This window comes from Equus asinus, chromosome 2 (genome assembly GCF_041296235.1).
Source record: "Equus asinus isolate D_3611 breed Donkey chromosome 2, EquAss-T2T_v2, whole genome shotgun sequence".
In the NCBI taxonomy this organism is placed as follows: domain Eukaryota; kingdom Metazoa; phylum Chordata; class Mammalia; order Perissodactyla; family Equidae; genus Equus; species Equus asinus.
The window spans coordinates 182970158-183101832 of record NC_091791.1 but is presented as its reverse complement, the minus strand read 5'-3'; the positions used below and the strand labels follow the sequence as shown (position 1 = coordinate 183101832).

The 131675-nt window shown below is 39.2% G+C and overlaps 4 protein-coding genes across 9 annotated transcripts; 2 read left to right on the top strand and 2 right to left on the bottom strand.

The window, feature by feature from the left end:
* Nucleotides 1–156: 156 nt before the first annotated feature.
* PNN (pinin, desmosome associated protein) lies at nt 157–7479 on the bottom strand. Its single transcript, XM_070504285.1, has 9 exons — nt 7300–7479; nt 6594–6665; nt 6125–6193; nt 5546–5618; nt 5335–5429; nt 5097–5172; nt 3584–3739; nt 3369–3507; nt 157–2629 (listed from the first exon to the last, which is right to left on the bottom strand). The coding sequence occupies exons 1-9, from the start codon at nt 7410–7412 to the stop codon at nt 1263–1265; spliced, it is 2160 nt and encodes a 719-aa protein (XP_070360386.1). The 5' UTR covers nt 7413–7479; the 3' UTR covers nt 157–1262.
* A 2704-nt stretch (nt 7480–10183) lies between these two features.
* On the top strand, nt 10184–23559 carry TRAPPC6B (trafficking protein particle complex subunit 6B). 2 transcript variants are annotated; one of them, XM_044765540.2, is made up of 7 exons: nt 10286–10741; nt 16902–16969; nt 17728–17845; nt 19613–19696; nt 21321–21414; nt 22410–22470; nt 23283–23559. In XM_044765540.2, exons 1-6 carry the CDS (start codon nt 10661–10663, stop codon nt 22439–22441), a joined length of 477 nt encoding a protein of 158 aa, XP_044621475.1. In that variant the 5' UTR covers nt 10286–10660; the 3' UTR covers nt 22442–22470; nt 23283–23559. The 2 variants fall into 2 exon arrangements, with proteins under 2 accessions (XP_014699592.1, XP_044621475.1); XM_014844106.3 differs by having other exon boundaries at nt 10184–10741; nt 22410–23559.
* A 7008-nt stretch (nt 23560–30567) lies between these two features.
* GEMIN2 (gem nuclear organelle associated protein 2) lies at nt 30568–48370 on the bottom strand. The gene is made up of 10 exons (XM_014844110.3): nt 48178–48370; nt 47691–47775; nt 45702–45791; nt 45390–45449; nt 44846–44959; nt 43088–43132; nt 41841–41909; nt 37796–37906; nt 35961–36019; nt 30568–32406 (listed from the first exon to the last, which is right to left on the bottom strand). Exons 1-10 carry the CDS (start codon nt 48345–48347, stop codon nt 32367–32369), a joined length of 843 nt encoding a protein of 280 aa, XP_014699596.1. The 5' UTR covers nt 48348–48370; the 3' UTR covers nt 30568–32366.
* Nucleotides 48371–62513: 14143 nt separating this feature from the next.
* On the top strand, nt 62514–115618 carry SEC23A (SEC23 homolog A, COPII coat complex component). Of its 5 annotated transcripts, none has more exons than XM_044765536.2 (20): nt 62514–62649; nt 65723–65964; nt 67414–67471; nt 67690–67776; nt 68589–68825; nt 71577–71656; nt 72416–72560; nt 78865–79023; nt 80340–80455; nt 83611–83734; nt 85256–85336; nt 86656–86745; nt 87919–88025; nt 92607–92760; nt 98032–98109; nt 100345–100506; nt 102673–102759; nt 104610–104765; nt 106471–106536; nt 114194–115618. In XM_044765536.2, the coding sequence occupies exons 2-20, from the start codon at nt 65744–65746 to the stop codon at nt 114281–114283; spliced, it is 2298 nt and encodes a 765-aa protein (XP_044621471.1). In that variant the 5' UTR covers nt 62514–62649; nt 65723–65743; the 3' UTR covers nt 114284–115618. The 5 variants fall into 5 exon arrangements, with proteins under 5 accessions (XP_044621471.1, XP_044621470.1, XP_070360385.1 ...); XM_044765535.2 differs by having other exon boundaries at nt 62516–62674; XM_014844112.3 differs by lacking the exon at nt 62514–62649 and adding an exon at nt 62881–63333.
* The last annotated feature ends 16057 nt before the right edge of the window (nt 115619–131675 follow it).

Genomic DNA, 131675 nt, shown 5'->3' with positions numbered 1-131675 from the left:
GACATTTTCACTGTTACCATTTCCTTGTCAAGGGAAGGCATTATGAGTATTTAGTCAAAACTAAAGCTACAGTCAATGTTAAATTATGAATTCAAAAAAGGAAATTTAAGTGCTGTCTTGTATAAAGCCATCAAAAAGTTAATACAAGTACTAGTCTTAAGCAGTCACACAAGTCTAAGCCACATTTATTTGCACATGTATAGTAATGGGCAACAGATACTCCAAATTCATACAAATTTATAAAACAAAGTTAATAATCACTTGGTACACTTGCGTGTTATCTTGCTCACAGATTCAAGTGTAGATTAACTTCCTTCATTTTGTAAACTTTCATACAATACTTAAACAAAAATTCTTGAAAACACATTATTGGCATGTTTCAGAGTTAGAGCCAACACAAAAGTTAAGACAAGACCACAAACTCAAAAACCAAATTTAGAATATACTTTTCTACCTCCCTCCCCTAGAAAGAAGTGATTATTTTCTTTAACAGATATATATGCTGTATCACACAAGTAACCACGGAGACAAAACAATGATGCTCCCATAATCACGAAGAAAATGCCAACCAAATTATACTATTTTAAGTTATCTACCAAATATGTGGTTTAAAGATGAGGAGGGGAAAATGCTTAGATTAAAATAACAAGGGAGATTAGAAAAAACAGTAAATGATTTCACGGAGAACTATTATGTTCCCCCTCAAAGCTGCAAAGATCTGATTTTGACAACTCAAAATAACTGCCTAAGGCAAATAAAAGTGAGGAAACTTTCAAAGACATTCTAATCACGTTCAGTATCTAGTGATAAAAGCTGAAAATGGTATCAAGAGGATATTTATTATACAAGCGTCAACGAGGACATCTCAAAACTAATGAAAGAAATGCACATTTATTTCTACAAAAGCAATGTATGATACAGAATTAGAAGGGAACAGACTTAAAGATTTACCTATTAAAATATACAGATTCTTACTGAAGAGTATAGGATATTTAAAAAAGATGACAAGGGATGTTAATCTTTTTTTATTATTATTATTTTACATATTTTGGAACCTCACATAATTTTGATAAATAACTCTTACAAAATTATGCAAAAAGTACAAGAATGTCTGGTAAACAAACAGTCTGTATTTTCCAAAAAGATTTTTTACAACATGCAATTCTTAAGGCAGCATCCTCCTTACAAGGAAAGGTAATCCTTTTACTCATCAAGAAATCTTCTGCTGCAAAGAATAGGCTAAGAAAGCCTGGCTTCTTCCATTAACGCCTTTTGTCTTTCCTGTCTGATTTTCGGTCTCTTTCACTTCTCGACGATCTTTTGCCTGATCGACTACTCTCGGATATAGACCTTTTCCTGTCGGACCGGGAATTCTTATCCTTTGATCCTTTCGTATCTCTACTACTACCACCTTTTGAAGATTTGTGACTTCTTTCTAGTCCTGAAGTATCCCTTCGCTTCCGATCCACGCTCCTTCTGTGCTTTCTATCTCTGTTATGTCCCCGGCCCCTACTCCGACTTCTACTCTCACTACTGCTAGTAGTGCTGCTGCTACTGTCTCTGCTGCTGCTGCCACTTGTACTGGAGCTGCTGCTGGAACTACTTCGACTACTACTGCTACCGCTGCTGGAACTGCTGCCGCTGCTGCTACTGGTTGAACTGCTACTGGAACTGCTACTGCTACTGCTCCGACTCCTGCTCTTGCTCGTTTTATTCCTAGCTCTACCTCTACTTCTGCTCCTAGTTTTGGTTTTGGTTTTGCTCTCTGGATGCACCGTCAAGACTGGCTCTACTGTCACCTCAGTGAGTTTTACAGATTCTAAAGGAAACTCCTTCCTCTCAGGCAGTAAATGCCCTTGCTCCTGAATGACCTGAGGAGGTGGCTGAAAAACAGCTAAGGGCAAAGTCTCAGGCTGAGAGAGCGGATGGGGCTGGAGCACTGGCTGGGGCTGGGACTGAGATGGGGGCGGGGGTGGGGGCTGAGGCAGGGGCTGAGGCTGAGCCACAGGCTCAGGTTGGGGCTCAGATTCTTTCTCTTCTTTTTCCTCAGGCTCATTTTCCATTTCGAGAGCACTAGCATTCTCTTTCACAGGAGAAAGAGATTTACATTCTTTATCTGGCTCAACTTCAAATTCCATCTCTGGCTCCAATTCTTTGCTAGTTTCATTTTCTGAAGGTTCTACACTTTCCACTTGATTGGTTTCCATGACTTCCTGCTCAGCAATGACATTTTTGACACTCTCGACCATCTCTAGCACATCCATAACTTCTTCAGGCTGACTATCCTGCTGCTTCTCACTTTCCCTTACCTCAGTTTCCTCCTCCATCTTAACCTCCATTTCCTGCTTTTGCTCCTCCTCCTCCTGTTCTTTCTCCACATCGCTATGAACTATACCTATTTCCTTTTCCTCTTCCTCTCCTGGTTCCTCTATTTCTACATCATTGTGCTGATTACCTGTCTCCTCCAACTCTTCCTCTCGCTGAGCCACCTTACCCTCTTCTTGCTCCGCCTTCTGTTCTTCATTACGCACCACCTGATGCTCTTTTTCCTTCATTGATTGTCTTCTAGGCCTAGCCTCCATTTTATTTATTTGTTCTGCAAATTCGATGCGTCTACCTTCAAATAAAGCTAAGGGATAAAAATTTACATGTGTAAAATTTACCATCATTAAGAAAATTCAAAGTCGTAATTTGACACCTGGTCAGAAAATGTTATTGAGCTTTATCTCAATGTCTTTGTAAAGAGATGATGACCAGACTGATAATGGCAAGTAAGTAATTACACATTGACATAAAATGATAAAAGCAAAGATCCACTGGAAACCTATATACTAAGAAATTAGTAGCAGGCAAAACTATACCCCATTATCTAACTGATGGAAAGAGAACAACCTTTTGCTATCTTACTTCACGCTAGATAAAAAATAAAATTTATTTTAAACAGAATCAGTTTCATGGTATCATATGATGCATTAATTTTTCTGATCCCAAGGAGAGATAAATCATCCAACTGCCATCTTAGCAATGCCCATCCTTCCATGTATGCTTTCTCTATGGACTACATCAGTGTTCACTTTTCCCCCTTACTTTATTAGCATTTATATCTGGTTACTAAGAGTACCAAGCAAAAAGAAGCCAGCTCACTCAAACATTTAAGAAATTCACATGTATTAAGCACTGCCTACAATGTAAGTTTCAGATTAAAATTCATCAGGAAACAAACGCCCCTGCACTCCAAACATATTAGCACCTTAGAATAACTTTTTTAAAAAATCAACTATTGAATCACAATTATTACAGGAAACAAATGTGTGTTGTGTTACCTTACCCATTAAGAAAATTTCAACAGACTGCTTCAGTACACTTACCATTCATTTTTCTCTGTGATTCTTCTATTAATTTTTGGGTAGCTGGACACATTCTTCCAGGAATATAGAACAAATGGGGCTTTGTCTTAGTTCTTATATATTTAATTATCTTGGCGTTATGCTCATTCCATTCTTCTTGCTAAAGAAAAGGTAAAAGTCAGTGCTTTTGTAAACATGAATGATCACCCATTTTAGAATTCCAAAATACTACTCACCAGCTGCGCAAGCTCAACCTTCTGTTCCAAAAGCCGCAGTTCTGTTTGTTTAGCACGCCTCTCTTCGAATAGTTCTCTCCTCTCATTTTCAACCTGCTTTCTTTCTTCTTCTGCCTGCACTTCAAGTTTTTGTTCAATTTCCTGGCGCCTCTTTTGCTAAAGATAAATAATAATCTTTAAGAGCTTATTACACATCCTGATTATGTGAAACATTACAATTTTCCCAAGCTATCTGTATACATCTCACATTTGCAATTCAGGATATCAGCTAATTCAAACTTAGCACTTAGCATTTGAGGCTGATTGCAATTTCTCTTTTCAGGAAATGGGGACCAAAGCTTGTTCACATAAAAATCTAAATTTCAAGGCTATTAGCCATAATATCAGTAACTGTTCCATTTCAACACAACTTTTAGTTAAGCTTCATTCATAAATTGACCAAAAAAAAAAGCAGTGCCTTTATAGATTAAATTTTCAGTTATTTCTCTGACCAAATCAAAGAATTTAACAGAAGCGATGTCCTAATGAAGTAATTAACAAACTAGTCAACTCTCCCTCCCTTTTAAAACATCTACTGCCTTATTCTTCAAACATTAAAATGCGTTTAAGCCTTCTAAATTCCCTAGTAAACAAATGCTAAAGTAAAATTTATAAACCTTCTATAACTGAATTATCACCTCTCTTTCTACTATAGTTCACCCCTGAGAAGCAAAAAGTTGGTGTTCAACTCTGAGGACACAATTTTGCAGCTTGAATAAAATAAAAACTTCTGGGGCTGGCCTGGTGGCCGAGTGGTTGAGTTCGTGCGTCCTGCTTTGGCAGCCCAGGGTTTCACAGGTTTGGATCCTGGGTGCGGACATGGCACGGCTCGTCAGGCCACGCTGAGGTGGTGTCCCACCTGCCACAACTAGAAGGACCCACAACTAAAAATACACAATGATGTACCGGGAAGCTTTGGGGAGAAAAAGGAAAACATTTTTTAAATCTTTCAGAAAAATATAAATAAATAAAAAACAAAAACTTCTGGAAAGATGACACAGTCACATAAACTGTAGAGGGCAGGTAATGTTTATGCTTTTGCTTCCAGAGTGCTAAGTATTGCCTCTGAGTGTGTAAATAAGTCTTGAAAAAGAGAATTACAGAACTAGTTACAAAGACTGAGTTCAACTCTCCTATTTGAGAGAAAGCACTCTCAAGCCTAAAGAAGTAAAGGGACTCGTCCAGGACCAGGAAATGAGACTGCGGTAGAACCGAGAGCAGATCTCAGGTTCTCCTGACTCACAGACCAGGGCTCTTTGCACTACAAAACCAGGTTCACTCATTTACTTCACAGCACATCAAAAAAAGACCAGTTAATAGAACGACTCCAGAAAGTTTTATAAGTTTTTCCTTGGCTTCATTTTAGGCTTGCAATGAAGTCTTGCGAGAGCTTTTCAGCTCTTTTTTAAAAAATATAATCAACTACTTTGGTAATTTAAACAAAGGAAGAAAAGGAAATTTACTGCATAAATACCCTTTCAGTAGCAACAGTGGATTCTTGTTTGAATTTCTGAAGGGTGCCCATCAACAAGCCAAATATTCGTCGGTTCCTAAAGAACGGAAAAAGAAAATTCAATTCCAATGTTCCACTTCATGTAGGCCCACCATTTCCTAAAAGAAACATACTATAGACACTTGAACAATTCCTTAAGTTTTCTTAAAATGGCCGTACTTGACAGGAGTTCTTTCCCCCAGAAGGAGACTAAAGATACCTTTGCTTTCCCTTTTCATCCATATTTTGATCCTGGATAAGGTCTCTCCGTGTGCGCTCTTTGGAGGTAGCTACAACTGAAGACTGCAAAGCCGGCTGCGAGAGACAAGAAATCTCAGTAATTTTACTAGCACATGGGTGGCACTCTTTCAAACGTAGCAAAGTGAAAATACTATATTCATCCTCAAAGAAGTTCTTTCAATCTCAATTACCTTTTTAACATCATCGTCCTCTGGGTCGCTTTCTTGGCGTGATTCTCTCCGAGTCCGACGCTCCCCGCCCAGCCTGACACAGGGAAAAGAATTTAAACCACCGCTGTAGAATGTGCCTTAAGTGCATGCCAAGGGCAAATGACTACTTTTCTAGGACTCATTTCCAGAAGCCTCATTCTACCAATCTCCAATCCCATTTTCTTCTTTCCTCTGGTAGTAAAAGCATAAAACGTTATCACCAATGCCACATCCAAACTGTGATCTCCTATGATATATTTCTCAAGCTGGTTAAATTTTTGTAGTACCAGACAGAAGAGTGGCACAGACTGATTATTTTCCCAATCTTGATTCTTCTTGTGACCTTTTCTTTTGGTAAAATATCTGTTACTGTTAGTGAAGAAGTGAGTTCTGGGAGATACTGGCTTTCTCAGTTCAGTCAAATACCAAGGGAACAGACTCAGAGGAAACGGTATACTATTCCATTCTAACCCAACCCAATCTGACAGTATTTATCTTTGAATGCTACCTCAGAACACAGAGCACACAGGCACACCTGTACAATCTTTGCCTCCAACATACCTACTGACTGCCCCTTCGAGGTCTCTCTGTTTGGCTGGGGGTCCTCCTCCACTATCTGAGAATCCACGCCTGCAATTAAAGAAGCCCCACATAAAGCACTTGAAGTTTAAGATAAATGATATCTCCATTCAGCAAGAGAATTTAAATTTTTAATTAACACTTTCATTGAAAGTAACCTTAAATGCACACTCGCTCGAGATACTTGCAAGCATGCTTTTAAAAACTACAAAAATGAATTAAGTTTACAGAAAACGGGTACACTTAATATTTTCTCCCGTGTCTAGTTTGGCATGTAAATGAAGTTCCAGGATCAGTCCACAGAAAACTACACCTGGTCGCAGCTTTAAACAAAACAAACGAGACACTCCGAACATTGGCTCTACCACGATTTTTGTTTCACCCGATACATGACCTTAACATAGGAAGCCCCAAGACTTAGCAGAGGGATTCAGTCCTAAGGAAACCTTACCTCAGCAATAAACTACCACGTCCTCTACCTCCACCAGGACCAGAAAGGGCCAGCAATCTGGCTTGGATGGGCCTACAAGAGAGCGACAAATCAGTACAAAAATCGCATGTGCACACGTCTAACGACACCAGACTCTTCCACGGGCGCCGTGCAGCCCAAAGAGAAAATGACCAGAAAAGTTCCAAAAAGACGGTTTCGAACCCACGTGTTGGAAACAGGGCAGGAGGTCCCATTTTATTCAACTTCCTTGTTTCTCCAAGACCAGCATCACAGGAATGATGTTGACCTCGCTGCCACTACACATCAACGAGTTCGGATTGGGTCCTGAAGTCGCCCACCCCAAGAAGGCGCACGTGGGCAGGGGGCTGCGGCGAGGCGGCGGCCGCATCCCGGGAGGGCTGCGGGCACAGGGCCGGGCGGGGGAAGCGGCTTTGTGCGGCGCTGCCGGGCCTGCAGGCCGAGGGCGGGAAGCGGCCGCCCGGCCTCCCCACGGGCGGGAAGCCCGCCGGGCGCGGCCCGCGCTCCTCCCCACACGGCCGAGCCCGGGGCCGCTCGACGGAGCCTCAGGACTCCCCGCTCGCCGAGGCCGGGGTTCCAGCGCCGCCCGGCACAGGCCTCAATGTTCCAGCCTTCTCAGGCTGGCCGCCCGCCCGGTCCCCCCGGCTGCTGGCTGCCCCTCGGCGCCGGCATTTCCCACCGCCCCTACCTCACGTCATTCGGATCCCGCCCGGTGAGCTTGCGAATATTCTCGTCCACGTTCTTTAGGCTCTCTTTGGCCTTTTCTAGCTGCTCCTGCAAAGTTCTCACTGCGACCGCCATCTTCTCCCCGCAGCAGGCTTCGAGACTGCTCCACAGGCCGCGCCTGGCCGGGTCGCGCCGCGAGACGCGGGCGGATTGACAGCTGGGCTCAGCCAATGACGACAGGCGTTGCTTTTCGGCCTCAACCACTCAGCGGCCGGAAGGGGGAGAGCCTGCCGGCCTTTGTGACTCCGGGCCAATGAAAAGTCGGCCGGGCGGTCCCCTCCCTCCCCAGCTAGCTGCTGGTGGCTGCGCTCCGCTTTTAGCGCAGGCCGGGGCGGGCCTGAGTCCCCGGGTCGTCCGAGACGTTGGCTCGCGGGCCTACTCTTCTGGCGGGTAGCGCGGAGCGTTCCGGCCCTTTCAGCCTGTGCTATGACGGGCCTTAAACTCTTTTAACTGCCTAACCACATCAGGGTGGGATGGAGGCGAGCTATTTCCCCCTTTTCCCCGGTAAATGATTTGATTAGGAAAGGGTGCGGCCATTCTGTTGGTGCGCATGCTCAGAGAGGGGCTGCGGGGCACAGGCTTCCCTCGATTAGGTGAGCCGAAAGTGAGCAGAGGGAAGCAAAGAATGAAGGAACAGGAAAAGTCATTAACCGTAATAGCTAACAGTTATTTTGTTCTGTACTCTGTGTCAGTCGCTTTACGTGCCTTATCCCTCAAAAACCAAAAGCTTGAATAAAATGCCTGCTGTTACTGATAAGGACGTTGAGTCTGGAGATATTGTAACCGTCCCTAGGTCACACCAGCCGGGAATCGCCGTCCGATCAGACCCTGTGCAAGGATGTACTAGAAGAAAGAAGCGACGGTGAGACAGACGAGACAGGCCTAGCCTCTACACCTGGCCTAGAGCTGGTTGGTTTAAGATGGGGTCTGGCGAGGGGCACTATTATTAGTTGTGTATGTGAGGGAGTGTCATCCAGCTTCTCATTCCGCTCTACCTGTACTGCCAACGTGAGAACCGGTTTTGTTCCAGAAATATATTTGCAAATTATAGCTCAGAGAGCATTTCCACACGGAAATGATGTTATGTATAATCTTTGGGTTCTCATCCTCCATCGGTCAGCTAAGCATCCTCCTTGAACTAAGCATTAGTGAGCCAACTATATTTAACTGGAGTTACCCTTGTTAATTCATCCAACTGCCTTTAAAAGCTCCTAGTGTATAGAGGCAGTAAGCTAGGTTCTGAGGATAAAGCCTAGAACAAGATAGCTGTGGTCCTGCTTCAGTGGGGTTCGTAGACTCATTAGGGAGCAAAGATCACTCATGTACTCATTCATTCATTCAACAAATATTTATTGAGCGCCTGCTATGTGCCAGGCACTATTCTAGGCACTTGGATACATCAGTGTACAGTAAAGATCTCTGCCCTCAATGAGCTTGGTGGCAGGAAGAGTGTGGAGACAGACGATAAACTTAAGCAAATTACATTGCATGTAAGAAATCGAGAAGTGCTATAGAAAAAAAGAAAAAGTAAAGCTGGGTAAGAGGGACGAGAGTTGACAATTATTTAATTCTGATTGTGAGCATACTTAGTCTTATTGACCCTTATCACAACCCTGTGTAGTAAGCAGTACGGAAAGCAAGAGAGTGTGGTGATAGTACATCCTAACCACCAAGTGTATCAGTGTTTCCATGGGAAAATGCTTTTAGAGTTAACCAAAAATATACAGGATCTATTCCTACTTCCATAGGATCTATCATTAGGATCCTGGGCAATTTAACATGGTCTGCTTTATTGAGGACAATCAGTGGGATGCTGTATCCAGCATTTAGTTAGTGCTCAATAAATATTAGTTTCCCCTCTATTCTCCAAAATATTCTGAGAACCCCTTGTTATTGTAGTTTGAGAAATTAACCTTAGTAACTTGGTCAGTTCCTTACTCTTTGACCTCACTGGGCTTGGACTTCTGTTCCTTGACCGTGGTGATGAAGGGAGAATGCAATCCGGACATAAAAACTTGATTTTGCATACAGGAAGTTTTAGTGCTGGAAAAATTAAGATTGTGGTTGCAAAATACTTTTCAAACTTACACTACTTAGTGTTTTCAAAGGCTTACGTGGAACTTTTATGCTCGATTTATGTGATGATCGAAGAAACTGATTCAAACATCAAAAAATTACATCCAAACATGTCAAAAAAAAGCTGCCATAATTCCAATTATGGAACATGATCTTAAATTCCTCTGAAAGGATATGAAGAGTTGAGAGGTTATTGTTAACAATTTGAGGAAACTCAATGTTAATTTAGGGAAAGCAATGAATTAATTGGGAAAAAATCTGCTTTGCGAATTACTAAGAAAAGAACGAATCACGGGCTAAGCAACACGTTCAAGCCAGAGTTTGCCAAATTTAAGAGGTGCGTATGAGCTAACATATGTATTTGCACCTCTGTAGGAGTTGTGTCTCATATCCGGGATAGATTATGAACTCCATCCCACAGTAACGTCGCTTTCTGAAGTCTTTAGCATTTTTCTGTTCACCTAATCCTCTGATTAATTTCTAATTTCTGGTTCAAATACATCTTGTTCTTTGCTTAGTCCGTTTTCTTTGTTCCTCACACCCCACTTCCAGTAAACCTCCTGGTGGCCAAAATGGCTCTAAATCTTTTTGCATTCACAGGCTTAATCCAAAATGGATTGGGGTAGTTTCTCAATATATCTAAAATTTATAGCCTGAAATATGATGGTTTATTCACTCTTTTTACAACTTTTCTTATTGAACATACGGCAGAAGTGGAAGCTTTTGGTGAAGCTAATAAAAATTCATGTCAGCTCTAATTCATAGCTAATGAAACAGAGATGGCAGTGGGAGCTCCTTTTGTCTTATTTTACCCTCCACCCGCCACTTCCGACATCATAGGCGAGAGGAACTGTCCTCCTGTCTGGGCGCCAGCAGTCCACCCAGAGGAGGAACTCTGTGATCATAGAGCTGGCGGAATGCCGGGGTAGAGGGGACCGGAAGTTGTTCTCTCGACCCCCGCCCCGGGGCCGGATCGGGTCTCCGGGGGCTCTATTAGGTTCCCGCTGCTGTCAGACTGTCTCGTTGGGCCCGAGGGCTGGGTGGCCCTGGGGTGGGCTCGTCCCGGTACCGGGCTCCCTCCAGGACCAGCCTTCCGGAAGCCGAGCGAATTCCTGTCTCCCAGCAACGAGGGACGGGCTGCGGCCTGCGGGCTTGGCGGCGCGGTCCAGCTCGCCTAGGCGCTGGCCGGAACCCGGAGCCGGGCCCCGGCGGGAGCCGACACCGGAGCCTAGAAGAATAAGCAGGAAATGGCGGACGAGGCGTTGTTTTTGCTGCTGCATAACGAGATGGTGTCTGGAGTGTACAAGTCCGCGGAGCAGGGGGAGGTGGTGAGTGCTGCCACACGCCTTTGAGGAGGTCCTTTTGCGGTGACACTCCTCGTATCCCCTCAGTTCTTTCCTTCAACCCTTGTCCCAACGCCTCCCGCGGTGTAGACAGCCTGGTCCGCCTCCAGAGATCCAAAGCTCTGGAACCTGTCAGCTGCCTTCGGTCTCTGGCATCCTCCTCTCTTTCGCACCTTCTACTAGCTGATACTTTTTTGCCCATTCCCATATCCGGGTCCTGCAGGCCACAGATTTTCCTACTTTTAGTGTTGTCCCTACCGTGATTTATGGCCTGGTTAACTGCACAGCTGATTTTGGCACCACTACTTAATTCTGCTGTCACTTCCAGCACCTCCGAGCCGTCCGCTGGCTGTCCAGCCTGAGAATCCCCCTCCTCCTCATCCCTAACCCGGATACCACTCCACGCAACTCGAGGACAGAAGGTTGATGAGATTTGAGGTCAAAGCAGAGGAAACTTTGCAGGCGTTACTATAGTTAGGAAACACAGATTTAATAAATTCAAAAAATATTTAGTGCCCATTAAACGTCAGAGCTAGCTCTAGGTGCTGGAGATATGGTAATGAACGAAAGAATGGCCCCATCCTCTGGAGGTTACTTCTAAAACGTGGGAGTCCTCATTCACTCATTGACTTATTCAGAGAATATTTAAGTGTGTATTGTGGGCCTGACGCTGTGCTAAATGAATAAGATGAAACCCCTGCCTCACAGTTGTTGGGGAATAGGGCTTCCATGAATAGTGAACATATTGAGTAGTAATTAGGTATAGCATCATGGAGTTGAAACAGATTTTATAAATGAGATATTCCAAAGTCATCCTCAAGTCAGAAGCCCTTTCTATAATGCTGTTGAAAAAGAGCTAGAAAGTGGGAGTAGGAGAAGCATCCTAGGCAAACATAAAGGCCTAGAAGGATGAAAGAGTGTGGTGTGTTTAAATACAGTCGTCCCCCATTTTCCTCAGGGGATCTGTTCCAAGACACCCAGGGGATGCCTGAAACCACGGATAGGGCCGAGCCCTGTCTATACTATGTTTCTTCCTATACATGCATACTTATGATAAAGTTCAATTTAGGGCTGGCCTGGTGGCGCAGTGGTTAAGCTCGCACGTTCCGCTTCCACTCCTCGGGGTTCACTGGTTCGGATTCCTGGGTGCAGACATGGCACCGCTGGGCAAGCCATGCTGTGGTAGGTGTCCCACATATAAAGCAGAGGAAGATGGGCACAGATGTTGGCTCAGGGCCAGTCTTCCTCAGCAAAAAGAGGAGGATTGCTGGCAGATGTTAGCTCAGGGCTAATCTTCCTCAAAAAAAAAAGTTTAATTTATAAGTTAGAGATTAACAACTACTAATAAAATAGAAAAATTATGACAATATACTGTAATAAAAGTTACCATAGATTTAGCAACCTCAGCATATGATATTTTTTCTTTCCTTATTAAGTCCAGAACCTGCACCTTTTCTCTTAAAGGAAGCACTTTTTGGCTTCTCTTTGGCATATCCGAATTGCCTGCATCGGTACTCTTGCACTTTGGGGCCATTATTAAGTAAAATAAGGGTGACTTGAACACAAGCGCCGTGTTAGGCAACAGTCGGTCTGAAACCAGACAGCTGCCAAGTGACTAATGGGCAGGTAGCGTATACAGCGTGGATCCGCTGAACAAAGGGGTGATTCAGGCCCGGGCTGGACGGAGCTGAACAGCGTGAGATTTCCTTACACTACACAGACCAGCACACAATTTAAAACTTGTGAATTGTTTATTTCTGGAATTTTCCATTTAATATTTTTGGACCACAGTTTAACACAGCTAACTGAAACCGTGGAAAGTGAAACCACAGATAAGGGGGTCTACTGTATGCTAAAGCATACATAGCACCGTGACTATATTGAATGGGCAGAGAGTGAGAAGTATTGAGAGCTGAAGCTAGAAAGAGCCTTGTGTGAGTAAAGGATTTCACCATTCTCAGTGGAAGATTTTTAAGGAGGGAAACAACATGGCCCATTTGCATTTTAGAAAGATATCCCAGTGTTTGGGCTGCAGGGGGAAGATCCTTGTAGTGAGAAGATCCATTATTGCAGGAGTCCAGGCGGGAGATGATGAAGATCTGAATTAAGACAAGGATAGAGAGAAGAGGAGAGAATGGTTTGAGAGAGAGGAGGTAGAATCTCTAGGACTTGGCTAGGTATAGGAGTGAGAGTTGAAAATTGTTCCAGGTGTTTAGTTTGAGCAGCTGGGTTGGAAGGAAAGGGTATAAGAGAGAAGAAAGAGATGAAGATAAAGAATTATTTTGGACAGGTTGAATCTTTGAGATGCCTGTAGGATATCCAGGAAAAGGTACTGCCAGTTGTAAACTATTAGAAGGATAGTGTCATAGTCCATTTGGCCTGCTATAACAAAATACCAGACTAGGTGGCTGATAAATAACAGAAATTTATTTCTCACAGTTCTGAAGGCTGAGAAGTCCAAGATCAAGGCGCCCACAGATTTGGTGTCTGAGAAAGGCCTGCCCTTGGTTCATACACGGATGTCTTTTGGCTGGTCCTCACATGGTGGAAGGGGGCTAGCTAGCTCTCTGGGGTCTCTTTTATAAGGGCACTAGTCCTGTTCTTGAAGCTCCATCCTCATGAAAGAATCACCTCCCAAGGGCCCTGCCTTCTAATAACCATCACATTGGGGGTTAGGATTTCAACGTATGAATTTTGGGGGGTCACGGATGTTCAGTCTATGGCAGATAGGCATGATGTATTTGGAGATATTGTTATGAAGATATCACAAGAGTTGGAAATGAAGCAAATCTATTCTTACTCAGACGCATCTGTAATAGAGATTTTTTTCCAAGCTGCAATCTTTTGACTTTATCATCATCAACAACCAGTAGTTATTAATGCTTAGCATCCGTGCTAAGTGCTAAGTAGCAAACATTTGCTGTTTATGCAGACTTTGCCCTCTTTTTCCCCTTTTCCCCAAAGAATCACTAGCAACACACCTTTTTTACTCTTTTATCATAAAACCCCAGCCCCCTACACACATGCACAATCAGTTCTCTTCATTCTCCTTTCTCTACTTTCTTTCCCTCTTCCATCTTTTGCCCAGGGAAGTCTTTTTTAAAAATCTTTTTTTCCAATGGAGTAACCTCAGTTAAACAAAACAGAGCTGTTAAAAGTTTTTAATCATTTAACCTAAAAATAACTTTCTTTTCCTATTGCAGTTGTTTACGGTGGGGAAAAAATTTGAAAGTGCCTATAAGCAAAAAGGATTTTTAAAAAGTCATGTGGAAGTCTTGGGGCTGGCCCCGTGGCCGAGTGGTTAAGTTCGCGCGCTCCGCTGCAAGCGTCCCAGTGTTTCGTTGGTTCGAATCCTGGGCGCGGACATGGCACTGCTTGTCAGACCACGCTGAGGCAGTGTCCCACATACCACAACTAGAAGAACCCACAACGAGAAATATACAACTATGTACTGGGGGGCTTTGGGGAGAAAAAGGAAAAAAAAATAAAATTAAAAAAAAAAAAAAAGTCATGTGGAAGTCTTGATCATTAGAATCCATATTGGAATCTAGTGCCTGAGGGTTCATTGTATTAGTGTCTCTACTTTGAGTGTGCTTCAAATTTTTCATAATAAATAAAGTAAAAGAAAGACACATAATCCCCATAATCCTGTCATCTGGAAACAGTTTTTATGTATCTTTTCAGACATAAAGTCATAAGTTTTGAAATGAAATAAAGGAAAGAACCAATGTTTTCACCCTGCAAATCACTGATTTTCAAACTATGCTTGAAGAAGAACCAAATCTCTAAAAACTGAATAATTGGGAATTTACCAGTTTATAGAGAACAGTGTTTAAAAAGTTAATGGATAAGATATTCCCAAGTTCAATTTTTCTTAAAAATTTGGTATCTACTAGAGAGCACTCACAGATGCCAAAGTGAATGAACAAGTAGCAACCTCAGAAGGTACTTACTAGAGCTTAATTCAGAAGCTCATGTGATCATAGTTAGGATTTGAGAATGTCTACATTATAAGCATATTTCCTGCTAATTAGTATATTCTTAGTGTCTACAAAGAGCAGATTGTTCCGCAAAGAGCATCATAACTTAAGGATACTCATTCCACCTGGGCATGTTTGGGAATGAGTGTGGAGAATAACAGAAAAAGCAAGGATAGTGATAAGTACAATGTTAGATGTATGTGGAGAGTATTATGAGAGCATAGGGCCCAAAGGAATATCAGGGAAGGCTTCTGGGAGGATGTGATACTTGAATGAATTTAAAGGATGTGCAGTCTAGGGAACAGCATGTGCAAAGGCATGGAGGCAGAAGAAAGCATGTCACTCTGGAGTTGCTGCAGAAGTTTCACAGTGGGAGAGGGAAGGATGTTTGTGGATATGTGGCTGTTAGTGAATCTGGTTAACTAGCCAGGGAATGGCAGATAATGCCATGCTAAGGAGTTTGGACTTAATTTTGAGGAAAGGGGAGGGGGTGCTGAAAGGTCTAGTAGAGAAATAATATGATTTGTTTTTTAGAACGTCTGTATCAGAAATACAGAGGATAAATCAAAGGAAGAGAAAACAAGGAGATCGGTTGGCAAGCTCTAAGTGAAAACCAGGAGAGAAATGATAGGGCTAACTCACGCAGGAAGGATGGAGAGAGCAGATGGGTTTTGAAAAGCGTGTAGCCCATAGACTCCACAGGATGGCAGTGTGTGTGCAGAGTGGGGAGCAAAGAGGTGAAGAAAATGGAAGTTTGCTGATTGGGGTAACTAGGTACATGGTGGGTGCCATTAATGAAGTCAAAGATTTTTGGAGGCAGAGCAGGCTGAGGACATTAAGATAGTGAATATCATTTTAAATATGCCTAGTTTGAGGGACCTAAGGGACCTGTAGGTGCCTATGTCCAATGAAGTCTGTGCTAGAAATACAGATTTAGTAGTCACAGCCCCATTAGTGTTCCTTAGAACAAAGTTCAGCAAATAATGAGGCCTATGGTGTACTTCTTAGTGGGAGACAAAGAGGCTTCAGAACAGATAAAAATCCTTGCCCTCTTGGAGCAGTATCCTAGCAGAGGGTGGGGGTGGAGGGACATGGGCAATATAAAATTGGTGAAAGGTATAGGACATTAAATGGTGAAGTTCTTTGGAGACAAATTAAGCAGGGAAATGGATTAGGGCACCAGAATCACTTTTAGAGGGCTTCTTAAAACACAGATTACTGACCCCACACCTACAGTTTCTGATTCAGAATTTGGGGTTGGGATTACAGAATTTGCAGTTTTTACAGGCTCCCATGTGATGCTGATGTTGCTGGTCTTGGGACACACTTTGAGAATCACTAGGATAGAGAGTTTCCGAAGGGAATGATGTTGCAGTTTTGACGAAAATGGTTAAAATGGGCCTTATTGAGATGGCGACATGTGAGCAAAGATTTGAAGGGAGGAAGCCGCCTATGCCAGAGCCCTGAGACTGGAGTGTGGCTGGCATGTTTAAGGACAGCAAGGAGACCAGGCAGCTGGAGCCGAGTGAGTGGAGAAGAATAGGAGGTTGAGGCCAGAGAGATACAGGAGTCTGGATGGTATCGGGCTTTGTAGGGCATCCAACGGATTTGGGGAGTCTTCAGCATAGGGGTGGTATTTAAAGCCTTAAGAGTGGGTGAGATTGTCAAAGGAAGAGTAAAGCAATTGCATGATTGCAGGCATAGGATGGTGGGGCCATCAACTAAGACACACTGGGAACTGGAAAGCTTGGATGCCTGTAAGGGACATTTTGAAGCAAGGAACAATAGAATTTAGTGACAGCACAAGGGGAATAGCTGACGGAAAAATGTCAAAGGTGATAGCTTTGACCTCAGTTTTATAACTAAAGAGAGAGGAAGAATACTTGAAAATGGGAAAAAAAGGTGGAGAGAAGAGTAATTAGGAAGAGGCTTTGGCATTTCTGGAAAGTAATAATAAGTAACATTTCCCTGTATATCTTATTGTCTTATGAAAATGATTAGTACTAAGAAAATTCAAGTATGACTTGTAATTCACTTTTTCTTATAATGTTTTAGTGAAAAAATTATAAATATTTACATTAATAATTTTAGCCAACGTAAAACAATTTTTGAGTACTAATATTCTGGCATTCTAACAGTATTCAAAACTATTTTTTTTAAAATAGGAAAATGGACGCTGTATTACTAAGCTGGAAAACATGGGGTTTCGAGTGGGACAAGGATTGATAGAAAGGTGAGCAGTATGGATTTGAAAATTTTCTTCCAGGTAGGTGATGAACAAAGATGATCCATTTCAAAAGATTGCATAAAACTTGAGATACCTTAATTTTAATTCCCAATTTTTTTTATTGTCCTTTAATTCACAGATTGAAATTTCTTTTGAGGTCTGATGCTATTTTAACTCATTTATCCAACTTTTATGTTTTAATATTTGAATAAAATATATATATTACATGTTTTAGACTTATTTTTTCCTGAAAACTTTGGTGTTCTGAAACAACTATCTAAAATAGTGTTGCATTTCGTAGTTAAAGTCTAATGGGTTCTTTGACCTAAATGGAATTTTGTTTAAACACATAGGGATGGAAGTGCCTTAGAGTCTATGTTTATGCATATAATAATCTTCAAATTTATAGGTCAATTCTTTTTAGTATTCCTTTCTATCTGAATAGTTCAACTCTGATTATATTCTATGTAACAGTATTGTGATCATGCTCAGTTTTTTTGTTTTTTTTTTTAATGTGCTAGAATGAATTGTACCTAAAATTGTGGCTTACTGTTAGAATATACCATTAGACTAATTTTAGCCTCGTAATCATCTAACAGAATGTGAATCCATTGAGATGGGATCTACTTTGCTTGGTGCTTGTCATTTTATGACTGTCAGTAAATGTTCCATGTTGTTCTGGCATTTGGAAACTAGTGAATAATTTGCTCCTCTTGCTTTCTTTGGAGGAAAAATACTGTATTACTTCTAGTTGATCTTTTTAGGTTTACAAAAGATACTGCAAGGTTCAAAGATGAGTTAGATATCATGAAGTTCATTTGTAAAGATTTTTGGACTACAGTGTTCAAGAAACAAATCGACAATCTAAGGACAAATCATCAGGTATTTGGATAAATTAAGGCCTATTTTTTAAGTCCTTTAACAATATAAATGTCCTATTTTAGTGATTTACTTATTATATAAAACTTATGTAATTTCTAGTCAACTATGGAATGTTTCTGTTTGTTAAGAATATGTCATTACTTTTTTCTCTGATCAGGAATTAAGAATAAAGACAAGGACAATTATCAGTAATGATAGCTGTTCTATTCCCCTAGTTAAATAAGTTATTTTAAGTTTTTAAAAGTAGCAAATGTCAGAATGATAAAGGCTTTAGGATTTGGTTCCTTAGTTGTTATTACTTAGTGCTGATAATACATAGAACCACAATTATATCACATTTATGTCTTTAGAATAATTTCTGATGTCTAATTTCTGGAGTATATTTGATTCTTAAATAACTTTTCCATTCTTTAGTTGCTGTCATATTTTCTGTTCTTAAAATATTTTAATATAGGGGCCGGCTCCGTGGCTGAGTGGTTAAGTTCGCATGCTCTGCTGCAGCAGCCCAGGTTTTGGATCCTGGGTGTGGACATGGCGCTGCTCATCAGGCCATGTTGAGGCAGCGTCCCACATCCCACAACTAGAAGGACGTGCAACTAAGATATACAACTGTGTACGGGGGGGTTTGAGGACATAAAGCAGGAAAAAAAAAAAAAAAGAAGAATGGCAACAGTTCTTAGCTCGGCTGCCAATCTTTAAAAAGAAAATTAAAAAGGGGCTGGCCCCGTGGCCGAGTGGTTAAGTTTGCGCGCTCCGCTGCAGGCGGCCCAGTGTTTCGTTGGTTCGAATCCTGGGCGCGGACATGGCACTGCTCATCAAACCACGCTGAGGCAGCGTCCCACATGCCACAACTATAAGGACCCACAACGAAGAATATACAACTATGTACCAGGGGGCTTTGGGGAGAAAGAGGAAAAAAATAAAATCTTTAAAAAAAAAAAAAAAAAAAGAAAATTAAAAAAATTTTAATATAAGAAATATAAAAATTGCATGGAAAATTATGCATTTAAATAGATTTACTTTATAAAACTCAAGAAAATATTTAGAGTGGATTTGGCATTTTGATTAAGTAAAAAAATGAAAATAATGTATCTAATACCAATAGAATTCGTTTTTTATATAACAGTGTCAGCCTTAGCTTGGAAAGTCTTGAAATGCTAATAGGAAGGAGTGACTCTGATTATTGGCTTTCTAGATATGAGTTAATAATACATAACTGCTAATTTCACCTGGACATATATTTCTCATTCCTTTGCACTTGACTATGAGTTCTTTAAGGATAGGAACTATGTCTTATGCATCTTTGTATCTTTAGTATCTAAAAGCTTCAATAAGTATTAGTGTTACAAAATACTGAACAACCCTTCAGCTTTTTTTTTTAAGATTGGCACCTGAGCTAACAACTGTTGCCAACCTTCTTTTTTTTTTCTGCTTTCTCTCCCCAAGGCCCCCCAGTACACAGTTGTATATTTTAGTTGTGAGTGTTTCTAGTTGTGGCATGTGGGACACCGCCTCAGCATGGCCTGACGAGGATCTGAACCGACAAAACCCTGGGCCACTGAAGTGGAGTGCGCGAACCCAACCACTCAGCCACAGGGTTGGCCCCCGCTTCAGCTTTAACATTGCAAAATTCTTTCATTTAAAGAAAATTTGACCAATGGAAAGGAGAGTTTTAATAACTTTAAAAAACTCTTAAATCGTTTTGAAGGGAAGAGATCATTTTTAAGGATTACAGACTACACTGACTTTGGATGTTTTTTGGAACAGGGCATCTATGTACTTCAGGACAACAAATTTCGTCTGCTCACTCAGATGTCTGCAGGAAAACAGTATTTAGAACATGCTTCTAAGGTATTTAATGGAATAGAAGATTGAGGTTTTCTGTTATGAAAAAGGTAGAACCATATGGAAAAGTACGCCAATCACAACAGACTTTTATTTTAAAATAGGTTTTAAAGTATTTTTTTATTTGTTTAAACACTTTTGTATTAAATAGGAAAAAGATGTTCACCATAGTAAAATAACTTATATTAACCTGTAGCTAAATTGGCTTATGATAGTCAAGTAAAGAAACACTGTCACTAAATGGCATGGAAGTGTAGATTAATGGTAGATTCTTGGACATAGCATAGGTGCATCAGAAAAGCTACTCAAGCTTATAAAACTAGTATTAGCTGTGCAGATTTTCACCTCAGAGTTTATGTTTACAATCTCCTTTAGCAAATTAAAAAAGTTTTTTAATATAGTTAACATTTATTTCTAAGAATACATGTTTTATGTTAAGTATATCTTTGTTTCTGGGTTTTATATAGTTTTTGTTTTTTGGTCTCAGGTAGGAATCAGTAGGTAAATCAGATGTATTAAAGAAAGCTGACAAGTTTTAATATAAGGGTTCCTTTGAAGTGATTAATATCTGGGGCAGTATATCTGGGCTATTTGTCTGTAAAAATTTGTCCATACCTAAATTATGTAATACAAAGGCAGTATAGGTATAGTGGAAAGAGCATGGACTTGGGACCAAATAAATGTAGATTTTAAGCTAACTCCACAACTTAGAGGTTGGTAACACAGGGTAAGTTATATAACCTCTCTGGACCTTAGTTTCCTCTTTAATAAAATTGGTTATAATAATACCTATATTAAAACAATCTCTTCTAGCTCAGACTTTCATGACTCCAGATATAATTACATGTCACTACCCGTTTATGTATATTAATTATAAAATAATATTCTATATTACTCATAAATGTGTAGTGTTGTTGAATATCATGCAGTACAAAAAAATGTAGATAATCAAGCATTCCTTGGATTATTCATTTTTAGTTCCATTCTTATCCTGGCTTACTCTGCTATAACTCAGTCCCATTCCCTTTCCTTGTTTCGGTATGACAGGGTTTTTCAGTATTGGCGCTACTGGTATTTTGAATTGGATAATTCTTTGTTGTGGCAGGCTATAAGTCTTGAACAAATCAAGACTCTTGGTTGTAGAAAGCAGAAACCAATGCTGATTGAATGGAATAATATTAGTTGGCTTACAGCATTGATGGGAAGGCTCAGAAAATAGGCAGGAACCATGGGAGGTTAGGGCAGCCAGAAAGACAGCCCAGATCACTCCACAGGGACGGTCTGGTTAGAATCCTTCGGGCAGCACTGATGTTAGACGCAGGCCGCCTTTGCTGCTTCTAGAGCCAGTTCTAACCTGCTTCCAGCTTGTTTTGTCACTCACTCTAGATTCAGGAGTCCTGAACTGGAGCACCCAATTGGCCAAGCTTAAATCATGTGGCCATATTTTATTTGTCAAGGAGGTGGGAAATCTAGCAATCTGAATTTTCAGTAATTTGAAAAATTCTTCTACAACCCTTTTTTTAAACAGCAATGACTTATTCATAGCCAGGCTTAACAAATGTCATGTTTATCAATAGCTTTACTATCTTAGTAAATCCTTAATATTTTTTACATTTTTTGTTCCTTTTAGTATTTAGCATTTACATGTGGCTTAATCAGAGGTGGCTTATCAAATTTGGGGATAAAGAGTATTGTGACAGCTGAAGTGTCTTCAATGCCTGCCTGTAAGTTGAATTCACATTTCTTGCAAATGTTTTTAGTGATTTTTTTTTCAGGTCTAGTGTTTTTTTGTTTGTTTTTGTTTTTGTTAACTTAGAGGAAATTGAAAATGCTAAACCCATTTTACTTTTATCAATTTTAACATTTGGTGTAGTAATATGTAGCATACTTATATTCATATTCAATTATTTTTTAACTCATAATGGACAATGATTTAAGAAATGTGCTAAAGAAATTCGAATTTATGAGAATTTGAAGGATGATTCTTAACTTTTAAAGGAAATTTTTCTGCACTATTCTTTTTTTTCTGGGGAAGATTTGCCCTGAGCTAACATCTGTTGCCACTCTTCCTCTCTCTCTGTTTTTTTTTTTCTCCTTGAAGTCCCAGTACATGGTTGTGTATTCTAGTTGTAGGTCCTTGTGGTTCTTCTGTGTGAGCCACTGCCATAGCATTGCTACTGATAGACAAGCGGTGTGGTTCTGCGTCTGGAAACCAAACCCAGGCCACTGAAGCAGAGAGCGCTCAACTTAACCACTAGGGGCTGGCTCTGCAGTATTCTTTTAAGATAGCAGATTTTTCTATTGCATTGAAAATGTTTTAACAGTTTTCTAGGATATATATGTATTATATAAAGCTAGATAAAACCAAGTAGACTTTTACTGCTATACCCTTTTCAAAGATCTTTTCACCAGAGCTACCAACCAAGAATAAATTTGACTTGAACATCATTGTATTTCCTTTCTTTTCACAATGATGTCTAGCAATGAAATACCCCAAAGGCAGGAATCAGAAAAAGAAACAAAGGCACCTATTCACAAATCAGATAATCATCTCATAAAAATGGAATTGACTTGATTGAATATTGTGAAGTGTGTGAAAAATTGACATCGCAAGTTTCTTGATTGAAGCAACTTCCTAAATAGAGCAGAAAATTGATGTTTAGGCTTGTTATCCTTGTACCTAAAATCAAAGAATGAGTTTTCATGTTTCCTTTTTTAGGTAAATTTCAGGTGATGATACAGAAGCTGTAGAACATACTGAAGTGCAAGGCTTCAACAGTGTAAAGGATACATTATTCATGGATAAAGTATTCCACGTAGCAATGATTTAACTACATGGTTGGACGTTTGTATTGATATAATCTATGTGCTATCTCATATAATGAAAGATGCACTCTTAAGTGGGAATAAGGTTGTATTTTATCATTTTAATACAGACCAAGTTAAAGCAGATAGTGACATTCTATAACATAGACTTTACTAAAACTCTTCAGAATGAAACCTGATTTCAAATAACTACACACCAAGATGGAGGACCCTTATTTTCAACATTCTGATTTGCTTAGAGTGATGTGTATTTAACCACACATGGAGAAGCAAAACTCAGGGGTTGATAAATTAGCATAAAGAAAAGTATGCACCATTCAGAATCATTTGTGTAATAATGAACAAATTTTGGTTTTGTTTTAGTTATTTAAGAAAGCAAACAGTACACTAAATTAAACTTAATTTTTATTTTATTGCTTATAATTTATTTCTATTAAAAATTTTTATGCCTGTATATAGATTTGTGTGTGTTGTGTATGTTGTGATATATATATCATATCTGACTGCCTAAATTGCTTAAAAACTTAATTTTACTTTAATAGAATTCAGTCCTTGAGAGCTTGATTAATGTAATAAAAGTGAAATATAGATTAGTTTAAATGTGAATTCATTGACTCCAGGGCCAAAGAATATTAGGTATTTTAGGAAGGAATTTTTATACTTAGTCCTGTTACAGTCTTGACTTTCAACTTCTCTCCCCATGTGTGGAAGTGCTGGTGAAGCGTCTAACATCTTTATCTTTATTCCCTTATTTACTCTTCCCCAGGGGCAGAAGGGTTGATAATTGGATTAGTCACACCAACGTTCATTGAACCTATCTCCTCAGTGGGTTGGGGTCAGTGCTCATCTAGTAGATCTCTCACCTCCTCTTCCATCTGTTGACATGAAAGGACAAGCATGAAGATGAAAGCCATCACACTGAGAGCAGGATGCACAGATAGAAAGCACGTGAATTGTGCTCCTGAATTAACCAATCCTGGAACTGCTTTACCTTTGGACTTTTTGTTATGTAAGATAATAAATTCCTTATATTGTTCAATCTACTTTTGGTTGTGTATTTTATTACTTGCACCCAAAAAGAGGTCTCTCTTAGCAGAGACAAGGGGAGAATTAGGTTATATAAGAAATAGTATGAGAGAACTGAATTTCCTTTTATCTGGGGCAGGGGAGGAGGAGACACTTAAAGGTTTACATGTAAAACAGTAGAACCATCAAGTACTAAAGAATATATGAAATTAGTTTTATGATCTTGTAGTAGAGAAGGCCTTTTCAAAATGTGGAAAATCATAAAGGAAAACTAAAAAAATAATATATCTTCAACAAATGCTATTGGGAAAACTGGATATCCACATGCAAAAGAATGAAATTGGACCCTTACACCATACACAAAAATCAAAGTGGATTACAGACTTAGACTTAAGACCTGAAACTATAAAACTCCTAGAAGAAAACAGGAAAAGCTTCGTAAGGGTCTTGGCAATGATTTCTTGGATTTGACACCAAAAGTGCAGTCAACAAAAGCAAAAATAGACAAGTGGGACTATATCAAACTAAAAAGTTTCTGCACAGCAAAGGAAACAATCAACAGAGAGAAAAGATAGCTATGGAATGGGGAAAATACTTGCAAATCCTATATCTGATTAAGGGATTAATACCCAAAATATATAAGAACTCCTGCAACTAAATGGCAAAAAAAGAACCCAATTTAAACATGGACAAAGGACCTACATATTTCTCCAAAGAAGATGTACAATATGGCCAATAGGTATATGAAAAGATGCTCAATATCACAAATCAGGGAAATGCAAATCAAAACCGCAATATCACCTTACACGTATTAGAATGGCCATTATATAAAAACAAACAAAAAACCAGAAAGCAACAAATGTTTGCAGGAATGTGGAGAAACTGGAACCCTTGTGCACTGTTCGTGGGAATGTTAAATGATATAGCTGCTATGGAAAATAGTATACAGGTTCCATAAAAAATTGGAACTGGGACTGGCCCTGTGGCTGAGTGCTTAAGTTCACACACTGCTTCAGTGGCCCAGGGTTTCGCTGGTTCAGATCCTGGGCATGGACATGGCATCGCTCATCAGGCCATGCTGAGGTGGCATCCCACACAGCACAACCAGAAGGACCTACGACTAAAATCTACAACTATGTAATGTGGGGGCTTTGGGGAGAAGAAAAAAAAAATGGAACTACCGTATGATCTAGCAACCCCACTTGTGAGTATTTATTCAAAAGAATTGAAATCAGGATCTTAAAGAGATATTTGCGCTCCCATGTCCATTGTAGCGTTATTCACAATAGTCAAGAGGTGGAAACCACCTAAATGTTCATTGACAGATGAATAGATAAAATATGTCTATACATTGGCTGGAATATAATTCAGCCTTAAAAAAGAAGGAAGTCCTGTCATACACGACAGCATGGATGAAACTTGGGGACATTACACCAAGTGAAATAAGCCAGTCGCAGAAGGACAAACAGCAGGACCTCACTTGTATGAGGCATCTAAAGGAGTCATTCACAGAAGCAGAAAGTTGTCACCAGCGGCAGGGGGAGAGGGAAATGCAGAGTTGTTGGGTCAGTAGAGAGTTTCACTTACGCAAGATGAAAAGTTCTAGAGATCTGCTGTGCAACAATGTGCATATGGTTAACGATACTGTACTGTACACAAACATTTAAGAGGGCAGATAGCATATTAAGTGTTTTTTACCACACAAAAAAAACTAACGACAAAAATTTTTAAAACTGCATGGCAGAAAACACTATAAAAATGTTAAATAGGGAAAAATATTTGTATTGCACGCCAGAGAGAGAAGTCAATACCTGAGCTTTAAAAGAGCACTATCAATTTAAAAAAACAGATCTCCTTTAACTCTGCAATTCCACTGACAAATTTAACCTAAGAAAATAAATGAGGGGGAAGGTGGTCAAAAGGCACAAACTACAGGGGCTGGCCCCGTGGCCGAGTGGTTAAGTTCGCGCGCTCCGCTGCAGGCGGCCCAGTGTTTCGTCGGTTCGAATCCTGGGCGCGGACATGGCACTGCTCGTCAGACCACGCTGAGGCAGCGTCCCACATGCCACAACTAGAGGAACCCACAACGAAGAATACACAACTATGTACCGGGGGGCTTTGGGGAGAAAAAGGAAAAAATAAAATCTTAAAAAAAAAAAAAAGGCACAAACTACTAGTTATAAAATGAGTCAGTCTAGGGATGCGATGTACAGCATGGTGACTAGAGGTAACAATAGTGTATTGCGTATTTTAAAGTTGCTAAGAGAGTTGGATCTTAAAATTTCTTACCACACGCACAACACTGTAACTATGTGGGGTGGTGGATGTATTCACCAATCTTATTGTGGTAATTATTTCACAATATATATGTACATCAAATCATCACGTTGTACACAAACTTACACAACATTGCATGTCAATTATATCTCAGACTGGGAAAAAATGAGTAGACGAACTTGTATATATAAGGATTTTCACTATTTGGTTAACTGTTCATTGATGGCACTTGATTTAATTATGGTGCTGGCATTAAAGGAAATACTGTGCAGCTGGTAAAAGATGAAATAGATCTATACGTATTTACTTACATGGAATGATATTAGTTGGTATTAAGAGGAAAAAGTTTGTTACAGGATACTGCAGATGGAATATAGAAATATACATTATGAATGTAATTATACATGATTTTATCAAGGAGATTGGAAAGTTACAAGTAAATTGTACAGGCAATCTGAGATTTTTTACTTTTAGCTTTATATTATTTGGGTTTTAAAATAATCATCCCCACAATAAAGATATTTCCTTTTAGGGTGAGAGCATATGATAAACCAGTGATTTTTTTTTATTATTATTTTTGGTGAGGAAGATTGGCCCAGAGCTAACATCTGTTGCCAATCTTCCTCTTTGTGCTTGAGGAAGATTGTCACTGAGCTAACATCTGTGCCAATCTTCCTCTATTTGGGGGAAGGATGCCTCCACAATGTGGTGGGGGCCAATCTTCCTCACACACACACACACACACGAGACACGTATGCTTTAATACATTAAAAAGGCAATATATTAAAATATAGGTAAGTTAAAGTTAAAATTTGTTCCTTATAAAGACGTCAGAATGACAGCTGTTGTTACTTAGCTTGGCTAAGAACGCTGAACTGTGGGCGGTCTGGTGACTCAGCTCCCTCCACGTATAGATCCAGCACGCGGAGGGAAGGCTGGAAAGGAATGCAGATGGACGCCGGGTCCCCACTGTGAGAACACACAACTGTGACGTTTGAAGTTGGCTTCCGGCCCTGTTACTTGGCCTTCCACATGCCACCAGAAGCTATAGACGGGAAGTCTGCATCTCACATGACCTACAGGTGAGTTTAATTTAATAACTACCATATTTTGAAGTACAGTGTGAATCTTTTGAAATATCTGCAACTATAATGTGATATGAAAACATTTGTGACTTCTGATGCTAACAAAGCCACAGGTATTGATGAATACTATGGTTTGTTGCCTATATTCATAATTGAAGGAAATGCTAAGTCACAAGAAGATAGTAAAAAGAGAGAGGTAATTTTTTTCCCCAAATTCATGGACTCCAGGTTAAAAACCCCTGTGAAAAGGGATAATCAGGGGCTGGCCTGGTGGCGCAGCGCTTAAGTGCACACGTTCCACTTTGGTGCCCTGGGGTTTGCAGGTTGGGATCCGGGTGCGGACACGGCACTGCTTGGCAAGCCATGCTGTGGTAGGCATCCCAGGTATAAAGTAGAGGAAGATGGGCATGGATGTTAGCTCAGGGCCAGTCTTCCTCAGCAAAAAGAGGAGGATTGGCAGATGTTAGCTCAAGGCTAATCTTCCTCAAAAAAAAAAAAAGGATAATCACAGGATCGGTGTAAATATCGAGATAATCTATGTAAACAGTACAGTGTATGTTGCGTGTATACATGAAAATAAAGAACAAAAATATCACACGGAATGTTTTGGTTTATACTTCTTTTGCAGTTAGAAAGCAGCCTAGATTTCAGTATCCTTTTGCGTGACTTTATCTTAATCATAGTCATCAAGGGCCCTAAATGAATAGACTGGTTTTAAAGAGCAGATGTATGTTTCAAAAGTAGAAAACTACACTGTCTGATTGACAGGCTGTGAGGGCAGCATACTTGCACTGTTTAGTCAGCAGTTTACGCCAACCATAATGACACGGCTCAGCCCCTCTGTCTAGCAGTCAAACCTCATTAAGGGGATTTAGGACTGGAGATGTCATCGGAACCGTCTTAGTCCATTTGGGCTGCCGTCACAGAATACATTAGACTAGGAGGCTTATACAAAATACGGTATTTATTTCTCACAGTTCTGGAGGCTGGAAGTCTAAGATCAGGGCACCAGCAGATTTGGTATCTGGTGAGGGCCTGCTTTCTGGTTCACAGATGGACAGATGCTTTTTGACTGTGTCCTCATTTGGTGGAAGGGGACGAGCTAACTCTGGGAGGTGTCTTTTATAAGGCACTAATTCCATTCATGAGGGCTCTGCCCTTATGACCTAATAATCACTTCCAAAGGTCCTGCCTCCTAACACTATCACCTTGAGAATTAGGATTTGAACATATGCATTTTGGGGGAACAGAAAGATTCAGTCCGTAGCAGAACCCAACATACAGTGACTAAAGGGAAGCAGAATCCCAGAGCCAAGGCCACCTAGGGAACTGTTTCCAGGTCCCACCAGAATGCAGCTGTAGGATGGGAGCTCGACTCAGGCCTGGGAAGGCAACAAACTGACTGCAGGAACGGACTGGCACAAATTTTGGAGTCATCACAGTTAAGAAACTGGATAGAACCTATAAGTTTTCTAAAGTGCTCTTTGAAACATGAGTACTGTGATCAAATACAGTTTAGAAATCCAGCCTCTTTTGTAGATTTTTTTTTTTTTTTAAAGATTTTATTTTTTCCTTTTTCTCCCCAAAGCCCCCCGGTACATAGTTGTGTATTCTTCGTTGTGGGTTCCTCTAGTTGTGGCATGTGGGACGCTGCCTCAGCGTGGTCTGACGAGCAGTGCCATGTCCGCGCCCAGGATTTGAACCGACGAAACACCGGGCCGTCTGCAGCGGAGCGCGTGAACTTAACCACTCGGCCACGGGGCCAGCCCCCTTTTGTAGATTTTTAAGGCACATTAATGGTATGCTACAGGTTCTGAAAAATCAAACAATAATCAACTTTTTTGTTTAACCTAGTATTTGATCACAATACCATTTTTTCAAGGAACACTAGAGCCAGCCCAGTGGGATAAGTGGTTAAGTTCCTGGACTCCACTTCAGCGGCCCAGGGTTCACAGATTCGGATCCTGGGTGCAGACCTACACACTGCTCATCAAGTCATGCTGTGGCTGTGTCCCACATACAAAATAGAGGAGGACTGGCACAGAGGTTAGCTCAGGGCCAATCTTCCTCAAGCAAAAACAAAACAAAACAATGACACTAACAACTCACATAAATCAATACTCTAGGTCACAGTATTTGGGAAACATTCTTTTTTGGAGATTTGGTGGGAATTTGGTAAAATGAATAGCAAAATATAATCTTGGTATGGACACAGGTCAACTCGATCTTTCTCAATAATTTCTAAAACATTTTTCTTTGTCCCAGATGGTAGAACAGATAACCTGAACCACTTTTAATCTAATTCAGCCTCTAATTGTCTTACTTTAAGAGAGACAGATGAAATAATCTTATTTTTAAAAATTAGCAGAAATGAATACAATTTTAGTAACAGCATTATTACAATTTAATAAATGTATAATGTTCTCCTGGCCAAAAGTAGTAATGAAACTTTTATGTGGGAAAAAAAAAGTAGTCTAATTTACTTTGTCACCATTCCCACAGACCTGAATAAACTACCATTTGGTAACTATTAATTTTCAAAATAACTACCCCTAAATTCTATATTTAAAATGTATAATTTCTCAATGAATTTAAGGCTTTTTACTTGTGTTAAGAGTTGGGGAAATTTTTCTCTTCAATTTCTCATTACAAATAGAAGCTATTTTTAATTGTGAAAGGCTTGAAAAGCCCTAAGGCTGCACTGGTAGTCTGCATACTTTCTTACATTAGCGGTTTAAAATGTCTGTTACTTCTATTTGTCTCTACATTCCTGAAATGTATCCTTATGCCAAGTTGTCACTATAAATATGAGTTCTCAGTTAACTATTAGAGATCTTACAGCTTGCTGGAAAGCAGAGGTGCAACTGCATTAAAATGATTTCTTATACCGCTTGTCTTCTGCACATGCAAAATGGCCTTCCTTTTTGTTATCTAGTCCTTAGGAATTTTATTCTTCCGTGTGAGTAGAGTGCATAACTACATGTTCAGCCACTAGTCACGGAGGAAACGTAAATGAAACCAGTAACAGACACTTTACCCTTATGAAGTCAGCCCTGCCCCTCCCCGTCCAAGCATCACATCAGCAAAGAGACGGGAGGCTGTGACCCAGTTAGTCGTGGGAGAGGCTGGAAATCTGAACTCTCTATGCTGGCTGCCTACCCAATATCCACTCTCCCCTCTTTTCTAACAGAACACTATTTTTGATAGGAGTGGCAATGTGTCCAGCTTCCTTTATAATTACAAAATGTCACAACTCTGGCAAATGACATATAAGTTGAGGGTTTCTTGTAACGCTTCGCTCCCCTATATCAGGGGAGCCTTTAACAAGAAGGGGTGGTGCGTTACAGTCTTTCCTAGAATGGTGATATGAGGCAAGAGATAAAATGACCATATCATGACTAAAAAGGTGAAAGCTACCACACTGAAATTGCCGAGAAAGAAATGTGGCAGAAGCCCAGGACATTTAAGATACTGTAGAGCTGCTGCACCAGCCCTGATCTTCTTACACCAGAATCATTCCATGAGAAACAGAAATAAATCCCTAAGTTTAAAACCTCAGTTAAGCCAAGTTTTCAAATGCAGTATTAACTGACAGACTCGTAGGACTTGCAACCCTTCTCTTGGGAATTCTGGTCAATGAAAGGAAAGTCATGTACACAAAGGTACTCACAGCTTTAACTTTTACTCCTAGGTTTAACATTAGAAATATTATGGATTAGATATCCAACAGTGAGAGGATGTTTAAATTATAGTAAAACACAGCTTGAACTATTAGGCTACCAGTGGCATAGTGGTTAAGTTCTTGCACCCTGCTTTGGTGGCCCAGGGTTTGCCAGTTGGGATCCCAGGCTTAGACCTAGCACCACTTATCAAGTCATGCTGTGGCAGGCATCCCACATATAAAATAGAGGAAGATGAGCACAGATGTTAGCTCAGGGCTGATCTTCCTCAGCAAAGGAAAAAAAAAAAAAAAGAGGAGGATTGGCGGCAGATGTTAGCTCAGGGGCTAATCTTCCTCAAAAAAAAAAAAGATTAGCTTCACGATGACATAGCAACCAAAAAGATTCAAATATAAAATTACATCTGCTCCATTTATAACTAGCAGCAAAACTACTGGTTGCCTGATCCCCAGTTACTCCCAATCCTCTTTTCCTTTTCCATCTTCCACTAGAAAGATTAGAAAGACTTACAACTGCATTTCTCCATCTTTCTTAGAGCTGGAGGTGATCATCTTATACACCTGTTGCCAACAGATGAACACAAGTCTGCTGGGGATTTCTGGGGAAGGTTTTGCTTTTATGAGAAAGGATCAGAGGTGGAGTGCTCTGCCTTCTTCCCCCCTTTTCCTGTCTTGAATACAGACACGTTGCCTCGAACTGCAATGGCCATCTTGTTACCAGGAGGGAAAGGCCAAAAGACTCTCAGAGATCTTGGTGCCATGAAGTCACTGAACCAATGCCAGTAGCCAGTCTTCCAGACTTCTTGTTATGTGAGAAAAACAAACCCCTATTTGAAAAATCATTGCTACTTAGATCTTCTGTTACTTAAAGCAGAAAACATTCCTACCTGATATAGAAATAAACTATAAGTGATATGAACAAAAGATATGTCAGAAAAATTAAAACAGTTGACCTGTTAGGGTATTATTAAAAATGATTTGTAGGGCCAGCCCAGTGTTGTAGCGGTTAAGTTTGCATGCTCCACTTCGGTGGCCTGGGGTTTGCAGGTTCGGATCCCGGGTGTGGACCTATGTACCACTTAGGCCATGCTGTGGCAGGCGTCCCACATATAAAGCAGAGGAAGATGGGCACGGATGTTAGCTCAGGGCCAGTCTTCGTCAGCAAAACAGAGGAGGACTGGCGGTGAATGTTAGCTCAGGGCTAACCTCCCTCAAAAAAAAAGATTTGTAAAGAAAAAATTTTGCTTGTACAATAAAGCATTTAAAAATAAAACTATTGAGCTTAAACGGAAAACATCTGATTAATTTTGTTGCTATGAATCTAGATTATCTTAATTCTAATACTAAGGACATTTATCCATTGTTTTTTGTTCAAGAGTGAAACAAAATTTTAGTGAGCAAACCATATTTTCAATAAAATTTTTTATGTATATATGTAAATAACAATGACACAGCACCAAGGGCCTCTGTAAAACGTCATCATAGAGTTTCTGTGAAGGATGCTTCACCAATAAATGACACAAAATTTGTTTTAAAAGCATGTGATTACAGAAAACTGTTTAAACTGTTCATCAAAAACTGGGTGGGATTTTCCAAAGATACTTCAGATACTGAAATCAATACCATCTATCTTCTGGATATCAACTGGAGGTGCACAGGTTAAGAGGAGCCCGGGGCGCAGCGCTGAAGCCGTGATGCAATCTGCACTTGAAGAGGCGCTGCGCTCCCTCACACCAGGCTGCCTTCATCATGAGTCCCTTCCAGCCCCGAGGGATCAGCGACATCAAGATGGCTCATCAGCTAAATCACGCTGGTCAAAATACCTGGTAAAAAAAATAGCAATTGCAGCACTACTTGTAATAGCAAAAGACCACAAACAACCCAAACGTCCATCAATATGTGGACTGGCTGGAGAAACCACAGCACATCTACCCAGTGGAGGACTATGAGGCTTTCCTAAAGGAATGAGGAAAATATCGACACTGCTCCCGTGCGATTTCCTGGATTTATGGAGTGAAAAGAACAAGGTAGAAGACCGCAAGTTTAAGACGCTGCCTTTCGTGAGCACGTGTTGGGATGCAGATATATTTACATATATTTGCTTACACTTTTAAAAAGAAATAATGACTGCAAGGAAAATCAAAAATTAATAATAAAATGGATAACTACAGAAGGGAGGAAAGAGGCTAGAGGATAAAGATGGATTCTAAAATTATAATAACTTTGGAACAATGTAAATATTTTATGTATTTATAAAACGAGAATAATTAAAAGAGAAAATCACTAATCGAACTCCACCAAATGAATCTTCTCATATATCAGGCTGGTGGCATAACCACACAGAGGAGAATAATTTCAAGTGATCTTAAACACGAATTCTGATATATGTCCCCAGTGAGATATACCAGAGACAAAAAGAACTGCAAAGAATTCTTAAACTGATTTCAATGGCTTTCTATCAGTAACACCGTTAGTATTGCTATTCTGAAACAATTATGTGCACATTGTAGGAGACAGCCAATAATTATGTTAATGTTGTTAGAAACCAGAATGTTCATCACAGGAGAAAAGAAACATATCATTAGAGAAAATCATGTAATCTTAAATTAGAACTGAAATATCAGTTTGAACATACAAATTTATTTTTCTCCTTCTAAAAAATACATACTGCCTAGCTATGTTCCCTGAAAAGGCCTAGGTGCAATGACCAACCTAATACAAACCGGCTTCCCTAATGCCCACACTGTGGACTCTAAATACCATTTTCTACTTTAAAAGAGGAACCAGCACTCCTGGGAGAAAAGACTGATTCCAGATCCGGAGCCAGGAAGGTCCCAGATACCTTTGATTCATCCTGGTAGCCCAGCAAGTAGGAAAGCTAGATAAGACCACCAGGGTTATGTAACAGAAAGCACAGGACTTCACCTGCAGGGCTCCCACCAGCCGGAGATGCAACAATTCAACCAGCAGAAAGAACACTGCGTGCAACCGCCCTTCACCTGACACGGTGATCAGCTTCGTCACCACTGACAGTGGGACAGCTGGACGCTGTGTGCCTCCCGATGCGACACAACAGCACCCACGGAATCTCGTCAAACAAACAAGAAATGCTATATATAACCAAGCCTTCAGACCTACCTACCAGTTCACAGAAAATACGGGGGACACATAAACATGTTAAATACCACTATGAAGATACAGTTGTCAAAACCACAATGTGGGAAATTTTAAAAGTCAAAGGACCCAGTTTCTTCAACAAATAAATGGCAAAGAAAAAACCTCGGGGGTTGATGGAGAGACTTAAGAGACTTCAAACAAACGCAGTGAGCGCATCTTACCCTGAGCCCCACTGGAGCAATTCAAATGTAAAAAGAGATTTTTGCGACAATTAGGGAATATGAAACATGGACTGGACATCAGATGATAATGTGGAGTTATTAAATTTGTTAGGTGTGATACAGTATCGCAGTCATGTTTTTTAAAAAAGTCCTTATCACTTAGATATACTGAGACAGGAGAAATGATAAGTCTGAGATTTGTTCAAAATATACTGACAAAAAAGATGGGATAAATGAAATATCCTGGTGAAGAGCTAACAATTGTTGAGCCTGGGGGATGGATTGGTCTAGGGGGTTTATCCTACTACATTTCTATGTGTTTGAAAATCTCCATAAGAAGCAGCTTAAAAAAATTATCAATGGTAAAAATAATGAAGGTGGCTGACATATAACTATTGGATCCAGTGTGAATGGGTTTCCACTCATTTGAGTAGGTATTTCTATCAATTAGCAGTTATGCCTTAAAGCTACCAAAATAAGCAAAACCAACAATAAAAAACACGAGACTTAAAACAACACCTGATACTTACATTGAAGCTGCTGCTGCAAGAGAGTCAAGGCCTATGTTATCTTTACTTTAAACTCACTATAATCTTCTGTAAGTTTTCCCAAGCGAAGCCTATAGTCTCAGAAACTTTTCTAGCCTAGAATTTTTTCCATTTTTATTTAACTTTCAGGAAAAAAAAAATGACCAATACGTTTGGATATTTCTTCTCTCACAACTGCATAATATTATAAACTATCAGAGGACTACCAGTCAGATGATATGTGTAAGTCTCTGGTTCCCTTAAGTACTAGCTTACTGAACCTGTGTCTTCGTCTATAAAAGGAAGTAAGAAGCGCCTGCGTTGTTGTAAGGAGTAGAGATCCAGTACACACAGTGCTCAGGGCCACGCTGCACCCTCTCATTTAATCCTACTACCAGCAGATGAGGCAGGTACTAACTTTGCGACAGTTAAGAGCTTAGCTCTGGAGTACAGCTGTCTGGGTTTGGATCCCAGCTCTGCCATTTACTAGCTTTGTGATGGTAGCAAAGCTCTTTAACCTCTCTCTGCCATGGTTTCCTTGTCTGTAAACTGATTATAGTACCCACCTTCTAAGGATTCGATAAGTTCCTACTACAAAGCACTAAGAAAATGCTTGGCATGAATGCCCACTAAGTGTTAATTGTCATCAGCAGCATAATTATTGTAGATCAAGAAACTCCGTGTTGAATGTGGATGTATTCTCAAAAAGTATCTTGTTTGGGGGAAGGACAAATGGACACAGGATTATTTGCCTTCCCAATATTTAAATATATCATAAAGCTTTAAAAAGGTATTGGCATTGGAATAACAACACTGACCAATGAACAAAAGTATCAACTCCAGAAAGAGACCTAAAATAAATATATGTCCTAAAATAAACAGGTGTGTGTATATGTATAAGTATATATATACACACACTCACGCACAAGCATTCAGAATATGAAAAAGTTTTCAACTAACTTCCAGGTGGAATTTCAAGAAATGAAATCGAACACATCCTAAATAAAAATAAGCCCATACTGAAAATGAACAAAAGACACAGGAAATTAAAAAATGATACAATTCAATAAAATGAAACATGTTCTACCCTTGCTGGTAACCAAATAAGTGCAAATAAAAATAATTTGTATCTTTTATTATTAGAATGGAAATATTTATATCAACTGCAAGTGCCCCGTGTTGAACAGGAGATGGGCACTCTTGCTGACACGTTAGAGGGAGCACAGAATGGTATGAGCTTTCTGGAAGGCACACTGGCAATAAATATCTGTTTTAAAGCGCATGCATGCCCTTTAACTTGCTTCTAGGAATTGACCCTTAGGAAATAATAGAGCTGTAGGTATAAGGATCTTCAATGCTGCACTATTTATAGAGAAAAACTAGAAACAAAGGGAACTGTGACACATACTACTGTTTCCTCACACCTCAATTTCCTCTGCTGTAAAGTGGAAACAGTACTCTGCACCATCACTAATAACCCTATTATAAAGCCAGGAGCCAAAGCTTACTGACCTGCTCACCAAGCAGATTAATAAATTCAAAGCAGGAACCCTCTCATCATCTTTGCTGTCCTAAAAAAAAGAAAGAAAGAAACTTTAAAATGTAGTCTCTTCTCCCCTAATATTTTTGAAACAAATTTCCTTTTAAGATGCAAAACATGAAAATTTTATCAGATGATAGTAATAATCACAGGGAAACAGATAACCTCAAAGCAAAAAGGGGAAAAGTGTAGAGTTAATGGTCCTTTGAGCAACACCTGAGAGCATCTTTTAAAGCAAGGTCCTGAACAGGGAACAGACGAGTTGAGGGCTCTAAGGAGGACGACTTGGGAGGGAGATACTGCCTGGTTCCAAGCAGAGGAGCAAAAAAAGCCCAGGTCCTAACTGGACAGTAACAAAAAACATTATAGAGAAATATTTTAAAGAACTTATTTGAGATGGAGTGAAATCCTGGCTTCCAGCATAGACAGACCAGAAAATATTCCACATCAGGGTTCTGAATTATGATGGAAGCTGTTCCTGAACTAGACATTTTATAAAGTTCACTTTAAATATTTGTTAAAATAACAGCTCTAAGACACATAGAAAGTAGTCTTACAGAGTATGAAATTTATTTTTATGCGTTGTGAGGAATAGAATAATAATCTATTGAGGAATGTTATAACAGATATGTCATACATTACTTCAAACTCGGGACAGACTTCCATGATGTTAGTGTATTCAATCCTTCTACATGCCCAGCACGGTAGGGAACAAAGTTGAACAAAACACATCACCGGCTAACAGCAGAGAAGATGAAATATCCATATTAGGTTTAATGAGAGGAAAAATGTGTCAAGTGCCACAGAAAAGATACAAAGTATACTGGGAAAACTGAGGATGGAGAGGTTCTTTTCAGTTTTTAGGACAAGGGAAAGTATCCTGGAAAGTGGCAGAATATGAGTCAGATTGTGAAAAGTACATGGTATTTAGATGCAGATGGGAAGGGAGTGAAAAGGCACTTCCGGAGAGGGAAGACAGTCAAGGAACAAAGGTTGGGGAATATTTAGTGGGCAGCAAGTACGTCTTGCTTGAGGTACAGGCCAGATAAGTTTCGGCCATATCATGGATGTTTAATGAAAATATTCTGGAGTAGTCAATGGAGAGCAAATATACATTTTATGGAGGAGAAAGGAGGGATGAAAGAAAAAAACTCAGAAGTGGCTTAACCTGGCATCAAATTAATTTATATCGTGATGCTGCAGGCATGAGGCAGAGGAAGGGTCTGACTGGAGAAGTTCAAAACAATCATTGTGCCGGCGTGTTAGCTGCCCACTTGAGCTTCTCATCTCCCCTTACTATTTAGCAAATGAAGCTCAGTCTTAGCTAGGCACACTGCCACCCAGCTAAAAGTAAACATTTCCTATAGCTCCTTATGGCCATGCAACTAACTTCTGGCCAATGAGCCACAAAGATGTGCTTGTGGAACCTCTGGGAAGGCTCCTTAGAGGGGATGACCTTTTTCTCGTCTTCTTTTCAGCTTCCTGTAGTGAGACATAATGGCCAAAGCTCCAGCAGCCATCTTGGATCACGGGGTGAGCTGGAGCACGGAAGCCACGTGTGGCAGAGCTCACTCAAGGCCTGGACACCGCCACCTGAGATCTGATCTGCCTACGTCAGACTTCCTTTACAAGACAAAAACATTTCCATTTTATTTAAACTATTGTTATTTTGGGCTTTTCTATTATGTGGCTAAATCGAATCCCGGCTAATAAAATATTACACATTTTCCCATTTCATTGGAATCCTTGTTTATCACCACATAAACTGGTGAGTGCTTTCAACTTGAAACAGTAAGCTGTAACTTACCACCAAGAGCCTCACTTCAGAGCACCTTCTTGCAAGCTGCCGAATCAGTGAATGAGCCTCAGGTAATAAAGGTTTTTCAAGACAAGCCAATAAAGCATAAAGCCATCTTCCCTAAATAGAATTTTAAAAAGTAGTAAGTAGGCAAATACTGCACCATAAGTTTAACTTATTTAAAAAAATGTCCAACGTTGTGTCTGGTTATTTGCTATGAATAAACTCATGGAATATTTAACTGTATTATGTTTGGACATGGACAGCAAAGGGTCATCTAGCCAGCCAGGTGACAGCTTTTGTATCTTCTAACTATAGACACATAATATTAGACGCTTCAAAATATCCTTACCCCCAAAGAGTCTGTTTCAGAGATTCGTACTACAGCTGAAATCCTAATTCATAGGTAGAAAACTACATTAAGCTGGGTAAAAATCCTATCAAAAGTTAAGAAACATTTTCTTCTTTGCCCTTTATAGACAGATAGACAAATCATTTTATAATTTTATAACTTTGTCCCGAGTCTATATGTAGGAACTATGCTCTAGATGAAATAATGTTTTGATACTTCTATAAATATCATGGCAAGCTAAATTTATCCCCATTCCCTTTCAAAATTGGTTTTTCTTTTTAATTACAAAAGGAATACATATTCAACGCAGAAAAACCGAAGAATACAAAACGTGCAAAGGAAAAAAGAAACCTAAAATCTCACCACCCGGATAAAATTTCTGCTGAGTTTTAAAATGTTTATCTTTTTCCTATGTATAGGTACACCTTTTAAAAACACAGTTCCATCATTGCAATAATGTTAATAATGTAGTAATACCATTTGGTAGCCACCTTTTTTACTTGCAATACAAAATAAACATTTCCCGTGTTTTTCAATGGGATTAACAAGGAGCTGTTATTAGTCTCAACAAGGCACTTATATAAATACTCTTAAACCAAGCACTTAACACACTTTCCTGTCACTGCTAGTTTATTCTTTCATTCCCCAAACGCTGAGAGTGTAAAGATAGATAATACACCCTTAGAACTCAGTCTAGAGTTGGGACACAATAGCTTAATTAAAATATTTGTGGAATGAATGTTCCATGGATGCACCGTAATTTACTTAACCAATTTCCTATTGTTAAGCACTTAGGATGTTTAATTTGCTGCTGTTATATAAAAAATACTGTGATAAATATCTTTGAAAATAAGTTGTAGAGCACTCTGATTGATTTCTTGTGTTAAATTCCTAGAAATGAAATGGTAGTATCAAAAGGTATATATGCTCATAAAAGTTTCTGAGATATAATCACTAATTGTACCCCAGAAAGGTTATATCAAATTATATTTCCACCAGCAGTGTATATGACTGAGTTTATTCTGAGCAACATATCACTGTCGGGAATCCTGAAGAATATGAGAACAAAGTTTAAATAGCAATTTATGCAACACTAAGTTAGCTCCCCAAGCAACTTAGGATTTGAGGCGCCTTTAAAAACCTCAAATCAATATGACTTTTTCTTAAAAAGATTCACATCCAGATTTCTTTTACAACCAGTGAGCAGAATTTTCTTCTACATTAAGAAAGATATTATAAATCTAAACTTGACTCAAATTTTGAGGGATACATTTCCTATATAAAGCTGGCATTTAGGCATGCAAATAGCCCCTACACTTAGAAGGAGCTGAAACCTTTACTGATTAAAGGTTCCTTTTCACAAACTCAACAAGTACAATGTGACAATACTAAAAATAAAAAGAAAACCCAAACAGCTGAAAACCTTCCTTAACAGTGTCACACTTGGATGACAAAATAAAGCTGTATTTCTCAAAAAAATATTAGATAAGTAATCTCAAGTAAAGAAATAAGAAAAAACAGGGACCCTTTCTCCTTTTGCTGGTTTATGACAAACTTACTTCCTGTGACACAGGTTTTTACTTTAAACACCGATATTCTCAGTACTAAGTTCTGATAGTACAGTTATTTGGTTAGAGGAATTAAATACTGTTGATTTAAGACACAGAATACTCAAAATAAGACTCAATGGATTAATCAGGTTAAAATGGAGCGCATCAGTTGTCAGTGGTTCAGAAACACTTTAATGCTTCTTCTAGCAAATACAGCTGCTTTTTGGTAATATGCTTCCACTAATTAACAGGAAAAGTCAAACTTATCACCTCCTTGAGTAAGTAATCTTTAGAAGTTAAAAAAAAAATCCAAAAAAATCTTACAAGGAAGAAAAAATGAAGATTAAAAAAAAGAGAAGGAAAACAGGTAAGATAAATAATACTGATAAAAGGTCACTATCAGACAGAAAGAACTGATACAGAATTTAAAGTTCAACATCTAGATTCCTATGAACAAGCAGCCTAAGAATATGAATAAAGTTATCTATTGAAGGTGTAGCGAATATGCTAATGCATGGAAAAAATACTGTTTCACTGACACCAAAAGAAATGCAAATTACATTTACTTTGAAGTACTGCTATAAATTCACTAAATTTGAAAAACAAAAACAAAAACAAATTATGAAATATTAGATTGAACCATATGGAACTGCTGATAATCAAATGCTTTTACCCTACAAAAATGGAAATTCCATATGATTCAACTTAAAGTAGGGTTGCAGGAAAGAGAAATTAAGAATCCATTGCTGACAGGATTATAAGCTGGTTAATTTCTTCTGGAAAGCAATCTGGCAGAATGTAACAAAGGCTTATAAAACCTTGATCCAATAATTCTATTCTAGAAATATCCTAGGAAATTAATAAAAAAGAAATTAGCATAACTATTTATAATTTAGTTGTGACTGTAAAACATAAGGAAGAACCCAAACAGTCAATAATGAGCGAATCAAAGTGAACCATGAGACATTAAGACAATGGCAATTATGTAAATTACATTATCATATAGGAATATATATACAAAATGTGAGCTTAAAAAGTCAGAATATATACATTAATTACAACTATGTAAAAGACAGGTATGACCACTGAATCAGAAACAGTGATTTTAAACATGAATTTTTTCCCCTTAAAAAGTACGTTATACAGTAGAGATTTAAAAGAATGAAAATATAAAAATCAAAAATGAAAATCTAGTGATAAAGAATATGGTCACTATACTTATGAAGAGACTTAGCTAAGCCACCTGGCTGCAGGGCAGGCTGGGAAACTCACGCACTTACTGCGAACACTGCAGTATAAGCTTCTAGAGAGCAAAGGTTACCTCGGATGCTTTGACAGGGAGCTTTGGAAGCTCAGATACACTCTTTTGCAAATATCCTCAACTGTGAAAAATATTTGTTTCTAAAAATTAAATCTAACTTCAAAGGATGATAAAATTTATACTTAGGGGCCTAAGCAGGTAATTCATTTACATAACACCCACCAAATTTACCCAGTTTTGAAGGTGAAAATGAGCTGTGAACATATAGCAATAAAATAGAGGGGCAGTGCAGCACAGCTGTTCAGAGCAGAGCCTGAGGGCCTGGCGTGAGTCTCGGTTCTGCCAGTTAGGACCCGTGTGACCGTCAGCAAGTCACTGAATCCCTATGTGCTCCACTTTCCTTACTTGTAAAGTGGAAGTAAGAGCTCACGGGTTATTGGAGGATTCAAGGAGTTACTGTACACAGAGTCCTTACAACGATGCCTGGCACAGAGTGCTTGCTATTATTTCTGCATTTTTTGTGGACTCGATTTCAAGGCCACTTCAGAAAATGCATTTCAAATTTCTTTAAGCCAGTGCTACTCAAAAACGGGTCTGCAGACTGGTTGCCAGTCTGTGACCTGTTTGTTACTGGTCTGCAGTGATAAGCAGCTTCACCCAGGATACAAGTGACATTTCTTCCCAAAGCAAGACTTTCTCAATGAAGGAAGTAGTATGCTGATTTACATGCTAGTGGAAATTCCTTATTTCCCTGCAAACAAGCATTGTTTGCATTACATACATAGTTATACATACATGTATAATACATATATATAAACACAGTAGAGTCATATCTCATAGATAAATGTATATATAATTTTGTATTATGAAAACAAAAAGATGCAATACTACCAATTCTGGAGTAAAGTCTCTTTCTCCAAACCAATTACTCAGATATTCCAAGACACTAGTTACTGTTGCCTAAAAAAACGGGGAAGGAGATGGAAGAATTGTATTAGTAATAAAAAATTGACAAGTTCAACATAAGTTTCATTAAATTTAGTTAGAAAGCAACTCTGATGTTTAAAATGGCCCCATTCTTTAGACTTCCAGAGAAAACTGTTACTCTATTTAGTAATTTGATTAGATGGCTTTCTCTCAGTGAGAGGAGGCTTTTTAGACAAATATTCTTACATATTGTCAAGTATCAATACCTTGGTGTAAATTCCAGGATTTGGTTTGTAACGACTAATTTAGTTTGTAACTACTTGAAAAATTCCATGTGCTCTTAAAAAAAAAATCATTGTGTAAATACCTTCAGATTATTTTCATTAAATCAAAGTACAAATCTAAAAAGAAAGTTAGCTAGAGAAAGATCTGTTTTAAAGATATTACAGATAGAATTTATCAAACTGTTGAAAATATTCTCTGGCTTACTCAAATAGAGTCGGACACTTAGAAAAATCGCTCTCATTGAATTTAGTATGACTAGTACAGTATCTTCATGCAAATGATCAAGTAAGTGAAACTGTCAGCCAGTATATGATTTACAACCGAGGATGACCCTTAAAAACACCTGATCTTCCAAGGGTACCAGACGCCATGTGAAGGCGAAACAAAGTTTCATTTGCTCTTTAAATGGATCACAGAGCTCCTAGTCCTAAAAGATTGAAGAATCAAAGTGCATATTTCCCCCTTTGATCCAAGAAATTATGTATTTCATCCTTAATGGAGTGTGTAGGACATCTGGAACTAGAAATAGCAATCTCATCTCAGTATTTACCTCAAACCCCGGAACCTAAGACTTCTAACTGAAATGCACACAACTGAATAGTTCGCACCATGACTGAGAGCATGAGTTCTGGAATTAGATCAAGCTAGGACCAAATCCCACTGCCGCCATTAAAATGTGCTGAAAAACCACCTGCAAGGCATTTAACCTGCTATTTTGTTTCCTCATGTATTAAAAAAATGGATATTAACAACAACTCCCCACTTAGAGTTGTGCTGAGGATTAAATAAGAACTGTTAGAGAGTTTAAGACGGGGTCTTACATACTGTTAAGTATTCAGTAAATGTATTCAAATACTTTCACACACACTGCAAACAAAAGAATGCATATATATATATATATATCCTTATTATTAGATGGATTTTACCTGATTCATTCTGCTAACAATACTAAGCAAAGGAGGAAAACCAACCTGAAAGAAAAATGAGACTGAAATTTGCTAAATGATATTATAAGGGGGCTTCATTTTTTTTAAACTGGTAAATTTCTCACCACACGGTTATTTAAAAACAAACCATGGATAAAAGAAAATTCCTTCATTGCCCATTACAATCAAATATTCCATAAACTATTATGTTGGTAATGCCCAAGAAAATAATGTCTTGAAATCTGAACATGCAAATTTAAAAATAAAGAATGATTTTAGTAATTAAAATCATTTTAAAGTATGACATTTGAAAAAACGATACTACACTATTGATACTATTGACACATTTAAAAAATGATACTATGATACTAACAACTTTTTCAAAATCTTCAGCTAAAGCCAACATTTCAGGAATTAAGGGAACTTGAATTAGAAGGATTTTTTTTCAAACCTAATCTGATTCAATTAAAAACAGTACTTTGGAGTTTAATGCTGAGAGCCTTGATTATGAAAACAGCACTGAGCTGAGAGAAACTGAAGAGGATATGCGTTAAACTCTTGCGTCCTTAAATGATTCTTTCATATGGTGTCTTTTACTTGTATATTTACTTTATATATATTTTGTAATAACAAGCTAAATAAATAAATTTTAATTCTTTGTCAAATTGAAACACATTTTGAAATGTAACATACACTAGGGATATTATCCAAAAGAACAACAGGTTGTATAAGAAACTGCTGAATTAGCTCCCTTAGAGATCTGAATCTGTTTACACTCCCGTCACCATGTTTAAGAGGGCCTGTCAACACAGTATATCAAAGTTTCTTTGCCAACGTTACCTGAAAAATCACAGCTCAGTGGAGTTATAAGTTACATTTCCACTACAAGTGGGTTTGGGCATCTTCTCACATAACAATTTGTATTTTCTTTCTGTGAGATGTCTATTTATATCTTTTGCCTGTTTTTCCTTTTGGGTTCTTGGTCTTTTTATTGATTTTTAGAGCTTTTACATTTTTGGGATAAATTTGTTTTAAATGGGAAAAACACACCGTGTACCACACAGCAAGCAATAAATGTCTATTGAACAGAACAGACGATGCAGTACAGGGAGTCAGTGGTAATGTGGACATAGGCAGTGGGCTCACAGGAACATCTGCAATCTTGAGGGCGGGTGAATCCTGAAGGACAAGCAGCAGCTGGCCATGTAATTTATGATGAAAATAAAGCCAAGTGAAACTGAAAGATACCCTCAACATTCCATCTCCAGAATATGCAATTTACTGAGCATTTTTAAGCACCTAATTGTTATCATATGTTTTCCTTTCTTTCCTTGATTACTTATAACTCACTGTTTGACCCATGCCTAATCACTAAAATAAACAGAATCCTATCTAACTCACAAAATTATTACATAACTAAAACATAAGAGATATGAAGCCAACCTAAAAAACTCACATTACATTGTTTTAGAAACTGGGCTGCCAAGTTTTAAGTTAAAGAGCCAATAAAATAAGTCAGAGGTTGGCAAACATTCTCTGTAAAAAGCTAGACAGTAAATATTTTAGGCTTTACAGTCCACACACTGCCTTGGTCATATATTACTTGTTTGTTTAAAAACATAAAAAGCACTTTTAGCTCATGGGCTAAAACAGGCTGCAGACTGGACTTGGCTGAGGCTGCCGTTTGCTGAGTCTTTATACTAAATGACACACCAAAATTAGAACCCTTTTCGATTTGTTTAACCACATATCACCTACTTGTACATAGTCGATTCCAGGACTCTCACTTGCAGCTGGTCCAACAGCCCCTTCAGCACACAACCTTTCACCCAGACAAAATTTTTTCCAGCCTTCTTCATCTTCAGATTTTGGCTAAAAGAAAAAAAATAAATTTACATATTTCTATGTATTTTTTTTATACTGAAAAGTGAAAAAAGAAGTGAGGATTCCTCCCTATTCCCATCACCTCAAAACAAAGATATGGTGCCTGTTATGGGCTCAATTGCGCCCTCCCGCAAATTCCTATGTCGAAGTCCTAAACTCCAGTACCATAGAATGTGACTGAATTTGGAAAAAAGGCCTCTACAGAGATGATGAAGTTAAAATGAGGCTGTTAGCGCGGCCCTAACCCAATCTGACTGGTGTCCTTATAAGAGGAAATCTGGACATAGAAAGAGACAATAGGGATGCGTGTGCAGAATGAAAGAGCACATGAGGACACAGCGAGCAGACGGCCACCTGAAAGCCAGAGAGGCCTCAGGAGAAATCAAACCGGACAACTTCAACAGAGAAACTTACATACCATGGTCACGTTACTATCCAGCTGTTGCGATTTCCAGTGGCTTCTATGTCTGTTCACACTCTAAAGGAAGAAAAGTTACACAAGTAATCTTCAGAGAAGTGGTAAACGAAAAGACACCAATCAATCCTAAAACTTGGAAAATATGTTTCAAACTATTATGTCTAATGATTATAATAATAATTTGATCATTGATTAAAAAATATGCTAACCTTTATACTTCAGAATCATCTTACTTTTCCAAGCACACTCTCAGGAACAGTAATAAATCTGAGGGGGGGGTCTAATTTAATTAAATGATTACAGTACACTTACCTGTCGAACAGTTGAAAACTGTGCCACCTGCTGCTGCTGCCACTGAAGTGTGGGGGAATAGCCCTCAGGAGCAGGCTGGCATCCTGAAAGCTAGAGACCAGTTCACAAATGTCAGAATCAACGCTAGTGTTAGAACTAGAATCTCACGCCTCTGCAAAGTAAAAGCAGAATCAAGATGAAGAGTGAATAATAAAGGAAACGATTAAGACTAGACAAGAAAGATAGTGTACTTTTTGCAGATGTAAAAAAGTAGGCATCTCACTTCATTATTTATGTCTGAGTTCAAAACATTAGGAGAAGATCTTTTATAGTGACTTCAGAAGAGCAATCTGGAACGGTTTATAGTTGGAGTTCCCAAAAAACCTAAATGAAATGAGCGCTGAGGATATAACCTAGTCCTACCTTTCTATAATAGCAGAACACTTTGATACAAAAAGAGAAATATACCCCAAATACATAATTTTGGGTATGAGCAGAATGTACTCAAATAATTTAAGACACTTGACTTTACAAGGCTACTTCCGCATCCTAAAACAGCACATAGTTCACAACTGATCACATACTGCCTTGAAGTAAAACTTAGTGTAGCCACTTTTTAAAAGCTAGGTATTGAGGCTGGCCCTGTGGCCCAGGGGTTGGGTTTGCATGCTCTGCTTCGGCAGCCCAGGTTTACAGGTTTGGATCCTGGGCGTGGACCTACACCACTCATCAGCCATGCTGTGGCAGTGGCCCACATACAAAATAGTGGAAGGTTGGAACAGATATTAGCTCAGGGTGAATCTTCCTCAAGCCAAAAAAAAAAAAAAAGAGAAAGATTGGCACCAGATGTTAGCTCAGGGGGAATCTTCCTCAGCGCATGCACGCGCACACACACACACACAAAGTAGGTATATAAGCATCATCTTCCATCAACTAAACACTTCTGAAAAGGAATTACACGAAACATTATAGTGTCTAAACTAAAATTTCATGATTATAAACATCAGATTTAGAACATAAAAGGAAAAGGACTTACCACAATTTAAAAACTGTTACTCTCCTTTGACCTTAGGTTACATAGCACCTCCTTAGAGAGACCTGTGACTGTTCTATCTAAAGCAGTTCTCCGTTATTTATTAGTCTTCACAGCAATAGTCCCAATATGTAATTATTTAATTTGTTTACTTGTTTACTCTGTCTTCCTCTGGAGAATGTAAACCCTACAAGGGTAAGGACTTTTTCTGTCTCATCCTCTGTTGTATTCCCAGTGCCTGGCACAATCCAAATGCTTAATAAAAAAAATGTGCTGGATAAATAAATGAGTGAAAATGTTCACAGTGTGCAAGTAGCTAGAAAAGTGTAAGATATTTGAGTTTCTAAAAACAAAACCCAGTCAAATCAGAACATGCAAACCACATATTAAACACTGGTCAAATTATTATAAAGAGCTGGAGAAAGTTTCCTTAAAAATAAAGGATAGCCAGGGGCTGGCCCCGTGGCCGAGTGGTTAAGTTCGTGCGCTCCGCTGCAGGCGGCCCAGTGTTTCGTTGGCTCGAATCCTGGGCGCGGACATGGCACCGCTCATTGAGCCACGCTGAGGCAGCATCCCACATGCCACAACCAGAAGGACCCACAACGAAGAATATACAACTATGTACCGGCTTTGGGGAGAAAAAGGAATAAAATAAAAAATCTTTAAAAAAAAATTAAAAAAAATTAAAAAATAAAGGATAGCCTAAGTAACCTATTTAAAGACTTCTTTAGCATTGGATCATGTCCCTAAACTATGATGAGCAAATCTCCACCAAAGCTGGGGTTACTGAAAGCCTCTTTGAGGACATAAATACCAACTTTCCTTTTGGGGGAAAAAGCACAAGCAAACGTTTAACTTCGTCGAGTGCAATCAAATCTTACCTACATCACAGCTGACACTGTCAGACACTATAGGAAGAACCTTGATCTTTTAATTTGTGGGGGTAAAAGAATCCCCTGACGGGTAATAAAACTCACAGAAACATTCACACTTTGCTTCCTTTTCAACTTCTTTGGGTCAATTTGAGCTACCACAACATCTGGACATTGAGCTGCTTCGATCCTACAAATAAAGAATAAACGCAAAAAACGTGATTACTATCGTGCCTTGTTCACGTGTAGTAAAACGAGCGATGCATTTCGACAGTTCATTATGAATTCAGAAAAAAAGTTCAGAATTGCAATTGAGATACTCAACAATCTATTTCTGAAATTATCTGGACTGAAAGCAAAGAAATCTAAGAGCACACATCTTGACATGGGTAATCACAAGTTTAATAGAACTAAGATCATAGAAACGCGTCCACGTAAAGATGTAATCGAGGGATCCCGAGCCGACCCCAACAGGCGTGAGACCAGGGACCGGAACAGAGGGCGGAGCTTTATCACACACAGGGGCGCACGGGCGCTGTGCCCAGGGGCAGGGAGGACGACCGCCCCACATGCACGGGGCCACATCACTCACTGGACCCGCCTCAAGTATTCCTGAGGCGTCCTCGGGGGTACGGAGGGATCGAAGCCTTCTGTCAGGTCACAGGGCTCCACCGGCAACAGCCGGGGCATCAGCTCTTCCACTGCAGACTCGGCCGGTACCCACGCCATGGTTTTCAATCCGGCCAGTCCCACCCAGCGCATGCGCCGAGTGTAGGTTACGGCGCAGGCGCACAAGGAGGCACCTTTGGCACGGGGAGTTGAGCAAGAGGCCGTGCTTCGGGGGCGTTATTGCGCATGCGCAAACCTGCTGTTTGTTCCAAGATTAAGGCTCCGGCGGTATCGTGAAGCCTGCGAGTTTAGTTCCTGGCAGGAACGGTTCTGCAGCGTTTGTGCGTGTTACCCTCTGGTCTCTCTTCTAAGGCTCGGGGAAAAGCTGAGCGGTGTTAACCTTTATGCGTCCGTAGTGGTGAGGGCTCCTTACATGTTTTTTTGAATGATCATTTATTGAGCTCTAAATTTTTTAACTCCCTGTAGACATGTTACATACATTTCCTCATTTAATTTTTGCAACCACCTTTTGAAGTAGGTGCCATTGTCCCGGTTTTGGAGGAGAGGAAATCCATCGAAAGAGGGATGAGGTCCTACAACTGTGGCTTTTCCAAAGGGGACCAGCCAATTCCACCTAGACTTATCTGACGCCAAGTGAATGAAAAATTAATTTTACAGAGGAATTTCTTGTGCTTGCTTATTTCAAAGATCACCACTGTATATTTATCTGAAATGAATATTACTCCTAGAGTAGCCATCACTTTTTTCTTTTTTTTTCAGAAAGATCTCTTTGCTGAAATATAAATAGTGCAGAGGATAAAGCTAATGCCAACACCCAGAAGTTACCATTATTAATCTTAGGGCCAATCTGGTGAGGAGGTATTATCTGCATTTCACAGGGGAGGAAACAAATGTATTGGGTAACTTGTGCTGGGTCATAAATTGCAAGAAACAATGGAAGTGTTACATCTCCTTCTTTCTAAACAAGCTCTGAGTGAATACAATTGACTTTTATTTTCTAAGGTTTAAGTTTATATTTAAGGTCTTTTCTCTTTTTGAAGCACTGCCTTTAGCTTGCAAGCAACTGATTTTGAAACCAAAATGTAGCTCTCTCGTTGAAGATAAAGTGAGGACAGTCCTTAGGTTAAGAGCTGGAGAATTAGAGCTTACAAGAGGAGCTAAGCAATCGGGAGACTTAGAAAGGCACTGCCTGGCTGCAGTCAAACTGGAAAGTTCTTTGGTTATAAATTTTATTGATTTTGGAAGAAACAGACTTAAAGAGAGGAAATATGGAGAGATACTCTCGTCCCCAAACTTTTCAGTCATAATCAAGAATAAATTAGAAAAAGTAAGCAGTTAACTTCAGTTCTGGATTTCCTTACAAATACTTTTTTTTTTTTTTTTTAACTTACTAGCAATTTCCCCCCCCATTTTTCTGGCGAAAAGAACAGGTGATTACCTAGTAGAACAGCCACCCATGGAACAATGTTTAACACTGGACTCCATTCATAAGTATGTGGCAGAACTACACATGGATGAAGGAAGAAAGCAGAAGAATAGCAGAATGGAACAAAGGTTGTCCTGGGAAAGAATAATAAATTATTTTCCAAAAGAAGGAGGTGAGTAATAACGCACATGAATGATACTGAAATGGTTCTAAAATTTTAAATACACAAGAATGAATTCATTCAGGAGTGAGGAAAGTAAATTAAAAATTTATAAAGGATGTTTTCTGCTACTTCAAACTAATCTGACTTAAAAGAACTAATAATAAGTTTTGGAGATTTTTTTTTTTTTGGAAGATTAGCCCTGAGCTAACTGCTGCCAATGCTCCTCCTTTTGCCCAGGAAGACTGACTCTGAGCTGACATCCACGCCCATCTTCTTTTACTTTATACGTGGGACCCCTACCACAGCATGGCTTGCCAAGTGGTGCCATGTCCGCACCTGGGATCCGAACCTGCGAACCCCGGGCTGCCAAAGCAGAACGTGCGAACTTAACTGCTGCGCCACCAGGCCGGCCCCTAGAGCATATTTTTAATATGGTTATAAATTGGAAATTGCACTAAGTATTTTTGAGTGTTTCAGTGAGATATGAGACATCTGAGAATAAATTTGATGAAGTTCTGAAAAAAATCCTTAATTTTTGGAAAGCTGAACTTCTAAAACTATAAATACCATTTCATCTAACCTCTTCCCAGAAAGACTATTCCAGAGTTGGTGAACTACCTCTGGTTCCCCATTTTCAAAGATTTCCAGTCATTTCTCAGTTTACAATGGAAAGAGCTTTGTATTTCAGTATTTCTTACATTGGTGGTTGGCTGTTGGAGTTGTATGAGGGTTATGAGAACAGAGCACTCAACAGCTGTCTATTGATGATGGTGGCATGTGTCATCAACCTTACAGAGCTAGATGCAAATGTTTTATATCCCCTTAAGCAGCTCAGTTATTCTCAAATATTAGTGTAAGAATAATCTGGGAGAAATTATTTAAAATACAGACTCCTGCGTCCTATAACTCTCTCCTCCAGAGTTTCTGATTCTGTTGATTGGCTGTGGGGCTCTGCAATGGAGATTTTAAGAAGCATTCCCAGTGAGAAATATAGCTTAGTCCATCTATTTTGTTCTTTCCCTCCTTATTCTTTGTTTTTTTTTGCTGAGGAAGATTTGCCCTGAGCTAACATCTGTTGCCAATTTTCCTCTTTTTTTCTTTTATGTGAGCTGTGGCCACAGCATGGCTGCTATCAGATACAAGTGGTGTAGGTCCATGCCCGGGATCTGAATGTGGCCCACTGAAGCAGAGTGCACCCAACTTAACCACTAAGCCACTGGGGCTGGCCCTCCATCCCTGTTCTTTAAGACCTACTACACTAGAATTTCTTCTGCCTTTCTTTTTTTTGAGGAAGATTAGCCCTGAGCTAACATCTGCCGCCAGTCCTCCTCCTTTTGCTGAGAAGACTGGCCCTGAGCTATCATCTGTGCCCATCTTCCTCTACTTTATGTCGGACGCCTGTCACAGCATGGAGTGCCAACAGGGGCATAGGTTCCACACCCGGGATCCAAACTGGCAAACCCCGGGCCGCCGAAGTAGAGCTTGCGAACTTAACTGCTGCACCACTGGGCCGGCCCTTAGAATTTCGTCTGTCTTTTCCTGCTTTCTCAGTTCTTTTTTTCCTTGGCCACAATCTAAAATTTCACTTGCCTCTTTATGCCATTAAACCTTAGTGAATTCAGTCATCCAATTGTTACTTATTGGTTTTCTACTGTATGCCAGGCACTGTGGTAGGCGTTGGGGGTGAAAGTGGTGAGCTGCTCTTCTCATGGTGCTTACAGTCTAGGGGACAGAGAGATAACCAGACAGGGACACAAATGTATTTTGAATGTTAACTGTGATAAGTACTATTACGGAAAGTTTCAAGGGAGGGGAAGAGCCTTGCAGTGTGGAAATAAATGAAAACCAACCAAATGAGAACAAGCAAAGGCTGTCTATTCAGAGTTTGCTATAGGAAGAGAGTCAGCCTCCACTACTTGAGTGTTTTTGGCAAAGACTCAAAGGCAGGCAGAGGAGTAGGAAAGCTTATGCTGGAAAAAAGAGAAGGCTTCAGGTGTGCCCTGGTTGGAGGCTGTCAGCATGAGAAGGCTGTGGGTGAGTTACTGTAGAGGAGGTGAGATTTCTCCTCTACTCTCTTAGGGTCTCTGTCTGGGCCTAAGAGTTACACTGACCTAAGATAGATTAACAGGAGAAAAGCATACAAGTTTTATTTAGTATTTTTTACATGTACATGGGAGCCTTCACAAGAAAAATCAAGACCCAAAGAAGTTAGGGCCCAAAGCATATATACTAGGTTGGACAAAAAACAGTGAGTTGTGGGGCTGGCCCAGTGGCTGAGTGCTTAAGTCTGTGCGCTCCACTGCAGGCGGCCCAGTGTTTCGTTGGTTCGAATCCTGGGCACGGACATGGCACTGCTCATCAAACCACGCTGAGGCAGCGTCCCACATGCTACAACTAGAAGGACCCACAACGAAGAATATACAACTATGTACTGCGGGGCTTTGGGGAGAAAAGGAAAAAATAAAATCTTTAAAAAAACCAAAAAAACAGTGAGTTGTGAAAATAGTAAATTGTGACAAGACAAAGGGGTTTGGGCTAGGGCAGTTCATTGTGGAAAAGTAAACAGGAAGATAAAGGTTAGTTTAACAAGGTTTGTTTGCACAGGTTTATCTTTGTCTGGACTCCCCATCTCTGATGATAAGAATGTCTGTCTTCCTCTTGGTATAGGGAGCGCACATGTCACATGGGAGCTTTAGCTCCTGTTTTCAAGAAGAAAAAAAGATCAGAGCACCTTTCTTGCATCTTGAGTTAAAGGGTCTTTAACTCAAAATAATTGGTAGGACAAAGTAGCATATTTTGGGGTAGCATGCTCTGAAACCCTATTCTACCTAGAAGTGGCACATCCTGTGAAATTGGTTAGGGGTGCATGTTTGGCTTTCTCTGGTTGGTTGTAAATCGGAAGCAGGGAACAAAACTGAGGAAAGCTGTCAATTATTAGTCAAGTTCTGACTATTTTGGTACAATCATTATCGGGGTTCTTGTTTGGCTTCTTGGATTGTTGCCAGGTTGGTTACCGTAGAATGAGAGGTTGGTTTCCCGGGATGATTGCTGCGGACTGTGGGTCAGAGTCCTATTTTCATATGTATGGTCTGACCATTATACGTTTGTATATTCAGTCTCAGCAGGTAAAGGAAAGAACTTGTTCAAGGCCTTATTGCTGGAGGAAGTAGGTCATGTTGGAAAGATCAGAAGGAGGTCAGGATGGCTGATGCAAATAAAGTAGGGAGTGAATGGTGCTGGACAGGGTTGTGAGAAATGTAGCGATATATATTTAATATTTGTGGAGCATCTTACTGTGTGCCAGGGGGCTGTCAATGCCCTCCAACCAAAGACCACCAGAATACTCCTGTAGTCACATGATTACTGTGTGCTGGGGGATGTCTCAGTAAGATGGTGTTAGAACTAACATTTATTATAGGATTTGGATTTTTCTTTTTGAGGAAGATTAGCAACCACCAGTCCCTCTCTTTTTGCTGAGGAAGACTGGCCCTGAGCTAACATCCGTGCCCATCTTCCTCTACTTTATATGTGGGATGCCTACCACAGCATGGCTTGACAAGTGGTGCCATGTCCGCACCAGGATCCGAACCGGCGAACCCTGGGCCGCTGGAGCAGAGCATGTGAACTTAACCTCTGTGCCACCAGCCAGCCCCAGGATTTGGATTTTGTTAGGTGGTTTTGGGACAGTAGAACTTTGCTGTCAGGAAATGGGGATAATTCTGAAGAGTCTCGCCCCTCGTTGAAAATCTGTGTGATTTTTCAGGCCTGACCATAAGCAATTACAGACTTTACCTGGCAGGCATCACAGGGGAAAACTGCCCTCCTCACACCAGACTTGGTGTCCCCAGCCAATGCACTGCAGTCTCTGAAGGGACTTGCAGTCAAGGACCCAGGCCCCCGGCCAGCCCTGCGCTTATGCAGAGCTGTATTCCTAGCCCAGGTGTCTCCATTTGGAGGTCTCCTGATTGGGAAACCTTCCCACTCTACTCAGTACCCAGGACTTTTCCACTCCTGGTGCTACCCTCCTCCCCCACCGCCCACACCCCTGGTTTCATAAATCTGCAGGAGCCTTTGGTTTGGGGCTCCCTCCACAGTGAGACGATCCCCGTGTTTGTGCTGATTCACCTGACCCTCAAGGCGTGCTGTTCCATGGGGGTAATGGAATGGGGGAGTCAGTGATCCCCAGGTTCAGTAAGTGACCACAGGCTTCACTGGACAATCTTGATGTTTTTTTTTGTTGAGGTAACACTGGTTTATAACACTGTATAACTTTCAGGTGTACATTGCTCTATTTCGTCTTCTGTGTAACTATGTCTTGTTCCCCACTGAAAGTCTAGTTGCCTTGTTGTCTTCCCTCACCGCACATGTGCCCCTTTACCCCTTCCACCCTCCGCCCAGAATTGCCTTGATTTTGTCAAGTTCAGACAGGATTACAGAGTGGTCTTACTTTTGGCTTGATCCTTCAGGGTCACTGAGTGGCCTCGTCTGATGTTGGTGTGCCTTGAAATGGTTTATATTCAAAAGGAGAAGGACGTGGCCTGGCTGTGAGTGCCAGGCCAGCTCCTCACAACAGCTAGGCCCCCTTCATGGAGCCATGCCAATTTCAGGCTCTCAGAAGCTTTCTCTTTCTTAGGGCTAAATGTTTTAGATTATCTCATTTAATCACTAGAATCATTACAATATATTGTTATCCTAAGTGGGAGAGACTGTTATTTTCATTTTCAGATGAAACTATGGCTCAGGAAAGGTTATGTAACATGCCTAGTTCACACATCTGGGAAGTAGATAGAGTTGAGATTCTGTCCTGGGTTGTCAGATTTATGAGTCATTGCTCTGAATCACTATGATCCGCAAGATACAGCTCAGTAAAGATAAGCAGCTAAACAAGAGCCTTTGTGACCTGCTAATCATGGATTAGAGAGAGGCAGTGAAGATAGCAAGGTGATCCTGGTCTTGGTACATGCCCTCTGGGCATGAGCTGTCTCGTTATCTAAGAATGCTGTCTTCAAGCTCTGCCTTCCGGATCCACAAAGAGGACGAGAAAGCTTACTTGATGTCAGAAAGTCAAGGCAAGGTCTAGTTTAATTATAGAACACCAAACCAAACCAAAACTTTCTACCTCTTTAAAAGTAAAAATACAAATCTAGCTCCTTCCTTTTAAAGTAGGAGTTCTCTTCTTCACTACATGGGTTTTAATAATGCTTATGTTCTTCACAAATCGAATAAACATTAGATAAAAAGAAAAAAACCTGTCAGTAGATAACACTGTTTTGTTTCTTTGGGCCACTGTAAGTGGTTTAAGAGCAGATCAAAGGATTTCATTTGTTTAGATGGAGTACAGGAACTCTTAGTAGTAATTCTGGAGTTGGGCAGAGTAAGAGAATGAAGTGGTATTGGAATATACTACTGGGCGGGCCACTCTGTGGACTAGAAACACTTACTGTTTGAACAAGAGCTGGAAATGTTAGTCCCAAGTCTTGTCAGCATTTAAACGGGAAAAGACAGTATGAAACGAAAACTCCGTGTGTCAGCACCCTGATCTTGCATATGCTACTTAACGTTTCTTATCCTCACATTCATGTGTTGTGTACAGGGACTGGACTAAATGATCACTAAGGTCTACTTGAGTTTAGAATTGTATAACTCTCACGTGTGATTTATTAATTAGCCTTATTTATTATTATTGTATCTAATATGATCATAATCATTGTGTGTGCATGCTAGAACACCAGACAGATATTTTTCTCTATATATGGACTTGACACACTACTGATGCCGAAAATTCAAAGTTAGAAGAATCTGAGTATTGCTTTTTCTAGTGAGTACTCCAAAAATAGTTGGCCAGTCCCTTATAATGTCACTATCCGAACAAGTGGAAGAGAATCCAGGTTAGAAAAAACTGCATGTGCTTCATTTATACTAAAGAACAAATTAAACTAAAAAGTAGAGGTGAAAGCTCCATCTGGTGGTGACCATATAAAATTCCAAGAAATTTGCATTATTCTTCACCTGATTGTATAGCACTGGAATCTCCAGTTTAGAAACATCTGTGGTCAGAAGTAGGAAGGAAAATACTGGCTGTTACACATTAACTAGTATTCAAGGTAATTAATGACTGAAGACAAAGTCATCGGGTGTTTAGGATACTTGCCCACAGATAGTCCCTGGAAACAAAATTCCAGGTCAAATATCTTTGGGGGAATGTACTTAAATCCTACTCTTAATGATTCACAATGAATATTAGCATGGTAAAACTCCTGATAAGTCAAGAGACCTATTTTAAATAATTTAACTGGTGTTATAGCAATACAGGCTTACCTCAACAAACAAGAAAAATCTCAATCTAACAGTGCACCTAAAGCAACTGGAAAAAGAAGAACAAACAAAGCCCAAAATCAGCAGAAGGAAGGAAATAATAAAAATCAGGGCAGAAATAAATGAAATAGAGACTAAAAAAGTAATGAAACCAAGAGCTGGTTCTTTGAAAAGACAAACAAAATTGACAAACCTTTTTCTAGACTTACCAAGAGAAAAAGAGAGAAAGCTTAAATAAATAAAATCAGAAATGAAATAGGAGAAATTACAAAAGATACCTCAGAAATACAAAAGATTAAAGAGAGTACTACAAAAAGCTATATACCAACAAATTGGATAATCTAGAAGAAATGGATAAATTCTTAGAATCATACAAGCTTCCAATACTGAATCAAGAAGAAATAGAGAATTTGAGTAGACCAGTCACCAGTAAGGACATGAAAACAGTCATCAAAAACTTCCCAAAAAATAAAAGTCCAGGACCAGATGGCTTCCCTGGTGAATTCTACCAAACATTCAAAGACTTAATACCATCCTTCTCAAACTCTCAAAAAATTGAAGGGGAAGGGAAGCTTCCTAACTCATTCTGTGAAGTCAACATTACCCTGATACCAAAACCAGACAAGGACAACACACACACACAAAATTGCAGGCCAATATCACTGATGAATGTTGATGCAAAAATCCTCAACAACATAGTGGCAAGTCAAATACAACAATACATTAAAAAGATCACACCAAGTCAGATTTATTCCACGGATGCAGAGATGGTTCTACACCCGCAAATCAACTAACATGATACACCACATTAACAAAATGAAGAATAAAAATCACATGATCATCTTAATAGATGCAGAGAAAGCATTTTACAAGATACAGAATCCATTTATGATAAAAATTCTAATAAAAATGGGTATAGAAGGAAAGTACCTCAACATAATATAGGCCATATATATTACAAATCCATAGCTAATATCACACACAGCAGAGAAAAACTGAAAGCTATCCCTCTAAGAACAGGAAACAGACAAATATGCCCACTTTTGCCACTCTTATTTAACATAGTATTGAAAGTCCTAGCCAGAGCAATCAGGCAAGAAAAAGAGATAAAAAGGACCCAAACTGGAATGGAAGAAGTGAAGCGGTCACTATTTGCAGATGACTTGACTTTATGTATAGAAAACCCTAAAGAATACTGAGAAAACTTTTAGAAGTAATAAATGAATACAGTAAAGTTGCAGGATACCAAATCAACGTATAAATATCAGTTGCATTTCTATACACTAGCAATGAAGTATCAGAAAGAGAAATTAAGAATACAATCCCATTTATAATGGCAACAAAAAGAGTAAACTACCTAGGAATAAATTTAACCAAAGAGGTGAAAAACCTATACAGTGAAAACTATAAAACATTGTTGAAAGAAATCAAAGAAGACACAAAGAAATGTAAAGATATCCGTGCTTTTGGATTGGAAGAATTAACACAGTTAAAATGTCCATACTTCCTAAAGTGATCTACAGATTCAGTGCAATTCCTATCAAAGTTCCAACGACAGTTTTCACAGAAATAGAACAAAGAATCCTAAAATTTATATGGAACAACAAAAGACCCAAAATAGCCAAAGCAATCCTGAGAAAAAAGAACAAAGCTGGAACTATCATACTCCTTGATTTGAAAAGATACTACAAAGCTATAGTAATGAAAACAGCATGTTACTGGTACCAAACAGAGACACTGATCAATGGAACATAATCAAGGGCCCAGAAATAAACCCACCCATATATGGGCAGCTAATTTTCAACAAGGGAGCCAAGAACATACAATAGAGAAAGGACAGGCTCTTCAATAAATGGTGTTGGGAAAACTGGACAGCCACATGCAAAAGTACGAAAGTAGACCATTATCTTACACCATACACAAAAATTATCTCAAAATGGATTAAAGACTTTAATGTAAGACATGAAGCCATTACACTTCTAGAAGAAAACATAGGCAGTATGCTCTTTGACATCCATCTTAGCAGCATATTTTCAAGTACCATGTCTGACCAGGCAAGGGAAACAATGGAAAAAATAAACAAATGGGACTACATCAAACTAAAAAGCTTCTGCACAGCAAAGGAAACCATCAACCAAATGAAAAGACAATCTAACAATTTGGAGAAGATATTTGCAAACCATATATCTGATAAGGAGTTAATATCCAAAACATATAAAGAACTCATACATCTCAACAACAAAAACCAAACAACCCAATTAAAAAATGTGCAAAAGATCTGAACAGACACTTTTCCTGAGAAGATATACAGATGGCCAACAGGCACATGAAAAGATGTTCATCATCACTAATTATTAGGGAAATGCAAATCAAAACTACAATAAGATATCACTTCATGCCTTTCAGAATAGCTATAATTAACAAGACAGGAAACAAGTGTTGGAGAGGATGTGGAGAAAAGGGAACTCTCATACACTGGTGGTGGGAATGCAAACTGCTGCAGCCACTTTGGAAATCAGTATGGAGACTCCTCAAAAAATTAAGAACAGAACTACCCTACTATCCAGCTAGTCCACTGCTGGGTATTTATTCAAAGAACATGAAAACATGAATCTGTAAAGATACATGCACCCCTCTGTTTATTGCAGCATTATTCACAAAAGCCAGGACTTTGAAACAACCTAGGTGCCCATCAAGGGATGAACAGATAAAGAAGATGTGCTATATATACACAATGGAATACTACTCAGTCATAAAAAATTATGAAATCTTGCCATTTGTGACAAAATGGATGGCATTTGGGGGTACTATGCTAAGCGAAATAAGTCAGAGAGAAAGTCGAATACTCTCTGATCTCACTCATAAACAGAAGATAAAAACAAAAGCAACAACAAATACAGCAACAAACAACTACATATATACAGAGATTAGTTTGGTGGTTACTAGAGGGGAAGTGGGGAGGGAGAGGGTGAAAGGGGTGATTAGGTGCATGTGTGTGGTGATGGAGTGCAGTTAGTCTTTGGGTGGGGAACGTGATGTAATCCACACACAAATCAAAATATAATGATGTACCCTGAAATTTATATAATGTTATAAACCAGTGTTACCTCAAAGAAAAAAACCCAACAAAATATAATAATGTAGTGATATCCAATAATATCCAATAGGAATACTGTATATGAAAAATAATAAAAAACCCTTTCATTATAATTTTCTTTAAAAAATCATATCAAGTAAATTTACCCATATAGATATCATAAAAGATGAAAGAATACTGTAATATGTGCTCTTAGCAAGATGAGATCCTCCAGATTCTTGTTGCAAAATATTGTGTGATGAAGTTATTCCTTTTGAATGAATACCTGAATGAGAATAACATATTTCCTGTTTGTCCTTAGAAATATATTGTTAACTCATTGATTCTTGAGTTTGAGAAATTTATCTAGAATGATAGTCATCTAAAGATTCATAGTCTTGAGATTTCACCAGCATTCTTTTTTCTTTTTTTTGCTGATGGAGATTTGCCCTGAGCTAACATCTGCTGCCAATCTTCCCCTTTTTGTATGTGAGCTGCCACCACAGCATGGCCACTGACAGAGGAGTGGTGTAGGTCCGCGACTGGGAACCAAACCCAGGCTGTAGAAGCAGAGGACTCCGAACTTATGCACTAAGCTACTGGGGCTGGCTCTTGCCAGCATTCTTAGAGTCTGGCATGCTGTTTTCTGTCTGGCTGTATTCGTCTTTTGATTTCTGAATTCTCAGCCATATCCAAGGAAAGCTAAAAGCATAGTACAGAGATCTGGAAAGATGCTGCAGTACGTTGGGCATGCAAAAAGAAAACTGAAGAATGATGCAAAAGTGATGACATTGCACTATTTTATTATCTTAGGTAATTCCATCATTCTTCAACTTTTTTATTATTTTAGTCCTTTTTTTGAGGAAGATTAGCCCTGAGCAAACTACTGCCAATCCTCCTATTTTTGCTGAGGAAGACTGGCCCTGGGCTAATATCCGTGCCCATCCTCTTCTACTTTATATGTGGGACACCTGCCACAGCATGGCTTGCCAAGCTGTGCCATGTCTGCACCCAGGATCCGAACTGGCGAACCCTGGGCCACTGAGAAGAGGTGCACTTAACCGCTGCGCCACTGGGCCGGCCCCTATTTTAGTCTTTTTTTAAAGCATAGTTTGAAATAATCATGAAATAATTTCACAGATGATGCAGCAGAAAGTGTCAAGATATAGGAAAAATAAGATCACTAGGATCCCATGATGTATCCTAGATTTTTACAAGAGTCCAATGGGCCCATATGGCAATTGCAAATAGAAAAATTTTTATTCTTTTTTTACCAATAGATTTTCTCTTTGTTCTTTGGAAGACATCTAAGAAAGAATAAAAAAAGTCATGAGATACCAATCCTTACAAATAGAACTCCAAAGAAAGGAAACCACAGAAAATTAAATTTGGGTCCAGTAGATCCTGATGATATATCTGAGGGTTAAACTCAAACTTATTTGCCTTGATGTACATAAAGACAGATATAAATGAATTACCATCCTAACATTTATTTCATTGTAATAGGAAACAGAAGCCTTTGTTCAGCTGGAAACAAAGGAATTATGACTTCTTAGACTTCACTGAGCTGAATGGCAAAAATGCCTTTCTTGGGACCAGAAAATGAATGAAATTACCAAAGGTGGTATACTTTGGTTTATTCCTCACTGAATTCCACAATATCTGTGAATCCTCTCATCTGTGTTTATTTACCCTACTCATTCTTGAATCTTGTTTTTTCTTTGTGAATGTTCTTATTCCACCTTTAACAACCATTGTCCACAGCTGTTTACTTGCTGTGGGTCCAGTCAGGAATCCTCATTAAGGGAGCACGCTGAGCCCACTTTATTTGCAGGCCTGCACTGAATTTTGGCTTTTGATTCCCCTTTCCTCTTCAGGATTCTATTAAAATTTGACAAGCAAACTCATCCTCTTCTACCTTACAAAACAACCTTAGCATACACATGATAGAAAGAAAAACACGTGTTTGGTGCCTATCTTATATCTCATGAATATAAGCTTTGAAGAAACATGGCTTTGATATTTTTTCCTATTCCATAAAATGCTTACAGGTCTAAGCTTTGCAGGATTTTAGTTGTGGTCATAACTGGAATTAATTCTGTGAGCAATCCCTCACTGAAGGATAGGGTTGCTTGAGACTGCTGACCTGGAATATCTTTCCCACCTGTTTCTATCTATCCCATTTTGCTCAGCTCTTTTCTTGGAAAGAGAAGCAGAAAACACATCAAGATTAATCAGTCAGGGGCTGGCCAGTGGCACAGTGGTTAAGTGCGCATGTTCTGCTTCTGGGGCCCAGGGTTCCCCAGTTCGGATCCCGGGTGTGGACACGGCACCGCTTGGCAAGCCATGCTGTGGCAGGCGTCCCACATATAAAGTGGAGGAAGATGGGCACGGATTTTAGCTCAGGGCCAGTCTTCCTCAGCAAAAAGAGGAGGATTGGCAGCAGTTAGCTCAGGGTAATCTTCCTCAAAAAAAAAAAAAAAGATTTATCAGCCAAGGGGCCGGCCGGTGCCTGAGTGGTATAACTCATGCGCTCTGCTTTGTAGGCCAGGGGTTCACCAGTTCGAATCCTAGGCGTGGACATGGTGCGCTCATCAGGCCATGTGAGGCGGCATCACCACATGCCACAACTAGAAGGACCCACAACTAAAAAATATACAACTATGTAGTGGGCGGATTTGGGGAGAAAACGCAAAAAAAAAAGATTAATCAGCCAAGATTGGTGTGGGAGTGGGAGTGGGAGTGGGGGTGGGGAAGGGCTGGCAGAGGCAGTGCGGGTGGAAAGAAGTAGACTGACCAGGAATACATAAGGCATGCGTACATCATTCCAGGCCAGGGGTTTTCGCCTGTTTTGCTTACCTCATAGCACCAGCATCGCTACTGCGCCTGGCCCATAGTAGGTGTTAGTAAATGGTTGTTGCACCAAATAAAAGAACCGACTTCTCACTTTGTTTTTGTTAGGGGAGATGTAGTTTGTGGTTCTAGGAACGGATAGGCTGTCCTCGAAGACATCTCCATTTCTCCGAGGGGAGCTGAAGGGTCTCAGCGGCCACAGAAGCTGCTCCCACGCTCCCTACCACCCGCAGGGAGGGACCCGCCAGGGCGGCGGGAGATGGGGAGACGCCCCCCCTGGAGCCCCACCCTCGCGCTCCGGGCCGCCGGCCCGGCCCTCCGCCGGGTCTGTCTCGGTCCCCCAGCCCCCGCCCCCGCCCCCGCCTCTGGCCCCTCCTTCCCCACCTCTCTCTCCTCCCCCCTGCCCCGGGGCCCGCTCCACCCGGGTCCCCCCGCCCGCCTCAGGTCCCGTCCTCGGCTCCGGCCCCGCCCCTTCTTGACGTGGCGGGGCGGCACAGCCATGTTGGCGGGGCGGAGCGCGGCGCGGCGCGGGCTCACTGCGGTGCTACGGCTGCTCCCGCTCGCCGGGGAGGCCTGATTGTGCGGGGCGGAGGCAGCCTCGGTGCGGATCTCGTCCGGGCACTGTGGTGAGGACGACCTCGGGCCGCCTGCCCTCGGCTCCCGGGGGCCGCAGGCGCTCAGTGGGAAGCGGGGGAGGGGCGGCGGGCCAGGGTCTCGGGCGGTGCCAGCTCAGCCCTCCCGGTGCCCGGGCCGGCGGGGCGCGCCGGGGGCGGCGACTGGGCCCGGGGGCGCGGCCGCGAGCACTGAGCCTGTCACCCCCGCACCCACTGCCCCCTGCCTCGTTCTCGCGGGGCCTGGCGCCCGGCCCCTCACCCACCTCCCCTGGGTCGGGTGCGGGGGTCGGTGAAGGACGGCGGTTGGCACGTCGCCCGCACCCCCGCCCCGCCTCTGGGGCGACCTGCCTGCCCCGCCGGCCCCTCGTCGCCCTGTGCGTTTGGTTGGTTCCTTGCCTGATCTGAAGTGCCCTAGACTTTGAACCGCGGCGACGTCGTCACCCGTAGTTCGGCCTTGGGAGCTGAGGGGACAGGAGAAGAGTGCCCGCTAAAGGGAGCGCCTTGGGCCTTGACACCAGTAGGGTTCAGTTCTTGGAGCCGGCCGGTCTTACCTGCTGCCGTGTGGGTGGGAACGGAGGAGTCTTCGTAAATCTACCTGTAATCGATTGCTGGAGTGAGTGTTGACTTCACGTTTTCACGTGAACTTCAGCCTCCACCCCTCAAAGCCGTGGGTAACTAGCCAAATTAACGAGTTAAAAAATGTTTTAGATTTAAATATAAATGCATGTTAAGTATTCCTTCTCTCCCTTCTCTGGTAGTCTAACATCATTTTGGAAGTTCAACCATTTTTAATTGACTCGTAGAATTTTAGTTAGAAGGAGCCTTGTAGTTTTCTAGCCCCCACCCCTCATTTCACTGATGAGAAATTGAGGATCAGAGAGGTTAAGCTGTGTGTCCAAGATCATAACCTGGTGGTGGGGAGTAGTTGAAGACACTGCATTGAGGATGGTAGGCTTGAAGATTAGGAGAGGCACGTTTAATTGTCCGTTAACAAATACATCTGAGTGGAAGGAACTCAGATTTCCCTTGCAGTTTAGGATGTTTTTTGTTTAGGTATTTATAAAAGGGCTAAAATTGGAATATTAAAAAACTGTATCATAGATAAAGCCTTTTAAAATACTCTGGGCACATTTTCGATATGCTGGGTTAAAGTGACTGAAGTACTTTGCTTCTCATGACGTAAGAAATTATTTAACTAAAGTTAACTCCCGCTGAATATAAGTTGTGCTGAAAAGTGAGACGTTTCTTTAGAATAGTCTTTCTTGTTTTGTACTATTTTCTTTAAATGTAATGACTGGTATGTTAAGTCTGCATCCTAATGTAGTGTCTGAATCATTTTTATTTGGCTTTGTGCTTTTATGCAAACATGCTTAGGGGAGAGAGTGCTTATCAAATAATGCCATTTTATAAAAAGCTAGCTTATAAGAGGACTTTATTTCAGATATGCCATTGTTGGATATGAGACCAAGCCTGGCAAATTTTGTACTAGAAGTAGTGATTTTAAGATTGAGCAATTCCTACTTTGGAAAGGTGGGGGAAGTCAGGCAGGTGTTGTGCATGGCCATGTAATCGGGCCAGTTAGGAAGAAACAGGTGGGACGCTTTTGAAATAAAATAGATGTGCGTTAGTGAGCAAATAAGATCTTAGAGCAGAGAGATTGAGAGGAAAAGGAGTGAGGAAGAGGAGGGGAATTGTGTGCGGGTATCACTTACATGATATTTAGTCGTCTTAATAAAAAGTCGGGGTGTGGAGTTACAGGTGTCCTTTTACCTGTTGTGGAAGCTTAAACCTGGCCATTGCCTGTGTGGAAATGTCTTCATGCTTAATGTCACAGCCTTTCTCTACTAGGTTCCCTGATTGAATTAAGCTCTTAGCTGCTTAAGATCCTTAGATTTGTTAAGCTTCACTTTATGTAATTTGTATTATCAAAGTCTATTTGAAAATTTTTCCAAAATTAAAATTATTATATCTAATATGCTTTTTTTCGAATAATACCTTACTTTCCCTCTTTTACATTTTAGAATCATTTCCTCATTCCCTCATCATTCTTAGCAACTTCAGCATCCATGTTGGGTCTTTTGGTACCCTACCTTCATAATTCTTTAGTTCTTGATGTCCTTCATCTCTGCCACAAATCTTTTGGCCTGCCACATAGCACTTGAAACTCTTTATCCTCTCAGACCTTTGAATTTTGCATTTTTCTTCCCACTAACCACTGTTGCAGTTTGAGAGCAGGAAATAGAACTGTTGCTAGGTAGGAAAGCTGGCATCCTCTATAGGCAGAGAGTAACAAGATGGAGATGTCTCTTGAATGGAGCCCTAACCAGAGCAGCATCCTCCTCCCCCTGGTGGTAAATTTAAATGATGATATTGAAATTGTATATTTCAAATTAGAGTTTAAAATAATCTCGTAAATTGGAATGTTAAAAATATTCTGAATTAAGTTTCTGCAAAAGAGGTTAAATGATGCATAAGTCATTAGGAACTCCATTTATCAAGCGTTTTATTTATTGTGTCACAAATGTCCTCTATTTGCACAATAAAAAAATTACCAGTCTAAAACAGAAGTACCCAGTTTTAGAAAAATCTTTTCGTTGTGCACTGTTAAACATTCTCTTCTAGCAAGTTTAGTGGAAACTTGTCATTTTCTAGATTGAAAACCATATGAATTTTAGAATTTAATGTTTTTGATGATCTTTTTATTAGAATAATGTAACTTGCAAGGCTGATATGGAAAACATAGGATCTAGATTTCCATCCATTTTTGCCTTTCTTTCCTATATACTGTTAAATAAATAGGACACTTACTTGTTTTTTGCTGAAGTTTTTTGAAGAGTGAATAAAAAAGGATAAAATACCTCATACTGGGCCTAATGGGCATTGGGGTCTGTAGAATCATTATTTTGTTATAGGTGAGGTTATTTTGCTTGCTAATTTTTTTTCTGAGACAAATATTTTGGTCACAATTTCTAGTGGATTAATATTGCTGAAAGTGGGAAAAACAAGCTTATTTTGAATTTTCTTGAGAGAATTTGAAAATATCTTTTAAATTTGTTGCAGAAATAAGTGTCAAGCTCTACAATGACAACCTATTTGGAATTCATTCAACAAAATGAAGAACGAGATGGAGTCCGATTTAGTTGGAATGTTTGGCCGTCAAGTCGACTAGAAGCTACGAGAATGGTCGTTCCGGTAGCAGCCCTGTTTACCCCGCTGAAGGAGAGGCCTGATTTACCACCTATTCAGTATGAACCGGTTCTGTGTAGTAGGACCACTTGCCGGGCAGTTTTGAATCCTTTATGGTAATTAAAATATATGGAAAAAACTAAGATGGCAATATGATTAAAAATGTAATTTTTCTTGCTCATTTATATAAAAATGTCTTTGTTTTTGTTTATGGTTATTTTTCCAAATTAGGATAGTCAAACCAAAGAGCTGTAAGATTTTAAGATCAGTCTAGATGTAGTGAGTCGGTAAGAGACCAGATGTAAAATTGTCCCTTATAAACCGTTAGATCCTATTGGTGTTCTCTAGATACTGGTGCTGGCTGCATATCAACCCATATTGTGTCAGTAGAAAAGTCACAACTGAGTGGCATGGTGTTTGAAAATGTTGTGATTTTTTGTTGCATAAGCCAGACTCTCAAGAATCATCTTTTATTCCTCTTTCCATTCCCTCTCTCCCTATCCAGTCCATTAGCGTATCTGGTCGCTTCTACCTGCAGAGCATTACTGCCGTCTCTTACACTCAGTCTTCGCTGGTATACTGCACTTTGGGATGTCCTGTCTTTGTCCTGGACAGTTTCACTATCCTCCTAACTGGTCTCCCTCTTTCCATTCTTGTCTTTCATCAGACTGTTCTCCACCCAAAAGCTAGATTTATAAATGGAAATCAGATTATTGAAATTCTCCAGTAGCTTCTTCTAATACTTGGCGTGAAGAATGTAAACCCCTCATCAAGACCTATGAAGCCCTGTATGAGTCAGCCTCTAATATTTCTGCCTTCATCTTGTATCTTCCATTTTCCTTATTCTCGCTACATTATACCTTACTCTCTTTCTGATCTTTGAATATACCAACTTATTCCTACCTTGGAACTTGTACAATAGCTGTATATTCTGCCTGGATTGCTCTGTCCCCAGATTTTCTTGTGACTGGTTCCTTTTCATTTAGGTTATATTTCAGTTGTTTATTTAAGAAGGCCTTCTTTTAAAGTAGCTCTTCCAAACACATTCTCACATTCTGCTTTGTTTTCTTTAATCTTTATTATCACTATGTAAAAGTATCTCCTGTGCTTATGCGTCTGCTTGTCTATTGTCTGTCTTTCTCTTCTAGAATATAAACTCCATGAGAGCAGGGACCTTTGCTGTCTTCTTTACTGATATGTCACCAGCATCTAGAATGATATCTGGTACATATTAAGCATTCAATGAATATGTTTTTGAATTGAATAAATGTTTTCTAGATCTGAGTATAGAAGTTACTGTCATTTGAAGAAAAAAATAGGATAATCTTAATTTTGTGGATATTTTCTATATATTAAAAGTTACAATATATTCATTTAGGTGAACTTGTGTATGTTAAAAGTATGGATTAGATATTGGCAACGTCTCAAAATGCATGGCTTTTAAAGATCACTGTGACTATCAATTTGAATCTGTTCATGTTTTAGAAAGAAATTAGTTTTAATGAAATTAGGATCATTGCAAAAGTGAACTGAAACATGAGCTATTGTATCTTTTCTTAAAACAGTCAAGTGGATTATCGAGCAAAACTCTGGGCTTGCAACTTTTGTTATCAAAGGAATCAGGTAAGAAAACCCCTGTTGCAGATGTTAATGCTATAATACTGGTCTAAATATGCAGAAAAATGCATATTTAAAAAGAAAGATGAAATAGTTTTTTATGTGATGAAAATATCTATTTTTTAATAGTTAAATTATCAGGAAATAATTATTTTCAGTTTAAAATTTCATTACTCTTTCTGGCAAATAATTTGTTAAAAACTTTTGTTTTTTTCTATCTGTAGTTTCCGCCTACTTATGCTGGTATATCTGAAATGAATCAACCTGCTGAACTTTTACCTCAGTTTTCTAGCATTGAATATGTAGTTCTGGTAAGAACATAAGAGTAAATCTTTAAGAAAGTCTTAAATATCCAGTACTTTACTTTACATCAAAATAATAGTTGAATTGAAATGATTTAAAAGGCATTCTTGATTCTCACATTGAATTGATGGGGCATTTCAAAGGTGAGAACTGTCAAGGTCAATTGGAGCAAGGTGATTTCTCTGTTGTAGTTATTTAATGGGTGGCAGACTGTGGGGTGGGGTGGTGGGTTTGCCATATGGAGTAGATCAGTAAACAGTAAAGTATCATTCTTGCTTTGTAGCTGGAAGGTCAGTTCACAGATACTTAGTCAGTTCTATGCTGGAGCCTGATGATATATCCCCGAGTCTAATTAATGAAATTATTCCTGCACTGGTCCCTGTTAGGAAAATCATTTTTCTTCCCTTTCTGAACAGCTTTACATAGTTATTTCTTTATTTAAGTGTGAAAGTAATAATATCCTTTATGAATGTTGTAGAGAAAGCAGAACCATAGTTGAGCCAGTCAGTTTGTTTTAAAAGAAATGAATACTTATTATAAGAAATGAAACCTCATGCAGTTAAATGAAATTGAAAGTGAATGTCTCCTCTATGTAACTATAAATAATGTTTTTAAACTTAATTTTTTACTTGATGGCATGTCTTGCATTTCTCTCTATGCATATATAACCTGTTTCATTTCTGAAATGGCTTTGTTAGGATTCCATTGTATGAATGTACTATAAATTGTTTAATTAGTCCTCTACTGATTATCCTTGTATGTTGTGCTGAAGTGTTAATACTTTTAAACAGTATTTTTTTCTTGCAACATTTTTTAAAAGCGTGGTCCTCAGATGCCCTTGATATTCCTCTATGTGGTTGATACTTGCATGGAAGATGAAGATTTACAGGCCCTGAAAGAATCTATGCAGATGTCATTAAGTCTTTTACCACCTACAGCTTTGGTTGGACTTATTACTTTTGGGAGAATGGTACAGGTTCATGAGCTTGGATGTGAGGGCATTTCAAAGAGCTATGTCTTCAGAGGAACAAAAGATCTGTCTGCCAAACAACTGCAGGTAAACAAGAGTGGTGGTTTCAGTGCTGCTCTGTGAGCATCACTCTAGATATGTCTGTAAATGCCTTCTGGATCTAAGTTTCTGAAAAACATTTTTATTATGAATGACTGATATAATTGTGTTGTAACAAAGGTTTTAAATTTAGTGTTGGTATCAGTTTGCTTTAATTTGCCTTAAATTGTTATCATACAGATTGAAGACCCGTCACTTTTAATGGTATCTTTAAAATTTAGAGTGAAACTGAAGGCATTTTACTAGAGGTTTGGAGGGCTTCTAGAAGAGTCAAGCTGAAGCTGAGAGACAACCACCAGAGAATGTTAGCGTCTGTTTCTGGACATCTCACTTAGGGGCTAAACGCTTACATCATATTTGGCAGAGAGAGAGTTTAAGGCTTCAGAGTTCTTAATATACGAACTATGAATATATATTTTTGTCATACACTAGGACAACATTTTTATCTTTGGGGCAAGTTGAAGCTTTATCTTCCAAGGCAGGGGAGTTATGTGTAGCACACTGGGATCGTCTGGGGATGTTTTCCAAAATCTTTTTTCTGCCCAGAGATTTTGATAGGCCGTGAGAGGGGCCGTGAGTGGGTGCTTGTTTGGGGAGGTGGTTGGGACGGTAGCATTGTGCGGGTAAGTGTTTTGAAAAATTTTCTAAGTCACTCTGATATAACCCCCAGATGAGAACATCTCCCCAGAAGATGGTAGATAAGCCTGTCTTGAGGTCGACACACATGGAGTCAGACTTTGGAGGTGTCCAGATAGCCCAAAATGAAAAAGGAAAGGAGATCTTGAGGGTGCAATTTTACACTTATCTAATTTGAAGCTTGGTGGACGGAGACGGTCGTGCTACACTTCACCGATGTGGAAAATACTGGAGGAATTTGCAGTTTTGGATGGGGAGGATAATGAACAGTGAATAAGATTTGACAAAGTGGGGAAAATCAGAGTCTATGTTCTTTCGAAAGGTTTATCGTTGAAAGTAAGGAAGGCAACAGTGTGGGAGTTAGAGAGAGAGAGAGAACTGAGGTAAAGAGATTTTCCTTAGGAGGGACACTTGAATGTGTTACACAGAGAAGCAAGAGAGACCACAGTGAGTGAGTGAAAGCAGGCGTGAGCTGAGCACAGTCAGGTTCCAGAAGACGTGGGAAGGATTCCTTCAGGAGCACAGGGAGCAGGATACCGTGGAGAGGAGGATCCTCTGCCTCCATGAGATGGGAGAGGAAGTGGGCAACTTCTAATCTCTCTGTGCCTTAGCTTTTTCATCTGTAAAAGGGAGATAATAATAGTATTTACCTTACAGGGAAGTCAGGAGAATTAAATGGATTATGCCTTTAAGTATTTACATTATTAATGTTGTTTTTAAATTACAAGTTAAAGTGGTTTAATGTTCTGATTGTAGAAATACATGTTACCTAAATTATATAATACATATGTAACACATAAAACATTGGCCTTTTTGAAACAGGCAATGAATGCCTGCAGACTAAAGTTTTTTTCTCTATTAAAATGTTTTTATCTTCTTTCTCTACCCATCTGGTTGAAAAGAGCCTGGTCTTTGCTCTCCAAATACTCCTGTATTCAAATCTAAAACTCTCCTAGTTGTGTGATCTTGGGTTGATGTCTTTGCTTGTTTTCTCATCCTCTATGGAAAGGGATAAACAATACCTATTTTGCAAGGCTGTTAGTAGTACCAAATGAAATAACATAAGTGAGAACACTCAGTATAGTGTGAACTCTTACAGGACTTTGTTAGCAAAACCTGGATCAATATCTTGCTTTGCCACTTACTAGTTGCGTAAGGCAAGTCACCCAGCCTTTCAGAGGGTCAGTTTTTGTTTGTAAAGCAGGGATTAAGAAATCTACTTCATTTTTGTTTTGTGAGGAAATGGTTTAGCACAGAATCTGGCACATAGTAAGTCCTCAGTAATAAGGTGCTGTTCCTGCTAGCAGTATAGGACTACAGCAGGAGTAATTCAGTAGTGTTTTCTTTGCAAATCTTTAGGCTTTCTGATTTTCTGTTATATCCTTTTACTCTCTTACTTCATGACTAAGTATTTCTAGATGCAAGAAAACTTTAGTGAAATAAGATTATTTTATGTATCTAGAGAGGAATTGTGCACACATCCAAAATTCAAAACAAAACTGGCCGTTCGGTTAAGTGTTATGTCAGAAAACTAATAAGTATAGATACACAAGTTTGTGTACCTTATCATCCCTCTTACACGTTTCCATGTACTCTCCTGCATAACGCTTGTTAAAAATTGCAGTTTTACACTTATTTATCTAATGATTTGATTCACTCCTGTCTGTTTCACCAGATTTTAATTTCCGGAAGGTCAGGAACTGTATATTTTTTTCACTGCTAGATGCCTGGCACACAGTGGGTACTTGAGATATAGTTGCTTAAAGGGTTGAAGGAATACAAATTAAGACCTATAGATGTTTAAGGGCCACAGTCAACTTAATTTGACTGTTAATTGGAAGTAAAATATTTCTGAGCTAGTAGCCTTCCTCTTTGCTCACAGAGCATGTTGTGCTTTGCTTTCTTATGGGGATTCTTTCATTGTGTTGTTATTGTTTACCTGACACTCTCCCCAACTGGACCCTTTGCTTTCTGGGGAAAGAGCCTTTGTGTTATTTGTTTTTGTGTTTCTGATACCTAGTACAGTGCCTGGCACGTGTTAAATAGTTGATGCATCTTTGTTGGAGTAAATAAATGGATATCACAGAAAGTCTCTCTTTACAGGAAATGCTGGGGCTCTCTAAAGTACCCGTTACTCAAGCAACACGTGGTCCTCAGGTACAGCAGCCACCTCCTTCCAATAGGTAATGATTAAATATGGCAAAGAGAATTTTACAATCCATGCAGCTATTTTAAGCATCCCGTACCCTTAAATATTTTTAGGACTGTAAATAGATTGCATTAGTATACTTTTTAAAGAGTTGAGGCAGAATCACGTCATTGGAATGGCTAGTTTCTTATCACTACAACGTAAGGAGTTACTTTAGTTTTGATATATTGCTAATTTTCTATTTATTTTTAAGTTCAGAAAAACTTAATTTTTGTGGTTGAGGGCAGCCAACAAAAATAGAGCCTCAAAAGCTTTTCATTTTGCCTTCTTAGCCTTAGAGGTAGCTTTTCCCCCTAAGCTTTCTAATCAGAGGTGGTATTACTAAAATTGAGTTGTTGTGTCTTCTCGTCATTATTTAAGTAACCTTAGAACTTTCTAGGTTGGCCGATGAAAGATGCAGTCCTGAAGTGCTGGTTGGTTTGAGTATTTCATTCGTAGCCGTTGTACTCAGTGTGGTTCCTGGACCTGTAGAGACAGCCACACCTGGGAACTTGCTTTGAAATGCGGATTCTTGGGCGCCACCCAGACCTACTGAAACAAAACTCTGGAGCTAGCAACCTGTGTGAAAATAAGCTCTCCCACTGATTCTGGTGTACACAAAAGTTTGAGAACCGTTGGTCTACCGTGTTTTCAAATTATTTTTCTCTCTTTTTAAGAAAGTGGACAGTTTGTTCCTTAAACCCTCACCCACAGAACATTTATAAATGGCTCTTTATTTTATTCTGTTTTGCAGATTCTTGCAGCCAGTACAGAAAATAGACATGAATCTCACAGATCTTCTGGGAGAACTGCAGCGAGACCCTTGGCCTGTCCCGCAGGGAAAAAGACCTTTGCGTTCCTCTGGGGTGGCACTTTCCATAGCTGTAGGGCTACTTGAGGTAGTAACTTACAGCTCTGTTTTGGAATGTAGATGTGTATGTGTGTATGGAATGATATGTACAAGATAATGTTGAGTGAAAAAATCAGGTCCTAGGAAGAAGTATATGATTTTATTTATTTAAAGTTTGATCTGCAGTATATCCTTTTGTGTACAGAGAAGATTCTGGAAGGATGTTCACCCAAATATTAACAGTGGTAGGCTGAGGGGACTTTTAAGCAGAATTTGAAAATTTTACACTACACATTATCTTAGCTTTATAATTAGAGAGTTTTTAAAAAATTTAAAATGCTACCAGATTTACAGAAGTTGCAAAGAACTTTTTTTTCCCTAAGCTATTTGAGATTAAGTTGCTGACATGATGCTCCTGACCCCTTCAGTACTTCAGTTGTATTTCCTATAAACCAGGATATTCTCCTATATAACCACAGCACGACTGTTAAAATCAGGATATTAACCCTGGTACATTATTACCATGTAATTGTCGGACCTCATTCAAGTTTTGCTGATTATCCTGATAATTACTTTTACTAGAAGGATTTAGTTCAGAGGCAGGCATTTAGTCTGTGTCTGTTTAGTCTCCTCCCGTCTGGAGCACTTCCTCAACTTTTCCCTTCCTTTCATGACCTCAGCACTTTGGAAGATTCAGGCCAGTTGTTTTAGAGAATGTCTCTCGATTCAGGTTTGTCTTAATGTAGCCTCACAGTTAGATTCAGGTCTTGCATCATTGGCAGGAATGTCACAGAAGTAATGTTGTGTTCTTACATCCTGTCAAGTGGCACATGATTTTCATTTGCCCCGTTATTGATAACTTTGCTCACTCATTAAGGTTGTGTCTGCTAGGCTTTTCTCGGTCAATTATTCTTACTTCTCTTTCCTTTGTAATTAATAAACATCAGGAGGTGAGGATCTTTGGAACCATGCAAATATCCCATTCCTCATGAAACTTTGAATTTATTCAGTTATTAATATCACTGTGGGCTCATGGTTTCCAATTTTATACAGTGAGTTATCTGTTACTATCATTATTCTTTTTAACTTTCTACTTTGACATAATTCCAAATATGTGGAAAAATTACAAGAATGGTTTGAAGAATTCCCTTATACCCTTCATTCCGAGTCCTCAAATGTTAACATTTTATTACGTTTGCTTTATCCTCTCTCTATATATGTATATTTATATACCATACACATACAAATTTTAAAAATCCATTTGAAAGTCAGTTACAAATATGATGTCCCTTTACTTCTAAATACCTCAGTCTGCAATTCTTTTCTTTTCTTTCTTTTTTTTTGGTGAGGAAGATTCATCCTGAGCTAACATCTGTGCCAGTCTTCCTCTATTTTGTATGTGGGTTGCTGCCATAGCATGGCTGCTGACCAGTGGTGTAGGTCCATGCCCAGGAACTAAACCTGGGCTGCCAAAGCGGAGTGTGCTGAACTTAACCACTAGGCCATGGGGCAGGCCCCAGTGTGCGTTTCTAATTACAGAAGTATTCTTTTATATGACTGCAGTTCAATTAAAATCAGGAAATTAAAATTGATATAATAGCATTTTCTAATCTGTAAACTCTGTTCAGATTTCACCAGTTACCCCAATAATACCCTTTATAGCAAAAGAAAATCCTGGAGCGTGCACTGCATTCTGTTGTCCTGTCTCTTTAGTGTCCTTTAGTTTGGAATAGTCCTTCAATTTTTCTTTGTGTTTCATGACATTGATATTTTTTAAGAGTATAGGCTAGTTATTTTGTAGGATGACTTTAAATTTGAGTTTATCTGATCTTTCCTCATGAGTGATTCAGGTTACGCACTTCTGGCAGGAATATGACAGAACTGGTTTGTGTTCTGCTTAGTGTAGCATATCAGGAAGCCTGTGATACTGATTTGTTTTATGACTGCTGATGTTAGTTAGCTTTGATCGCTTGGTTAAGGTGGTTTCTGCCAGATTTCTTCACTGTAAAGTTACATTTTTCCTATTGTAATTCTAAGTATCTTTTGAGGAGATATCCTGTGTACTTGTCAAACTTTTATCCTCTAGTTGTAGCATCTGTTCATGATTCTTGCCTGATGAGTTATTATGATGGGTGCCAGATAGTGACTTTGTAATTCCATCATTCCTTCTGCATTTATTAGTTGGCTTTCTACTTAAGGAACAGCTTTCCCTTCTCCCCCATTTATATATTTATATCAGTGTGGATTTTTTTTCTTTTTAAGATTGGCCCTGAGCTTACATCTGTTGCCAGTCTTTCTTTTTTTCCTCCCCAAAGCCCCAGTACATATTTGTATGTAGTTGTAAGTCATTCTAGTTCCTCTATGTGGGATGCCACCACAGCATGGCCTGATGAGCGGTGTGTAGGTCTGTGCCCAGGATCTGAACCAGCGAGCTCCGGGCTGCCGAACTGGAGTGTGCGAACTTAACCACTCGGCAACGGGGCTGGCCCCTCAGTGTGGGTTCTTTGATTCTTATTTTATGCAATGAGTTATACGGTAATGGTGGCTTAATGATGGGGATACATTCTGAGAAATGTGTTGTTAGGTGATCTTGTTGTGCAGACATAATAGAGTGTACTTACGTGAGCCTGGATGGTATAGCCTACTACACACCTAGGCTATATGCTACTAATCTTATGGGACCACCGTCGTATATGTGGTCTGTTGTTGACCGAAACATTATGCAGCACCTGACTGTATTCCTTTAGTATCATTATTTCGATACTCAGATTGTCCCATATTTTGCCAGTAGGAGCCCCTTCAAGCTGGCTTCTGGTTCCTTACTATATGTTGCTATCATTGTTTGACTGTTTCCTTGCTTTCTAGTACAATAAGATGTTCAAGGCTCATCTTATACATTCCCTGCTCTGGTCCTGAAATCAGCCATTTAGAAGCCTTTGTTCCACCAAGCAGATCTAGATGCTTTGTGTGCTCATTGTTACTAGAATGTCATTGCTTCTGGGTCCTAGTGGATCGAGCTAAGAGATGGATGTATGTGTGTATCAATGTATATTTACACACACCCATATAAGTATGTGTGTGCATCCATGCGTATTTACACACTCGCATATACATCTGTGTACGTATGTCTCTATTAAATCCACAGATTATATATATTAAAAATCAAGAGTTCTTCAGATACGTCCAGTGCCAACTCAATAACACAGAGTTTATTCTATCCTTCCCACTTCCCTTATTTGTAACTCCCTCTCTGACCATGAGAAACTGGCTCCCATTCAACATATATTTACTTCATTTGCTCAGTCCTAGAAGACATAAAGAATAGTTTTTGAATTTCTAGTTCATACCTCTGTGATAAAGAAACCTAGGAGTTAGAGCTCAGTATTTGTTTAATGTTCTGAAGATATATAGGACAAAATAGACTGTATTCAAAAGTGAACTGGGTTAGTTATCCACACCCTCCTCCCCCTTAATGTATTTGTTATTCATTTGCTGTACATTCTGTTCATTTCTTTTTAAAAAATCCCCTTCTTGTTTTGTGTGTACATGTGTATGTGCAGTGAAACATTAACATGATTCCAAATGTAAGTTGTACAGAAAGATACACTCAGAGCAGTGTCATTCCCACCTCGTCCCTTGGTTGTAGTAAATTTCTTAAGACTCAAGAGTACAGAATTACCTAAGCTGTTGAATATTAAACTGTTTTTCTATGGCCTTGATACTTGAAGGACAGCTTGGTTGGATATAAATAGCCTTGGTTCTTACTTTGTTTCCTGGAGTTTTTTGAAAGTGCTGTTCTGTTGTTTTTTCTTTGGTGTTTTTGAGAAGGCTGATGCCAGTCTAATCGTCTTGCTCCTGTAAATTATTTGATCATTTTGCTTAGAGGTCTTGAGGAATTTATCTTTATAATCTAATAGTATTAATAGGAAATGTCTTGTGGGTTCATTTTCTCTGGTGCCTAGTGATCCCCTCCTATATGTCTATTCAGGTTTTTATTTTCGTAAAGTTTTTTGGATTATAGTTTTAAGTATTAGTTTTGTTTCGTTGTTTTGCCCTAAGAACTCCAGTTTATGTATAAATTGGGTCTTTGCTTATTTTCCATTTCCACCATTTTATTGCTGACCCTTTTTACTTTTTAATTCCGTTTTCGTTCTCTCGGCTGCTTCCTGGCTTTTCCTCAGTGCCCCTTATTAAGTTTTCATTTGGATCTGGCAGTTGGTCTACGCCGACTGCTGGCTTCCCTCTTCTTTCCTCCATGTGCTTCTCTCCAGACTGCCCTTGCTCTATGTGAAGGCTCGTGTGGGGGATAGCTCACTGGGATTTATGTTTGTTGTTTACTTACAAATAATTTGAAGTTTGGATGTTCTTTGTGTCTAGTTACGAAGGCGTGTGTTTGGTATACTTGTATTTGTTTTTGTTTTTCATTGATGTTTCAGCTTTACTTGACTGCTATTATCTTGGATACCCAGAATGAAGAGAGGATTTTTGTTTGTTTATTAAACTAGTTTAAGAAAGTTATACAAGTAATAAGAACACCTCATGAGGGCATTCAAACAATATGCGGGGGTGTATAAAAAAGAGTAAAAGGCAGCCTTCCTTGTTCTCCCAGATTTGTTCCTCATATGATTTCTAAAATTATCAAAGTTTATATCATTAACATTCTTTCCTGAAGGTATAATGTAGCTTGAAAAGTGCACTCTGCATTTTTGCCCAGTAACTGCTTATAGAAATTGCAAATAAAAGCATTTCTATTATGATTATATAAATATTGTTAATTGTGGAACAAAGTAGAGTGGTTGTATACTCTATAAGAGCTGTGATCATTTGTCATTGCAGCTTTGCTGCTTGATGGAGGATCTTTTATGTAGCAAAGTCTTAGGATACATTAAAATTTTTTTTTAGATTCCCTTATTTTCTTTGGATTGTACTGAGTAGCTCTTTTGTTTCTTATACATTTTCTGAGTTCTTGCATATCTGAAAAGGTTTTTTCATTTTGTCCTCTCACTTCATTTGTACTTTGAGTGTCTGTAGCATTGTAGGTTCAAAAGAATCTTCCATAGGATCTTGAGCCATTCCTGTCTAGTATTCTAACACAGTATTTTGATGATAATTTGATGCAGTCTCAATCTTGTTCCTGCTTGGGAAACTCGTTTTTCCCACTAAACATTTTTAGAATGTTCTCTTTAATTTTAGAGTTCTGAAATTCCGTTAGACTGTGTGTGAGTCCGATTCTTTTTTCATTAATTATGTTTGGTTCTTAGTGGCCCTTCATTCTGAAGACTGTCATCAGCTTACTTTATTTTTTTTCTTCTTTATTCTAAACTCATGAGATTGATGCTAGACCTCTGTATTTCTTTATATCTCTGTTTTTTTCCTCATATTTTCCTTCTTTCCTCCCGTTTCTGGGAGATCTCCTCAACTTTATTTTCCATATCTCTAACTTAGTCTTCAGACATGCTTTTCAGCCCATCCCTTGAGATATTTTTATTTTTGCAGTGATTTTAATTTCAGAATCTCTTAAGAGTTGTCTTGTTTGTTGTGATCATATCTCTTGTGTCATATATTCTGTTGTGCATCTCCATTTCTATGCTGAGAACCTCCTCCGGGCAGATTGCTTGCTTTCCTGCTTTTCTCACGAGCTGCTGGTGGCACAGTCTGTCGTCATTAGCTGCTGTTTGTGGACCTGACTGTACTTCTTTGGTCCATTGCTGTTTTTTGTGTTTTTCAACTCTAAATGTAGAGCTTCTAAGGTATTCCCTTGGGAAGATCTGGTTTACCCTTGGAATCTGGGGTATATTTTTTTTGATTCTTTGGTCAATCCAATCTAATCTGTTGTTTGGATTTCTTAAAATTTCTGGTCAACTGATAGCGCTCTTTCTTATTTTTTATTTCTTTATTAAGCAGTACCTTTTCTCTCATTTCACTGGCATCTTGGAAGGAAGGGGAGGTAGCTTGGAGTGCTCAATCCATCAACTTGAGTTAGAAATATACATCTTGCTTATGTTTTAAACATAGAAAATAAAAATAAAACAACAACGACGAAACAGAAGAACATGCCCTCTTTTCTTCCTCTTTCTGTACTGCTCCCTGTCTAGGGCTGGTTAAGCAGGAAGAACATCCTTGCTTATAGATTATTTTAAAATTAAGAAGGCACTGTTATTTAGAATAGGATTTCAAAAGAAAGGTATTCAAACACGTGTTTTAAAATTTCACTTTAAACAGTTGATTATTTTATTCCCTGGAAAATGTGTGCTTTCCTGTTTTCTAGAAATTGTATATCAGAATTCATTATCAGAAGTGTCTGTCCATATGTTTTCCTTTAACCTCTTTTGATGGATTCCTTTCTCCGTTAGTGTACTTTTCCCAACACTGGTGCTCGCATCATGATGTTCATTGGCGGTCCAGCCACTCAGGGGCCTGGAATGGTGGTCGGAGATGAATTGAAGACGCCTATCAGATCATGGCACGACATTGAAAAGGACAACGCCAAATATGTTAAAAAGGGAACTAAGGTAATTTTGGTTTTGTCTTTTTGCCTTATTAGAAAAATTCATTTATGGAAGAGGAGGAATATAAATATTTTATGATAAGAAATCTGATATTGTGAAGTCTGATACTGTTACTGCTATTTAGAATTGGAGAAATAGTCTCTTTTTTTTCCTTAATGATTTGTTAACAATTTCTCTGGTTTTAAATATTTAAAAACTTAGTAGTAATATTTAAAAACTTAAACACCAGTACGTATCTCTTTAAAGATCACTCCTGAAAGAAACTTTGTGTGCTTTTTATAATATTCATGTTAAGAATGTCTTTCCCATCAGAAAAAATTTCTTGTATTTTCCAATGTTTCATTTCCAAGAGGCTGTCCTTTAGGTGTGTGTATTGTTCGTAGCTTCGGTAGTCCATCACTTTCTTGAGCATTGTTTTCTGTTCGTGTAATTTCACTTACTTGGGTTTGTGCTAGTACATTTTCACTAATATTGATTCTTGACCCTTTCTCTTGGTTCTGCTTGTTAATGTCCCTATTCGTTTTTTTTCTTTTGCAGTTCTCTAGAGTTCCCAATTTTAGTTTACTTGTGCACTATTATCTCATTTCTTTTTGGTAGTCATTATTTATTATATTTTTAAAAGTAATTAATAACAGTTTTTTTTTCACTATTAGTGAGTGTTTTTTTCTTGCCACCTAATTTTCCTTTTGAGCTTAAAATTTTTCTTAGAGGTTTGAAAAATGTTTTGGATTTATCTTACTGCTTTTGGTATTGTCTCTGTATTTTTTTTTCCCCTGAGGAAGATTAGCCACGAGCTAACTTCTATGCCAATCTTCCTCCACTTTATATGTGGGTTGCCACACAGCATAGCTGACGAGTGGTGTAGGTCCGCACCCAGGATCCAGATCTGCGAACCTGGGCCACTGAAGTGGATTGTGCCAAACTTAGCCGCTGTGCCACGGGGCTGGCCCCTTGTCTCTGTGTTGAAGTTTTTGTTACGTGGGTGTGGATTTTGCCAGGAAAAGAGTTCTGTGTTGTTCTTCTACCATGTTTTTGTACACAGAGCAAGATGTTGGTCTACCTCTCTTCAAGTTTAGCTTAATTTAGGAGTTCATCTAGAAAGAATGGCTTTTAAAGAAAATGTGAAAGTGTTAGACTTATACAAGTTAATGTATCATTTTATGAGACATAGAAAATTCAATTAGAACAAATCACATTTAAATTATGATTGTTCTTTTTAGTGTTTCTTAGATCATTTTGATTTATTAATGGGAAAAAAGATTTATAGGGTGGTTAAGTTTGTACATTAATTTGATTTGATTTAAAAAAATCTTTCATAGCATTTTGAAGCATTGGCTAATCGAGCTGCCACAACTGGTCATGTTATTGATATCTATGCATGTGCATTAGATCAGACTGGTCTCCTGGAGATGAAATGCTGTCCCAACCTTACTGGGTATGTATTTAAATTTTTGTGCTTTTTGCAATTATAAGCTGATTATGATAGTTTACAAATATAAACCAGTAATGACAGTTCAGGAAAATAAACCAGTCATCACCTACTGCTTCAGGGTAATAGCTGTTAACAGTTTTTTTTTTTTTTTTTTTTTTTTTTTTAAAGATTTTATTTTTTCCTTTTTCTCCCCAAAGCCCCCCAGTACATAGTTGTGTATTCTTCGTTGTGGGTTCCTCTAGTTGTGGCATGTGGGACGCTGCCCCAGCGTGGTCTGACGAGCAGTGCCATGTCCGCGCCAGGATTCGAACCGACGAAACACTGAGCCGCCTGCAGCGGAGCGCGCGAACTTAACCACTCGGCCACGGGGCCAGCCCCTAGCTGTTAACAGTTTTTGATACTCCCTTCAGTAAAGCTCACTTTAGGTTTTTTTCTAAAATGTGGTTATAAAGGCACACATTCTGTTTGAAAATCTCCTCTTGATATCCTGCAGTCGTTGATTTATTTTAGCAGCTTTTTTGAGATATAATTCGCATACCAGAAAATTTACCTGTTTAAAGTGTACAATTTAATGGTTTTTGGGGTATATTCACAGGTTAAGTAACTATCACCATAGTTTTAATTGTAGGACATTTACATCACCCCAGAAAGAAACTCCACATACCCATTAGCAGTCACTCCCCGCTTCTCCTTCCGTCCCTTTCGCAGCCTAGACAACCACTAATCTACTTTCTGTCCTGTAGGTTTGCCTATTCTTGATCTTAACGGGAAATCATTTCGTCTCTCACCATTAAGTATGATATTAGCTGTGGGTTTTTGTAGATGCCTTTATCAGGTTGAAGAAGTTCTTACCTATTCCTAGTTTGTTTAGTTCTTTTGTTCACGAAAAGGTGTTGGATTTTCTTAGATACTTTTTCTACATCTATTGAGATGATCAAATGATTTTTGTCCTTTATTCTATTAATATAGGATGTATTACATTGATTTTTGTATGTTAAACCAACCTTGCATTCCTGGGATGAATGTTACTTGTGAACAATCCTTTTTATATATTGCTGGATTTGATTTGCTAGTGTTTTGTTGACGATTTTTGCATGTGTCTTCATAAGGAATCTTGATCTGTAGTTTTTTATCTCTTTGATGTCTTTGCTGTTGGTGTCAGGGTTATACTGACCTCATAGAATGAGTTGGAAAGTGTTTCCTCCTCTTCCATTGGCAGTCATTATTTTTGGAATAATTTAGTTAGGCTTAAAAAACTCAGTGTCAGCTCATTTCTCAGGTTTGTTTATTTATTTAGTTCACTCATCTAATATTGATGAGTGCCTAGTGTGTTTTGAACTGTCCAAGGTACTGGAGATATAGCAGTGGACCAAAACATACAAATCTGCCCTAGTGGAGCTAATCTTCTAGTGCAGGACTGTTGAGTGTAATTTTCTATTGGACATATTCTCTCTGTTGTCCCATTGAAATGTGGCAAGTGTGACTGAGGAACTGAAATTTTAATGTTATATAATTTATTTTAATTGATTTATATGTAAATTTAAATAGCCACATGTTGGATACACAGTTCTGGTGAGAGGAGATGAGATAAGTAAAGTAGGTAGTATATCAGATGGTGATAAATGTTAGTGAGAAAATTAAGTCAGGAAAGAGGATAGGGGTTTGTAGTTCTAAATAGGATGAGATGGGAAGGCCTCATCGAAGGTGACATTTTAGCAAAGACTTAAGGAAGTAAGAGAGTGAGCTATGTGCATATATGAAGGAAGAGTGTTCCAAGAAGAGGGAACAGCCAGTGCAAAGTTGAGAACATACGTGGGGTGTTTGATAAATGGTAAGGAGGTCAAAGTAGCTGCGGTGGAGGAAGTGAGGGGGACTTTGTGAGGGTCTTTTGCCTCTTGGAAGGACTTTGGATTTTACTTTGAGCTGCAAAGTCATCGGAGAGTGTTCAGCAGAAAAGTGATGTGATCTGATTTAGTGTTTTTAATTTTAATGTCTGTAGCAGTATATTACTCCATTATGTGGATGTACCATATTTTATTCAACTAGTCTCTAATATGTGGTCATTTGGATTGTTTCCAATCTTCTGTTATTACAAATAATGCTTCAGTGAATAGCCTGGTTGCGTATATTTTGCTTTTTGCTTTTGTTTTGCCAGAATATCTTCGGGTTACATTCGTAACAGTGAGGTGGCTGGCTTAAGAGAAAATACGTGTGTCATTTTGATAGATGTTGTCAAGTCCCCCTGCATTGGAGTTGCACCATTTTGCATTCCCATCAGGAATGAATGAGAGTACCTGTTTTTCCACAGCCTCACCAACAGAATATGTTGTCAATCTGTGATTTTTGCTGATCTATTAGAGAAGAAATGATATCTCAGAATATTTTTTATTTGACAGATGTTTTTCGAAACTTTAAAAAAATTAAAATAGGTATATGCTTACTGCAAAAAAGCAAACAGTACATAAGTGCATAAAGTGAAAATGCTCCCTCAGTATCCCTGTACTCTCCTTTACTGGGTGGAACACTGGTGAGTTTGATGTGACACCCAGAGACAATACAGTCACTCACTGCATAATGACATTTTAGTCATCAATGGACTACATATATGACGGTGGTCCTCTAAGATTAGTACCAAATAGCTTATGTGTGTAGGAGGCTATACCGTCTAGGTTTGTGTAAATACACTTTACGATGCTCGCACAGTGACAAAATCTGTCTAATGACACGTTTCTCGGAACATATGCCTGTCATTAAGCAACACATGACTGTATATGCATATATACACATACCACATATATGTATTTGCTTTTAAGAATGAGAATATATCTTCACCAGTGTGGAGAACTGGGTGGCTGGGGCAGGAGAGACATGTTTGTTACCGTGTACCTTTTGTACCTTTTGAATTTTTGATGTGGGATGTAAATTACGGAGGACAAGTGCAAGTGTTAGGGGCACTCAGCTACCCTCAGGATTGAGATTATTTGTGGGTGAGGATATTCTCATGTATTTGAGTTTTTAAAATTAGTGGTTATACAGCACATTTTAGGAAATACCTTTAAAATGTGTTGGTAGTATTGAGAGGTAATTTACTTTTTTGGTTTTAACACGTGGGCCCAGTAGTTGTGTCACAGACGTTGTGTTTTGTTCTTTGCATGCAGAGGATATATGGTAATGGGCGACTCTTTCAACACTTCCTTATTCAAGCAAACTTTTCAGAGAGTCTTCACCAAAGATATGCATGGACAGTTTAAGATGGGCTTTGGTGGTACGTTGGAAATAAAGGTAAGGACCAAGATGTGTGGTGTGTTATCAAGAGAGAAATTTGTAGGCTTGACATAGTTTTAAAATATCATTAATCAAATTCAATATATGCTTTAAAAATAGTGGTTATTTTGTATTGAAACCCAGAGTTAGCGATTTTCTTCACCAGGAAAATGTTATTGTAAATGTACAGTGAAATTTTACTTGAGCATTCCTGGATAATTGTTAGAAGATATTAGATAGCTAAAATTTCCTTTAACTCTTCATTTTTTCTTTATGTAGTGTTTAACTTTTTAAGTCTGTTTTCTCTTCTTTAGTGCTAAATTTGCTTATATTAGTGCTATGTTTTTATAATCGCAGGAAATGGTATCTAACCTAATAGAAACCTGTTGTAGTCCATTTAGATAATCATTAGTTGTTATATGGTTGGTAGGTTGTTGATATTATTTAATTCTATCATTCATTTCAAATTTGGATTTAAAAAACTCAAAGGTTTAGTGTTAGTTACAGATATATTACAAGCACATTGATTTTGAATTTTCACTAAATATTCCTTGTTAATCTATTGAATGCTTCCTATATAGCATGACGCTGGGAATTGTAGAGATCTCAAGGGATATCTAGGGCACAAGTCTTCTTAAAAGGAAATTTAGTCTCCAAAGAAAGACAGGATTAACACATGATAGAATGAAATAACAGTAGAAAAAGTACTGTAAGGTTTAGAGAAGAAAAATGAATGTATGCAGGACACAATTTATCTTAGAAGATAAATGGTTTTGTAGTGATTTCTGTTGGTTTTGGAAAGATGGCAGAATTTAGGTTGGTTGAGGAGAGTGCGCTTTAGTCAGGGGCCCAGTGTGAGGAGAGACCCAGAGGTGCTGCCAGCAAGATATGTTTGGGAAAACTGCCCAGCGAGAGTGGATGATTTGTATGGGAATCTAAGGGAAATAGTTGTAATTATGTGGGTTGGTTATAGTTTGGAGATGCATGTGTAGGCAGGAGAAACCATTGTAGGTTAATGAAGAACAGCGTTTTGGGGAAAATTTGTCTGACAGTAGTATTCAGGATTTGTCAGGAAAAAGAAGCTCAGGTAAGAATCTGAGTTAGGCTTTCTGATTTTTTTTAGATAGAAGGTAACGATAGCTTAAATTTTGGTGTCAGTGGAAATTGGAAAGGAACCAATCTTGGTAACAGATTTTCTATGGGAGGAAAAATAAAAGATGGTGTCTAAGGTTTCAGATTAGGACATGTGAATTTTGAGTATGATCTAATTTTGAATTGAGGGTGAGGTTCTCAAATGGAGACCTCCTATGGGTGGGTGGTAATAGAGGATTAGGATTAAAGTTAGGTAAGGGCTAGATTTTAAATTTGGGAATTATCAATATGGAAGTGCCCACTGATTGATTATTTTTAACATTAGTATATTTTCATTGACTTTCAAATTTTAAATATGGAAGAATATTTTTATTCTTCTGTACTTATAGTTGAGTGTTTGAGCTTGTCTTTGAACACACCAATGTATATTGTGTTCTTATTTTGCAGACCTCAAGGGAAATAAAGATTTCAGGAGCTATTGGACCCTGTGTCTCTCTCAATTCTAAAGGACCCTGTGTGTCTGAAAATGTAAGTCACCTTTATTCTAAAAAGAAAATACAGTTAATTCTCAGGGCAGAACCAACAGAGGCCTGAGGTGGCAGCCCATGGCATTCCTCTCAACGTTGTTGTGCGGGCTGTTTTTCAGTGGAGTGTGGTTCAGCTTCCATCCGTATAGCTCTGTCTGTGCTTGCTCTTTCCTCATACCCCTTTTCCCATCCACCCCTAAGTTAAAACTTTTGTATTGTCACCAGTCTACTATTTTTTAAGCCTAAGTTATTCCTTGACCCAGTGTGCTTAAAAAAAGCAGCTATGATTTGGAAATTTGGAGACTTCTGAAAGTCAGAATTAATTCTGAAATTTATTTTTTGTTAGTGGAATTTCCAACGAAGTATCCACATTAGCCAGAGTTAAGTTTCACTTCCTTCCTTTTTCATTATCCCATCTAGTGGACGTATAATACGGTTTAAAATGGTAGAATCATGTAGCTGTAGAGAGGATGGGACAAATAACACAAAGTGGGTAATTATCTTCAAAATGACAGAGTTTAAAGGTTAATTTTAAGCAGTTTGCATGGTAAAGATTTGTATCTAAGAAATTTTCTTGGTAATCAGAGTGCTTAAATTATGCACTTCTGATCCAGAGGACCTGTCTTCATATGTGTGTATACTGTGTGTTAAATCAGTGTCTCTTTACACAGGTCAAATAGTTGGACAGGAGGGTAGTGTTGGTTTTAATTACTTCATTATATGGCGTATACTTTTTTTTTGTCCTGCTCTTTCTCCCCAAATCCCCCCAGTACATAGTTGCATATTTTATTTGTGGGTCCTGGTAGTTGTGGCATGTGGGATGCCACCTCAGCGTGACCTGATGAGCGGTGCCATGTCCACACCCAGGATTCGAACTGGTGAAACTCTGGGCTGCTGAAGCAGAGTGCGTGAACCCAACCACTCGGCCACAGGGCCGGCCCCTGGTGTATACTTTTAAACTCTACAATATGAAGAACTTGTATAAATTGTTTTGTAATTTACTTAGCAAGAATTCAAATTATTTTATAATTTTATTGTATAAAAATTGCTTAATTTTATTTTAATAATAATTATATGTTAATATAATAATATAATTAATATAATAAAAACAATAATATAATTAATATAATAAATAATAATTTTGTGATTTATTTATATGATCTTAAAAAATCTTAAGCTTTTAACATTCATTGGATTAGTTAGAAACCTGAAATGGATTTTTCCTCACTGGAGTTTTTTTCCACTTTTCCCCCTTAATATATATTATAGTAATAAATTGTATTCTCTAGCTTTCACACATACTATGTTTTATTTTTACAGGAGATAGGAACAGGTGGCACTTGTCAATGGAAGATATGTGGACTCAGTCCCACTACAACTTTGGCCATATATTTTGAGGTTGTCAATCAGGTATGACTTTTTATATTTGAATATTGGAATATATATTTGAAGAAGTACTTAATTTATGTTATGAATATTTAGTATTTTTTCCCAATAGTAAATACGACCCAAAGCTTATTCTCTTTTGGAGTGTTTGTTAGTCATTTTCTGTTTCTCAAGGCTAAATTCCTTGGTGAGAGGATATATTGTAAAAGAGATGTCAGGGAAACCTGCAAATGCCGAACCTTGGGCAACCCAATTTTACTCTCAGTTTTCTCTTTTTTTAAAATATAAAATTGAAGCGTAAATAAAATCTTAAATTCTGTTTTGGCTCTGCATTTTTGTTATTAGGTGTTTTGCTGCTCCTAGTTGTCACAAGATATATAATGATACATGAGTCTACCTACAAGGAAGTATAATATGTCAAAATCCATAGAAAAAGATAGGAAGGTAAAGATTCCAATGTTTGGAAAGATGTCAGTTTCTGCTACAGGAGGAAGATATGTTAAAGAATGATATATAAATTACTGACTTACATGGCAATGTATATTAGGCAAAAAATAAATGACAGTTTTAATAGCCTTCATAAGACAGATGCAGGGATTTTTTTTTTTAACCTTTAATTTTGTGATAAAGATGGTGGCTCTTATTGACCAAAAAAAACAGAGCAAAAATGTCTGTTGTCAAAGGGCATGAAGAAAGTTTCTCTGTGACCGCTTGCTATTTCTTTCTAAGGATCCTCATTTCATACTACTATTGATCTCTTCTCATGAATAGTCTTCTTTTGACTGTCTATTCATCATGTGATTATCCTCCTAAAAGTTTTATTTTTGTCTTACATACCTGGGGAGGAGGATTTAGCTCAAATTCTCTTTATCCAATTATGGTTAGGCAAAATTATCTCACTTAGGCCTTTCCTTATCTGTTAATTTCTTAACACTTTTTTCATTTTGTTCTTTCATGCCCCGCTAAATTATATATTACTTGAAATTGATTTCCTAGCTGGACTCCTCTTATTTTTACTGCTCTCCCAAATCCACTTCTCTTTTATGTGGCAAATCACAACTGTTTTGTATGCCCTAGAATCAAGCATCTTCTAATCAATTTTAGAATGAATTTTATTATTGCTAACATATCCAGTCAGTGACTACATGAAAACAATGTGATAGGTTTTGCTTAGTTTTTACTCTTATTTTCACACAGCATAATGCTCCAATTCCTCAAGGAGGGCGTGGCGCAATCCAGTTTGTGACTCAGTATCAGCATTCAAGTGGGCAGAGACGTATCCGCGTGACCACCATCGCTAGGAAGTAAGTCGTATTTATTAGAGATTTAATTTGCGTGTCAAAACTCTTCTGGGTCGTGCTCCGAGACTGGGTTCCTATTTTGAGTGACATTCATGACTAGAAAATGAATGTGTGACTAGTAGCGTTTTATTTCTAACACAGCTTAATTGCTAAAATAGTCATTATTAAAAATGCTAAAGCAATTAAACACAACTGTTTCTAAAACACATTCTTTAAATTATTCTTTTATTTACCTTATTCCCCTGAGAAGAGGAGAAAAACTAATAAACATTATCTTGGAGTAGGCAATAATAATGTTTATGTGATCCATTATATATACATATATAATAATAATACAGCACAATAATTAATAGCATTACTTTTCAATTGATAAAATTCTTAGCTACTTTTATCATTATATGTTTTTTCGAGTGTTATTAGTCATTTAATTCATTTATCAAACCTTTATTCAGGGTCTGCTTTGTGGACTAGGTACTTTAGGGGGAGGATGTGGACTGCAAAAGACTTGAGTATACTTGGTCTGCTGTATGGTGATGTGGGATAGACCAGTCCTCAGACTGTCTGCTGAAGGCCACTTGTCTCCCCCTTCCCCCAATCCTTTGGAGACAAATATTTTTACTAAATATAATAAAAATGAATTTCCAGGAAAATGAAATTTTAAAAAACCATTCAAAATACAAGTTCCTATTTTTATTATTAGATTCAACAGACATAAAATTATTTTGTTAAATTGCTCAGAAGTTTCTGAACATTTATTCTCAGTTTCTGTTCTTACCTTGTGGCGAACCGGCACTGGGTTCGCTTACCACACTTTGGCTAGCACTAGCCGAGACCACAAAAGGTAAAGCAACAGAGACTTAATTACAGGGTATTATTTTATGTAACAGTCATGTACTACATTTGTTGATGTAGTTACAGTTCTCAAAAGGGAATAATTAGGCACAACACACGCGTTGTTCCTGTCATATGTCAATATGGTGGATTCTCTCAATAAGGCAGGTATGTGCTCATGTGTTTTTTGCACAGCATTTGTGGAGGGGACAAGTTGAACTGAACTCAGCACCTCTATTTTAGTAAGAATAAATTATGTCAGTTACATTGATACTCTTCTGTAAGTAAGTATTTGTGATGCATAAAACAAGGGGAAGGTAATTTTGGGTTGAAGTTAGGATGGATTCTTAGATGAGGTGAGTCTAGAAGTGAATCTTGGTCCATTTCTGTTTGTCTTAGACTTGATTGTCTGGATAGGGAAGGTGTTGATCAGTATAAATTCACCTGATTTAGGCATGGCCTAGAAAATGGACACTGCGGGCATCTGTAGCTCCCGTTTTATTGAACTGTATTTGAGCTCGAGCTTCACTCCTGAAAGCCCTGAGACTATTTTGGTGAGTGATAGACAGGAGCCTAACGTTTGAACTGAGTGTTCGTGTTGGATGGTCTGTTACTTAGCAGAGGTTTGTTTGTGGAGAGATTTGTTGTCCTGCTCTGTTACCCTGCTTTGACTTTAATTTTAATTTGATTTTAATCCTGGACTAACGTCAAGGGAATACATTATTCATTTGAAGAAAAAATGCCAACTGAGCATTCACTTAGATTTGTTCAGATGTCAGATTAGGAACTTGGAAGTATTGACTCTTGGCAAACGTCAATTTATTTATGGCCCCTCAGCACACACACGTGCACACACGCTACTTAAATTGGGCATTCAGAACATTTGCTTAAGGAAACAACTGGACGTTCCAAATTGAGGGATATTTTACAAAGCCATTGGCTTAGACTCTTCAAAAATGTCTTGGAAGGCAAAGAAAGTGTTAGTAATCAGTCCAGATTAAAGGAGACTAAAGAGACATTACAACTAAAGCCAATAAGGGATCCTGGATAAGATGCTATGTCAGGAAACATTTTGCTATAGAGGACCTTGTTGAGACAATTGGGGGAATTTGAATATGGCCTATATATAGGATAATGTTTTGTCAGTGTTTAATTTCATGAATCTGGTAATTAATTGGGGCTATTAAGAGAATTTTCTTGATCTTAGGAGATACACTAAAGTATTTAGGTGAGAGGGTCATAATATCTCTAACTTACTCTTGAAAAGTTTGGCAAAAGGAAAAGTGTGTGTGTATGAAGGAAAAGAGAATGATAAAGCAAGTATGTTAAAATGCCAATAATTGGTAAATCTAGGTGATGGGTATATAGGAATTTATTCTCATAGCTTTTATGTTTTAAATATTCTTAAAATGGAAAGTTTAAAAAAGTTAGATTAGTCTTGGGGCTGGCCCCATGGCTGAGTGGTTAAGTTTGTGCACTCCGCTTTCGTGGCCCAGGGTTTTGCCAATTCGGATCCTGGGCGCGGACATGGCACCACTCGTGAGGCCATGCTGAGGTGGCGTCCCACATGCTACAACTAGAAGGACCCACAACTGAAATATACAACTATGTACTGGGGGGGATCTGGGGAGAAAAGAAGCAGGAGAAAAAAAAAGATTGGCAACAGTTAGCTCAGGTGCCAATCTTTAAGAAAAAGGTGTTTCAAGAGAAAGGGAGCTTTCTTGTGAGTTTTATGGATTTATATATTTTCAGTCTGCACAGAATTTGTGAGGCTATTTGTAGAGGTATATTATGTGTGTTATGGTGCCATTTATATCACTGTGTCTCACCAAAGTGCCCATCTTTTCAGTTAACTTATCCTGACCATTTTCAGTAGTCAGGACTTGTTTTTTTTCTTTATTTATTAGGAATATGATGTTAGGGGCCTAGGCCAGTGTATTTGTTAAGTGAATAAGACTTGTGAAAATAAAGGACTCAGGGTCCTGAGATACAGTCCAGAGTTACCCTATTTTTCTTATAGAAAATAACTTTGATCTGGAAAGTTTGATTTGAAACTACATGTAAGAATCAGAGTGAGGGGGTTTTGGAAATGCAGAAGGCAGGTTTTACAATGTGAGCAAGCCCTTTAAACTTGACTTTAAGAGCATAATTTTTAGTTTATGGCTAAGTAAGTTTTAATTAGTAAATTTGCATGTGCTTACTTGCTAATGTATTTTCACTACTGAACCATTATATTTTCAGAAGAACAATGTCACCTTTATGTTTCAGTTTGAAGCAGGTGGATATCATGATCATCCAAGTTGGGAAAATACTGATGTAAACTTTTGTTTTTAGTTCTGTGATTTTTTTTAATTAAAAAATTAGAAAATAAACTAAACTATTAGTATAATCACTGTTTAAATTGCCTTAAAAATAACTTTCCAAATTACTGATTCTTATTCTTTTACCCATTCTCATTCTTTACTGCCTCTTGCTATTTCACTAGCCTGAGATGATTCACAGTTGTCAGTCATCTGAAGTATTACAAAACTCTGTCTATGAAATATTAAACAAACAAGTAAAAACTATTGCTGAGTCTCCCCAGGATCAGTTTGAGTGGATTGGATTTATAGAACATGTGAATTTGATAGGTTACTGCTATTTTATACATAATATCAAATTATAATCCTTAGACTAAAATTTTCACTTAGTAAGTTGCTTTTAGTCAGTGCATTAACATGGAGAGAAAAAAAATACATAGTAATTTTAATTATCGCTAATAATTGAATTAAAGGCCAATTAGAACAAAAATTCTGATATTTATTTTCCAGTTTAGTAAATGAGAATTACTTAGGCTGGGAGAAAAATCTTTACTTTGTATTTCCATATTTCTGCTTTTACGAAATTGAAGAAATAAGTTTTTAAAGTCAGATGTAGAAACTTGCGTGTCTGTGTGCAAATGCACAGACACCTATGCTATTCTTTTTACTTGTAACAATCTCTTTTAGGGGCTGGGCCCCTGGCCGAGTGGTTAAGTTCGCATGCTCTGCTTTGGCGGCCCAGGGTTTGGCTGGTTCGGATCTTGGGCGCGGACATGGCACCGCTCATGAGGCCATGCTGAGGCGGTGTCCCACATGCCACAACTAGGACTCACAACTAAAATGTGCAACTATGTACTGGGGGGATTGGGGAGAAAAAGCAGAAAAAAAACACCTTGTTTTAAAATTTTCTTTTAAAGATTGGCACCTGAGCTAACGTCTGTTGGCAATCTTCATTTTCTTTTCTTTTGTTTTCTTCTTCTCAAGGTCCCCTCCCCAGTACCTGGTTGTATATTCTAGTTGTGAATGCCTCTAGCTGTGGCATGTGGGATGCCACCTCAGCATGGCCTCATGAGCGGTGCCATGTCCACGCCCAGGATCCGAACCGGCGAAACCCTGGGCCGCCAAAGTGGAGCATGTGAAGTTAATCACTTGGCCGTGCGCCAGCCCCAGTTGTAAAAATCTTAATGTTTTGAGGAATGCATTTGGAGATCTGCCTTTACAGTTACTTTAGAGTATTTATTAGGTTTGGATCTATTTTTCTGAGAAACAACGAATGCTATACTGAAACCGCTGTTAATGATTTTTTTTAAATGCTCATTTTTCTAGGTACTATTGGAATTTTGAAATATTGAAGTAATTTTCTGTATCTTATTAACTTAAATCTGTGTGATAGCCAACTATGATATTGTGAATGTTATAATTCAGCAGCATTTCTGTGCTTTCTTGTCTTAAGCTGGGCAGATGCTCAAACTCAAATCCAAAACATTGCTGCGTCTTTTGACCAGGAGGCAGCTGCCATTCTTATGGCCCGGCTGGCAATATATAGAGCCGAGACAGAGGAAGGGCCGGATGTGCTTAGATGGCTAGACAGACAGCTCATTCGACTGGTAAGACGTAAACATCATGCTTTTCTAAATCCCTATGCTTTTATTTGTAGTAAGTATTTGTTGCTGATAATCTCTTTCACAGAACCTTACAATGTAACTGAAAGACTGTGTGAGGGACTCCTATTCAAATTGCAGAGAAAGGCATAGTAATGAACAGTAGAATTCGTTTATCTCTTCCAGTAAGCTAAAATGCCTTTTTCCCGTAAAATAGAAGAGTAACAATTATTGTAACCTATTATTTTTCTGTTTTGGGGGCTCATATCAAATTAGTTCCAAATTTAATCCAGTTTTGTAACTTTTTACTGCTTTTTTGCATATTTTTCTTCATTGCGATGGTTTTAGTTTTCTATTTTCATTTAAATGGAAATTTTTAAGACAAATTAATTGGGATATAAAAATTATGCATATGAGCGTACAAAAATAGAGACAAGTCTTGATTATCTGGATCTGGATTACCAAAGTGTGTGTTAGTAAAGTTGTTGATAATGATGATTTACTTGGGTTTTTAACATGTTAGGAACCCATTACTTACATTCTGGCCTGGAGTGCTTAATTAAGTTCTGTTCTTGATGCTCCATTTTTACTCAGTAAACTAGTCTGTTATTTCTTTGGAAGTACTTCTTCAGTTCACCCTTCAGCTCAATACCTTCTTGAGAGCTCTCTCTGCTAAGCTATCAGATTTCTATTTGTAACAGGTTTCTGTGCTCTTTGTCTAGATTTTTGTGTAGTTTTTAAAATATTCTTGAGTGAGCTAGTCTTTGTTTAATAAAGTTAGCCATTTTTGTAGCATCATCTGGAACTTTTTTTTCATTTCATCTCCAAGAGTATTTTGTCACTAGCACCTCTCTCTGAAGAAAGCAGTGTTATGACAACGTCAGCACGTCTGCTTTTAACAAGAGACATAAAACTTCTCAGAGTCAACCATTGGTTTGACCCCCTCAGTACAAATGCCAACACGGTTCCTCCAAGATGGACCTTTTATTTCCAGATAGAAAGTTAAAACACTAAATGTATTTTGACCTTTTCCTGTTTAGAGCAGCAGAACAGTTTTCTTGAATTTCACTATCATTTAGCAGTTTGACATGACATTGGTGAAATTTGTTGATTCATCAACTTGCATAAGAAGCTGTTACTTTTGACTAATTACGCAAACCTCTTCAGTATCATGCGATATGTCATCAGTGTGGTCACTTACTATATTGTTTTTAAGTGGAAGCTTTTTAATTACTCAGACTGCATCATCATGTCCTAGCATTTCGCTTATTGTAACTTTACATGTTGGCATTATTAGGTTCTCTCCAACTCTGTAATTTTCCTTTTCTGGGTAATAAGTTGTGCTCTGAGCTAGCTTGCTTCCTGAGCCATTCACTGAATGTGACTTTGTTTTAACAAATGCTTTATTGTTTTGAGATTCTAAAAGCTGTTTGACATAATCAGCACCTTTATTTGTCAGCTGGCTGTGATTTGTAGTAAAGTGCTTTTTCCATTTTTCTGGAGCTGTTACTGCATTTGGAGGTTATCACATATGACACAAAATTGAACACTACAACTTGGGTTATCAGCCCATGTAAAATCCACTGATAAGTAGCTTTCATTGTAAAGATGGACTTTTTCTGTCTGTTGTTGCATGAGTGTAGTGAAATGACTCAGAAGATTGTAATTCTTCAGAATTCTCTGTAGGTTTATGTCTGGAATCTTTCTCTCTTATCTCAGACCTCACCTTCAAAAATTGCCACATCATTTGACATGCTTGTAAAACACAAACACTAATAAAATATGAAACAGAATGGCCTTGTAAATAACTAAATGAGACAGTTGCAAAAAAGTCCAAAATTATAAAACCTCACAATATAATTCACTTCTAATCTATACATTTCGCAGTTTGTGACATTTACAGCAGCAGCACAACTGTTGAGGCTAGAGGACAGGTGGGTCGTGGGATGATGGGCATTTTACTCTGACCTTCTCTCACACCAGTATAGCTTGTGTGTTCCCATAAGTCAGTTGGCAACTGTGTAAGAGGAAGTTGGCGGGCGGATGTAGTTTGGGAAGGAGAGGCTGATGTCATCAGACTATTGGCCTGCTTTCTGTGCAAAACAGTTTTCACCAGTTATCTGTGGTCTCCCTTATCGTGTGTCAAAAACTGAGAATGCAGTTATCCAAATGAACGTAGTCCTACTGCATACTGCCGCATGGGACTGACGAAGCTGCAAACTGTGCATCACTGAGGCTGGCGTCCTATGGTGTGCAAAGTTCAAAAGACAGTTTTTAAAAAGTCAGTCTCTTATAGAACCCCTAGTGACTGAGGACCCCTCCTATATAGTAAAAGTGGTGAGACTGTGATCTTTTACATTCTATTCTTTAATTGATTGGATCAAATTAGTGTATAATTGAAGGGAAGCTTTAGGTGATGACAAATGAACTTCAGTGACAGAAGCTATTCTGAGTAGCTAATAGAGTGTAGCCTCATTTTTTTTTTTTTGAGGAAGATTAGCCCTGAGCTAACTGCTGCCAATCCTCCTCTTTTTGCTGAGGAAGACTGGCCCTGAGCTAACATCCATGCCCACCTTCCTCCACTTTATATGTGGGATGCCTACCACAGCATGGCTTGCCAAGCGGTGCCATGTCTGCACCTGGGATCCGAACTGGTGAACCCTGGGCCGCCGAGAAGCAGAATGTGTGCACTTAACCACTGTGCCACCGGGCTGGCCCCATGTAGCCTCATTTTTTGTACTGATTCTGCCCTGCTGAATCTTCATCTCTAAGGATGATAGCAGCACAAATAGAGAATGGGTTAATACCTTTAAGGTACTACACTTTTCTTAATTTTTTCCTAATGAAAAACCTATAAAATTATACTAACAAACTACTTTGCCTCAGTTTGGCGTAGTGACTATAATTCTTTTTTCTTGATGACTCAGAGTAGTTTTAATTAAAAATAAACAACTTTTTAAAACCTCTTTTGCAGATGATGGGCATTGTATGGCTAAACCGGTGCTGGTACCACATTTAATATAAGCCCTTGCTCCCCTTGGTCAGAATCACTTAAGATACTGGGATCAACACATGGTTTGCCTCCTCTGTTCTCAGTCTCTTGTTTGGGTCCTTCTTGTGTCCAGCTTCATGACCTTTGATTTACTCACTAAGCACTAATTGTATCCTCCCTTTAGCTGTGCTGCCAGCCATGGTGGATAGACACTTCATCTGACGAGATGCAGCCCAAGAATCTCTCTTGTTTAAGACTCTTGGGCCCTTCCTTGCAAATTTTACCCCAGCCATGTTTTTTCTCGCTGACCCAAATGGGACCAAGCACCTTAGTTATGCTGTTTTTAAAGGTGACCCCTTTTGTCATTACGTTTTCTTACAGAGGTTAGGCTTTGACCCTTGGAGCCCTTTTCTGTGCCTGCCTTGATGCATCAATAGTGACTGAATTAAAGACAGGGCTAGCCTTCTTGTTTTCCTCAAGAAAAATGCATTACTATTACTTTATCTGCCCAATCCTGTTACTTCTGAGTAACTCAGACAGTGGATCTTTGCTGTATTTCCTTTATGCTTCAGTCTTTTTCTCATCTCTATTAGTATTTTGCTTGAGTTGTAAATAAAGACTACTCCTCATGATTAATTATTTAATGCTAGGGAATTTGTTAAGGATTCAGAATTTTTTAAAGAAGTAACCCGAAGATTAGAAATTTGTATAGGTATGTATTATTCAAATTTTATATTGTTGTCTGTGGTAAAGTAGAGACTATGTAAAAAAATAAGTTAATATATATTTAACCTTTGGATGCAGAAGGATTTTTTAACATGAAACCAAAAGCAGCAGCCATTAAAGAAAAACCCCGGGCCGCCAAAGTGGAGCATGGGAACATAACTGCTTGGCCACAGGGCTGGCCCCTATTTTAACAGAATTCTAGACACAATTTAAAATGTGTATATTTAATATAATGTGATCGATAGTTATGGAAAATTTGTGACACACTGGCTTTTTCACAAAACCTTTTCAGTGTATTTGATATTCTAGATCAGCACTGTCCAGAACTTTCTGCAGTGGTGGAAGTGCCTATTATGTGTCCATTATGGAACTGCTACCCACAGGTGGCTGTTGAGCACTTGAAATATGGCTAGTGCAACTGAGGAACTGGATTTTTATTTACTTTTAATTAATTTAAATTGCCACATATAGTTAGTGCTGTCATACAGGACAGAGAAGATGATTATCTTAATCTGTAAATTTCGCCAGTGAAGTATAATTAGGGGGCGTTAAAGATGGCCAAACTCTTATTGCCAGATATCCAGGTCTGTTTTCTGAGGATTAGCTCTACAACTATAGCTTTTCTGTTCTTTGGATAACTGGGGTTCTGAAATTGTTTCTGTTGAAAGCAACAAATATGATCAAACCAATTATGCTTTTTTATGTTCTCTGTAAGGCAGAGATAAATGCACAAATAATATAGTTGGACATTGCAGGCAGCAGAAGTCCTGCGCTGCTTGTAGCGGTGAACCCTTTGTTAGTTTTTGCTTGTTATTTTTGCTCTTGATCATTTGCAACTACTGTGATGAACATTGCCAGTAAATAGACCGGTTGCACAAGTACTGTAACAACTTTTCAGGGCAGAGACTTTGCTCGAGAAGGAGGGAGGAGCTGTCATTTCCTGAGTGCTTGGTGTCGGTTATTGTGCTGAGCACTCTCTTGTGGGGATTAGCTCAGTTTCTGGATGCCTTGGGTCTCCTTGTCGTGGAGGGCTGACTGCTTTTTGCCTTTCCTTTTTCCCTTCTCAGTTCTGCCTCTGTGTTTCTTTCTTCACTGGTCTGCCTGTTGGTCTCTGATTTTCTTTTCCTCAGCTCTTCCTTTTTGGTGTTGTTTCTGGGATGCCAAAGTTTATCCCAGCAACTTTGCTTTTGTAGCCACTGTGATATTTTGATAGTGCGTCTTTCTGTCAGTTGGCTGTTGTCTTTTTTTTAGGTAGAGTCTTAGAAGACAGGTGTTGAGCTCTTTTGTCATTATTGAAGGCCTATCAGAGACACTTAGTTTAAGAAGTTGTTATTGTATTGCAGCAACATTTTATTTGCATCTGAAACTTGCTTCAGATGTGTTTGTTTGTTTGATTGTAATCAGTCTCTTGGTAAGTCTGTAAGTAATATTCCAATTTTATCCTGTATCAAGTATCTGTCTCCTAAAGGGTAATAACTTTTTAAAAATAGAATATGTCTAGGCAACACATTTAGCTCCATGACAGGAAATATGTTACTAACACATTTTATTTTATTTAGTGTCAGAAATTTGGAGAGTATCACAAAGATGATCCAAGTTCCTTCAGATTTTCAGAAACTTTCTCCCTTTATCCACAGGTGAGTAGATAAAAGGTCTCTGTTCCTTTCTTAGTGTTGATAGTACCATTGGGTGTCACTTTTCCCATTGTCTTTTATCACTCATGTTAGAGAGCCTATTGTACTGGGTTATTCTTGTGGTTAGATAAGTTTTGGAATAGCTAAGAAATTAATAGTGTACTGTGAGTAGTCAGCGAAAAGTATATCGTATTTTTATGTTGGCCTTGCAAATAGTCATTTATTTGTGGGGAAGAGAAATTTACACTGGAGCCCTACCGTGGTGGAGTAGATGTAGGTGGAGGGTGGGCTAGCTTTCCGTCTGATGTAAGGGATCTAATGACAGTGGTACTGGAAGAGCTTCATCTGAAGTAATGTCACCGGTCAGCTAGTCTTTGCGTGGTATCATCTCCTGAGAACAGGTTTATGGGGACATACCAGATGAATAGAAAAGAAGCTAATTTGATTTATCTTTCAGAATCTTTTTCACTTGGGCAGTGAAATCTATCCCTCTGTGTTATTTTGATGTTTTAATAAGGCTAGGATGTTTATATAATGAATAATAGAGATATCATTATTCAACTAAGTACTGTGTGCAGGGAACTTTAGGAGAATAAGGGTGACTGACGTGGATCCCACTATCAAGGAGCTTTCAGTTTGAAAGGTGAGATGTGAAATAGACATGAACAAGAGAGAACAGAATGTGAAAATGCTGTGAGAGACCGACAAACTTCAAAGAAAACTTGAAGGAATCCTTCCAAATGGATGGTTTGATATATCTTTATAGAAGAGATGGCATTTTTGCTCAGACTGGAAAGATGATTAATATTGAGATGTGGAAATTCTAATTTTTGCCCATGAAAACTTTAAAGCTTCAACTTTCTTTTCAGAGCTACTCTTATTTTTTTGGGAAATCTTTTATTAGTCTGTCACATAGAAACTCGACGTTTATGGAAGGAGACTTCCCTACCTCTGCTGAGGTTTTGGAGAACTGGGAAAAGGTGGAGTCTACTTGTCTGAAGGCAGGCAAAACCCTTTCTGTTTTGGGAATTCTCAGGCCCCATCTTCATAGCAGAAACTAATTGGAAAGGGAATGAGGGCCTTAGCCTAAGTATTTGACCAAATTCTCCACACTTTCCTCTCTTTCTCTCCTCTCCCCACTCCAGCCCTTCTTTAGGCTTTTAGATTCTGAGAGATCTGGACATCCCATCTTATCCCTTTTCTGGAAATAGAGAACAGGGGAACGAGAAAAGCTTTTTTCTTTGGATTATTAAAGCCTGGTAATCTTCTAAAAGATGACATAGACTAGATTTAAGGGAGGTCTTCATCTCCAAAATATTTACCCCAGGTTTACCAATTACGCATTCCTGTGAATAAACAGGACTGGCTGAAGTGGTGCGGGATGAGAGCGCCTCTCAGTGTATTGTGAATCCCCGAAAAGAGTAAAGGAATGAGAGTTTCAGAGAGTGGCATGTTTTGGGAAGAGCTATGGAGTGATCCCAGGCCGGAGCAACATGTTGGCACTTGGACCTGAGGGCTGAGGGAAGTGGAGAGAAGTGACTGAAAGACAGAGGGAGTCCTAGGAGCTGATCCTATTGATTGTATCAAAGGACCGTGTAGCTGTCCTTCGTTCAGGCCTAACTCTCCCCCTTTTTTATCTCTTTTATGTGAGGAGTGGGTGGTAGGGGAGAAAATGGAGGAGAAAGAGTAATGAAACAAAGTCTAGAGGCTGTTTCTTAGAGATAAGGGAGACCTTAAATATTAAGAAACAAGTGGGTGTATGTAAGTTCTGTTTTCTAAAACCAGTGCAGACCCTTCCCAGTGCAATTTCTGGGAGCTATACAAAAAGTAGACAATCTCTTAACCTATTTTTATTTTCTCTAAGGAGTCTTTTGGTGGTGGTAATGAGTGATAAATAAAAAAGCCCAGAAGTGTGGCTGAGGAGATGAGGAATAACAACGAGGAACGCTGATAGTGCGCCACCTGGCGTCAGCCTCTCAGTAGCTTAGATCTGAACTCTTCTTGCTTTCCTTTTGAGTCACCTCTTTTCCTTTAATTTTTTGTTGTTGTTGAATTACATTTTCAAGTAACTGATAAATATCATGAATAAGGTTCTTTCTGAGGAACACAATTTAGTATGTTATTATAACTTGTTTTATCGTTTTAATAGTTGTCAAATGCTTTTATAGTAGTAAACTTTTGTGATATCGTTGCAATACTAAAATCAGTAAAAGCTGTCTCACGCATTTTATCTTGTAGTTTATGTTTCATTTAAGAAGATCTCCTTTCTTGCAAGTTTTTAACAACAGTCCTGATGAGAGTTCGTATTATCGTCACCATTTTATGCGTCAAGATCTGACGCAGTCTCTCATCATGATCCAGCCTATCCTGTATGCATACTCTTTCAGTGGGCCGCCAGAGGTAAGCGGGGCAGGAAAACACTAGTTTGTTACTGTGATGTGTACCATCAAAAAAGTGAAAACAGCTAAGCGTTTCTTGAAATGTAGTTACTAAATAGAGGAATTTAATTCAAGAATAGTTAAGGTAATCATATATTCACTTAAAAATATTTATGAGTGCTTACTGTATGCTAGATACCATGCAAGCCATGCTAGGAAATTATTTAAAAAAATAGTAAAACAATGAAGGGGAAGAAACTTTTAAGATAATTTTGTCCAGTCATTTGGTTGATTAAATCTTCCAGGGCTTATGATTCTTATGTCTTTAACAGTGTCCAGAGGTGGTGGTGATTCTAGAACCTGTAACTTATTCCAGAGTTTAGTGTTTGAGCAGAGCCTCTTGCTTTAATATAATCTCATTCTCCTCTAGTCTTTTTTGAATATAAAATACAGGGGATTATAAAGTTGTGTATTAAAAAAGGGATAAAGTCATCCATTTAGACTTCTGGCAAACTGTCCTGCTGACTTTAACCTATTATCAAATAAACAATTTTTCCATTCTGTACTTAAAATGATCTGTTTTACCACTTAAAAGTGTGTTATGACTATATTTGAAAATAGTACTTTGGGAAAGGTCAGTATAAAGAGAATCTTTTTTATAATATCTATTGGTTAATGATCCCTCATGATGCCTTTATTCACTGTTGTGTAAAAAGTAGTGGGTAAAATGTTTTGTTTTGTTAACTGCATTTTTTTTAGTAATTTGTCTCAGAGTTTCTGCTTTTCTGGTGAACGTATTTTTTAGTATGTTGGTTAGCTATATATTTAGTCTTGTGGTTCTTTGAATCAGGAAAGAAAGTTTTAGAAATAACTTTTATTCTTATTTCAGAGTAGTAATATCTGTAAATTGTAGACATCTGGAAAATGTAAAATAGTGTTTAGAAGAAAATTGGAGACTTACCATTGCTCATGCCTGCTCCTGTCAAGTTCGAACCTTTCCGTTTAATCCGTGAATCCCATTAGCTTCATTTTCTTTTTTTTTTTTTTTTTTAATTTTTTTTTCCTTTTTCTCACCAAAGCCCCTGGTACATAGTTGTATATTTTTTGCTGTGGCTCCCTCTAGTTATGGCATGTGGGACGCCACCTCAGCATGGCTTGATGAGCTGCACCATGTCCACGCCCAGGATCCGAACCAGTGAAACCCTGGGCCCCCTGCAGCGGAGCGTGAGAACTTAACCACTCGGCCATGGGGCCCGCCCCCTAGCTTCATTTTCTTAAGGCTTTGCTTTTGGAGAATCTTGTTTGTTTCCTGCATCATCACTTTCTCTCCAGCAGAAACTTTAATAGCACTCATGTTAAAACAAACAAAAAACCCCTGGACCTCACATTTTTCTCTAATTGCCACTCTATTTTTTTTGGTCCTGGTCATAGCTAAACTCAGAAAAGTTATTTGTTGTCTATACTTTCTCATCTCACATTCTCATCTTAACCTATATCCGTCAGACTCTTGTCCCCAACATTTAATGGAAACAACTCTTATCAAGGCCACCAGCATCCTATGTCTTGCCAGAGCTCTCAGTGGTGTTTACCTAGTGAGGACTCCCCTTGAACACCTGTGCCAGGGGCTTCTCTGACCCCTCAGTGCCTGCTGCTTGTCCTCCTCCTCCCTGCGTGTTCTTCTCAGTCTGCTGTTGCTGCCTCTGCCTTTCAGAGCCCCGAGTGCTCGCATGTGTCAGGGCGCAAGCTCTGGCTGCTTCCCTGTCTTCCCGCTCTCTGAGGGATGTGTGTGATCCCATAGCTTTCATTTCCTTCTTCATGCATGAGATACCCCAATTTATGTGAGTAGCCAGGCCACTCCCTTTCATTTCATAGTCCCTACTTTTCTATCTGCTCCAGATTTGCTCTCCCAAGCTTTTCCCCTCATTCAGTGGTGCCACCATCAGGCTTAGGAGTCATCCTTGATTTCCCCTTGACTTGGGTTTTCAATTGCTACCTCAGTTTAGAGATTTCTCAGAAAATTAAATTGAAATATACTGTGAGAATTCATAATAGCAAGAGGTTTTAAATAATGTGATATGAATTTAAAACTTAAAAAATTCAAATTAACAGATTCTGGAAAGACCTATTTTGTGTCTTCTAGTAACTATTTTGCCTTCTTCCTCCTTTCTTGTTTTCTTCTTCACGTTAGCCGGTTCTTCTTGATAGCAGCAGCATTCTTGCAGATCGCATTCTCCTCATGGACACCTTCTTCCAGATTTTGATCTATCATGGCGAGGTAAGATTCCACAGCATTTGAAGCTGTGCACGTTGGTGCAGTAAATCTTTTTATTCATGGAAGCATTTTTCTCTTTTGCTACATGGCTAGTGTTTCCTCTATGATAAACTTTTATTTCTTTTTTTTTTTTGAGGAAGATTAACCCTGAGCTAACTGCTGCCAATCCTCCTCTTTTTGCTGAGGAAGACTGGCCCTGAGCTAACATCCATGCCCATCTTCCTCTACTTTATATGTGGGACGCCTACCACAGCATGGCTTGCCAAGCAGTGCCATGTCTGCACCCGGGATCTGAACCTGTGAATCCTGGGCCGCTGAAGCGGAACGTGTGAACTTAACCACTGCACCACCGGGCCTGCCCCTCTATTTTTATAAAATATGTAAAAAATGTGATTCTTCCTACTACAGGTTTTTGGACTTCATTTGTAATTGACTCATCTGTGGTTATCTAGTCCGTGTGTCCCCATGCAATCGGACACATGGATTTTACACAAAGCGTAGTGTTGTGAAAGTAACAGGATTGATGTACACATTGGCATGTTGTACTTTTGGGTTTTACCTGAAGATGTTGAGAAGACTCAGCCTTTGTCAGTGGGTTGGCTTTCATTTTCATTATTTCATGTAATCATTTTAAAGGTATTTCGCATGAAGTACTTAAAAAAAAAATTCCACATGATCTTGAAAATTCATTTAAAGCCTAAGTGAATTAAAATTTATAACTTGAATTAATTGGAATGGTAAATGATTGAAGAGAGCAGAATATTTGAGTAGCCATTAAGCTTTAATCCAGCTGCTTAGCAGAACTCTGTTCCTGCATTTATTCATTCAGCCAGATGTTAACACTTTTTCCTCCGCGTGAGAAAGCCCTGGACTCTGGCTGCTTCCAAAGGTGTGGAGGTCCTTCCTTCTCAGCCCCACACTCAAGCTTGTAGTCTAGCATTCTGGAACTTTGCATATTTATTTTTCCAATCATTTTATTTGGAAATGATTTTAGATTTACACTGTTAATTGTAAAGGTGTTCCTCAAAATATCCTTTAAGTATTTTATCCAGGACTTTAAAAAGACTTATTGATTGTTATTTTTAATTGATACCAGTTACTAATGCCCTTTGCTTTTTAAGAATAATGCCTGTAATATGACAGAGCTAGTTTTTTTTTTTTTGCTAATGTTCGTTTCTTCAAATAGCTTATTAATGTGTTTAAAGGAGAAATTCGAAGTGCAGATGGCTGTTCCTCTATTAAATACAGAGATATAAAGTGATATAGAGTATACATTGACTGAGTCAGGTAACTTAGAAACCAAGCCAGGTTCAAATTTTTGGATAATTTAATTACGTGGTTTTCAGAGGCATTTACCTTAGTAAAAGAATTGATTCAGATGCTCTTCTACAGGTATATTATCTTTATAATATTATTGATATTGTTATTAAAGTTTTTATGTTTATATATCTTTCCAGAATGGAATTCTGTTGGTAAAGACTTCATAATAGTAGGTCATTAATTTTGAAGTCTCTGGGAAATCTTCTGTAACAAAAATTCCCTTCATTTATTATAAGCTTGGGTAGATAGCTTTTAACTAACATTAATTGATAAGCATAGTGTTTTGAAAATTTCCTTGCTTAATTATTTTTTCTTTTTCTTTTTAAAGGAGAAGAAATATCCTAATTTTGCATCTTTTTACTCAAGAATTCTGAAATTAGTATTCTTAACTTAAAAAGTTGAGATAAATGGAATAATGTTCTATAATTTTCTTATTTTCTGAAGATTACTTACTTTGAAAAACATCTTCTGCTAAAATTTTTGGATAGGCAAGAAATTAAAAATAGTAATTCCTTTAATTGTTTTAAAATTAGACCATAGCGCAGTGGCGCAAGTCAGGATACCAGGACATGCCAGAATATGAAAATTTCCGCCACCTTCTGCAAGCCCCTGTGGATGACGCACAGGAGATTCTTCACTCCAGGTTTCCAATGCCGAGATACATCGACACTGAACATGGGGGCAGCCAGGTGAGGCCTCTGCGTGCGTGTGCACACACATGCGCGTGTGTTTGTTGCTAGTTTTGCAACGAGTTATTCCTGCTGGCCTTCTGAGTTCAATTTGAATAGTCTGCTTCACCAGGCAAGTGAAGGAGGAAGGAGATGGGCGGGAGAAGGTATCTAGGGAAGGCCTGCTTGCTTTTTGCCTTAGCTTTAAGATCAGAGCAATAAGATTATTGACTAGTTGCCTAAAGCTGGCTGCTTCTCCCATTTTCTGTCTCCAGCCCAGCTCTCGTAACAGAGCCAAGACGGCATTAAGGTGGTAAGCCAGCTTCGGTTAAGGAAGAGGACATGAACAGCTTGGGAAATAACTTAGTGTGCTTTTCTCTTAAAGTCATTTGTTTACTGATAAAGTCTAGTAATATGAAGTTTGTGGTAACATAATTTTTTCTGTTTTCCTCATTCTATTTTTCCAGCTTTCTAGAAAGTGTCATGTAATAGGAAAGCATTATGGTATTGTAAAAAGGCTTTGTGGTTTTTAGAATTATGAAGGTTAAATAAGAAACATGTATATATACACAAGGCCCTTTTGGGCCTTTCAGAAGTCTAGGTTACGACCCCTTAAGATACACTCTTGAAACAGTTTTTACTTCACTCTTGTAATTCATATCCAAGTTATAATAAATTAATTATAGGTTGTTGTAAGTTTGTTTCACTTGCTCCTTGAAGGCCGGGACCGTGCTGTGTTTACTGCTGTATCCCTCGTGCCTGGCACACTCTTACAAAGTAGGTCGTACACACCGGTCGCTGTTAGTCAGAAATGATAGCAGTTGTTATTAGGGTTTTGCTCTATTTATAATAGCAGCTACCAGGTGTTGAGAATTTGCAAAGCTGATTGTTAGCACTTTACACACCTATCTCATTTGATCCTCACAACAGTCCAAGTGTTATCTCCATTTTACGGATAATAAAACTGAGTCTTAGGTTACTTGTGGCCAAGGAAATACAGTCAACGGAGGAGCTGATTGGAATCCAGGTCTTCTGACTCTACAGCCAGCGTTCTTGTGTTCAACTGTTTACTTACAGAGTAGAAAAGATTTTGTATGGTACTAAATTTCAGAAGCTAGGACTCCCTGTGTTCTTCCAATATGAAATAATAACTGATGACTGGTTCTCATTGATTTCTCCCCGTGTGTAGTGCTATTTTCCTCTTTTAGTCTGGTTATTTTCGTGATGATAAGGTGTAGTGGATAGATAGGTAGAATGTTGGGTAAGTTGTCTCATAGAGTGGGCTATAGTTTAAAAAACTTTGAGAGTCATTGTTTAAACTAACAGAATATATAGATTTTCGTGGCTTTTATTTTTATCATTTTTTGGAACTTCAAACCTCTGATGATGTTTCAGACCAGCTGTTTTAAATTTCACACTAACCTTGTCATAATTGTTGCACACATAATTTTTACATGCTGAGTTTTGCGCTCAACAATTTATTATTTGTTATTAATGTTATGAATGTATGGATTGGGGAGAAGAGGATGAATTTGTTATTTATAACATAGAGTGGCCTACATATTTCAAAATTTAGTTTATTTTTTTAAAAGTTACATTTTAATAAAATTAATTTTACCAAAACATATTAAATAAAATTGATTTTAGGTGGCATAGTGTATTTGTTCAGCTTATGTTGACTAAATCTATTTTTGATGGATAATGTTATTTCTTCTTTGCTTTTAAGGCCCGTTTCCTGCTTTCAAAAGTGAACCCTTCACAGACTCATAATAATATGTATGCCTGGGGACAGGTAAGTGTAAATAGCAGGTCTTGCAAATTATTTCTTTGTGTATTTATAGTTTGTTATTTTAGTGAGAGCTACATTTTTTCCTACATATTTGGTAACAATTTCTGTTGGAAAAGTAATGAAAAAATAAGAGTAGAAAATAGAATTAGTGTTTGGTGGCACCATAGAAAATAAAAAAGTGATCATATCAAATAGAATGCTTTCATATTTCATGTTTAGCCCCACACGCTTGAGGAAAAAAATCAGTAAAGTGTATAATAAGATAGGAAGTGATGATTTAAGCTTAATGCTGCACCAGGAAGCACAGAAGGTCACAGTAAGCCAGGAGACGTCAGGGATTGCAGTTGCATGGGAGAGGCTGGAGGCTTGGAAATGATTATTAGTATATTTCAATTTGTTAGAAGTCCTACCTCTTGGTACAGTGTAACCATGTTTACTGAGCGTACAATGTACAGCACTCTGTATTGGTACTTTAGGGTACACAGCGATTGTCCATGCCTGTGAAGAACCTGTCTTCTAGGATTAGAGATAAGATGCTTACCTAAGTAATTAAAATACAAGGCAGAATGAGACATGTGTTATAGAAAGATGTGAAGTATTAGAGAGGTTAGAAGAGGGAGAGGGGAGGAGGTCACCTGGGGCAGCAGGAGAGGGTTATGGTCAGAAAAGAGCTCAGAAAAGGGCCATTTCCTCGTGGAATGGCTTTTATTTCAATAAGTGGAAATTACATGAGGAGGGGAATTCTGGGTAGAGGTTTGTATGGGCTAAGGTACAGAGTACATGTAGGGACAACTAGTAGGACTGACAGCTGGAGCTGCATTGTACCATGTCAGGGACTGCCACTTCGGGGACTGAGGAGCTGAGTCTTTGAGTAGTGGAATGTTATTGAAGGTTTCAGACAGAGGGCGAATTGGAGTCTTAGATAATATAGTTGAATCTTAAGATGAATTGGGAGCAGTCTGTAGTTGAAACTGTATCTATTGAAGTAATCCAGGTGAGAGGGAGTGGAGGCAGGATGGTGAAAAGGGGTAGATTTGGGTGATATTTCAAAAGTAGACTGCGTGACTTGGTTAGAAGTTGCAGGAAAGTAAAAGTTACTCCAGGGCAAGAGAGCTATATGCAAAATCTGAGTTCTGATTGGATCCTGGATTAAAGGGAGAGAATAGCCATAAATTATTTGGATGGTTTGTGAAATGTGAATATGGGCGACATGTCAGATAGTACCATATTATCAGATTTCTTGAGTGTGATAACGGTGTTGTGGTTATGTAGGAGATTGTCTCTGATCTTAGGAGATCTGTCCTGAAGTGTTTGGGGGTAAAATGTCATGATGTCTTCAACTTGCAGAAATGATTCAACAAGGAGAAGAAAAAGAAAAGGAAAAATATGTAGAAACGTAAAATAAATGTGACAATGTTACTCAGTAATTTAGGTCTAGAGTATGTGGCTGTTCATTGTACTTCTCTCTCAACTTTTCTTAGGCTTTAATTTTTAAACAATAAATAGTTAAGGGAGAACATGGTAATTTGGGGTTTTGAGCTGGGTAAGCAGGAGACCATGTGCCAGGAAGTGGGAGGGCGGACAGGAAATGTGTGGCTTCGGCAATCGGCAGGGCAGTGACGGTGGGCTGTGGAGAGGGGACACTTACAGTCGTCACGGTGGGTGCTCGTCCAGGAGAGCAGTGACGGTGGACTGTGGAGAGGGGGTACTTACAGTCGTCATGGTGGGTGCTCGTCCAGGAGAGCAGTGACGGTGGACTGTGGAGAGGGGGTACTTACAGTCGTCACGGTGGGTGCTCGTCCAGGAGAGCAGAGGGGCCAAAGAGGGGTGAGATGGAGGCTTGAGGCAGTCCAAGTGTAGGAGTATCTTATAAATAAGCAGAGAAGTGGAAGAAAGTGAAAAGAACACCATGTGGTAATAGGTGAGGGAGGACTTTTTGGAAGGAAGAGGACGGGGTAACACACACTGAGATGCTGCAGACGCTTGGAAGAGGATGAAGACTGAAAAAAGGTAGATGACTTGACGACTAGGAGGTCATTGATGGCCTTTGGTTAGCAGTCTTAATATAGTGCTTGAGCAGAAGAGAGAGTGTAAAGAATTAGTGGGTGGTAAAGAAGTGGAGGTTGTAAGTATAAACGATTTTTTTGCAAAAGTTCCCTGTGTTTGAAGAGTAGGATAGAAGGACGATTGTTATAAGGGTAAGGACACTGAACTTATTTGTAGACCAAGTGTAAGGAGCTAATATGGGAGAGACACCGAAGAGCAGCTTGTAGGTGTTTAAGATCCTGGAGAGGAGGCAGTGTGGTCACGAGCCCTATGGTGTATAGTGTGTGGGAGTCAAGTACTGGTAAGGAGGCAGGACATTTCTTTCTGCACAAGCGCCTAAGTGAAGGGTGAGAAGAAGGGCAAAGACAGAAGGATTTTGAGCTGGAGTGAAAGCTCACATTAGATCATTGCTGTTTCTTTTCAGTAATAGAAGATTGTTTGCTGAGAGTGAGAAATGCTGGAGTTAAAGACTAGAAAATAGAAAAGATTACAGACAGCTATAAGGAATATGAGAACTCAACAGAGGATGAATAAAAGGCTTTTACAGCAGTGGTGAGGGCCCATTTTATTTACTGACAGTTTCCAGAGTGTGCTTCCATAATATTCTTTCACCATGCTTTGTAGTTCAAGCATTGCATCAAAGATGAAAGACTTGGGGTAATTTAGGTGTGGAGATAAGAGATGGACACATTCAAGGGCGTAGAATAATTTAGAGCAATGCTGAACAGCTGACTCAGGTCCAGGCGAGTAGAAGATAAATGAAGCGATAATTGGAATTAAGGTCCCGTCCCTTTGATTGCAGAGGTGCCTCGAAATTTTGCCCTGATATCTCTACATTCACTTTTTCTCTGGGTGATGGCATCCACTCCTCTGCCTCAGCTTTCATCTGAGGCTAACTTGCACATCTCCGTCTTTGTTCTGGCGCCACGTTGAGCCAGTCTTGGATTTCTCTAACTGCCTGCTGTGCATCACTTGTTTGCTGTAGACGTTTCAGAGGCAGCGTGCCCCAACTTGAACGTGTCTCTTTTGCACTATCTTGTTCTTCCTGACTTTCCTCTTCTTACAGAGGCCATCGCTGAGCTCTCAGTTCTCAAGCCTTGGAATTTTAGTCGTTTACATTGCATCCCATCTGCCCCTATTTATTCACCAGTGGCTTGATCTATTTCCCCGTCCACTCCCTCCTTCCCTGTCACTCACCAAGGTCGAACCCTGTTTCTTATTCACGTGGAAGGTTGGAATTACCTGCTGACTGGCCTCAGGGCTTCAGCCCTTTCCTCCATTTTGGCACTGGCCAGACTGGTCTCCCTAAAGCAGTTCTAAGTCAGAGCCCTGCCTAGAAGTCTTGAAAAGCCCCTGTTGAATTACATAAAAACCCTTTATATTGCTGTTGAGGGTCCCCTATAGTATGATCCAAATAACGTGATCTACTTTTAGCTAGTATTTAGTCTTTTTAGCCAAACTGAACTTTTCACTCCACTTTGAATACACTGAGCATGTTCCCATGTCTGACTTCATCCCTGTCACCACTTGGCCACGTCGTAGTCATCCCTCAAGGCAGAGTTCAAAGTTCACTGACTCCATGAAACCTTTCTTATGATTGCATAACTGGATATGTGTAACATTCCTCTTCCTTCATCCCCTTTTTGCAGCCATTTCTGATGGCACTTATTTCTCCTGTTAGATTATAAATTACTTGAGGGCAAGAACTGTGTCATTTTCATTTTCGACTTTCCACAATACCTTAAACGTAGCATATATTGAATATAATAGATATGGACAAGAGAACAGCTTAGAGTATGTGGGAGGTCTGTGGAGGTGGTTAGCAGTTAAAGAGGTTTTGTGATACAGATAAGTAAATTGAACCCAAGGTCTTAAAGTCCTGAAAGGTGAGGAGGTTTTTATAGCAAGGAGAGGAGCTTAATCTTGGAAGGTGTGGAAAGGGTCTGTAGCATCTGTGAGAGAAAGAATGCGTGCCCGTGTACTGCGTCCACATTTACATCCTCAGCATCACCCCACCCTCTGCCACTTGCTGGGGGGACAAAAAGCCAGCTATAATCTTGTGATGTGGAGGTTAAGAGTACAGAATGTACCATGAATCAGCCTTTCCATTATGCTTAACTCTAGTCAGCTGAGTAGTGGTTTCAGTTCTGGATCCCACGACTTAAGAGAGACTTAGACTTAGTTAAGAAGAAAATTGCAAGAAGGTAGAAAAGGAGCACCAGTAAATAAAGTTCATGGAAATGTCAGTCTATCACTATGGAGAAGGGGAGGTTAAGGGAGACTTTGTGATAGTGATTGTCAGCTCACATATCCGATACCCCTAGGGGCCAGGTGAGTAACAGGTGAGTGGAGCTGGCTGTGTCAGACAGCCTGACATCCTCAATGTTAGGAAGCAATGCCTGGGGGCAGGGCTCTGGTGGACTAGGCTTTGTGCGTGGAAGACACAAATCCTTTTCTAAAGGGGGTAGCTCTTCCCCTCCAGCTGACTGTTGTCCTTCACATAATTCCATTGACAAAATTCTGGGAGCCTACCTTAGGCAGACGAAATAAAAGTTACCTCTTTGTGGCTGAATTTCTGCATTAACGAAGTGTGGTTTAGTTCATGGAAATAATGAATTGTTCCTCATTTTTCTGGGTTTAAATTACAACGTGGAGATGTAGTTGGTAGGCTTATACAGTGAAGACCTTGTCGAGTTGTAAAATATGGAGAGGCTTCATTCGGGGCTGGTAGTTGGAAATGTAGACCCTGCAAGTTACTTAACTTCTCTTGGCCTTTGCTTCCTTATCTGTTAGAGAGTTTAATAATACCTGCTTGATGTGCACAGTAGTACTCAGTAAATGTTAGCTATTAGTTTCCCTTGTTATCAATGGAAAAAAAGTCTCTCCCTACAGATGTTTCAAATAGGAAAAAAAATGCTATTTTAAACTTGGAAGTTTAATTATTACCGCCTGGAAGTAAAGGCATCAAAGGCAGAAACAAGAGCCCCAAAGTCTTTCTTGATCTATGATTTTGCTAGGAGAAATTATGTTAATATTTTCATAGATAATAATCATAATAACTAATAAACTGAATCTGTACTATGTTTTGGTCACTTTGCTACGCTTTTTATGCATCCCTATTTAATTATTAAAACACTTCTATGAGGTGGGTGCTATTAACCCTGTTTTCAGAAGAGGAAGTAACTTACATGCTAAACTGTGGCAGGGTCCAGATTTGAACCTAGGCCAGTCTGACTCTAGAATCTGAATTTTTACTCATTAAGCTAAATTGATGATTGCAATTTAGGGAGTTAACTTGGTAGCCAAGCATTTTACTAAAAATTATGGAATCTGATACCTTAGTTTTCTTTCTGTCAGCAGTCAGGTTCCCAGTAAGTGTTGTCCACGGATGGCCTGCAGAGGGCAGCACTGCAGCACTGCGCTGTGCCGGGCTCAGGCCTCTCGCGGCAGCTTCGGGCACTGAGAGCCAGCGAGCCTGGCTCCTTCTGCCTCATCCTACCCATCCTTTAAAGAGGAAAAGGGTGCACTTGAAAAACGGAGATCAATCACCTGCAAATTTTCGATAAGATCAAGTTGAGCATTAGTATTTATAATTTTGAATAAGATCTCTGCAGTATATAAATTAGAAAATCCATATATATTTCGTCTTGACTAGGAGAAATAGATCTGGGATTAGGTTAATTGAGGTGAAAAACCTGTAAATGAAAAAAAATTAGGTATAGTTACAGGAAGAAAAAAGCAAGAGCTACCAGTTACTATTAGTTTGTTACAGTTATTATTAGTTATTACAGTTTATTATTTGTTACAGTTTTGAAAACTTTGCTTCTCTGTGTTAACTATGAATGTATAAGGAAAATATTTCATTATTATAGAATAATAGATTTTTCAAGAGGAATAATAAGAGCTAAAACATGTGTGCCTACAGTGTGTGCCAGGTCTTGTTCTGTTTGCGTTACAGTTTAACTCACTGAATCATTATAATTACCATGTGAAGTAGGTCTCGTTGTTACCCTTACTATACAGACTGGGAAGCTAAGACTCGGAGAGGCTGGCTCACTTCCTCCGTCCCGCAGGCGGTGAGGGGCAGAGCCAGCATTTGAGCCCGGGCAGTCTAGCTCCACGCTCGCAGCTTCCAATCCCCGTGCTGTCGTCTCCCTTCATTCTCAAGTTTTTCCAGTTCCTATGAGTTAACATATGAAATCACGTGGTAAAACTGACTTCCCTTCATTCAGGAGAGCTAGGGGCCAGAACAGAACCTCAAGAGCTGTAAATTCTCCTCTTGCATTGGCCTCTAACTTGTTGATCTCCTCTGAAAATTACTTAATTTCCATGTTTTAGGCTTTTTATATTTACTGATAAACAAGAACTTGAGTATCAGGTGAAAACTTTTAAAATTCAGCTGTAAAATCTTCTAGAAATCTTTTTCTTGCTGCATTAAAATATTATTAGTGGATGGGATTACCAGGGTCATTCTGTCAACACAGGTTTTATTAAAAGAGAAATTAGGAATTTTTCCTAACTCTTGTTAATTATTGGAGCCTATAGAAATCAACTAAAATGGCTTGCATGAAAACTTATTAGCATAGTTTATTTAAAAAATGATATAAATTTGCTTCCTTCCAGCTGGTGTTTTTGGTAAAATATGTGCAATTAGAATTTTATTTTGGTAATACACAGGCAGCAGTAATCTCCCCAAGGGAGACTTATTCCCTAGGAGTGATGAAAGCACTAAGTCATTGCAGACAAATGAACACTTTACTACTTTAGAGGTTAGGTTGGGTGTGGAGCTATTCCAGTGGTTGGTAAACTGCAGTATGCATTTGACGCTGACCGCTTGGGGTTAGTGCAGACCCCACAGGCTAAAGGACGTGATGGTCCACAGGATTGCCCACGCTTCAGATGCCAGCTTCAAGTGGAATCCCAGGCTACCCGCACTTCTGACCAGCTAGCTACCAATCTGTGTGTGAGTGTGTGAGTGTGAGTGTGTGGTTCCCCTGACCCCCTCAGGTTTGATAATTCATTAGAACAACTCATAGAACTCAGGAGAGCATTCTATTTATGCTTACAGTTTTATTATAAAAGTTGCAAATTAGGACCAGCTAAATGAAGAGACAGAGTGAGGTCTGGGAGGGTCCCCATGGAATCCTGGTGCACTACCCTCCTAGCACATTGATGTCTTTGTCAAACAGGAAGCTCCCCTGAGCTTTGGTATCTTTTCCTTTTCGTGTCTTTACGTCGTCGGTGTGGTTGACTGAATCACCAGCGCCCTGTACCCCTCCCCGGAGTCAGGCTGTCTTAAAGCTCCAGCCCGCTGATCACATGCGTGCTCTTCCTGGTGACTGGCCCCGTCCTGAGTCAGGTCATCTCATAGCATAAACTCAGGTGTGATCTGAGGGGCTCGTGAATCACAAAGACACCGCTATTAGGGAATTCCAAAGACACAGAGTTTGTCTCTCAGGAATCAGGGACAAAGGCCAGTCAGATTCTTTGTTATACAACAGGAGCATGGGCATTATTCTGCCTAAAGTGATTTCCTTGTCTGTCTTAAACAGTTGCTTACACATTTTAAGGTATCACCCTATGTTTTAATCATAACAAATATCTTTTCCTCTAGGAGTCTGGAGCACCTATTCTCACAGATGATGTTAGTTTACAAGTGTTCATGGATCACTTGAAGAAACTTGCTGTGTCAAGTGCTGCTTGAAATGCTCAACATATTAAGGACACTTCAGACGAAATAATATTTCAATTTCATTTTTTTCATTTTTCAGTTCATCTGTGGAAACCAACAGAGAGATCTCTCTACTCTTTTTGTATTAGTATGGTTTGAGGCAACATATGGGAAAATGTTCACATTTGTCGGCTAAGCTGGAATATAAGAGCAATAAGAACAAATTTGTTTTGCTTTTCACAGTATTATAACTGGTTTTAGAAATTTGAAGTCTTTATAACTTAATTATATTAAAGAGTAAAAATAGATTCTGCCTGTACTATAGAGACATAACGCATTTGTATATTGCAGACAGATCCAAAGTGGCACTGAATGTCCTTGCTGACTTTTTGAAACGTGTTTCTTAATTTTAACCAGAAATAAACAAAATCATCAACAGTAGTGATAAAATCAGGTGAACATTTTTGCCTATTCATTGAATATTTTTCTGTGATCTTCAGCACTTAGATATACACCTTTTCTGTACTTATTCTGTTAGGGCAGATTTATTTTTATGATGATTTGTTTAGGAATCATTTGACTTTATATATGGTAATTTTCATGAAGATAATTTAATGTTTTTGGTCACTTGGAAAAATAGTTTAGAGATGGAAAGTTTTTTTGGGTAACAATCCCACAAGTGATAATAAATGTGAAATTCCCACAAAGTACCCAACTTATGTGATTAAGCTTGATAATTTTTTCAAAAAAGGAGATAGAAAATAAACCATTTTGTGAGAGTGCATTTTAGAAAGGCTTTATAGTAAAGGGGCTGTTGTAACTACTAAACCCAAATTGGTTTTTAGTGCATGGTTTTGTTGTTGCCCCTTGTTTTTCTGAGCTAAATTTTACATTATAGCTTTCAGTATTTTAACACTATTTTGGGAGTTTACACATCACTTTTTGTTTCTGCTTCCACTTTGTGAAATTTATTAAGCTGTGGTTCTTATTGAAACAGTGTTATATGATATTTTGTTGAATTACATCATGTGGCGATGCTCAGTTCTGTGTTGATTTATTCATTAGTATCATTCACTTTTACCTTTAAAGTTTACTTGTAGCAGATGTTTACATTGCTAAAGCCGGGTGTGTTTGGCAGTGAAATTTACATCAAGTACTGCAGATAAAGGTGGTGCTCTGACAGCTGCTCCAGAGGGCGGGCTGACGATTGTACTTGCATGAACACAATCATAGGAGGTGAGACACGGGAACCTAAAAAATTGTTTATATGTTAGATTCAGTTAGATTAAATAAGTTGCTCTGTTCCATTTTATTTAAATTGAACTGTGCTAAGCCTAAATACCAATAAAATATACTTTTTCTTCTGTTTTCCTGCTTATTTTGAAATCTAGAAAAGCCTGAGAAGCCTAATATAAAATTAGAGCGTTTATAAAATCTGTTAGTGGATTAAAAAGTTATTAATTTTTTTAAAATAACGGTTTTATTGAGAGATAATTCACATACCCATATAAATGTACAGCTCGCTGGTTTTTAGAATATTCGCAGAGTTGTATAACTATCACCATAGTTTTAGAACATTTTCATCACCAAAAATAGTTTTGTTTTTGCTATAAGGAAATTGTGTTTTGGGGTTCACATGTTTTGAATTGAGGACAGACCCTGTGGTGATGATATGTGTTTAATTGCCCGACTCTTAACTTATGCCCTTCAAGAATGCACTGTTACTTCTTCTCTTGAGTGGTAAGTTGGTGCTTAGCCCTCAACTGGCCTCTGCTGCTAATCAGCGGCAGCTGAAGGTGGTGCGGAACCTCTGTATTTAGAGGGTCAGGATGAACAAATACATCACCATCCCCTTTTAGCTTACCATTTGAAAGAAATCCCCCTGGATCATTTTTGTGTATAATTTAGCTTTTACTAAATTGCTAACTATTTAAACAGACTGTTGAAGGAAGAAATGTTTAAGCCTTTTGATGAACTTAGAGTGGATAAAGAACATCCTCTAAATCACCAGCAGCACTGAGAAGCTTTGTTCTGTGCAGAACTTCGGAATAGCTTCTTGAACCTACTACCCTAGTGGTCTTATCTCTAAAAACGACTTTAGACCTCATCTGTGTACATGAACATTTTGGTGTAACAGGCTAAATTTATTCTTTTATTGGCAATCTGATTCCAAAGGTGAGCTGACATTTTCTCTGTCCAGTTCCCCGCTCGATAAACTTCCCTCTCATGCTCCCCAGCCCAGGACCCGCATCTAATGAATGTGCTTGTCCAGTCCAGACCAGAAACCAGGGGAGCACTGTCAGTGCTTACTTACTCTCCTCAGCCTCTTTGGTGACAAATTCTACCAATCCTGCGTCTCTAATGTCTCCCTAGTCTGTTTCCTGTGCCCCATCTTAGTGCTCTTCTCCCTTCATCGTCTCTCACCTGGATTGGTGAGGCAGCCTTCTAACCGGTCTGTCTTCCCGGTCTCCTCCATCCCTTTCTCCAATTCACTGAAATACAGATCTGATTTTGTCATTCCCTTTGGCCTCATGATAAAATCCAAACACTTCCACCTGGTAACATTGTATGCTATACTTCGAATTGGGCCCTGGGCCTCTCCTAGAAAAATAGCCAAAGGAGACAGTTGGACAGGTGGAGTTGGAGAGGGGTCTCTAGTTCGCTGAGACGCTCATCTTAGTGTGGTGTTTAGGGTCCTATATTGTGACAAAAGCAAATGCATTCTTTATCAGCTGTTACAAGTTAATTGCTGTGGCTTATTGCACTTGGTTTTATTTTAAATGAACATTTTTTGTTATTTTTCAAACAACGCTGACAAATTAAGATTATTTGGTTTCTAATGCTTATCTTTACATTTTTATTTTCATTTTCCTGTTTCCGGTATACATGCATACATACTTTTTGTACTGTTATGTCTTGATTTGTATTCATCTTGAGCATTTTATCAAGTAATTCTACAGATGTTTCTGTTTCTCTTGTTTGCTTTTTAATAGTTTACCTTATGAAATTAAAACATTCTTGTTTATTATGTTTATTCTTCCTTCGTTTAATATATTGAAACAAAAGCTGATCCAGGTTTAATGGATTATTATCCAGTGAATATAATAATAAGTATGCAATACCAGGTGTGGAATAGTGAAGTTATATTACTAAATAAATCCAGAGTTTTTTCTTCCCCATCTGTGGATTATACTGGCGTAACACCCAGTTATTTGGGTTGAGGATGTGATAAAGGGAAATTGGGGATTTTTTTTTTCCCCTAAGGAAACATAGAAAAAAATAAGTGGCAATATTTCTAAAGCATTTGGAGGATGGATAGAAACATTAACTTTAGGCTTTGTTAGATCAATATAAAATTAGCTGTATATTTTTAAAAGTTAAGGATAACAAAGACCAAACCAGCATACATAACTTTCATACCAGAATATGTAGCTTCCAAGCCAGTAGAGGAAAAGAGGCAATCATAATAATTTGATTAAAGAGAAGGCAAGAAAAATTTAAAAGGCAGCAAAGGGAAAGTATGGTAAATAAGACATGGAAAGGAAAAAAATGGATTAATACTTTTTATTGTATTTTATGAAAATGGAAAAATACCTATTGGTCTTTCACTGTAACAAACAGCATTACATGTACTATTTTTGAACCTTCTGCAAATTTGTCTTAAGACTTCATAAAAATTCCTCTTTTCACATATCCGTGCTCTGCAGAGTATAGCCAGATTTGTCAGTCTTTGTTCATAGTTGATAAACACTTTTTATTAATTTCGAAAGTTCTTTTTTCATTTGCAGCAACAGATACACAAATAGGGAAACTCTTAGAGTTTGATAGACTTGTAAAAATTCCATTTGACAGTAAATTCCTAAATTCCTAAAACTGTTTCTTGAGGACTGATTTCTAGCAGCTTTCAAAAAGCTTCTTGGTCAAAAAATTTCTACTAAAATATATAAAGTAGAAAATTCAAGATACATTTCAATTACATTTGGTAAAACCCTCCAAAGTTTTTCTCCTTTTGCAGAAGTGAGAGCAAATGGCTGAATGATGGTGAACGTTGACATTATTTGATCCATTGCCTTAGAAGGAATGTCCAGTTGTGGTGAAAATGATCAAGGCATTTGAACATTGCTCTTTTAGTCTGGCCGTGTAAGGCCAACATCTTTTGTTGCTTTCCTGACGTTCTTTTAAATTTGACTCTTTCTTTCATGTAAATGTGTATTTTCTTCGATTTTGTTATTGCATAATTAGTAGCCGCCTCTGAAATTTCAAGGAACAACTTTAAAGCTTGCTGTTTGCTGTTCGTTGTTCAGGCCTGACTGAGACCGCAGCCTGCTGAGCTCCGATTGACCTCATCTACAACTTCACACCAGGGAAGGTTTCTAAACTGTGCCATTGATGTAATGGCTTATTTTCTTGGTTGTCCTTTAAAGCAGACAACCATTAAAAAGGACAAATTTTAATGGTAAAGATGTTAAAATTCAGTAAAAGTTTCCATATATACAATAAAATTTGCACTTACAAAAGCAATTACACCTCAAAGTTTGCTGTTTAAAAATTTAATCACAAGTGAAAACTCCAAGTGGTCACATAGGTTGAGAGAATTATTTCTTCATCTGTGTAATTATTGTGCTAGTGTTGTTTATTTGAACCTACTGTTTAAACATCAGGATATTTAATACTGTGGATATTGAAGACACAAACTCTCCCCAAGGGAGCTGAAATGATTTAAAAGATCTTACTAACTTAACCTTCCAAATTCTCCTATGTGTGTGTATGTCGGGCCTGGACTGTACAACAGAATTCTCTGAAAAAAGTTCCTTGTAGAACACAGTGTTTATTAAAGGCTAAGTAGTAAAAATGTACTAATCAAGGGGCCAGCCCAGTGGCACAGCAGTTAAGTTCATGCGTTCTGCTTCCGTGGCTGGGGGTTCACCAGTTTGGATCCTAGGCGCGGACCTAGCACTGTTTATCAAGCCATGCTGTGGCAGCGTCCCACATATGAAGCTGAGGAAGACGGGCACAGATGTTAGCTGAGGGCCAGTCTTCCTAAAAATAAAAATGTACTAATCAGAAGGTTACACACGTATTATTAAAACTCAACAGTTGCCACAGCAATTGGGTTGTTTTCAAACCAACAAAAGTTTTTTCAGATTGGACTGTTTCATCACTGATATTATTTGAAATTGCTGGCATAAGATGATAAAATTCAAACCTACTGCTCTGTCCTTGTTATGTTGCCGAACCAGGTTCATTTGGCCTCGTGCACAAAATGCCAATCACTGAGACCACGAGTTTGCAGCAGAGACAGGGTTTATTCATGAGGCAGCCGAGTGAGGGGACAGAACAAATCTCAAATCCGCCTCCTCGAAAATGGGGACTAGGGATATTTATGGGGTATGGGGTCACATAGCCTGAAATGTGGGGATAGGTGATTGGAGGTGAGGCGAAGAGAGGTAAGAGATGGTCTGCACAAGCACAGTCAAGCTTTGTGGCTCTTCATAGCGCGCATGTTCACAAAATGGTGGTGGTAACATGACCCGAGGGTGGGGCTTTTGGTTCCCTGACATTGGGAGTTTACCTGTCAGACACCTGCACAGGCCCAGTGGGTGAACTGGTGGTCTCAACCAGTCCAAACTGGACAGAGGTCGACTCTCAGTTGTTGAGAAACAACCCAAGCGCTGTTACATGGTGACCCAAGCGTCAGGGATGTTCTCTCTGAGAAACCTAGTGGGAGTCAGATAATATATTTCCTAAGCAGCACAGCTAACGATGGGCGGGCCAACACCTAAAAGCTACAATTAGTAACTGCCTGAAAAGCTTTAGTTACTAGCTGCCCAATCACTAATGGCTAACTGTCCACCATTTCAGTTACGCCACTGTGTCTGGAAAAGATTTACTCCTGAATTAAATAAGAAATTTAAAGGAAAATTACAAAATATTTAGAACTGAACAATAAAAGTACTATGTATCAAAACTTGTGGTTTGGGAAAAAGGGTTACTAAAGGGATATGTGTTGTTTTAGATGCAACTGGAGAAAAAGGATTGAAAATAAATGAACTTGGCATTCAACTCAAGAAAATAACATAAATCTAAAGAGAATAAATCTAAAGAGAGAAGGGGTAAGGAAATAATGATAAAGTCAGAATTTTAATGAGAAAACAAAAAAGTGGTGGTGTTTCATAAAACTAAAAGGACAATAGCTTGAAAGTCTTATTTAAACCCGTTTCTACAGCTAAGAAGGAAGTGGAGTATCAGCTCTTCTTCCGAATAGTAAAATAAATTTTTTTAAATGGAAATCTTAAAAGAATAATTATTCAGAATTTTTTGTCCAGGCCAATTAAGCATAATTGTTTAGTTGTTTACTGACCAAGCCATCTAAGATTTTTCCTCTAATGAACATCAGGGAAGACTTGATGTTAACAATCCTACATTTACCACTGGTGAATGTAGAAATAGTTACAAAGTTGAGAAGTTGTGGGATTTTGGAGTTAAAAGGATCCACTGAGGTCATTAAGTCCTATTTCCTTACCCAGTTCAAGAATTCCCTCACAGCATCCCTGATGATTGGTCGTCTGACCTTTCTAGAACACTTTCAGTAACGAGTAAAACATTTCAGCTGTAAATTGCTGAATGCAACAAGTGACTTACACTTTTAGAGAAAAGATACTGTTAGTGAATTCGGAAGGATTAATATGTGACATACCAAAAAAAACCTTGACCAGAATTTGACGGAGAACATTTAAATCTGTTTTACATGACACGTTCTGAGGGACTACAACCATTGACCTGCAGAGCCATCTGGCACTCTCTGATAGTGTCATTAAAAGAGAGTGGGACAGCCTGAAATACAGGAGGTGTTTGTCAACTTAGAAACATGCTTCTGAGTGGGACATCAGGCCCCCACTTTCCCACAGAGAGCTGTGCGTTTCCCAGTTGCAATAATTGGACTCTTTAGGCAGAGAAATGGGCATTGCAGAGGCTGTGGTTTGAATCTGTTTCCCGTGGAAAACATGGCCTGCTCTGCAGGGAAGATGCTGTTTTCTTGTTTGTGTCACCTTCTTGCTCAACTGCCTTAACAGGATGAAGCAGCCACAGAATGACTTTATGCCACCATTTAACTTGTTCTGGGGACTGTACTGTTTGTTTTGGCAAAGAAGGAAAATTGATAATATCAACAATTTTTGTAGGGGTTAGAAATTGTTCTAAGAATAACAAATCTGGAGATTACTTTTGAGTTGTAGTACAGATGTCATTTTGAAGTGGCGATATACTGATGAAAGAACCTCCGATAGGGAAGATCACATTTGGCTTTCTTTAGTGGTTTAGAGCAGATACTTCTTGTCTCCAAGGCAGTTTAAAAATAACTTAATCTGCAGAGGTTTACAAGTTAATCTTCATAAAGTCCTTGTGAGAGGCTGATAGGTCAAGTATTTTACATGTTTGAAAACATTTGTGAAGAAGTAAAATTCGGCAGAGATGAGAGAATCGTAGAGCGGTGATTCTCAAACATGAGCATGCGTAGGAATCGGCTGGAGATGAGGACAAAGTGCAGATTCTGAAGTAGGTTTGAAACTGACTCTGAGATTTTGCTTTTCTAACCAGCTCCCAGGTGATACCAGGCTGTTTTCTGGACCACAATTTAAACAGCAAGTTCTGCTAAAGCAAAATTTTCACCTTGTTTGGGGATTTCAGTAGAAGTCCAGCAGTCGGTTGGAAATATGCGTTCTGGAATCAGGAGACTCAGGTTTGGGAACCATAAGCATAAAATCAATAGCTGAAGCTATGGGATTATTATTAATTATTTACTCAGTGCTAACGAGGTAGTTGGGGAGCACAGAGTCAGACACAGCTTTCGTCCGTTGAGCACAGATTATGCCATCATGTATGGTCTCTTACAATATTTAATTCTAAAATTCCATTTTTATTGAGAACATGAAGCCAACTGATTTAGCAAATATATCTTTTTCAGCAAGGAAGTATTTCTATTAAAAAGGCTATCAAGTTACCAAAATATTAATGGTAGTACAACATCATGCAACCGAAGAGAATGTTTTCATTGAATCTGGGGTATTTTGATAATACCCCAAATAAGGTTCTGAATTTTAATAGGAATGTTGAGAAAATAAGATCCTGAGTAATACTCTGTGAAATGGCTTAACAATTGTCCTTAATTATTTTAAGGAAGCGGCGTCCTGTTTTTCAGGACCATGAAATAGATTGCCAAGGCATATTATAGGCCGTTCTTAATTAGGTATGTTTATTAATTGGTTAGATAACCATTATGGGTTAGGTAGACATGGATCTTCCCGGAATTAGAAAATAAATTTGACAGACCGAGCAGACTTGAGACCAACAGACTGCTGTTTTGTGTGTGTTGTGTCTTCTCTTCCTCTTATGTATTCATGGTGGGCCTTTCCAATCATGTTTACTTGTTGAGTGTGCTTCATGCTTTTGACATGGCTTGTTGGAGGTGACTCTAAGATTAGTTTCCACTGGGAGTCTAAAGTCCAGCGTGGTTTCCGAGGCTAATGTTTTATTACTGCAGCTTCTCTGGCGGGAACGTTCCGCAGCGCCTGCTGTGCTTGCTCAGCCTGTGCGGGTGACAGCTCCTCTGCTTCTCCATCTGCACTTCTCACTTCCAAGTTGGTGTCATTAGCTGCCTGTGACGCTTAAGAATCTGACTGCATCTAATGAAGAAAACTAACTGGGTTGAAAAAAGTCTCTGCCTTTCTGCAAGACCTTCCACAAAATAATAGTTCTGTGAAATGGTGTGGAGATTTCTTTTTTTCATTGCTTGTTTTTGATGAGGAAGATTGGCTCTGAGCTAACATCTGTTGCCAGTCTTCCTCATTTTTTTCTTTCTCCCCAAAGCCCCAGTACTTATTTGTGTATCCTAGTTGTAGGCCATTCTAGCTCTCCCATGTGGGACACCGCCACAGCATGGCTGATGAGTGGTGTGTAGGTCCACGCCCAGTATCTGAATGGGTGAACCCTGGACCACCGAAGTGGAGTGCGTGAACTTAACCACTCAGCCATTGGGCCAGCTCCTGATGTGGCGATTTCTTATGATTAAATGGATTATGAAGCTGTGATTGTCAAATGGAGATATGTTTAAACATGTCCAGAGCTTACTTTGGAATATAATCACAAAATGTGCTTAATCATGATGTAGCAATGTTCTATGTTGTATATGGCTCTGTTCCTGTCATAGATAAAACCCACTCATAAATGAAATCTACAGTTACCACTACAGAGTAAGAAATCCAAATCCTTAACATAGTGTACAGTCAATCATTGTGCCTGCTACCCTCGGTACGTCCTCCCACGTGTAACCCTCTGCTGCGCTAGGCAGCTAGCCTGTCTCTTCCTTAAGCAAAGGGATGGGATCCTGTTCCCTAAAGGCACGTTATCCACAGACTGGTTGCTGAACTATGAAATGACTTGGCATGAAAAACTTTCCCCAGTAATGGGTCATGGTAATTAACCAAACTAATTACTGTATACTCTCCTCCTCTAAAAGTTGAGACGGAAAATTCAGAGAGCAGCAACCACTCTGTAATGAGAGGGAAAGTGACAGACAAGAAACAAGGAGTGGAAGAGGCACATTGATGGTGGAACAATAATTAGGGCCAAGGTTCATGAACTCCAGCTGGAGGATGATTCCTAGACGGCCTTGAATCTTGAAGCATGGCTATTTCCCCAACCCTTTCACCCTTACTCCCAAAAGTGCCCTTACAACAAATCCCCATTATTGGAGAAGAATTAAACTTAGTGGTGAAACAAAGATCACAGTGACCATGATGATTCACCCTTTGACTGACTATTGCAAAGACCAGGGATTCAATATTCAGAAGATGAATCAGAGGAAGTGAGCTGTGTGGCACGTTTGGACAGAGTCCCCAGAAGATGCACTGTTTTACCGTATCTGTCCACTCAGAACAGATAAGGCTTACCTGGTCCAGGTGTCTTTCCAACGCTATCCAGCAGGATTACTGACTCACAGCTTTCCCAAGACAACAAAAAGCCTTAATATCAATGAGTAATGGAAGTTACGTATGATTCACTCCACGTCTTTGTAACTAGAGCAATGAATGAGTAGGGATCAGGAGCCATAATTATGAGAGCTGCAGTATTTTTGTCTCTGACTGTCCCTTTTATCTTGTTCAATGTGTGTGGTCTCCCAGCCCTCAATCACTTGATGAAGACTAGCAGGATGATAATGTTGGGATCACTCTTACCTAATAGACTTAAAGATCACTCTAAGTCAGAGACATAGGCTCCCTTAACAACGGCCAGGTCCTGTGCTAGGTGGGACACGCGTCATCTCATTTACATTTCTGCGTGGTGGTCTTATAGTTCACTTTGAAATCTGCTATGTTATCTTGACATCTTAGTTCAAGCCACTTGGCACACATTTATCCACAAGAAGCGTGTAAATGATATGCACATACAAAATCCCATTGTCGGTCTCTGGCTCTTCTCTCAGGGATACTTCTCAATCAGCATGTCTTGGGAATCGTTCTGTTCCCCATATATTGCTTGCCCAGGACCTGGATCCCGCCCACTCAGCTCTTCCTCCACAGTGCTTGCTCCATGATACACAGTTCTTACTTCAGAACCTTAATTCCTAATCACAGGATTTGCCTATAAACTGCTCGAAGTAAACCCTAAGAGCTGAATTTTCAACTAATTCTGATGAAAGGCTATGCTTGCCTCTAAAATGCTGCACAGGGCCATTTGGCTGCTTTTCTTGCTAATGAAAATGGTGACACGATGTGGCAGCGTTCTGCAGAATGCTGTGTGGTCATGTTCTTCTCTGCCTGCTGGGTCTGCTCTGCAGGGTGGGGATTCTTTGCGGGCCAAAGCCACGGGAAGGGTGTGTTGGTGATGAGAGTCCCTCCCTGCTTGGAGTCTGGGTAAAAATGGACACTCCTTTGCACAACTCTGTGACACCTTGTGCAACATCACTACGTGTTTCTTTGCAGTTGTAGCTAAAAAACAGCTCTGAGATGTTATCATTCAATCACTTTATATGCAACAGTATGTAGGTTACATAAGTGCTGATAGACGAGAGATAAAAATGATTTATAGAGCAGTGCCTTGTGCTAAAAATATCTGTTGCTGATGATTTTAGAAATGCAGAAATAGAACTCACCTACCAGTCAGATTTCTGCAGGGAGGGAGACATAAGGTGTTCAATCATTTATTTCCTTCGTGGAAGGAAAATTACAATTTCACTTCAAGTAATCAGTGAAAGGTTGTCTATGTGGTGGATGACCCATGCGTTAGAGTCTGCTTGTCCTTTATTTCTGAATCCCGCGATTTAACAAAATTAATATTACAATTTTATTTCTAGCCACGGTTGTCTTTACTATTGGATTTTAGAAAGGTTGTGAAGTAAAACTTGGCAAGAGGCAAAAATTATTCTGTGCCCTTATTTCTGTTGAGAGAGGTGTCATTACATTTCTCTGTATTATTTTCACCTTCTCCTTATTTGTAGAATTGCTGAGCTGGCCCTTGAATTGAGTGAATATTTTAATCACTCTGGTTTTTTATATTATCAAGCGTTCATTGAACAAAAGAGAGAATGACTAAAGGAAGAAAATAAAGAATGATATGATAAAAGTAACAAGGAAAGCACTTCAGAGAAATGTGTTAGAAAATGCTGAGGATAAATTAAATTTCAATCAAGAGGTGAACACAGCTTGAAGACGCTAACAGTTTTTCACCGCAGGGGGGCAGTAGCTGCCACAGAACTGGAAACAACTCACATTTCAATAGCTTTCTCCTCAACTTTAAATTCTGAACTTTTCTAATTCTTTATGTGATTTTTTTTCTATTAACACCCTTGCTTTAGTGTGTGAGTTTTGAAAGCGAATCTCTACTCCTGTCTGAAATAATTGGACCCCAAAAGTAAAAAATAGTTTGTTGAAAGGATATAAAATTGGAAAGTATGACGTTAGCTCCACATTCATGCATGAAAAGCTTTCAAAATCAGAGTTCCTGGAGGAAAATTATAAATACATGAAATTTTTTATTTGCCTTGTAAATTGAGACTTTGGAAAGCAGCGGTTGTGGGCTCCACAGCACCATACGAGAGGCTGGGATGGGATTTGAGGTCCCATGTTATCTCAGCATCTCCACATTTTTGACCTATAATTTCTTATAGAATCTTTAATATTTTGGCCACATTTTCATTTTGATCACAATCTAAATATAGATTTAAAGTGTGGTGATACTCTTTACTCAGCAAAAGCACAATAACCATAACAAGGAGAGTTTGTGTGGGAAAGTTATGTTTAGTGGAAGATGCTAAAATGTTAAAAATTCTCTCACTCTTGTTCAGTTTCCATGCTTGAGTGAATTACTGATCATTTGAGTGGAGTTATTCTTCTCGGGGGATAAACAACTTTGGTAACTGTTAGAAATAGTGGGTATTTCAGCTATTTTTAAGCATCAGGGTTTGAGTATTTGCTATTTCCATTAGGTGTAATCCAACCGTCTAGATTCAGAGATGTTTTCTTTGCTGTTTTTTTTTTTTTTTTTAGTAAAATCAAATGTATTTTCATCTAGCAAGGAGGGGAATACAGATACAAAGTCCAAATCTTTTAAGGAAAAAACCCACCGATATTGACTTCAGGCTCAAATGTAGACAGACAGCGGAGGATGGCAGAGCAACAACTCTGGGACTCTGCAAGAGGCAAGTCCCAGCTTTGCCTCTCCCCAGCTGAATCACGTGGGGTGCATTTCCTAACCTCTCTGGGCCTGCGTCCTCAGCCGTAAGATGGTGACAATCGTAGCACCTACCTCCTAGGGTGTGTGAGGATTAAATGACCGAGGGCCTCTAACAGCTTAGTGTACTGCCTGTACTGTTACATGCCCTGTCAGTCTGGGCTGTCGTCATTGCCATGGGAAGCCTTCCTCCTCTCTGATTCTTCATCGTCTGGGAGACACCCCATACTATTATCTACCTTTCACAGATGAAGAATCTAAGGTTTCAAGACCTTGTAAAGGCTTACACAGCTGGCGAGTAGTAAGGTCCACAGATTATTCTGTACAGATCACACACAAATGCGTCACGAAGTGGAAACGAATAATCTATTTCATAGTAGTGGATGACATGCGTTGAGCACCCACTGTGTGTAGGGACTGTTCTGGGTGCTGAGGATCATCTCTGAGATGGCACTGCTATTATTCCCATTTTGCCGATGAGGAAACTAAGGCACAGAGTGGTTAAGATGCTTACTCAAGGTCACATAGCTACCTTGTGGTAGACCTGAGATGTCAGCTCAGGTGGTTTGCTCCAGAATCCATGCCCTTTTCCCTGAGGGGGATCAAAATTCCTGCGGAGCTTGTATGTGGTCCTGAGACCAGGGAAGGGCGTTGGAGGAGGTCATTGAGAGGATGTAACCATTGGTTGCCCCTCTAGCTGGACCGGAGCAATTGGAGACTCCTCACCCCCTCCCTTGTCTTTGGAATGTGTGTTCTGCCCAGTGTTCCCAACCTAGGAGCCGTTTCAAGGACGCAGCCTTGAGAGAGCCCTGTGTTGTGGAGACCATCTGGAAGGTATACATGACTGACCCCAGTTAAGGCCTCCGTATAAACTTTTAAGATCTGGTGGGCGGGTGCAGAGATCTGTTTGTCTTGCGGCAGTCCAAGACAAGCCTTGGAAGTAAGTTCCCTGCTTATTATAACTGCCACCTACCAATCTGGAGTGGTCTGCCTCTTTCTTTGGTCTCTTCTTGCCCTCTGTGTACAGGGACCAGTTTATGAACCAACATAGCCGTGAACAAAGTCATTTGTTTATCACTGGCTTCTGGCTGGAAGGCAACTCTGTTTGGCCTTCAGCCATCAGTCTTTCCCTCCCTGTCTGTGGCTCCTGTAACTTGTGGGCTGTTTCTCTTGGTGATGATGGTCCAGGAAAGCCCAGCCATGGTCCCCGCTGACCAGGCTCCCACACCCGCTCACACTGGTCCTGCTGATCTTCCCAAACTCATCTGGTCCGCACCCTGGCCACTGGCCGTGGGCTGTCCATCACCGCCCCAAGCTGAGGTGACCTCTTGCTCAGTGTCCTGATTTTCAGATGCCTCTGCACCCTCCTTCACTGAGGGTTTTGGAACCCCTTGTGGCTCTTTCTGGTGCCCCACCCACACCCAGGTACACTTGAGTAGGGGTTAGCCACTGTTCTCTTAGGCCTGCTCCACACCACTGTCTACTTTACAATAGGTGCCTGTTAGGCTAGAAGTCCAGGCAGGAACAGAGACTCAAGCTGCTTTTGACTGGGGACTTACGCGGACCCCTAAATCTCTGCTGCTTAGCTCCTCCACCAGGACCTCAATGTGGGGCTGAGGCATGAAGCCTCTCACTCATGTCTTAAATTTCCCTCCTTTATGACTGCCGTCTCCTATTTTCCTCTCCCTCCCCTCCAAGGCTCCTGATCTCTTTATTTTAGTGGAGATAGTCTATTTCCAGCACTCTCGTTACATCAGCATCGTTACCATCTCTGAGAGTATGGAGCACCTTCCCAGGCCTTGGTACTATATTAGGCAGGTGTAGCAAAGAGAATGTTGGTACCTGCAAGAAAATCTAACTTGTGATTCATTGGCAAGAGTTGAGGGGCCATTTCAATTGAGTGATTAATGCTTCTCCCAATTAACACACTGGGAAAATACAGTAGATGAAACTGGTGAGACAAACATCGGTTGGATCTTGAAGGGCCAGGTAAGCCAGGTGAAGAAGTTCAGACTTTCTGAAGGCAGTGAGGATCCTCTGGGTGGTGAGGTGGGATGCAATCAGCAAGGAGGGCGGGTGGGAAGAGCCTGGGTCACTTAGACAGGAGGGGTGATGCTGGGAGGAGGGTAGTGGAGTGACAGGACCAGGAAACCGGTTGTGGGAGGCAGAGGAGACAGGTTGCCTCCACTTGGGGTTCCCTCGCTTTAGCTTCAAAATTCGTACTTATTCTTTGCTTTTTAAACAACTTTATTGAGATATCTTTGACATATAAAAATTGTGTATATTTAAGACGTACCACTTGATGTCTTGATATATGTATACATTGTGAAAAGATCACCACAATTAAGCTAAATAACTTATCCATCACCTCTACATAGTTACCATTTTGTGTTTGTGTATGTGCGTGTGGTGACAAGATTTAAATTGAGAGCTTTCCTTTTAGTAAATTTCAAGTATACCCTACAGTATTGTTGCAAATGTAGTGTATAAATATTATATACATACATTATATATTCTATACAGTATAATACACACACAATGCAATATTATTCAGCCTTAAAAAAGAAGGAATTCCTGCCATTTGCAACGTGGATGAACCTGGAGGGCAGTATGCTAAGAGAAATAAGCCAGACACAGAAAGACGAATACTGCATACTTATTCTTAAAAACACCTTCCCAGGGAAGTCTTCTCTGACTTCCGGGTCCTGCACCTGTAGCTCCCTGGACACGGTTGACATGATAATTGTTTTTACCGTGTTTGTCTTTCCCACTAGAATGTGCTGTCCTTATTGAGGGCAGTTATTGTTGCCCAAAGTTTTTGTATTCCCAGGGCTTATTACATTGCTTGGCACATAAAAGGCTGTCAAATATTTGTTGATGAATGAATAAACAAATGAATAGACCTATCAGAGTAGTAGGTCTTACTCTGTGAAAGATTACGGCCAAGAGTTGGCCCAGAAATCCCTTGAGTAGACATAAATGGAAAACACCTGAATCCTGCAGGTCAGACAAGAGTCTTCTCCCAGAGCTGGCACAACAAGAGCGTCAAGGCGTGGAACCTGAATATCACAGACAACCTGGCTTCTAAAGTAGCAAAAGTTGTTTCTGAATTTTAATATGTCTGGAGGTAAAAAAATTCAGGGATCCCTCCATTCTGTGTTCTTTGTGTGGTGGACTAAAATTCCACTGTGCTGCCAGGAAAAGCCAGGGAAGTGATGAGGAGCTACAGCAAGCCACCTGCATCTTAGAAAGAGACCCTTCGCACTGTCTCCAGTAGTCCCCCCCTTATCCACGGTTTCACTTCCTGCGGTTTCAGTTACCTGAGGTCAACTGAGGTCTGAAAATATTAAATGGAAACATTCCAGAAATAAACAGTTCATAACTTTTAAATTGCTTATGGTTCTCAGTAGCATGATGGAATCTCCACTGTCCTGCCCTGGACGTGTGTCCTTCCTTTGTCCAGCGGATCCACGCTGTATTATACCCTACCTGCGGTTAGTCACTTAGCAGCCTTCTGGACTTGATATGGAACCTGAAGTGAGTTCACTCACCCGTTGCACAGCAAGCCAATCTCTGACACCAGGTGTGGTGGAAGAAAGTAGGAATTTTATTTTTGCAGAGCGCTGAGCAAGGAGAGAGGGCAGCTAATGCTGAAATCCCAAACTCCCTGAAAAGCTAAAAGGAAGGGTTTTTATTTGGGGTTTTAGGTAGGGGAGGGGGAGCATATGGCTTTGCTGGTCGGAGCTTTCCCACCAGCCTGTCTTTGGCCTTGAGACTACTTGCAGAGAGGAGGAAGCCTGTGATCTTGCTGGTCAGCAGCTTTCCCACCAGTCTGTATCTCTTCACAGGGAGGAGATAATCCAGGTGGTTGTCCTTGGCAGTGTCTGTCTCCATGGAGGATAGTGAATTCTGGAGCCAGGAAGCCAGGGAGTAGGCAGGGAATGAGTGTTTTGGTTTTAACCCCATATATGCTGGGTTTAATGTAGGGAAACTGATATCAGGGTCGATATCAGACTGTCCTGGTATCACAGCACTTGTATTCAAGTCACTATTATCTTCCTTAATAATGGCCCTGAAGTGCAAGAGTAGTGATGCTGACAATTAGGATACCCCAAAGGGAAGCTGTAAAGTGCTTCCTTTAACTGAAAAGGTGAAAGTTCTTGACTTAAGGAAAGAAAAAAAAATTGAATGCTGAGGTCGTGAGGTATACAGTAACTTTTATTACAGTATCTTGTTATAATTGTTCTACTTTATTATTAGTCATTGTTGTTAATCTCTTACTGTGCCTAATTTATAAATTAAACTTTATCATAGGTGTGTATGTATAGGAAACAGCGTAGTATACACAGAGTGTGGTTTCAGGCATCCACTGGGGGTCCTGGAACATATGCCCTGTGGGACGAGTGTGTTTGCTGGGTTGGGAGAAGACCAAAATAAAAGCAAGCTGGACTCCTTGAAATCTCCAGTCTTGCCTAACCTCAATGCTGAAGCAGCTCTTTGTAGTCTAGCCTGGTGCACCCATCACACATGTACAGTGTTAGATTTTTACGATTTTTGCTAAACTAGTGTGAAACTGTATTTCACTGCTGGATCCAGATTTTCAAAACTTTTTAATTTTTTAAAAAATTTTTATTTTTTTTGAGGAAGATTAGCCCTGAGCTAACATCTGCTACCAATCCTCCTCTTTTTGCTGAGGAAG

What these genes read in the sequence shown, in the direction of transcription:
- PNN (XM_070504285.1), bottom strand. Translation starts at nt 7,412, where the DNA reads ATGGCGGTCGCAGTGAGAACTTTGCAGGAGCAGCTAGAAAAGGCCAAA. An exon ending in CCACTGTTGCTACTGAAAGG is followed by an intron (nt 3,740 to 5,096) that starts GTATTTATGCAG and finishes ATTTATCTTTAG; the next exon opens with CAAAAGAGGCGCCAGGAAAT. An exon ending in AGGTTGAGCTTGCGCAGCTG is followed by an intron (nt 3,508 to 3,583) that starts GTGAGTAGTATT and finishes CCTTTTCTTTAG; the next exon opens with CAAGAAGAATGGAATGAGCA.
- TRAPPC6B (XM_014844106.3), top strand. Translation starts at nt 10,661, where the DNA reads ATGGCGGACGAGGCGTTGTTTTTGCTGCTGCATAACGAGATGGTGTCT. An exon ending in GGACAAGGATTGATAGAAAG is followed by an intron (nt 16,970 to 17,727) that starts GTGAGCAGTATG and finishes TGATCTTTTTAG; the next exon opens with GTTTACAAAAGATACTGCAA. An exon ending in ATCTAAGGACAAATCATCAG is followed by an intron (nt 17,846 to 19,612) that starts GTATTTGGATAA and finishes TTTTTGGAACAG; the next exon opens with GGCATCTATGTACTTCAGGA.
- GEMIN2 (XM_014844110.3), bottom strand. Translation starts at nt 48,347, where the DNA reads ATGCGCTGGGTGGGACTGGCCGGATTGAAAACCATGGCGTGGGTACCG. An exon ending in CTGGAATCGACTATGTACAA is followed by an intron (nt 43,133 to 44,845) that starts GTAGGTGATATG and finishes TTTTTCTTTCAG; the next exon opens with GTTGGTTTTCCTCCTTTGCT. An exon ending in GAGACTTTACTCCAGAATTG is followed by an intron (nt 37,907 to 41,840) that starts GTAGTATTGCAT and finishes AATTCTATTTAG; the next exon opens with GGAAGATGGCTTTATGCTTT.
- SEC23A (XM_044765536.2), top strand. Translation starts at nt 65,744, where the DNA reads ATGACAACCTATTTGGAATTCATTCAACAAAATGAAGAACGAGATGGA. An exon ending in ACAGACAGCTCATTCGACTG is followed by an intron (nt 92,761 to 98,031) that starts GTAAGACGTAAA and finishes TATTTTATTTAG; the next exon opens with TGTCAGAAATTTGGAGAGTA. An exon ending in ATATGTATGCCTGGGGACAG is followed by an intron (nt 106,537 to 114,193) that starts GTAAGTGTAAAT and finishes CTTTTCCTCTAG; the next exon opens with GAGTCTGGAGCACCTATTCT.